Source organism: Heterodontus francisci, chromosome 32 (genome assembly GCF_036365525.1).
Source record: "Heterodontus francisci isolate sHetFra1 chromosome 32, sHetFra1.hap1, whole genome shotgun sequence".
Classification (NCBI taxonomy): domain Eukaryota; kingdom Metazoa; phylum Chordata; class Chondrichthyes; order Heterodontiformes; family Heterodontidae; genus Heterodontus; species Heterodontus francisci.
Window position 1 is genome coordinate 6,370,242 of NC_090402.1, and position 144,179 is coordinate 6,514,420.

At 46.5% G+C, this 144,179-nt stretch overlaps 2 protein-coding genes across 6 annotated transcripts; both read right to left on the reverse strand.

Annotated features, from left to right (window-relative positions):
- Positions 1–26,527: 26,527 nt before the first annotated feature.
- Positions 26,528–58,219, reverse strand: dolpp1 (dolichyldiphosphatase 1). Its single transcript, XM_068012084.1, has 8 exons — positions 58,116–58,219; positions 40,769–40,869; positions 39,177–39,261; positions 37,976–38,075; positions 35,954–36,052; positions 33,621–33,749; positions 33,055–33,144; positions 26,528–30,255 (listed from the first exon to the last, which is right to left on the reverse strand). Exons 1-8 carry the CDS (start codon positions 58,198–58,200, stop codon positions 30,219–30,221), a joined length of 726 nt encoding a protein of 241 aa, XP_067868185.1. The 5' UTR covers positions 58,201–58,219; the 3' UTR covers positions 26,528–30,218.
- Positions 58,220–60,458: 2,239 nt separating this feature from the next.
- miga2 (mitoguardin 2) lies at positions 60,459–117,178 on the reverse strand. Of its 5 annotated transcripts, none has more exons than XM_068012085.1 (17): positions 117,039–117,178; positions 112,866–112,948; positions 110,512–110,615; positions 98,277–98,466; positions 97,182–97,294; positions 94,379–94,499; positions 92,125–92,261; positions 91,172–91,286; positions 90,929–91,035; positions 83,498–83,613; positions 82,623–82,695; positions 79,618–79,704; positions 74,212–74,310; positions 72,519–72,653; positions 71,489–71,542; positions 71,196–71,312; positions 60,459–69,012 (listed from the first exon to the last, which is right to left on the reverse strand). In XM_068012085.1, exons 2-17 carry the CDS (start codon positions 112,885–112,887, stop codon positions 68,806–68,808), a joined length of 1,797 nt encoding a protein of 598 aa, XP_067868186.1. In that variant the 5' UTR covers positions 112,888–112,948; positions 117,039–117,178; the 3' UTR covers positions 60,459–68,805. The 5 variants fall into 5 exon arrangements, with proteins under 5 accessions (XP_067868186.1, XP_067868190.1, XP_067868188.1 ...); XM_068012089.1 differs by lacking the exon at positions 112,866–112,948 and adding an exon at positions 111,670–112,008 and having other exon boundaries at positions 117,039–117,171; XM_068012087.1 differs by lacking the exons at positions 112,866–112,948; positions 117,039–117,178 and adding exons at positions 104,765–105,237; positions 105,471–105,544 and having other exon boundaries at positions 110,512–110,593.
- Between the last annotated feature and the right edge of the window lie 27,001 nt (positions 117,179–144,179).

Consider the following 144,179-nt stretch of genomic DNA (forward strand, 5'->3'; position numbering starts at 1 on the left):
ACTGTCCCCCTCTCTATCTCTCTCTCGACTGTCCCCCTCTCTATCTCTCTCTCGACTGTCCCCCTCTCTATCTCTCTCTCGACTGTCCCCCTCTCTATCTCTCTCTCGACTCTCCCCCTCTCGACTGCCCCCTCTCTCTCTCTCTCTCTCGACTGCCCCCCCCCTCTCTCTCGACTGCCCCCCCCTCTCTCTCGACTGCCCCCCCCTCTCTCTCGACTGCCCCCCCCTCTCTCTCGACTGCCCCCCCCTCTCTCTCGACTGCCCCCCCCCTCTCTCTCGACTGCCCCCCCCCTCTCTCTCGACTGCCCCCCCCTCTCTCTCGACTGCCCCCCCCCCTCTCTCTCGACTGCCCCCCCCCCTCTCTCTCGACTGCCCCCCCCCTCTCTCTCGACTGCCCCCCCCTCTCTCTCGACTGCCCCCCCCTCTCTCTCTCGACTGCCCCCCTCTCTCGCTCTCTCTCCACTGCCCCCTCTCTCTCTCTCTCTCCACTGCCCCCTCTCTCTCTCTCTCCACTGCACCCCCTCTCTCTCTCTCTCTCTCTCGACTGCCCCCTCTCTCTCTCTCTCTCTCTCTCTCTCTCGACTGCCCCCTCTCTCTCTCTCGACTGCCCCCTGTCTCTTGCTCCCTCTCTCTCTCTCTCTCGACTGCCCCCCTCTCTCTCTCTCTCTCGACTGCCCCCCTCTCTCTCTCTCTCTCGACTGCCCCCCTCTCTCTCTCTCTCTCGACTGCCCCCCTCTCTCTCTCTCTCTCGACTGCCCCCCTCTCTCTCTCTCTCGACTGCCCACCTCTCTCTCTCTCTCGACTGCCCCCCTCTCTCTGTCTCTCGACTGTCCCCTCTCTATCTCTCTCTCGACTGCCCCCCTCTCTCTCTCTCTCGACTGTCCCCTCTATCTCTCTCTCGACTGTCCCCTCTCTATCTCTCTCTCGACTGTCCCCCTCTCTATCTCTCTCTCGACTGTCCCCCTCTCTATCTCTCTCTCGACTGTCCCCCTCTCTATCTCTCTCTCGACTGTCCCCCTCTCTATCTCTCTCTCGACTGTCCCCCTCTCTATCTCTCTCTCGACTCTCCCCCTCTCGACTGTCCCCCTCTCTATCTCTCTCTCGACTCTCCCCCTCTCTATCTCTCTCTCGACTCTCCCCCTCTCTATCTCTCTCTCGACTCTCCCCCTCTCTATCTCTCTCTCGACTCTCCCCCTCTCTATCTCTCTCTCGACTCTCCCCCTCTCTATCTCTCTCTCGACTCTCCCCCTCTCTATCTCTCTCTCGACTCTCCCCCTCTCTATCTCTCTCTCGACTCTCCCCCTCTCTATCTCTCTCTCGACTCTCCCCCTCTCTATCTCTCTCTCGACTCTCCCCCTCTCTATCTCTCTCTCGACTCTCCCCCTCTCTATCTCTCTCTCGACTCTCCCCCTCTCTATCTCTCTCTCGACTGCCCCCCTCTCTATCTCTCTCTCGACTGCCCCCCTCTCTATCTCTCTCTCGACTGCCCCCCTCTCTATCTCTCTCTCGACTGCCCCCCTCTCTATCTCTCTCTCGACTGCCCCCCTCTCTATCTCTCTCTCCACTGCCCCTCTCTATCTCTCTCTCCACTGCCCCCCTCCCTCTCTCCACTGCCCCCCTCCCTCTCTCCACTGCCCCCCTCCCTCTCTCCACTGCCCCCCTCCCTCTCTCCACTGCCCCCCTCCCTCTCTCCACTGCCCCCCTCCCTCTCTCCACTGCCCCCCTCCCTCTCTCCACTGCCCCCCTCCCTCTCTCCACTGCCCCCCTCCCTCTCTCCACTGCCCCCCTCCCTCTCTCCACTGACCCCCTCCCTCTCTCCACTGACCCCCTCCCTCTCTCCACTGACCCCCTCCCTCTCTCCACTGACCCCCTCCCTCTCTCCACTGACCCCCTCCCTCTCTCCACTGACCCCCTCCCTCTCTCCACTGACCCCCTCCCTCTCTCCACTGACCCCCTCCCTCTCTCCACTGACCCCCTCCCTCTCTCCACTGACCCCCTCCCTCTCTCCACTGACCCCCTCCCTCTCTCCACTGACCCCCTCCCTCTCTCCACTGACCCCCTCCCTCTCTCCACTGCCCCCCTCCCTCTCTCCACTGCCCCCCTCCCTCTCTCCACTGCCCCCCTCCCTCTCTCCACTGCCCCCTCCCTCTCTCCACTGCCCCCCTCCCTCTCTCCACTGCCCCCCTCCCTCTCTCCACTGCCCCCCTCCCTCTCTCCACTGCCCCCCTCCCTCTCTCCACTGCCCCCCTCCCTCTCTCCACTGCCCCCCTCTCTCTCTCGACTGCTCCCCTCTCTCTCTCGACTGCTCCCCTCTCTCTCTCGACTGCTCCCCTCTCTCTCTCGACTGCTCCCCTCTCTCTCTCGACTGCTCCCCTCTCTCTCTCGACTGCTCCCCTCTCTCTCTCGACTGCTCCCCTCTCTCTCTCGACTGCTCCCCTCTCTCTCTCGACTGCTCCCCTCTCTCTCTCGACTGCTCCCCTCTCTCTCTCGACTGCTCCCCTCTCTCTCTCGACTGCTCCCCTCTCTCTCTCGACTGCTCCCCTCTCTCTCTCGACTGCTCCCCTCTCTCTCTCGACTGCTCCCCTCTCTCTCTCGACTGCTCCCCTCTCTCTCTCGACTGCTCCCCTCTCTCTCTCGACTGCTCCCCTCTCTCTCTCGACTGCTCCCCTCTCTCTCTCGACTGCTCCCCTCTCTCTCTCGACTGCTCCCCTCTCTCTCTCGACTGCTCCCCTCTCTCTCTCGACTGCTCCCCTCTCTCTCTCGACTGCTCCCCTCTCTCTCTCGACTGCTCCCCTCTCTCTCTCGACTGCTCCCCTCTCTCTCTCGACTGCTCCCCTCTCTCTCTCGACTGCTCCCCTCTCTCTCTCGACTGCTCCCCTCTCTCTCTCGACTGCTCCCCTCTCTCTCTCGACTGCTCCCCTCTCTCTCTCGACTGCTCCCCTCTCTCTCTCGACTGCTCCCCTCTCTCTCTCGACTGCTCCCCTCTCTCTCTCGACTGCTCCCCCTCTCTCTCTCGACTGCCCCCCCTCTCTCTCGACTGCCCCCTCTCTCTCTCGACTGCTCCCCCTCTCTCTCGACTGCTCCCCCCTCTCTCTCGACTGCCCCCCCTCTCTCTCGACTGCCCCCCCTCTCTCTCGACTGCCCCCCTCTCTCTCTCGACTGCCCCCCTCTCTCTCTCGACTGCCCCCCTCACTCTCTCGACTGCCCCCTCACTCTCTCGACTGCCCCCCTCACTCTCTCGACTGCCCCCCTCACTCTCTCGACTGCCCCCCTCACTCTCTCGACTGCCCCCCTCACTCTCTCGACTGCCCCCCTCACTCTCTCGACTGCCCCCCTCTCTCTCTCGACTGCCCCCCTCTCTCTCTCGACTGCCCCCTCTCTCTCTCGACTGCCCCCCTCTCTCTCTCGACTGCCCCCCTCTCTCTCTCGACTGCCCCCCTCTCTCTCTCCACCTCTCTCTCTCCACTGCCCCCTCTCTCTCTCTCTCTCTCTCCACTGCCCCTCTCTCTCTCTCTCTCTCTCCACTGCCCCCTCTCTCTCTCTCTCTCTCTCCACTGCCCCCTCTCTCTCTCTCGACTGCCCCCCTCTCTCTCTCTCTCTCTCCACTGCCCCCTCTCTCTCTCTCTCTCTCTCCACTGCCCCCTCTCTCTCTCTCGACTGCCCCCCTCTCTCTCTCTCTCTCTCTCCACTGCCCCCTCTCTCTCTCTCTCTCTCTCTCTCTCTCCACTGCCCCCTCTCTCTCTTTCTCTCTCTCGACTGCCCCCTCTCTCTCTCTCGACTGCCCCCCTCTCTCTGTCTCGACTGCCCCCTCTCTCTCTCGACTGCCCCCTCTCTCTCTCGACTGCCCCCCTCTCTCTCTCTCGACTGCCCCCCTCTCTCTCTCTCGACTGCCCCCCTCTCTCTCTCTCGACTGCCCCCTCTCTCTCTCTCGACTGCCCCCCTCTCTCTCTCTCGACTGCCCCCCTCTCTCTCTCTGACTGCCCCCCTCTCTCTCTCTGACTGCCCCCCTCTCTCTCTCTGACTGCCCCCCTCTCTCTCTCTCTGACTGCCCCCCTCTCTCTCTCTGACTGCCCCCCTCTCTCTCTCTGACTGCCCCCCTCTCTCTCTCTGACTGCCCCCCTCTCTCTCTCTGACTGCCCCCCTCTCTCTCTCTGACTGCCCCCCTCTCTCTCTCTGACTGCCCCCCTCTCTCTCTCTGACTGCCCCCCTCTCTCTCTCTGACTGCCCCCCTCTCTCTCTCTGACTGCCCCCCTCTCTCTCTCTGACTGCCCCCCTCTCTCTCTCTGACTGCCCCCCTCTCTCTCTCTGACTGCCCCCCTCTCTCTCTCTGACTGCCCCCCTCTCTCTCTCTGACTGCCCCCCTCTCTCTCTCTGACTGCCCCCCTCTCTCTCTCTGACTGCCCCCCTCTCTCTCTCTGACTGCCCCCCTCTCTCTCTCTGACTGCCCCCTCTCTCTCTCTGACTGCCCCCTCTCTCTCTCTGACTGCCCCCCTCTTTCTCTCCACTGCCCCCTCTCTCTCTCTCTCTCTCCACTGCCCCCTCTCTCTCTCTCTCCACTGCCCCCTCTCTCTCTCTCTCGACTGCCCCCTCTCTCTCTCTCTCTCGAATGCCCCCCTCTCTCTCTCTCTCGATTGCCCCCCTCTCTCTCTCTCTCTCTCTCTCTCGACTGCCCCCTCTCTCTCTCTCTCTCGACTGCCCCCTCTCTCTCTCTCTCTCTCTCTCTCTCTCTCTCGACTGCCCCCCTCTCTCTTTCTCTCTCGACTGCCCCTCTCTCTTCTCTCTCGACTGCCCCCTCTCTCTTTCTCTCTCGACTGCCCCCCTCTCTCTCTCTCGACTGCCCCCCTCTCTCTCGACTGCCCCCCTCTCTCTCTCTCGACTGCCCCCCTCTCTCTCTCTCGACTGCCCCCTCTCTCTCTCTCGACTGCCCCCTCTCTCTCTCTCGACTGCCCCCCTCTCTCTCTCTCGACTGCCCCCCTCTCTCTCTCTCGACTGCCCCCCTCTCTCTCTCTCGACTGCCCCCCTCTCTCTCTCTCGACTGCCCCCCTCTCTCTCTCTCGACTGCCCCCCTCTCTCTCTCGACTGCCCCCCTCTCTCTCTCGACTGCCCCCCTCTCTCTCTCTCGACTGCCCCCCTCTCTCTCTCTCGACTGCCCCCCTCTCTCTCTCTCGACTGCCCCCCTCTCTCTCTCTCGACTGCCCCCCTCTCTCTCTCTCGACTGCCCCCCTCTCTCTCTCTCGACTGCCCCCCTCTCTCTCTCTCGACTGCCCCCCTCTCTCTCTCTCGACTGCCCCCCTCTCTCTCTCTCGACTGCCCCCCTCTCTCTCTCTCGACTGCCCCCCTCTCTCTCTCTCGACTGCCCCCCTCTCTCTCTCTCGACTGCCCCCCTCTCTCTCTCTCGACTGCCCCCCTCTCTCTCTCTCGACTGCCCCCCTCTCTCTCTCTCGACTGCCCCCTCTCTCTCTCTCGACTGCCCCCCTCTCTCTCTCTCGACTGCCCCCCTCTCTCTCTCTCGACTGCCCCCCTCTCTCTCTCTCGACTGCCCCCCTCTCTCTCTCTCGACTGCCCCCCTCTCTCTCTCTCGACTGCCCCCCTCTCTCTCTCTCGACTGCCCCCCTCTCTCTCTCTCGACTGCCCCCCTCTCTCTCTCTCGACTGCCCCCCTCTCTCTCTCTCGGCTGCCCCCCTCTCTCTCTCTCGACTGCTCCCCTCTCTCTCTCGACTGCTCCCCTCTCTCTCTCGACTGCTCCCCTCTCTCTCTCGACTGCTCCCCTCTCTCTCTCGACTGCTCCCCTCTCTCTCTCGACTGCTCCCCTCTCTCTCTCGACTGCTCCCCTCTCTCTCTCGACTGCTCCCCTCTCTCTCTCGACTGCTCCCCTCTCTCTCTCGACTGCTCCCCTCTCTCTCTCGACTGCTCCCCTCTCTCTCTCGACTGCTCCCCTCTCTCTCTCGACTGCTCCCCTCTCTCTCTCGACTGCTCCCCTCTCTCTCTCGACTGCTCCCCTCTCTCTCTCGACTGCTCCCCTCTCTCTCTCGACTGCTCCCCTCTCTCTCTCGACTGCTCCCCTCTCTCTCTCGACTGCTCCCCTCTCTCTCTCGACTGCTCCCCTCTCTCTCTCGACTGCTCCCCTCTCTCTCTCGACTGCTCCCCTCTCTCTCTCGACTGCTCCCCTCTCTCTCTCGACTGCTCCCCTCTCTCTCTCGACTGCTCCCCTCTCTCTCTCGACTGCTCCCCTCTCTCTCTCGACTGCTCCCCTCTCTCTCTCGACTGCTCCCCTCTCTCTCTCGACTGCTCCCCTCTCTCTCTCGACTGCTCCCCTCTCTCTCTCGACTGCTCCCCTCTCTCTCTCGACTGCCCCCCTCTCTCTCTCGACTGCCCCCCCTCTCTCTCGACTGCTCCCCCCTCTCTCTCGACTGCCCCCCCTCTCTCTCGACTGCCCCCCCTCTCTCTCGACTGCCCCCCCTCTCTCTCGACTGCCCCCCCTCTCTCTCGACTGCCCCCCCCTCTCTCGACTGCCACCCCCCCTCTCTCGACTGCCACCCCCCCTCTCTCGACTGCCACCCCCCCTCTCTCGACTGCCACCCCCCCTCTCTCGACTGCCACCCCCCCTCTCTCGACTGCCACCCCCCCTCTCTCGACTGCCACCCCCCCTCTCTCGACTGCCACCCCCCCTCTCTCGACTGCCACCCCCCCTCTCTCGACTGCCACCCCCCCTCTCTCGACTGCCACCCCCCCTCTCTCGACTGCCACCCCCCCTCTCTCGACTGCCACCCCCCCTCTCTCGACTGCCACCCCCCCCCTCTCTCGACTGCCACCCCCCCTCTCTCGACTGCCACCCCCCCTCTCTCGACTGCCACCCCCCCCTCTCTCGACTGCCACCCCCCCTCTCTCGACTGCCACCCCCCCTCTCTCGACTGCCACCCCCCCTCTCTCGACTGCCACCCCCCCCTCTCTCGACTGCCACCCCCCCTCTCTCGACTGCCACCCCCCCCTCTCTCGACTGCCACCCCCCCTCTCTCGACTGCCACCCCCCCCTCTCTCGACTGCCACCCCCCCTCTCTCGACTGCCACCCCCCCTCTCTCGACTGCCACCCCCCCTCTCTCGACTGCCCCCCCTCTCTCTCGACTGCCCCCCCTCTCTCTCGACTGCCCCCCCTCTCTCCCGACTGCCCCCCCCTCACTCTCGACTGCCCCCCCCTCTCTCTCGACTGCCCCCCCTCTCTCTCGACTGCCCCCCCCTCTCTCTCGACTGCCCCCCCCTCTCTCTCGACTGCCCCCCCCTCTCTCTCGACTGCCCCCCCCTCTCTCTCGACTGCCCCCCCCTCTCTCTCGACTGCCCCCCCCCTCTCTCTCGACTGCCCCCCCTCTCTCTCGACTGCCCCCCCCTCTCTCTCGACTGCCCCCCCCTCTCTCTCGACTGCCCCCCCTCTCTCTCTCACTCTCTCTCCACTGCCCCCTCTCTCTCTCCACTGCCCCCTCTCTCTCTCCACTGCCCCCTCTCTCTCTCTCTCTCTCTGTCCACTGCCCCCTCTCTCTCTCTCTCTCTCTGTCCACTGCCCCCTCTCTCTCTCTCTGTCTCTCCACTGCCCCCTCTCTCTCTCTCTGTCTCTCCACTGCCCCCTCTCTCTCTCTCTGTCTCTCCACTGCCCCCTCTCTCTCTCTCTGTCTCTCCACTGCCCCCCTCTCTCTCTCTCTCTCTCTCCACTGCCCCCTCTCTCTCTCTCTCTCTCTCGACTGCCCCCTCTCTCTCTCTCTCTCTCGACTGCCCCCTCTCTCTCTCTCTCTCTCGACTGCCCCCTCTCTCTCTCTCTCGACTGCCCCCTCTCTCTCTCTCTCTCTCGACTGCCCCCTCTCTCTCTCTCTCTCGACTGCCCTTCTCTCTCTCTAGACTGCCCCCTGTCTCTTGCTCCCTCTCTCTCTCTCTCTCTCGACTGCCCCCTCTCTCTCTCTCGACTGCCCCCCTCTCTCTTTCTCTCTCGACTGCCCCCCTCTCTCTTTCTCTCTCGACTGCTCCCCTCTCTCTCTCGACTGCTCCCCTCTCTCTCTCGACTGCTCCCTCTCTCTCTCGACTGCTCCCCTCTCTCTCTCGACTGCTCCCCTCTCTCTCTCGACTGCTCCCCTCTCTCTCTCGACTGCTCCCCTCTCTCTCTCGACTGCCCCCCTCTCTCTCTCGACTGCCCCCCTCTCTCTCTCGACAGCCCCCCTCTCTCTCTCGACTGCCCCCCTCTCTCTCTCGACTGCCCCCCTCTCTCTCTCGACTGCCCCCCTCTCTCTCTCTGACTGCCCCCCTCTCTCTCTCTGACTGCCCCCCTCTCTCTCTCTGACTGCCCCCCTCTCTCTCTCTGACTGCCCCCCTCTCTCTCTCTGACTGCCCCCCTCTCTCTCTCAGACTGCCCCCTCTCTCTCTCAGACTGCCCCCCTCTCTCTCTCAGACTGCCCCCCTCTCTCTCTCAGACTGCCCCCCTCTCTCTCTCTGACTGCCCCCCTCTCTCTCTCTGACTGCCCCCCTCTCTCTCTCTGACTGCCCCCCTCTCTCTCTCTGACTGCCCCCCTCTCTCTCTCTGACTGCCCCCCTCTCTCTCTCTGACTGCCCCCCTCTCTCTCCACTGCCCCCCTATCTCTCTCTCTCTCTCCACTGCCCCCTCTCTCTCTCTCTCTCTCTCCACTGCCCCCTCTCTCTCTCTCTCTCTCTAATGCCCCCCTCTCTCTCTCGATTGCCCCCCTCTCTCTCTCTCTCTCGACTGCCCCCTCTCTCTCTCCCTCTCTCGACTGCCCCCCCTCTCTCTCTCTCTCTCTCTCTCGACTGCCCCCCTCTCTCTTTCTCTCTCGACTGCCCCCCTCTCTCTTTCTCTCTCGACTGCCCCCCTCTCTCTCTCGACTGCCCCCCTCTCTCTCTCTCGACTGCCCCCCTCTCTCTCTCTCGACTGCCCCCCTCTCTCTCTCTCGACTGCCCCCCTCTCTCTCTCTCGACTGCCCCCCTCTCTCTCTCTCGACTGCCCCCCTCTCTCTCTCTCGACTGCCCCCCTCTCTCTCTCTCTCGACTGCCCCCCTCTCTCTCTCTCTCGACTGCCCCCCTCTCTCTCTCTCTCGACTGCCCCCCTCTCTCTCTCTCTCGACTGCCCCCCTCTCTCTCTCTCTCGACTGCCCCCCTCTCTCTCTCTCTCGACTGCCCCCCTCTCTCTCTCTCTCGACTGCCCCCCTCTCTCTCTCTCTCGACTGCCCCCCTCTCTCTCTCTCTCGACTGCCCCCCTCTCTCTCTCTCTCGACTGCCCCCCTCTCTCTCTCTCTCGACTGCCCCCCTCTCTCTCTCTCGACTGCCCCCCTCTCTCTCTCTCTCGACTGCCCCCCTCTCTCTCTCTCTCGACTGCCCCTCTCTCTCTCTCTCTCTCTCGACTGCCCCCCTCTCTCTCTCTCTCTCTCTCGACTGCCCCCCTCTCTCTCTCTCTCTCTCTCGACTGCCCCCCTCTCTCTCTCTCTCGACTGCCCCCCTCTCTCTCTCTCGACTGCCCCCTCTCTATCTCTCTCTCTCTCGACTGCCCCCTCTCTCTCTCTCTCTCTCTCTCTCTCGACTGCCCCCCTCTCTCTCTCTCGACTGCCCCCCTCTCTCTCTCTCTCGACTGCCCCCCTCTCTCTCTCTCTCGACTGCCCCCCTCTCTCTCTCTCTCGACTGCCCCCCTCTCTCTCTCTCTCGACTGCTCCCCTCTCTCTCTCGACTGCTCCCCTCTCTCTCTCGACTGCTCCCCTCTCTCTCTCGACTGCTCCCCTCTCTCTCTCGACTGCTCCCCTCTCTCTCTCGACTGCTCCCCTCTCTCTCTCGACTGCTCCCCTCTCTCTCTCGACTGCTCCCCTCTCTCTCTCGACTGCTCCCCTCTCTCTCTCGACTGCTCCCCTCTCTCTCTCGACTGCTCCCCTCTCTCTCTCGACTGCTCCCCTCTCTCTCTCGACTGCTCCCCTCTCTCTCTCGACTGCTCCCCTCTCTCTCTCGACTGCTCCCCTCTCTCTCTCGACTGCTCCCCTCTCTCTCTCGACTGCTCCCCTCTCTCTCTCGACTGCTCCCCTCTCTCTCTCGACTGCTCCCCTCTCTCTCTCGACTGCTCCCCTCTCTCTCTCGACTGCTCCCCTCTCTCTCTCGACTGCTCCCCTCTCTCTCTCGACTGCTCCCCTCTCTCTCTCGACTGCTCCCCTCTCTCTCTCGACTGCTCCCCTCTCTCTCTCGACTGCTCCCCTCTCTCTCTCGACTGCTCCCCTCTCTCTCTCGACTGCTCCCCTCTCTCTCTCGACTGCTCCCCTCTCTCTCTCGACTGCTCCCCTCTCTCTCTCGACTGCTCCCCTCTCTCTCTCGACTGCTCCCCTCTCTCTCTCGACTGCTCCCCTCTCTCTCTCGACTGCTCCCCTCTCTCTCTCGACTGCTCCCCTCTCTCTCTCGACTGCCCCCCTCTCTCTCTCTGACTCCCCCCCTCTCTCTCTCTGACTGCCCCCCTCTCTCTCTGACTGCCCCCCTCTCTCTCTCTGACTGCCCCCCTCTCTCTCTCTGACTGCCCCCTCTCTCTCTCTCTGACTGCCCCCCTCTCTCTCTCTCACTGCCCCCCTCTCTCTCTCTCACTGCCCCCCTCTCTCTCTCTCACTGCCCCCCTCTCTCTCTCTCACTGCCCCCCTCTCTCTCTCTCACTGCCCCCCTCTCTCTCTCTCACTGCCCCCCTCTCTCTCTCTCACTGCCCCCCTCTCTCTCTCTCTCACTGCCCCCCTCTCTCTCTCTCTCACTGCCCCCCTCTCTCTCTCTCTCACTGCCCCCCTCTCTCTCTACACTGCCCCCTCTTTCTCTCCACTGCCCCCTCTCTCTCTCTCTCTCTCGACTGCCCCCCTCTCTCTCTCTCGACTGCCCCCCTCTCTCTCTCTCGACTGCCCCCCTCTCTCTCTCTCGACTGCCCCCCTCTCTCTCTCTCGACTGCCCCCCTCTCTCTCTCTCGACTGCCCCCCCTCTCTCTCTCTCGACTGCCCCCCCTCTCTCTCTCTCGACTGCCCCCCCTCTCTCTCTCTCGACTGCCCCCCCCTCTCTCTCTCGACTGCCCCCCCTCTCTCTCTCTCGACTGCCCCCCCTCTCTCTCTCTCGACTGCCCCCCCCTCTCTCTCTCTCGACTGCCCCCCCTCTCTCTCTCTCGACTGCCCCCCCTCTCTCTCTCTCTCGACTGCCCCCCCTCTCTCTCTCTCGACTGCCCCCCTCTCTCTCTCTCTCTCGACTGCCCCCCTCTCTCTCTACTTCCCCCTCCTGCTTTCTCTCTACTTTGCCCCACCACCCCACCGCCCCTCTTTGTTTCTCTACTTTCTTGCTCCACCCGCTTGTGACTGGCCTGCGATGTTTTGTACTGTTATAGGTGCTATAGAAATGCAAGGTGTTGCTTTTGGCAGCGGCCAGTCAGGGGCTGTCTTCATTTTAAATATTAAGCAGTTATTTATCCTCCCCAGTTGCTGACTGTACTCTCTGGTTTGGGTTCGGTGAAGTAATCTTTAGTCCACTTTTTTTTTTATTCGTTCATGGGATGTGGACATAGCAGGGCACGACCAGCGTTTATTGCCCATCCCTAATTGCCCTCGAGAAGGTGGTGGTGAGCTGCCTTCTTAAACTTGTGCACTTTTGGCTGTAAGTTGTATTTTGATTCTGTGTTTAGAACCAGGAAAAGGTGGCATTGGTGAGAAAAGCTGCCCAGGGGCACCGAGCCTACACGGACAGGGTAAGTGAGTTTATTATTCTGTGCTTCTGATCATTGTGTCTTCACGTCCTCCCAAACACCCCTTTAGCAGCTCTTGACTCTCGAAAACTAAAAGTACATTCAAGACTTGAATCCTGTTCTTTTATTTGGAAAGGCCAATCCAACTCTCTCTCTCTCACTGCGGGACAGGAAAATCTGTGATGGAGGGGTCATGATGGTGATGCTATAGTGGGGGGAGAGGGGCAGTGCTGTGTTGGGGATGCGTGATTGGGGCTAGCGGTGGTATGGGGGCAGTGTTACAAGGAGAGTGGGGGTACAGAGTCGCAGTCTGTGCTTATGTCTGTTCTTACTTTCAGGCAATAAGAGGCCAAGCCATCGATAGACACCTGTTGGGCCTTAAACTTCAGGCCATCGAGGATCTGGTTCGAATCCCAGAGATCTTCATGGACACGTCCTATGCCGTTGCCTTTCACTTCAATCTATCAACCAGTCAGGTGAAGCATTCAAATCCCTCCTCGTGCAGTAAGCTGAGAACCCACAGTTTGTCCCCGGGTGGCAAGTCCCTAACCTCAGCCGTGCCCCAGTGAGAGAGCATTGAAAAACAATTTCTTCCCCTCCACCATCTCCCTCGGGTACAATTCCCACACACAATTTCCATCTGGGCTTAGTGGAAAGTGAAAAGAAGGGACTTGCATTTCTATAGCGCCTTTCACCATCTCGCGAAGCCCCAAAGCGCTTTGCAGCCAACAAGGTACTTTTTGAAAAGTAGTCACTGTTGTAACATAGGAAACACAGCAGCCAATTTGTGCATAGCAAGATCCCACAAACAGCAATGTGATATTAACCAGATAATCTCTTTTAATGCTGCTGGTTAAATATTGACCCCAAGCAACTGGGGAGAACTCCCCAGCACTTCTTAAAAATACTGCCATGAGATCGTTTACATCCACCTGAGAGGACAGATGGGGCCTCAGTTTAACATTTCAACTGAAAGACGGCACCTCTGACAAAACAGCACTCCCTCAGTACTGAACTGGAATGTCAGCTTAGATTTTGTGTTTAAGTCTCAAGTGGTTAACACTAGTGAGAGCAATAGCTAACTTTATCTCCTTCCTCTTGTAAGGGTTTTTTTATTCATTCACAGGATGTAGGCATTGCCTGTAAGGCTAATATTTATTGCCCATCTCCAATTGCCCTTGAGAATTTGGTGGTGAGCCACCTCGAATAACAGAGGCTTGCTAGGCCATTTCAGAGGGCAGTTAAGAGTCAGCCACATTGCTGTAGGCTTGAAGTTGTATATAGGCTAGGCCAGGTAGGAATAGCAGATTTCCTTTGCTAAAGGACATTAGTGAACCAGGTGGGTTGTGGGCATCGCTGGCAAGGCCAGCATTTATGGCCCATCCCTAATTGCCCTTGAAAATGTGGTGGTGAGCTGCCTTCTTAAACCGCTGGAGTCCTTGAGGTAGGTACATCAACAGTGCTGTAAGGGAGTTTCAGGATTTTGACCCCGTGACAGTGAAGGAACGGCAATTATATTTCCAGGTCAGGATGGTGTGTCTGATTTGGAGGGGAACTTGCAGGTGGTGGTGTTCCTATGCATCTGCTGCCCTTGTCCTTCTCGGTGGTAGAGGTCACGGGTTTGAAAGGTGTTGTCGAAGGAGCCTTGGTGAGTTGCTGCAGTGCATCTTGTGAATGTTGAAGTTGGTGGATGGGGTGCCAATCAAGCGGGCTGCTTTGTCGTGGATGGTGTCGAGATTCTTGAGTGTTGTTGGAGCTGCACCCATCCAGGCAAATAGAGAGTATTCCATCACACTCCTGACTTGTGCCTTGTAGATGGTGGACAGGCTTTGGGGAGTCAGGAGGTGAGTTACTCCGTGCAGAATTCCCAGCCTCTGATCTGCTCTTGCAGCCACAGCATTTATGTGGCTGGTCCAGTTCAGTTTCTGGTCAATGGTAACCCCAAGGATGTTGATAGGGGATTCAGCAATGGAAATGCCATTGAACATCAAGGGGAGATGGTTAGATTCTGTCTTGTTGGAGATGGTCATTGCCCGCCATTTGTGTGGCGCGAATGTTACTTGCCACTTATCAGCCCAAGCCTGGATATTGTCTAGGTCTTGCTGCATCTGGACACTAGCTGCTTCAGTATCTGAGGAGTCACAAATGGTGCTGAACATTGTGCAATCATCAGCGAAAATCCCCACCTCTGACCTTATGATTGAAGGAAGGTCATTGATGAAGCAGCTGAAGATGGTTGGGCCTAGGACACTACCCTGAGGAACTCCTGCAGTGATATCCTGGAGCTCAGATGATTGACCTCCAACAACCACAACTGTCTTCCTTTGTGCTAGGTATGACTCCAACCAGCAGAGAGTTTCCCTTGACTCCAGTTTTGCTAGGGCTCCTTGATGCATACAATCACCATTTCTGTCTAGCTTTTTATTCCAGATTTATTTAATTATTTGAATTTAAATTCCCAGCTGCTGTGGTGGGATTTAAATTCATGTCTCTGGATCATTAATCCTGTAACTTATCAACTATGCTACCATGCCACTTTGAATGTTGGATGAGAACAGACATCAGAAAGTAATAAACTGAGAATAATGCATACTCAATAGGGATGGGGCAGTTGGGACCAAAGGAATAACGGAAGAGATAGGCTTTCAGGTAATACATATGGGTGAGGAGAGAATACCTGAGGTATAGAGGTTTCAGAAGCACTGGAGTGTAGGGCCTAGACAACTCAAAGCTCGATCACAGTGGAGGCTGGAGTTGGGGACCTGGCGTGAGGGTGAGAGAGATGACAGTTGGATAGATTAAGAGCAAGGAGGGATTTGATAATGAAGACAAGGCCTTTGAAATAGCTGTGGAGTCAACATAGGTCAGTGGGCAGCAGCACTGAGTGCAGACGCCAGAACCTTAGAGGAATAAAAGCAAAATGCTGCGGATGCTGGAAATCTGAAATAAAAACAGAAAATGCTGGAAATACACAGCAAGTCTACCAGCATCTGTGGAGAGAGAAACAGAGTTAACGTTTCAGGTCTGTGACCTTTCGTCAGAACCTTCGAGGAGTTGGGGTTGGCGGAAGACAGAGGTTTTGCAGGGGTTAATGAACATGGAATCCAGAGTTGACCCTAGGGATGATTGGGGTTCATGAGGTGGCTGGTTTACATGGGTGGATCACTTGCTGGTGACCAGAATATGGGGTGTGAAGCTGCTGCTGTGTATGAGCAGGATGCCCAACATTGTGAGCCTTCTGGTGTATCCTGAAACCATGGTTGGAGAGATGTTGAACGTTGGGAGATTATCATCAGTTGTGGTCTTCACTGGGCTGGATGATGTTGGAGAAACTAGAAAGGATTCAGGAGGAATGAGGGGAGAAAGAACTGACAGCTGAAGCACACTGTAGAAGAACAGCCAGTTAGGGTGAGGTGGTGGAGGTTCCAAGGGCTCCCACTGGCCTGTACCCCTACCCCCCCCCCCCCCATGTGTCTGCTTTGAGTGACAGATGGAAGGAAAACAATCATTCTAACCCTAAGCTCTGCCCTTTCCATTTAGGTCCCTGCTAAGACTGATTGCCTGATGTGCTTTGGGCCTGTTGTGCCAGATGGTTATGGCGTGTGTTACAACCCTATGGAGGACCACATCAACTTCTCCGTGTCCGCTTTCAACAGCTGTGCAGAGACCAACGCAGCTAAACTGGCCCACTACCTGGAGCAGGCCTTGGTTGATGTGAGGGAGCTGTTCGTGCAGACACCCAGCTCAAAGCTCTGAAGCAGCCAGGTAACGGAGCAGAACGGACCTGAGTTACCATCAACCAGAAAAAAAAAACATTTAAGTGGCTTGAGATCCTGGCACCGCTGTGTGTGGAGTAAATATTTGCCAAATGTGTCAGTGCGAAGTTGTTATCCAGAGGAGGTTAAAGAGTTTATATCTTTTTTTTAAAAAAAAGCCTTTTAAAGACACGTCAAAAATAATGCTTTTTAGAAAAAAAGAGTGTTTGTTTAAATGGTGAGTGTTGCAATGGTAGTCAGACTTGAGGGACCTGTTTCCCCTCCCAACAAAAGTGTGCCAGGGAGGTACAGTTCCACAGATAGCCCTCACCCCCTTGGTGCCCATTATTCTTGTGCCATCCCAATGAGTGCTGGCACCTATCTTACAATGGGTGTATGTGAACCCAGTCCAGTCTTGTGCTCTAAACCGTTAACAGCACCAGGAGTCACTGGATGGTGATCAGCATTAGAAAGTTTGGTTGATATTTCTCTCGCAGGCCCACCCCCTTAGACACGGAGGCTGGTTGTCGTGACATTTCCTGCTTCTGATGTTTGATTAGATTCCTCAGCACAGGACAGGGACTGATCCTATGACACCCTGATCTGTATGGTCTTCATGCCTTTATTTCAATCTTCAAGCATTAACTTGTCTAAGTTGGTTAGTTAATGTAATCGGAGAGCTGGAGCTCAAACAGCCCACGAAAACTGCATTTCTCATTTTATAATGTGGACAGGAGAGTGAATGTTTCAAAGTACCCAGCGCTGTAATAACTCTTTGGAACCAGTGTTCAGGGAGGGCTTGTGTGACACACTGATGCTGCCAGAATTGTCAGTGGTTTCCAGTTATCCAGGGTATTCAAATTTTTTATAATATATTAGTTGCACTAATCATTGAGATGAAATATTTTGAAAGAAATTGAGTACTAAGGACTCTCTGTTGAGGGAATTTTTTCTTTTGCACAATTTAATCTCCAGCCCCTACCCTCCAAGATTGACAGAGAAACTGCTGCTTTCAGCTGGCCAGTTAAGAAACACAAATAGATCCACAAATATTGTCTGGCTGTTGTAATCAAAGTAGGTAGGATGTGAGCGCTTGCTTTTTGCAAACAGAAAGCTGTGAGCTGGTTACAATCTGTTGTAAGTAGGCAGTTCGAAAAGAAACATATGGGTCCTTTAGAAATAAGGGGAATGTGTGAAATGAGATTGGTCGTCTGTCTGCAGCAAGCTGCCCAAAAGGGTGGTGAAAACTATTTCAAAAGAGAATTGGGATATATATTTGACAAATGTGCAGGGTTATGGGGAAAGAGCGGGGTCAATGGGACTAACTGGGTAGCTTTTTCAGAGTCAGAACAAGTCACAAACTTAGACCAGAAACCTGACTGGAGCTGCCACATAAATACTGAGACTAAAAGAACAGGTCAGAGGCTGGGAATTCTTTGGTGACTTACTCACCTCTTTACTCCCCAATTGCCTGGATGGGTGCAACTCCAAAACTGAAAAAGCTCGACACCATCCAGGACAAAGAGCCCGCTTGATCGACACCCCATCCACCACCGGTGCACAGTGGCAGCAGTGTGTACCATCTACAAGATCCACTGCAGCAATTCACCGAGGCTTCTTCAACATCACCTTCCAAACCCATGACCTCTACCACCTAGAAGGATAAGGGCAGCAGACACATGGGAACACCATCATCTGCAAATTCCCATCCTGCCTTGGACATATATCATCATTCCTTTATCATCACTAGGTCACAATCCTGGAAGTCCCTACTTAGCAGCACTGTTGGGAATACCTTCACGTGGTCTGCGGTGGTTTAAGAAAGTGGCTCACCACCTGCACAGGACAATTAGGGATGGGCAATAAATGTTGGCCTTGCCAGCGTCACTCATCCTGTGAATGAATGAGGTACGGTGGGTCAAATTACCTCCCTATGTTCTGTATGACCTCCAGCTCCTAGTAAAAAGGGCCCACAGCATGTTACCACCTCTCAACAAATTTATATACAAGTTTTTTTAAAAATTCCAGCATCTGCAGTGTTTTGCTTTTGTTAAAAATTATAAGTAAGGAGTAAGAAGGGAAGATGCGGTGCTTCCAGCCAATAGGACTGTAGCCTGTTAGGAAGGGAACTCATTGAAGCAAACAGTATAAATGGGTTCAAGAGCCTGAATTACTAAGCTGAATTTTTGTTCATAATTTAACATGAATTGGTGCTGAACTGGAAGGTGTGGGACAGAATTGCCAGTGATACATGAGGGGACACTTTTGAGTTTGGACAGCCCAGCGGGAGCTTTAATCTCTATCTAACCCTGTTTTTTTTGGTGGCCTTTATACCCAGGCCCTTTTTATTTATTTTGTATATAACCCCGTGCTGTACCTGCCCTGAAGTGTCACATTGTCACAGTGACTCCTCACGTTGATGAATACAAGAATAAGCAAAAAATTTGCATAATTGTGAGAGAATCTCGGGCAATCTTGCTTTTGGTGTTTTCTAAAAGGCATGTGCCAAGGAGATTCCTATTAGATGACTTTATAACTCCTTGTGGGACAGCTGTCTTAAAAAATTCCTTCAGCCATGTTTACAGAACTGTTTACTTGTTCCCCCAGACAGCAGCGGCCATTAGCCTACCACATTCTGAAGGAGTGTGAATGATAGGACATCCCGCACTCCCCAATGATTTGAAAATAGATTTCCTGTTGTATGAGTCTCTCAAGGGGCCTGTTTTATAATTTTTATGCCAAATCAATTTAAACTGAGGGAGGAAACTATTTCATGACAATGCCTGGAATGGATTAGTTTTAATTTGCTATCCCTCCAGTTTGGATACTTTTGTGAATGTATTGAGCCAGTGGCCAGGATTTTAATATAAATATTCTACTCAGTAAAAATGTACATTAAAAGTGTTATTACTGTGCTGTAATCTGTGAATGTGCCTAATAAAAAGTATATATGTAAAGTTTTTATAGTTGATTTGAATGGGTGGGATGTGTATTAATCTCAACGCTCTGGTGTTCCTTCAAAGCAATCAGAATAGATAAGTTTTTAACCTCCTCCCCTTGTTTGATCGGTAGCGCAGGCACCTGTACTGGTGCTGCTGCCGTGTTCGAGTCTTTCTCTCATACTTGCACAAACTTGGCCGAGAAAAATCATGAAGGATTCGACAGTTGAACACTGCTGTCGTCCTTGGGCTGGTGCAGGGAAAAAGCTTGAGCTGCACTCGTTTACACTACAGTTAGATATTCTATTCTATTTCCATCCATTCGTTCACTACTTTGTATAGTTCTTCAAGCCACTTCAATTCTGCTTGACAACTCTTCAACATATCCTTAACAGGAGTGGAGAAGGAAAAATACTGCATTTCTATAGCGTCTTTCACAATCTCAGGCCGTCCCAAAGCACTTTAGTGACCACAATTTGGAAGTACTTCATTGACTGTAATGTAGGAAACACAGCAAGCTCCCACACTAACAGCAACGTGATAATGATATCTCAGTGATTATAACCAAGAAATAAATATTGGCCGCAGGACACTGGGAAGAACTCCCCTGCTCTTCAAAATGGTGGAACCACCTGAAAGCAAACAGGGCCTCGGACTAACACCTCATCCGAAAGACGGGAATCAAACCTAGGGGGAGGGTGGGGGAATGGGGTAAGGAGGAAGACTGCAGGTCTACATCCACATCCTACTTCACATGTGGGTCACTCCACAATCTCACCCATCACCTACCTCCAATCACTGGTTAAGATGAAGGCAAAGACCACAGCAAACAAAACAATACAATAGGCAAGCATTATATTTCCAGTAAAATACAATTAGAACATTGATTGATGCACATTTCCTTTAAGTTAATTCCTTACAGAGACTTGTTCAGCCAGCTTTACACACAGTTTAAAACCACCAAATTCCAAACTAGACAACAGCTTGCTCTTACTCCAGAGGCACAGGGGGAGGAACTGATTGTACAGCAGGCCCACTTCTCCCCCGAGTGAAGAGGTTTTAAGCAGACTGATTTACATTAAATAAATAAAAATCAGTTTGGTAGCTAAGATGGGTCAGGTATCCGACATTGTTTTAAAAAGAATAAAAACTAGTTTTGAAGAGATGCCGTGATCTATCGTTCAATCAATATTTCTTGTGGGTGATGACACTTGAGGAATGGAGAGAGTTTCTGCATTACAGACACCCAGCTTCCCATCTAACACTCCCGGATGAGGTAACAACATTGTCAGGAAGTAAAGACCCTTTAACTCTGCCCCAACAATGTACTTTGATCCAAACTGAGCCAATGTGACACATCCATTTCTTGAACCAGCAAACTTTCTGGTTTGAGTGAGACTGATCAATTTAGAGCTGGATTAAGGGTAGAATGGGTTTAGACTTTTTCACACAGGATGCAGCGGGCAGGTTCAGCTGGAATCAAACACTGGTTTCAGAAAAGATGGTCTTCTGGAGAAAGTGCCATTCTACCAAATTTTAACAGGGATGAAAGACTTCAGTTATAAAGTTTGAAGTTAAAGAATGACTTACAATAGAGATGTTTAAAAATTAAGGATTTTGATGTTGTCTCCCTATCTACTCTGGCAGGAAGGTCAGTAGCTAAAGGGCACAGATTTAAGGTAATTGGCAAAAGAATCATAGGTGGAGATGAAATTTTATTTTAAATGCAGTGAGTTGTGATCTGGAATCCGCTGCCTGAAAGGGCAGTGGAAACAGATTCAATAGTGACTAAAAATGGAACTGGATAAATACTTAAAGGGAAAAATTTAAGGCTAGGGAGAAATCAGCAGGGGGACGGGATTAACTGGATAACTTTCAGAGAATCACCAGAGACACAATGGGCCAAATGGCCTCCTGTGCTGTAAGATATGATTCCCAGTAACTACATCATCCAGTTCCCTCGAATTGGAGCATTGTTAGCACAACTTAAGAGTTCCTTTGGCTGTTGCACGGATACAGTACCAACTTGGTCTGTTCCACTCCTTCAGCCAGAGATAGACTACGCCAAACCAGGTGGGTAAGAGCTTTTCAGCATCTATTAAACACCTGCTTCCTAAATGGGAAGGCAGTGGGGAATGTAATGATACATGTACCTGTTTCCCAAGTAGATGGGGGCTGGGAATGGAGTCTTATAGTCTGTAACAACTTAAAGCTGCAGACTCAATGCGATCATACAAATTATACAGACACCAATTAGTTTCCGTGTCAAAACACCACAACTGTGTCAGTCCTGCCAGACACCGAACTCGATAGTGGAGAACCTTCCCTCTTTGATTTAAAAGATTAATCAACAGGCTTTTGGCTTGAACTATTTCACTAGATGTCTTATACTCGAACACCCAATCCAGTGAGCTGATTTTGCACAGGCTGGTACAGGGAGCTGTTCGGCTCAAGGCTTGTGTGCAGGTACGACACTCCATTATATTCCACTGCAGACAGACTGCTTGCTAAAAGCACGTGTGCGCACAGTGCTGAGATGGAAAATGAATTTGCTTGCTACAACTGCAATGCTAATTTTGCATGATTGAACCACTGAAATCTATTTGTTTCAAAGTTTATGCATTTAAAAGTCAGTGACCTCAAATCCGAAGTACGCAATAGAAAAACAGGCAACAAGAATTTGTTACGTGGTACAGACACAAGTTGGACAAATTAGCGGTCAATGCTGCCATGTAGAAATGGTCAGCACTTATCTGCTTATTAGAGTGAGAGTGGAAAGTGCTCTGGTGAGTCAGCACAGACAGGCACCTTATGGTTCTGGTACATTGACCAGGATAGTCTCAGCATTGTATCCATTGTTGGAAAATATGTGTATGGATGTCATGTGAGGCTTGCCTTAGACTCAACCGCCCTTCATGATTGAATAACCTGTTGGCATTGGGCGTCAAGGCACACACATAGATGATTTAAAAACCTGTCATTTCTATAGCACCTTTCACGATGCCCCAAAGGGCTTTACAGCCAATTAAATACCTCCCAAGGCAGATGGGGACTCGGTTTACATGTATCCCTCCATATTACACTGGGAGTGCCTGCCTAGATTCTGTGCTCAAGTCTTTGGAGTGGGACTTGAACCCATGACCTTCTGATTCAGAGGCGAGAACACTACCCCGCAGAGCCACGGCCGACACTTCGTAACGAATGCCTGTTTGGGACAAGGCCGCAGAGTATTGGCAGCACCTTCTGGAGACAACCCAGTGTGAAGACCCCAGTGCCCAGCTATAGTGGGAGGTGCTCAAACACATTCTGTGAGGTCAGCACGAGAAACAATTTTCTTCCCAAGCTCCAAATTTCAGTCATTTGTTTCCCAGTCGGTTCTAAAATAAATAAAAACATTTTGTTGCTCCTATTTGACCCTTTCATCCCTGGGTCTGTACACACGCACCTGCAAACCTTCGATATACATCCAGCATGGAACATTCACAGAAGAGTCTTGAACACAACAGAGAGAGAAAGAGAGAATGATACAACCAGAGGCATTGACCTGTGGCCATATTTCCAACCCCCGGCCCCCACAACATCGGAGATCGAACAAAGTTTACAAATAGCAATAAACAGCATAAAAAGGTACTGTGCACCATAAGGCAATCACATTGTGAACACCACACTAACAGAATACAAGAAGCCAATCTACAAAACCGTGCTACATCTAGAGGAAGCACTGTTCAAAATAGCCCTTCATTGTGTACCTGAATAGCAATTACTTTTAGATTTACATTGTTTAAATTGAAAAAAAAACCAAAAGGAACATTTACAGATAGCAGACACGTTCCTCACCAGGCAGTGTGAGGAGCTGGTTAGTTCGCCAACCAGAATGATCACAGCTTAAAAAAATGAATCTGTCACGTCAGACCAGGATAGACTTTACGAATTCTTTTAAAGAAAAATCTGGTGGGGCCCATAAATATTTCCTCCCTCCCCACGCTCCTGAAGCACTGCTGTGGGAGGTGGCAAGGTTAAACTCCACAACTCAGAATTCGTAAAACTTATCCAATAGTGTCCTGGATATTATTTGCTCTGAGCTGAACTCCCAAAGATTAAATAGTTTGCCTGCGCTTAAATTAAACAGCTTCATCCTTTACAATTGTTTTTTTTTAAATAATGAAAACAAAAAAGCTGCTCTTTGATTGGGCTGTGTCAAAACACCAGTTGTAATACTGATTCCACACCTATAAACGCTAGGAGATTCCATGTGATACAGGCCAAACCAAATAGGGTGGGACAGCACTGTGCGACTAACCAGTGGCAAACCAGCAGCAACTTTTACAAGGGTTAAAAAAGCAGCAGTATAAAGGTTTCAGTATTATCCCACTCCCGTAATATTCACAACATACAGAAATCGCTGGAAATCTGAAAGGGGGAAAAGGCAGGTTAAGCATCAAGCTGAATGATCAGCCCGTTGCTCATCTGTCAGATGTTGATGTACATGTTGCGTTAATGAGCTCTCATTCCAGTTTTTTCTCTTTTTTTACATTATTATTTTTTTGCAATAAAACTGAGCGAGCTTGAGAATCCAATTTGTAAACACACTTTGTAGAAAGACAACCAGTGATTTATGGAAAATAAACCGGCGCGTATCTCAGCACCAGTTAGTAACACCGGGCACAAGTGGTCATTTTCTGTAAAGCACTGGTCACCACCCTGTACCCTATTTATCCAACACCTATATGATTGCAGACACATTTAAAACTAACCAGATTGCCATATTTTGGCTGCCCTTTTTATTTCGGTGCAGAGTGACAGATATGATGCCAGTGTTATTTTTAAACACACATTAGCGACTGCTAAAGACTCACAAAAGGAAAATGTTCAAAGAGTCACTGACTGGAAACAGAAACCACCAGACACACAAGCACCAATGCCACACACATAGAAAAACAAACAACCAGTACTTAAATCTTCAACACACGAATTGTACATAAGGAGTATAATCAAACATCTCTATCAGATATCTGACAGATGGTTTGCTGAGTTAATAGGATGAAGCTAAAGGCAACAGGTACATTTTCCTCACTCTGTGGACACAGAGGATTTTGAGTTATGTGTAATCAATGTTGCAGACAGTGTGAATTGATATATGCTGGATGTGAGAGAGGAAGAGAGCAGGAGCATGAGAGAGCGAGAGAATGCAAGAGAGTCCGACTCTTACTGTGGTCACAGTGTGAAAGCAACGCCAGGTCTAAAAATGACATTAAAAGTTTTGCATTACATCAAGATGCACACTGTCCTTCTCTGGCAGTTCCCACAACTATATTATTTCCCCACCCCAATTTCCTGCCACAGTCCTTCCCCTGAACAGGCTGACCCTTTGCTGGGGTACAGTTCTACAGATGCCAGGTTCTTTACCCTGCTGGTCATTCCTTGTAGACGGAGTGCCAGCAGGCTACCTGGCCATGGGCATCATCAAAGCAAAGCCTGACCCAGTCCTCACACAACATTCACACATGTTCTTTCCAACAGGGGTCACTGGACATTGACCAGGTACAGGAACCCCAATGAATTTCCCTGTCCCCTCCTAGTCAGAGAAGAGCTGTAGTCACTCAACCACTGCCCATTTCACAGCGGTTAACTCAGCACTGGACCCAAGACCTTGCTAACTCAGCACTGGACCCAAGACCTTCCTAACTCAGCACTGGACCCAAGACCTTGCTAACTCAGCACTGGACCCAAGACCTTGCTAACTCAGCACTGGACCCAAGACCTTCCAAACACAGCACTGGACCCAAGACCTTCCAAACACAGCACTGGACCCAAGACCTTGCTAACTCAGCACTGGACCCAAGACCTTGCTAACTCAGCACTGGACCCAAGACCTTGCAAACTCAGCACTGGACCCAAGACCTTGCAAACTCAGCACTGGACCCAAGACCTTCCTAACTCAGCACTGGACCCCAGACCTTCCTAACTCAGCACTGGACCCCAGACCTTCCTAACTCAGCACTGGACCCAAGACCTTCCTAACTCAGCACTGGACCCAAGACCTTCCTAACTCAGCACTGGACCCAAGACCTTCCTAACTCAGCACTGGACCCAAGACCTTCCTAACTCAGCACTGGACCCAAGACCTTCCTAACTCAGCACTGGACCCAAGACCTTCCTAACTCAGCACTGGACCCAAGACCTTCCTAACTCAGCACTGGACCCAAGACCTTCCTAACTCAGCACTGGACCCAAGACCTTCCTAACTCAGCACTGGACCCAAGACCTTGCTAACTCAGCACTGGACCCAAGACCTTCCTAACTCAGCACTGGACCCAAGACCTTCCTAACTCAGCACTGGACCCAAGACCTTGCAAACTCAGCACTGGACCCAAGACCTTGCAAACTCAGCACTGGACCCAAGACCTTGCAAACTCAGCACTGGACCCAAGACCTTGCAAACTCAGCACTGGACCCAAGACCTTCCTAACTCAGCACTGGACCCAAGACCTTCCTAACTCAGCACTGGACCCAAGACCTTCCTAACTCAGCACTGGACCCAAGACCTTCCTAACTCAGCACTGGACCCAAGACCTTCCTAACTCAGCACTGGACCCAAGACCTTGCTAACTCAGCACTGGACCCAAGACCTTGCAAACTCAGCACTGGACCCAAGACCTTGCAAACTCAGCACTGGACCCAAGACCTTGCAAACTCAGCACTGGACCCAAGACCTTGCAAACTCAGCACTGGACCCAAGACCTTGCAAACTCAGCACTGGACCCAAGACCTTGCAAACTCAGCACTGGACCCAAGACCTTGCAAACTCAGCACTGGACCCAAGACCTTGCAAACTCAGCACTGGACCCAAGACCTTGCAAACTCAGCACTGGACCCAAGACCTTGCAAACTCAGCACTGGACCCAAGACCTTGCAAACTCAGCACTGGACCCAAGACCTTGCAAACTCAGCACTGGACCCAAGACCTTGCTAACTCAGCACTGGACCCAAGACCTTGCTAACTCAGCACTGGACCCAAGACCTTCCAAACTCAGCACTGGACCCAAGACCTTGCTTACTCAGCACTGGACCCAAGACCTTGCTAACTCAGCACGGGACCCAAGACCTTGCTAACTCAGCACTGGACCCAAGACCTTCCTAACTCAGCACTGGACCCAAGACCTTCCTAACTCAGCACTGGACCCAAGACCTTCCTAACTCAGCACTGGACCCAAGACCTTGCTAACTCAGCACTGGACCCAAGACCTTCCTAACTCAGCACTGGACCCAAGACCTTCCTAACTCAGCACTGGACCCAAGACCTTGCTAACTCAGCACTGGACCCAAGACCTTGCAAACTCAGCACTGGACCCAAGACCTTCCTAACTCAGCACTGGACCCAAGACCTTCCTAACTCAGCACTGGACCCAAGACCTTCCTAACTCAGCACTGGACCCAAGACCTTCCTAACTCAGCACTGGACCCAAGACCTTCCTAACTCAGCACTGGACCCAAGACCTTGCTAACTCAGCACTGGACCCAAGACCTTGCTAACTCAGCACTGGACCCAAGACCTTGCTAACTCAGCACTGGACCCAAGACCTTGCAAACTCAGCACTGGACCCAAGACCTTGCAAACTCAGCACTGGACCCAAGACCTTGCAAACTCAGCACTGGACCCAAGACCTTGCAAACTCAGCACTGGACCCAAGACCTTGCAAACTCAGCACTGGACCCAAGACCTTGCAAACTCAGCACTGGACCCAAGACCTTGCAAACTCAGCACTGGACCCAAGACCTTGCAAACTCAGCACTGGACCCAAGACCTTGCAAACTCAGCACTGGACCCAAGACCTTGCAAACTCAGCACTGGACCCAAGACCTTGCAAACTCAGCACTGGACCCAAGACCTTGCAAACTCAGCACTGGACCCAAGACCTTGCAAACTCAGCACTGGACCCAAGACCTTGCTAACTCAGCACTGGACCCAAGACCTTGCTAACTCAGCACTGGACCCAAGACCTTGCTAACTCAGCACTGGACCCAAGACCTTGCTAACTCAGCACTGGACCCAAGACCTTGCTAACTCAGCACTGGACCCAAGACCTTGCTAACTCAGCACTGGACCCAAGACCTTCCAAACTCAGTACTGGACCCAAGACCTTGCTTACTCAGCACTGGACCCAAGACCTTGCTAACTCAGCACGGGACCCAAGACCTTGCTAACTCAGCACGGGACCCAAGACCTTGCTAACTCAGCACGGGACCCAAGACCTTGCTAACTCAGCACGGGACCCAAGACCTTGCTAACTCAGCACGGGACCCAAGACCTTGCTAACTCAGCACGGGACCCAAGACCTTGCTAACTCAGCACGGGACCCAAGACCTTGCTAACTCAGCACGGGACCCAAGACCTTGCTAACTCAGCACGGGACCCAAGACCTTCCTGGTCCCCTTGGCTCCGCACCGCACCATCTGGCCACAATCCTTTACAATCATCTCAGGCTGCTTCCAGACATTCAGCCGGGGAATAACATTTTGGCCCATTGATTGCTTCTGTGAAGGAAATCCAGCATGAAGCTGGTTTGTCACACCAGACCTGTACAAATAGGGGTTCTATTTGCAGAAGCATCAGCTCCCCACCCTGAGTAATATAAAACTATTAGACATTATTTTTAGATTTATTTCTTTGATTTTAGTAGTGTGAAATGTATGTACTTAAGCTTAGTTATTAGCAAGAAAAGCAGCAATGAAAATACTGTATATATATATATAAAGTTAAATAAAAGAAAAATGGGAACAGGACACTGGATACAGGGCAAGGTGCCTCTCTGTCTGAACAACCTTGCTAATTCTAAACAAAACTTTGCAGTGAGTCCCCCTCCCACCCCTCACAGTTTTGAGATTTAAAACTAAGACTTTTGCAGTGACTAAAACTCACCGGTGTGGTAAACGTGGCCTAAACTTGGCATCTGGTTCACAGCAAGTTTGAGCTCGCCATCTGATAAACATCACACAAAACAGAGATCTTAAACACAAAGTACAACTGCTACCCCTATATATTTAAAGAAAAACATCCTTCACAGCTTTCTAGAACTCAAGACTATGCTCTTTCACCCATGCAAAAATAAAAATCGCCCAGTCCCAATATGGTTTCTGCTTTTGTACAATTTCAGCCACCTTAATTTCCAAATGTTTATTTAAAACAAGAAATCTGTTACAAGAAAAAAAATCTGAAGTCAAAAAATCAAGAGCTGTTTCATAATTGTGTTTTGAAATGTTAAGAACCAAAAATTATGATTGTATCCAATTACAAGCAAACAATCCAACAATAACCCGTCTCGGAATTTATTTTTTTAAAAAGCAGGTATTCAGAAGACATCTTTCACTAGCAATGACCTGGACATCAGGAAATCCACCCATAATTCCAGTCACCACAAGTTCTCTGACAACGGTCACACTCAGTACCATATATGGTCAAGTCAACTCCCATCTCTAAACAACCTGCATCCTCTTTTCACCATTGGGTCTCACAATCAGGGTTAATCTTAATGACAAACTGGCTCAGAGAAACACAGCACAGTATGTTAGGGTGTGGTGACATTCTTTCAGAGGGGCAAGGAATATGGCCAGTTACTCCTACCCCTGCCATCTGGTCTGGTTTATAACATCCTGCGCCTTTTGTGTATATTGCTGTAACATTCACCAAACGGACAACTAAATCAAAGCCCTGACATCCCCTCTAAATTATTAACATGCAGATGCGTAATGCGATCATCTAAAGTCCTCCTCCATGATTTAAACACACTAGCTTAGTGCTTCTGCCAAAAGAGAAACACAGCGGCGCAGTGGTTAGCACCGCAGCCTCACAGCTCCAGGGACCCGGGTTCAATTCTGGGTACTGCCTGTGTCTGCGTGGGTTTTCGCCGGGTGCTCCGGTTTCCTCCCACATCCGGTTTCCTCCCACATCCAAAAGACTTGCAGGTTGATAGGTAAATTGGCCGTTGTAAATTGCCCCTAGTGTAGGGAGGTGATAGGGAATATGGGATTACTGTAGGATTAGTATAAATGGGTGGTTGTTGGTCGGTATAGACTCGGTGGGCCGAAGGGCCTGTTTCAGTGCTGTATATATAAAAAAAAAGAAATTTCAGGTGAATGTTAAGCATTCACACACCAGCATCCCACAACAGGATTTGAGAGTCTATGTGTTATTAGATTAGTTACACTTGGGCTATCAAAACAAAATCTTTGAGATCAGCTTAATGTTTTGTGGTAAACTCCTAGTTTAAGTTTAGAGGATATTTTAGTGGGTTTAACGTTTATATTGTGTGCTGGTGGCTCTGGTCAGTGTGATCCGTGCCTTTGTTGCTCAAGGACTGAATGGGAGAATAGAAATACTCATTAAACCCACAGAAACACTTACTTTCTGTAATGTAAAATCAGAAGAGACTCCCATCGTTACCTTGGGAGTGTAGCTAAGCATTAGCGTAGTAAGAGTGGTGCCGGGTGGATTTATTTTGGGATGGCCACACATGCATGCTTATCAAAATGACAAAGCCAACAATATCCATGCGGTAGGGAAGCAAATGCTTTTCACCCAGGGGCAGTACCAGGTCTGGGACTAGCATATGTACAATACAAGACATTGTCATAGCACACTGGATTAAACTCTGACCTCAGAATAAAAGCCAACCCCCAATCTCAATCCCAGAATAAACTCTTCTATTGCCAACAACTCCACACCTTTCCTCATTAGCAGCAGGATTAGTGTGCTATCTGAGGTCAGTTTTTGTACTGGGTGGATGCAGAAATGAGCTTACCCAACACTCTCCTACACTTAGGATTCTGAGCAGACCCAAGTTTCCTATAACTCCCTCCCCATTACAAGGCCTTGGCTTGCTTAGCAACAACCCAGGCCCCAGATAAAGTGACCATGTCCTAAATACACATCATCATCCTGACTGTCAGTTTGTCAAAAAGGTGGCCACTTACACAGAAGATCAAATCAAAAGGACCAGACCAAAGGTGCACAGAGCAATAGGGGAGGGCGAGAGAGAAGCAGCAAAAGGCTTTTGACAATCCTCATTTCTGTTTGGCTCACTGTCACTGATGCCAGAATGTAGAATAAATAATTCCTTTTGGGGAAAAAATCCTAATAAGCTATCCAGGGAGTTCTTAATTGAGCCCAGTTGTTCATCACAGCTATAACTGTAACTAGCAAGAAAAAAATCAGTTTTTCCACTCATATCACTAGTGTCTTTTTATATAAAAAACTAATTTATTTTTCTAAAGTGCAACATGATTCTCTGGCTGCTACAGATATGACCCTAGCATGTCAGATACCTGATTGACAATTCACAAACTACATCTCTGCCCTCCAATTCAATTGTTCGTTTTTAAAGCCAGTAGCGTAAAAATGCCACTTCTTTTTATGCACAATAGCACGCGGCTACCATGTGAAAATTGGTCCTTTCCTTTCCTGCTGCCCCTTCCTAAAATGAAAACCAAGTTCCTAAATCAGATGCAATAATATCACATTTCACTGGCACCGTGTGAATGCGCGCTTTGAATTGGTTTCAGTCCAGTGCTCACACGAGTCTAACATGCAGTAGAAAGCTAACAGCAAGCTGCATCAACACTGACTGCTGTCACAGGGGGTGTCTAGGCTGCCGACATACGTCTTAGCCTGCCCTTGACCGTCTGCAAAGAAAACATTAATTTTTTTAAAAACGTGTTTTTTTTGTGTCGTTGGTTTCCTTATCATCTCCTTCCCAGGTTCGCACCACAGTCCTGTCCCCCCAGCGAAAGATGCTGACTTCACATCACTGCATCTTGGTGCCCAGCTTCCGTTGTCTATTTCTGAGGACGAAAGCAAAAAGAAAGTTTAAATTCAACCCTAGGAAATCAGGCAGCAATCAGATTTTGTTAAAGCTACAACACTGAAGAGATCAGAGAATAGGTTTTCTTTAAACAAAAATCCATATGATTGGAGAGAAACAAGTAATACACAAAAGGAGCGTAAAATACCTCTCCTCACCACACCCAGTCCCCCACAGCCCCCTCCCCACCCCTGCCAATTCGACTAGAAAGGGAACAACTTGCATTTATATAGCACTTTTAACATAGTAACATAGTCCACGGCACTTCGGAGGAGTATTAATCAAAGTTTTAACACTGAGTCACCAAGATTCTAGGACAGGTGACCAAAAGCTTGGTCAAAGAGTTAGATTTTAAGGGCAGTCTTAAAAATAGGAGAGGGGAGCCCGGAAAGGTCAAGAAGGAAATTCCAGAGCTCAGGAGCCAGGTAGCTGAAGGCACAGGTGAGGACGATGAAAATCAGTGAACGTAGCTTTATATCACAACCTAGGCTTCACCACTCTGTTAACTGAATCATGAGCTAGTTCCAGAGGCAAGATGTTCCTCTCTCGAGCCTCCTCTACCCCTCCCCAAGTAACACTCTTTGTTTACTAGGATACAACATGAGCCGCCATAGCCTACAAGGCTATGGGCCAAGTGCTGGAAAATGGGATTAGAATAGATAGGTTTTGATGGCCGGCATGGACATGATGGGCCTCTTTCTTTGCTGTATAACTCTATGAAACGCATCATGTATTTTGGGAGCCTAGACTGCACAATGGCAGTGGTGGGAAGATCAGGTCTGTGAGAACAACTTAGCAGAGAAGGGACCAAAATGCCCTACAACACAGAACTCAAGCAAACAAGTGAGGCTTGAAGATATGACACAGAAATGCAAGGAGGAAAAACTCCCTCCATGTTGTCCCATCAAACACTCCCAGGACAGGTACAGCACGGGGTGAGACACAGAGTAAAACTCCCTCTACATTGTACCATCAAACACACCCAGGGCAGGTACAGCACGGGGTTAGATACAGAGTAAAGCTCCCTCTACACTGTCCCCATCAAACACACCCAGGGCAGGTACAGTACGGGGTTAGATACAGAGTAAAGCTCCCTCTACACTGTCCCATCAAACACTCCCAGGACAGGTACAGTACGGGGGTTAGATACAGAGTAAAGCTCCCTCTACACTGTCCCCATCAAACACTCCCAGGACAGGTACAGTACGGGGGTTAGATACAGAGTAAAGCTCCCTCTACACTGTCCCCATCAAACACTCCCAGGGCAGGTACAGCACGGGGTGAGACACAGAGTAAAGCTCCCTCTACATTGTACCATCAAACACACCCAGGGCAGGTACAGCACGGGGTTAGACACAGAGTAAAGCTCCCTCTACATTGTACCATCAAACACACCCAGGGCAGGTACAGCAACTTTTTGTTTAAACTCTGCTCCTCAAAATGTTGCTTAACTCCAAAGAGTGCTCCCCACATACCACTCTGCTGCTTCTGATACCAATCTTCCAAGTGGCCTCGGAATTGCGCAGTGCAGCAGCAGCTGCTTGACAGGAGCTCCTTAAATTTACTGTCGATCAATAAGTTAATCCCTTATGTCAGGTATGATAAATTGGAGACCTGAATCAGGCTGGTCCACACAATTCCAGGGCACTGTTTGAACAAGCAGCAGGAAGCTTCCCACTTCTCTATGCTGTGGGATCCCAGCAGTACTCCTACGCACGCTGGGAAGTCCCCATGCCTTGCTTGTGCAAACCTGCAACTAAGCTCTGGAGTAATTTACGAAAGTGAAAGAATTTAAAGAATTTCTATAGCATCTTTAATGGCCTCAGAATGTACCAAAGCTTTACAGCCAATTAAGTACTTCTGAAGTGTAATCACTGTTGTAATGTAGGAAACGCAGCAGCCAATTTTCACACAGCAAAATCAGTAATGTGATAATGACTAGATAATCTGTTTCAGTACTGTTGGTTGAAAGGTAAATATTGGTCAGAACACCAGGGAGAACGCCTTTTCTTCAAGTAGCACAGGGATCTTAGCAACAGGAGGAGGTCATTTAGCCCAAGCTTATCCTGCCTTTCATGGCTGATCTGTAACCTAACTCCATATACCCGTCTTTGCCCCATATCCCTTAATACCTTTGGTTAACAAAAATCTATCAATCTTCATTACTGTTATTTTGCTTACGCTAATTTGGGCGAGTCCTTGTCCCTGATTCAATATTAGTTTCCCGAGGGCAGATGGAACTTCGGTTTAACGTCTCAACTGAAAGCCAGCACCTCCGGCAGTGCAGCACTCCCTCAGTACTGTACTAGGATCGTTGGCCTGGATTATATGTGCAGGTCTCTGGATTGGGACTTGAACCCACAATCTTTTGACTCAGAAGCAAGTGCGCTACCCACTGAACCAAGGCCGACATCTGGATTTTGTCCATTGGGGAATAGGGGGTATACTCCATAACTGGGCAAACAGAAAAGCTAGCAGTGACGATTGCTCAGTCGCTTGGTTTGGAGATCCTTAAACGGGCGAATGACCTTCCCTGTATGGCAGACACCCAGCTGACCCAAAAAAGTGCTTCTGAATGATGCTGATTAAAGTGTATACCCATAAAGATACCCCCCTCCCAACAAGAAGGATCTCAAGCAACAGAAGGTTTCTTTTTACAACAAATTGCATTTATATACCACCTTTAATGTAGTAAAACATCCCAAGGTGCTTAATACAAGAGTGAGGAGTTTATATTCAGATCAGCAAGGACACAGGTGTGAGGAATTTACCATCTTACCGTGCTTCTGACCTTGTGACCGTGTACTCAAACCACAGGATGTTTGGAATCAGACTCGTGTCCCGTATCAGGAAAAACTCCGAGACTGGCCTGAATGGAGAGGGAAAGTGGCATGTACAGAAAGTAAGCGTTTGAATCATTGATACCTGATGTTAGTTCAAAATCTAGCAAAGGACACAATCTGATGAAGACAGTTCCAATGAAGACTTACACCCGAAACATTAACCCAGCTTTTGCTTTCAGATGCTATCAACCTGCAGTGCTTCAATGAAATAATCAATCGTATTTTTTATGAGAGGTGGAATTTCTGCAGGTCAGTGGCCCTGAGGGATGGTTCTAACCCAGTTCCTTTAAAATACTGCAAAGGAGAGCTGAATAAACACAATCTGGGGAAGTTGTGGGGGCGGGGGGAGTGTAGAATATTTTAAAAAATGTTTTGAAGTAACAATTTAATCAAGATTTCATATAAAACTGGAGCAGAACTGTAATTATACTAAAGTCTGAACATCTTAAAGTAAAAGCTTCCTATTGCCCCCATGCAATTTATCAAGCTTAAGGGCACTTACCATGAAGCTATCCTGGGGAATAGCGGCGTTAGTACCTCTTGTGTAAAGATAAACCAGACTGCTCCCATTACTCCACCTGCTATAACTCCGTATATCACCTGGCTCCAGGAATGGTACATCAAATAGACTCTGCATGAATAAACACAACATTCCCTTAAAGAATGAATCATAGAATGATACAGCATAGGAGCCCTCTCAGCCCATCGTGCCTGTGTCGGCTTTTTCAAAGAGCTACCCAGTTAGTCCCTCTCCTCTGCTCTTTCCCCACAGCCCTGCAAATGTTTCCATTTCAAGTATTTATCTAATTCCATTATAAAAGTTAACATAGAAACATAGAAAATAGGAGCAGGAGTAGGCCATTCGGCCCTTTGAGCCTGCTCCGCCATTCGTTATGATCATGGCTGATCATCCAACTCAGTAACCTGTTCCCGCTTTCGCCCCAAGAGCTATATCTAACTCCTTCTTGAAAACATACAATGTTTTGGCCTCAACTGCTTTCTGTGGTAGCGAACTCCACAGGTTCACCACTCTCTGGGTGAAGAAATTTCTCCTCATCTCAGTCCTGAATGGTTTATCCCGTATCCTTAGACTATGACCCCTGGTTCTGGACTTCCCCACCATCGGGAACATCCTTCCTGCATCTACCCTTTCAAGTCCTGTTAAAATTTTATAGGTTTCTATGAGATCCCCCCTTCACTCTTCTGAATTCCAGTGAATATAATCCTAACCGACTCAATCACTCCTCATATGTCAATCCCACCATCCCAGGAATCAGTCTGGTAAACCTTCGCTGCACTCCCTCTATAGCAAGAACATCCTTCCTCAGATAAGGACACCAAAACTGCACACAATATTCCAGGTGTGGCCTCACCAAGGCCCTGTATAATTGCAGCAAGACATCCCTGCTCCTGTACTTGAATCCTCTCTCTACGAAGGCCAACATACCATGTGCCTTTTGGACCTGCATGCTTACCTTCAGCGACTGGTGTACGAGAACACCCAGGTCTCGCTGCATATTCCCCTCTCTCAGTTTATAGCCGTTCAGATAATAATCTGCTTCCTGTTTTTGCTACCAAAGTGGATAACCTCACATTTATCCACATTATACTGCATCTGCCATGCATTTGCCCACTCACTCAACTTGTCCAAATCACCCTGAAGCCTCTCTGCAACCTCCTCACAACTCATCCTCACACCCAGTTTTGTGTCATCTGCAAATTTGGAGATATTACATTTAGTTCCCTCATCTAAATCATTAATGTATATTGTGAATAGCTGGGGTCCTAGCACCGGTCCCTGCAGTACCCGACAAGTCACTGCTTGCCATTCGAAAAAAGACCCATTTATCCCTACTCTTTGTTTCCTGTCTGCCAACCAATTTTCTATCCATCGCAATACACTAGCCCCAATCCTGTGCACATTACTTTTACACGCCAATCTCTTATGTGGAACTTTGTCAAAAGCCTTCTGAAAGTCCAAATAAACCACATCCACTGGCTCCCCTTCATCAACTCAACTAGTTACATCCTCGAAGAATTCTAGTAGATTTGTCAAGCATGATTTCCCTTTGGTAAATCCAAGCTGATTTAGTTACTACTGAATCTGCTTCTACCCACCCTTTCAGGCAGCACATTCCAGATCACAACTCTGTTAGAGAAAAAACATTTTCCTCATCTTCCCCCTGGTTCTTTTGCCCATTATCTTCAATCTGTCTCCTCTGGTTACTGACCCTGCTGCATGGGTCCGTTTTCTCCTGAAGGCATCGACAGTTCCACAGGGGTCAGCAACCCTCTTTAACCTTGGTCAAGTGAGCACTCTTCATATACAAGCCCCCTGATTTTGATGCACCAGAATTTCTACATTGCAAGCCACAAGTTACTGACAATAACACAATAACATAACGTTTGAATTAATATAGACATGGCACCGCCAAAATTGTAGGAATTTAATAATAAATAATAAAATATTGCATCCAGTTTGTCACCCTCCTGATTACACATTTTGTTATTGATGCAAAACAGATCTTTAAACATAAAGGACAGCGAGAAAGCCAGGTACTTAATGTTAGGTACTTCTGATCGAGAGCCTGAAACTCCACAATTCCCAGTCTGCTCCCTCACCAAACAATTGAATTCTGAATGACCTGAGGCTGTATTTACTTAACAATTAGGCTTTGTGGCCTGAAAGGGACACCACTGCATCTTGGCTACAGAATATTACATTGCCCACCACATGGTATAACACCCTTCCCCTTATAAAAGAGTGCACCATCCAACTGACCATGAGCAACACCCCAGAGGACCTGCTGGTATACAAATAAAAGCCTTACCTACCTACTATACGAGACAAGGAAGGCGACAGCCAGCAGACATATGGATAAAACGTGCCTCCACAACAGGTCTAAACATCTAGCATTGTTTGTTTGGTGCATTCTGAGAAAAGGAATAAGTAATTTTTTTTGTATTAAATGTTGAAATTTTTCACCCCATGATTTACAACAACAACAACTTGCATTTATATAGCTCCTTCAAGGTACTAAAACATCCCAAGGCACTTCACAGGAACATTATCAAACAAAATTTGATTCCGAGCCACAGAAGGAGATATTAGGACAGGTGATCAAAAGCTTGATTAAAGAGGTAGGTTTTAAGGAGTGTCTTAAAAAAGGGAGAGAGGGGTAGAGAGATTTAGAGACGGAATTCCAGCTCTTAGGATGGAGCGATTAAAATTGGGGATGTTCAAGAGGCCAGATAGCTTGGAGGTTTTTAGGGCTGCAGCAGGTGACAGAGATAGGGAAGGATGAGGCCATGGAGGGATTTGAAAACAAAGGTGAGAATTTTAACATTGAGGTGTTGCTGGACTGGGTACCAATGTAGGTCAGAGAGCACAGAGGATGTCCAAACAATCTGCAATCGTTTGGCATACCTCAGTGTGCTTGGATCTGACTTCCCAGCTGCCAGCAACTCTCCTGTAATTCACCAAAATGCCTATTCCTCACACAAGGCAAGGTTAGTAGTATCTGCAAATTTATGACCATTGTTTTGCCAACACCAATTCTGACTTACTAAATCAACCAGATAAATGCCATGCCTTGTGATTGTCACTCAACAACCAACAAGTTTGCACCCACCCCCCCCACCCCCAGCCGAGGGGCGTCGACATCAATTCAGCACCTCTGTTGAGATAAGTTAACTCAGCAGAGACTGGAAACCAATATTAAATACTGCAGTGCCTGATCTCTAAATATTCAGTATTATGTATTTTAAAAATTACATATGCATGAGCTTCCTATATCATCTTTTGCCATTACAAATTCCTAGACCCAGATTATAATGGAAACTGCTTATGTAAACGTGTCACACTGTAATTTCAATTTCTTGCCAATAGTGGCGCTGTAGCACCTCAGTGTGCACTACAAGAAACACCTATCCTCCAACCAACTGTACTTGCCCAAGCACCAGCAGTTTTCTCAAAGTATTCTGTTAAAAACAAAGAATATATAACTTTAAAATGGGGCCTGAATTACATCTGCACGCTCCATCCTCTCATCTGAACACTACACTTAATCTTCACTCCCTGCATATAATGGCACAGGCATCGACTAGTGTTCACAAAGATCAGTGCAGATGAGTGAGGTGATTCGGCCTGTCCAGCTCACCTGTCCACAGAAATCTATGGATTCCCCCCATCACAGCATCCAATTGCCTCTTGAATGATGCCAGAGTTTGTGCCTTTGCTTTCCAACCCAGAGCTCATTCCTATGCACAACTCACTCCCTGTATAAATAAGTGCTTCCTGACAGTACTGAACTTGCCTGTTACTAGTTTGCATCCAAGTCCCCTTGCCCTGCTGCCATGATTTAACTTGAAAGAGCGCTCAGGATTAAATTCTTCTCATAGAATCTTACAACACAGAAGCAGGCAATTTGCTCATTGTGCCTGTGCCAGCTCTTTGAAAGAGCTATCCCCATAGCCCTGTCATTTTTTTTTTCTTTTTCAAGTATTTATCCAGTTTCCTTTTGCAAGTTACTATTGAATTTGCTTCTGCCACCCTTTCAAACAACTTATTCCAGATCATTACAGTTCACTGCATTAAAAAATATTCTCAGCTCCCCTCTGGTTCTTTTGCCAATTATCTCACACTTGTGTCCTCTGGTTACCGAACCTCCTGCCAGTGGAAACAGTTTCTCCCTATTTAATCTATCATCCTCTATTCTAATTAGTATCTTATACACCTCTACAAAGTCTCCTATTATTTAACTTTCACGGATGAAGTGTTCAAGTTTTTCTAACCTTCATACAGAGTACAGAACGTGTAATACTGAACCAGAAAACGTACCCAAGAGCCACACATACCTTAAATAAAGGAAAAGGAGTGAGTAGATGGAAAAGAACCATATGAACTGGGAATGACTGGAGGGCATCCCATACTCTGTAAACAAGTTACTGTGGCCACCTGCATGTAAGAGTAAGTAAGCAACATTTACAAACCAAGTAACAGAATCGATCTTACATAAGTTGAAGGCTTCTCAGGGAGAGCACAATTAGGATTCTGTACTCCAAGTACAGCATGGGTTACACAGGTTCTCCACCCAAAATAATGTGTCTTAAGCACAATGACAGAAGAACCACCTCCCCCACTACCCCAAGATGATTGAAGGGAATGAGGAAGCAAAGGAATTAAAAACAGCCGCTCAAACTGCCTCTACTCAGACATTATTAAAAAAAATAGAAAACTATTCCAAGAGGTGACAGAGACAATAAGTAAATGTTCAGGCTAATCTTTAAAGGCCCAGGTGTATTGCAGAATCAATCCTAGAAGGGATCCTCCACAGTTGACTCCCAGTCCCTGCTGTAGTAGAAACAGCTAGTTTGTCAATGGTAGTGCACTCCCTACAGGAGGTTCTGTTCTGCAGTGCAGTTTAAAGCCACTCTTTGAAGCTAGATTTTGTAGACTGCCAGTCTCTTTCACAACAGCTGGGAGAGATATGCACAGGCCAGCATTAGCAAACCAGGAGCATTCCAGCAAATCAGCCTGACTGCCATCAGTGGCGTGGCTGCAATGCAGCTACCGTGGAGGAGAACACTGCCACATTTGCACCAGGAGTTAACCAACAGCAGTAAACTACTGCAAATAGAGTATAACATTATTGATATCTCAACAGAATAATACTTACCCTCTAAATATTCTTTTTAAAACACAAATTGCAATAACTTGGAGAATTACTAAATCAGGGGACAGGCAGCAGAATGAATAGAACAATCACAAAGTATATCAGGTAAATGACTTTATCGCAGGCTAACCCCACTCCAATACCATCAATAAATCAGTAACTACTCTGATTCAATCAACATTCAGTTAAAAATAAGGTGAAAACTCTTAAGTACTGGCTTACAATTTGGTCCCATATATTTACAGTACATTTAAACACAGAAGAAGATGTGACCTGTGCACCAGAAAGTACAGCAATGTGGTTTTCAATGAGATCTCAGTAAGGCACACTCACTCCTGATTCAGGAAGTATTGGAACCAGTTAGTGCAGAGTGTTGCTCTCACCTTGGCAAGGTCTGGGCTCTTTGATAACATTTTTAATTACCCAGTTGAAGCTTTCGTTTAGTACCAAACCGCAGAGAAATGAAATCTGAAACAAAAGATGCAAACTGTAAACACTTCCAATATTTCCAATCTACTTGTACCTCGGGAAATGCCCGTTCACCAACATCAGATTGATGGACTGCAATTCTTATCATTCAGTAATACCACTCAAAAGGGAGAGGGATACTTACCAAAGCCCTTCGATAGCTGTAGGTAAAATAGTACAAACTGAACAAGACATTTCACAAAGGAACTTGTGAACTATACAGAGGCTACTCAGAAAGCTTTGGAGATTATAAAATGACTTCTAGATGAAATAGTTCTGCAGAGTGGTTTTTGCATGGAACACTGTTCATGCTCCATTGGAAAATGACTCAAAGCTTCTGTGCTTAATGTGTGCTTTCTTGTCCAAAAATGTGTGTGCAAACTTAGACTTAGACCAAACAAATATTTCCAGAGCTACCCTTAACCCACTTACATGTTCGACAGGCCCGTGACTGATAAGAATTTCCATATGGTTTATTTGGGAATAGAAGAGCAATATGAAATGCACTGAAGCATTGCCCGCTGGACCCACTTGCTACGAACGTGAGATCAGAAACCCACGTACCTTCCATTTCTCTCAGCTTTTCACATCCCCTCATATATTCCACCTATAGGAAACTTTTGCAAGTGATCCTGTCCCCAAACCACCCACTAATGAGCTGCAAGGAGGGGCCGTTCATATATAAACAAGAGAAAAATGACTCCCATCAGTGTAAGCTTTGGAACTCACTGTGTTCAAAAATCAAGTGGAATACACAACATACTACATTCCAGTCCATTCACGCTATGACTAAATTTGTTCTTTTATTCATTCTCAGGATGTGGGTGTCACTGGCAAGGTCAGCATTTATTTCCCATCCCTAACTACCTTTGAGAAGGTGGTGGTGAGCCATCTTCTTGAATACAACTAGCAGCTTGCTAGACCATTTCAGAGGATAGTGAAGCCAAATACATTACTATGGGTCTGGACTCATATTTAGGCCCAGACTGAATAAGGATAACAAAGGGCAATACTGAACCAGATGGGTTTTTACAACAATCTGGTAGTTTCATGGTCACCGTTACTGATGCTAAGCTTTTAGTCCAGATTTATTTAATTATCTGAATTTAAATTCCCCAACTGCTGTGGTGGGATTTGAACTTGTGTCACTGGATCACTAGTCCAGGCCTGTGGATAGGCTACCATACCTCAAATGAACTACAACATTTGAATAAATCAGATTTAGTAAGGGTGTTTATATCAGAAATTGCACTTATATTGTCAGGCATCATGTATAGAAACACAAACAAAAACTTTTGCTTTTAAGCAATGCTTGGGAAAGCCAACATACAGGCACATGGGTTGCATGATGCTAAACCTTGGTGTGCCAGCACACACTGCAGCAGAGCAATGGAATCCAAGTCTTTTCCCCCTGCCCTACAGTGCCAGCTTTATGATCTCAGCAGCTTCATTTGGTGGGGAAGCACCTCGCCCAGATTCCAATATGAGAAATACATGCATGACTTACAGAGTGCAGCTCCCTCTTGAACACGATGAGTGTGATGAAACCAAAAAGGATAAATACTGGTACCAGGCTTAAATATGCAAGAATCTTTCCTGTGAAGTCACCTGGAGAGCAAGAAAAATTGCACTATAATTAGGACCGTGCAACTCAGTTATAAGAAAAGTCACTGCAAATTTTAAAACGTTATTTAAACACAGTATTTTCTCCCTAATATTCCTCAGTTGTCTCATGACCGAGAGAGTAGATGATCATCTCCCAGGAATCTGCCATTGCGGCTCTGGGCCAGACCCCAGAAATGAAATTATATACAGGGAAGACCAAAGCACTGTCTTTGGTTCCCACCGTAAACTGTGTTCCCTAGCCACCAACTCCATCCCTCTCCCTGGCAACACTCCGAGGCTGAACAAGAGCATTCTCAACCTCAGCGTCACATTTGACTCAGGATGTCTTCCGACAACAAATCCACTCCATCACCAAAACCATCTACTTCCACCTCCATAACCATCGCCCATCTCCTCTGCTGCCGAAATCCTCATTCATGCTTCATTTACGTCTAGACCTCATGATTCCGATGCTCTTCAGGCCAGCCTCCCATCTTCCAACCTAAATAAGGTTGTGTTCTTCCAAAGCTCTGCTGCCCTGTATCCCATTCACCCATCATCCCTGTTCTCACTGACCTACATTGGAATTGCTGCCAGACTGGTAACCATTGTAAAATTCTCATTCTCGTTTTCAAATCCCTCCAGGGCCTTGCCCCCTCTATCTCTGTAATTTCCTCCAGCCCCGCAACCGTCCCCAATTTGGCCTCTTGTGCAGCCCTTATTTTAATTGCTCCACCTCATCAGCCTCAGCCCTAAGCTCTGAAATTCCCTACTAAACCTCTCAACCTCTCTCCTCCTTTAAGATGATCCTTAAAACCTGGTTCTTTGACCAAGCTTATGTTTATCTACTCTAGCATCACATGGCTTGGTGTCAAATTGTGTTTCATAATGCTACTGTGAAGCATCTTGAACGTTTTACATTAAACAGGCTATATGAATGCAAACTGTTGTGGTTGCAGCAAACACTTCGCTTGCTCACTCCTCCGCACTTTAGTGTCAGCTGTGAGTCAGTGGGTAAGTGTCTCGTCAGCATCAGAAGGTTGTGGGTTCAACTACACTCCAGAGACATGAGCACAAAATCAAGGCTAACATTCCCAGTGCAGTACTGAAAGAGTCCTGCACTGTCAGAAATGTTGCCTTTCTGATGAGACATTAAACGGAGGCTCGGTCTGCCCTCTCAGCTGGACGTAAAAGGTCTCACGGCACTATTTCTAAGAGGAGCAGGGGTTTAATTTTCCTCCACACAAGATCAGGGGGCAGGTTGTTCAACCTTGCCCGTCTAAGAGCGAAGTCCAAAGTACGGAAAGTCCTCATCAGAGAACTCCTCTTTGCTGACGATGCTGCTTTAACATCTCACACTGAAGAATGCCTGCAGAGTCTCATCGACAGGTTTGCGTCTGCCTGCAATGAATTTGGCCTAACCATCAGCCTCAAGAAAACGAACATCATGGGGCAGGATGTCAGAAATGCTCCATCCATCAATATTGGCGACCACGCTCTGGAAGTGGTTCAAGAGTTCACCTACCTAGGCTCAACTATCACCAGTAACCTGTCTCTAGATGCAGAAATCAACAAGCGCATGGGTAAGGCTTCCACTGCTATGTCCAGACTGGCCAAGAGAGTGTGGGAAAATGGCGCACTGACACGGAACACAAAAGTCCGAGTGTATCAGGCCTGTGTCCTCAGTACCTTGCTCTACGGCAGCGAGGCCTGGACAACGTATGCCAGCCAAGAGCGACGTCTCAATTCATTCCATCTTCGCTGCCTTCGGAGAATACTTGGCATCAGGTGGCAGGACTATATCTCCAACACAGAAGTCCTTGAAGCGGCCAACACCCCCAGCTTATACACACTACTGAGTCAGCGGTGCTTGAGATGGCTTGGCCATGTGAGCCGCATGGAAGATGGCAGGATCCCCAAAGACACATTGTACAGCGAGCTCGCCACTGGTATCAGACCCACCGGCCGTCCATGTCTCCGTTATAAAGACGTCTGCAAACGCGACATGAAATCGTGTGACATTGATCACAAGTCGTGGGAGTCAGTTGCCAGCATTCGCCAGAGCTGGCGGGCAGCCATAAAGACAGGGCTAAATTGTGGCGAGTCGAAGAGACTTAGTAGTTGGCAGGAAAAAAGACAGAGGCGCAAGGGGAGAGCCAACTGTGCAACAGCCCCAACAAACAAATTTCTCTGCAGCACCTGTGGAAGAGCCTGTCACTCCAGAATTGGCCTTTATAGCCACTCCAGGCGCTGCTTCACAAACCACTGACCACCTCCAGGCGCGTATCCATTGTCGCTCGAGATAAGGAGGCCCAAAAGAAAAAGAAACCGGCCCAGCATCACTAAACAAAAATTACCCAGTCATGAAAACGTTGCTGTTTGTGGGAGCTTGCTGTGCACAAATTAGCTGGCACGTTTCCTACATTACAACAGTGACTACACTTCAAAAAAGTACTTAATTTGCTGTAAACTGCTTTGAGATGTGCCGAGGTTGTGAAAGGTTCTATAGCAAGTTTTTCTTTTTCTGCCGTGCTCCTGGACAATGGGTTATGGGCTCTTATGATACCTTCCCACATTAGCACAGCTGAGATTGGAAAAGGGTATCTGCGGATTAATCAAATCTTCAGCTTTCCACTCTGCTACCTCACCAACCTCATATACCACCCTCTTGAATAACTTCTCAAAAGTGATCACAGTTACTGCAGTACCGATACGTGATCGCAGTGCATTTTCCCCCTGCCTCTGCTCCTTCTCGTAATGTATAAATTTTTTTTAGAGGGCTTGACAGGTCATAGTCTCAGGATAAGGTGTCGGCCATTTAGGACTGAGATGAGAAATTTCTTCACTCAGAGGTTTGCGAATCTTTTGAATTCTCTACCCCAGAGAGCTGTGAATGTCACTCAGTATATTCAAGACTGTGATCAACAGATTTTTGGTACAGAGGAAATCAAGGGAAATGGGGATATTGTGGGAAGATGGAGATGACGTAGAAGAACAGCCAAGTTTTTTTTATTCGCTTCATGGGATGTGGGTGTCGCTGGCCAGGCCAGCATTTATCGCCCATTCCTAATTGCCCTCGAGAAGGTGGTGGTGAGCCACCTTCTTGAACCGTTGCAGTCCATCTGGTGCAGGTATGGCCACAGTGCTGTTAGGAAGGGAGTTCCAGGATTTTGATCCAGTGACAATGAAAGAACGACAATATATTTCCAAGTCAGGACGGTGTGTGACTTGGAGTGGAACTTGCAGTTGGTGGTGTTCCTATGCCTCTGCTGCCCTTGTCCTTCTAGACAGAAGAGATCGTGGGTTTAAAAGGTGCTGTCAAAGGAGGTGTGGTGAGTTGCTGCAGTGCATCTTGTATATAGTACACACTGCTACCACTGTGCATCAGTGGTGGAGGGAGGGAATGTTTAAGGTGATGGATGGGGTACCGATCAAGCGAGCTGCTTTGCCCTGGGGATGGTGTTGAGCTTCTTGAGTGCTGTTGGAGCTGCACCCATCCAGGAAAGTGGAGCGTATTCCATCAAATTCCTGACTTTTGCCTTGTAGATAGCTGACAGGCTTTGGCGAGTCAAGAGGTGGGTTACTCACGCCTCTGACCTCTTGTAGCCACAGTATTTATGCGGCTGGTCCAGTTCAGTTTCTGGTCAATGGTAAACCTCAGGATGTTGATAATGGGGGATTCAGCAATGGTAATGCCGTTGAATGTCAAGGGGAGATGGTTAGATTCTCTCTTGTTGGAGATGGTCATTGCCTGGAACTTGTGTGGCGAGAATATTACTTGCCACTTATTAGTCCAAGCCTGAATGTTGTCCAGGTCTTGCTGCATATGGACACGGACTGCTTCAGTATCTGAGGAGTTGCGAATGGCACTGAACATTGTGTAATCATCGGCGAACATCCCCATTTCTAACCTTATGATGGAGGGAAGGTCATTGATGAAGCAGCTGAAGATGGTTGGGCCTAGAATACTACCCTGAGGAATTCCTGCAGCAATCTCCTGGGACTGTCGTGATTGGCCTCCAACAACCACAACCATCTTCCTTTGTGCTAGGTATGACCCCAACCAGTGGAGAGGCTTCCTGCTGACTGCCATTGACTTCAATTTGGCAATGGCAATGGCTAGTACTCCTTGATGCCACTTTCAGTCAAATGTTTGAAGGGCCGTATGCCTACTATTTCTCATGTTCTTATGTTCCTAACACAACCCTGTGTCTCAAAGACATCAATATTATTAACAGTGCAATTATACTACCATATAAAAAAAGAACATGACGCAGTTAGTAAATCTATAGACAAGGGTGGAACTGAACCATTTATCCAAGGAAAGCTCAGGGCTGAAATTTTACATCCCCCAAATGAGTGAGCCAGCGGCTGGGAGGCCTTAACATTGATTCGGAGGCGAGGGGGCCGTTCCCAACCCCCTCCCGCCCCCGTTGCCAATTTACATGGAGTGATGGCGGCGAGAAACAGCCTACCTGCCCCAGGCCAATCAATGCCCATAAATTGCCAATTAACTGGTACTTAAGGGCCTCTGCCCACTAATACAGGTATTTTACCCTCGGCTGGTGGGCAGCTGAGGCCTCAAAAAGCCCGCCTGATGGAAGCAGGCGGCCTTCTTCCGGGCTGCGGGGGGACCCTCCTGATTGGGAACCTTGTGCTCCATGGAGGGCTGCCCCCAAAGCCCCAACGCACAGCATCCCACCCGCCTCACCGGGGCCCAACCAATTGTCCCCAGCAAGTCCCTAAAAACTTAACTTTTTTCCGGGACCGTCCTTCATCTTCTTCCGATGGATGGGTGCAGTCCCAGCAGTGGCCACCACTCCCTGTAGTGCTGCTGGGACGAAGATCTGCCAGCTCGCTGATTGGCCGGCAGGTCAGTTAGGCGGGACTTCCTGCCTCAGGCCCGGCAAAGGCAGGCTCACCACCAACTTTTCAGCTGGTGGACGGGGCCTCCGCCCCCAACAAAAAATTCAGGCCCAGGTTTGATCCACAACCTGTACTGAGTCAAAAGGAAACAGGAGTGCTGCAATCTGCTTTGGCAGCCTTAAGCAAGATAAAGGAAAAATATAATCAGCTAACATTTCCCTACCGGCCACTATCTGATATCTGACATCTACACTTTCCAGCATAGGCTAAGGATCAGATCGGGCTTGGCTACAATTCAAGCCTTGCCCCCACCTCTCCTCTCCTCCCTCAGTGTACAGCTTCACAGCAGCACTGGACCATACCCCAAAGTATTTATCCAGAGGCATGAGTACAATGGGCCAAATGGCTCCTTCTATGCTACAATTGCCAACTATACCTCAGCTGCCTAGGCCTGAAGCTCTGGAATTAACTCCCTGAACCCCTCTGACTTTCTCTCCTCCTTTAACACATTCCTTAAAACATAAATGTTTGACCAAGCTTCTGGTCAAAACTTTATCCTCGAGAACCAGAGGGGGAGATGAGAGAATTTTTTTTTTACGTAGGAAGTTATGATCTAGAATGCATTGTCTGAAAGGGTGTTGGAAGCAGATTCAATAGTAACTTTCAAAAGGGAATTGAATTCTTGAATAGGAAAAATAAATGCAGGGCTATGGGGAATGAGCAGGGATGGGGGGGCTAATTGGATAGCTCTTTTAAAGAGCCAGCATAGGCACTATGGGCCGAATGGCCTCTTTCTGTGCTTTATGATTCAAAGATGGAATCGCTCAATTAACTATCGTTAAGTTACTGTGGGGAGGCCCTGGATCATTCACTCAGCACCTCTGATGAGGACTGTGGAGGATGGAGTCCAAGAAAAGATTGGAGCAGAATCTGTGTAGACAAGACAGCAGGTCAGCAGATGCATAGGAACACCACCATCTGCAAGCTCCCCCCCAAAATCACACACCATCCTGATTTGGAAATAGATCACCATTCCTTCACTGTCACTGGGTCAAAATCCTGAACTGCCTCCCTAACAGCAGTGTGGGAGTACCCGTACCAGGTGGACTGCAACAGTTCAAGAAGGCAGCTCACCACCATGTCCTCAAGGGCAATTTGGGATGGGCAACAATGCTGGCCTTGCCAGCGACACCCACATCCCATAAAACAAATATTTTTTAAAAATCATCCACCCTCTGAGGAAAGCCATAGAGTAGAATAATCAGAGGGTAAACAAGTCTAATTTTTCATCTACAAAACACACCCTATTAGGCACAGGTTCTGAAAATGTTGTTTCCCTTTTTGTTTTTAAACTCACACTTGATTTTTCAAACCGATATGTTTTCCCCTGCTAAATCAAACCTCTGATATCATTTCTGCTCTCTGGGCAAACAGCACTGGCTGAATTCAGAGATGGACAACTGCACAGTGAGAAAGACTCTCCAACACTGACTAGAGCGGTACAATGACATTCTGATTCCACTTGGCTTTCTCCCTCCATATTTCCCTTAAAGACTTTTCTGCTGAGGAGGAGAAGCAAGTTCCCCTACCCACGTACTTCCTTTTCCCTGCATTTAATCAAAGCTTTGGCCTGCACATCCCCTCTGGTCAACTTTGCAGTTTTACTTTCAGCTTCACAATATACGAGAGAGTTTCAAAATAATGAAAATTTTCGTCACATGGTAAGAGAACAGCATAGATTTAGATCAGTGAGTCTGCCTGTTGCTGGATCAGCAATAGTTGCCCAATTATAAGCAACAAGATTAGGAGCGCTGAACTGGAGGCTGACTGCATGGGATCTGGCAGCCAGCCATTGATAATCATTAAGTGTTGGCTTTGGGCAGGTTCAGAGATTACCCAGACTGTGCAAGCAAGAAGCCAGGGAGCTTTCTTTGGAACAGTCCATTCCCACATTTGTGCTGACAGTCATTCCATCGAGAGTCGACCTGTCAACAGGCAAATGATTATTCTGTGCAAGCTGAATCTAAAATCCCAGTAACAGGTAATTATCCTGCAATTACTCAAGCTCCAGCTTGTAGATTCATGCCAGCAATTCCACAGATGATGATTACCAATATTACAACAGCTTGCATTTATATAGCACCTTAACATAGAAAAATATCCCCCAGTACTTCATGGAAATGTAGGGTCTCTAGCAGGGTCAGTATTTATTGCCCAACCTGAGTTACTGTGAAGGTGGTGGTAGTTCTTCTGGAACCGCTGCAGTCTGTGTGCTGAAGGTACTCCTAGTGCTGTTATGGAGGGAACTCCATGATTTTGACCCAGCGACAATGAATGAACAGCGATATATATCTAAATTGGGATGGTGACGACTTGCAGGGGAAGTTGGAGGCAATGGTGTTCCCATGCACCTGCTGCCCTTGCTCTTCTAGATGGTGGTGGTCAGGGATTTGAAAGGCAGCGTTGAAGTAGTCAACTACCGGGGGCACAGATTTAAGGTGGTTGGTAGAAGGATTAGAGGGGACATGAGGAAAAACTTTGTCACCCAGAGGGTGGTGGGTGTCTGGAATTCACTGCCAGGAACGGTGGTGGAGGCAAAAACCCTCAATTCTTTTAAAAGGGTACCTGGACATGCATCTGAAGTGCTGTAACTGGCAAGGCTATGGACTAGGTGCTGGAAGGTGGGATTAGATTGGGCGGCTAGTTTGGAGTGGAGGAGAGGAGGAATCGCCAAGAGGCCAGAATTATAGGGCAGGCTAGTAGTACTACAGGAGGTAACAGAGATAGAGGAGTGATGCCATGGAGTGATTCAAACACTTTAGCTAACCTGTAGTAGAGAGACACCACATGAAGATCAGACAATTAGCCACAGTGAGAAGAGGAAGGCAAGTAGCCAATGTGACCCTCTGGAGCCATTCTCACGCATCTGCCCAAGGCCAATTACAGAATGGCCAGACAAAGGCCTATAAATGACTGTTCAAGTTGGTTATCAAATAACCAAAGATGGAACAGGAAGAAAAAAATGGCTTAAGAAAAGCTATGACTGAATAAACTGACTGAAAGCAGGAACATTTACAAATTGGGCAACTTGTCAAGATACTTCAACATTGTTAATATTCCTGTAATCAAGTTAAAGGCTCATCATAGAAATTGATGGTGCAGAAGGAGGCCATTTGGCCCATTGTGTCTATACAAGCCAAAAAACACTATCCAGTCTAATCCCACTTTCCAGCTCTTGGTCCGTAGCCCTGTAGGGTACGGCACTTCAAGTGCATATGCAAGTAATTTTTAAATGCAATGAGGGTTTCTGCCTCTATAACTCATTCAGGCAGTGAGTTCCAGGCCCATATCACCTTATTAGATGAATGTCCTGTGGATTACTGAATCATTACAAGTTACAACACAGGAGGCCATTTGGCCCACTGTATCTGTGCCTGTGTTAGCTCACATCAGAGACATCTACTCTAATCCAACTTCCCTCTCCCATATCCTCCTAAAATCTTTCTTTTCAAATATGTAATAGTGTTGTTTCAATAGGCACGTGGTTAGTTACCCCTAGTTCTAATAACCCTTTGTGTGAAAAATATTCTCCCAGCTTCTGCCTTAAATCTGCTGGTGAGTTCATGCTTATATGTTAATGATTTGTCAACCAGCAGAAATAACCTTTCACTGTCTCTTATAATTCTGAAAAATTCAGTTAATCCTCTGGTAAATGCTCCAATTTTTCAAGTTCTGCTTCAAAATCATAACTCGTCATTCTTGGTATCACTCAAGTGAATTTCGCTGGAACCTTTCCATGACTCAAATATCCTCCTACAACGGGATGCCAGAACTCCAGGCGATACTCCAAATGTAGCCCAACCAAAGTCTTCTACAAATTGAACATCACTTCCTTGTTTTGGTATCTAATGCCCCCAGAAAAATACTCAAAAAGCCACTGAGTTTCAGACAGATTAAATTATATAATGCTTTGTTATGCTTTGCCATATATACACATAGGTAACTATAAATTTTGCAGACTTATTCTTATTGCAAGGCCCAACTGAAAACACGACTGAAAGGAAGCTGCGTACAATCTTTTTCCCTCTCAAGTTGCTTAGAGGTGAAGCATGGTGATGGAGAAGTTAGCCAGAACTAAAGAAAGACTTGCATTTATATAGCGCCTTTCATGACGTTCCAAAGCACTTTACAGCCAATGAAGTACTTTTTGAAGTGCTCTAATGTAGGAAATACAGCCGCCAACTTGCACACAGCAAGCTCCCACAAACAGCAATGTGATAATGATCAAATAATACTTTTTTGCGATTTTGGTTGAGAGATAAACATTGGCCAAGACAGCAGGGAGAACTCCTCTGTTCTTTTTCTAAATAGCGTCATGGAATCTTTTACATCCACCTGAAAGGTCAGAAAAGATCTCAGTTTAATGACTCACCTAATAGAGGCCCTTCCCAACAGTGCAACATCCCCTCAGTACTACACTGGAGTGTCCGCCTGGATTGTTATGTTCAAGCCTCGAGAGTGGGACTTGAATCCACAACCTTCTGACTCAGAGGTGACAGTGTTCCCAACTGAGCTTCATCACTGCTCTCAGAAACTTTTACCTGCTTTGCTTCATTTAAAATGCTTATCCATGTTTCATTGGTGCGGGGGGGGGGGGGGGGGAAACAGTGTGGGGAGACAAAAGAGGAAAGCAGAAGACTTTTCAATTTCGACCACATCATTTTCCCTGGAAAAGAACTTTTTACTCCTACACACAGCCATGAGAATTAAAGGCTGATTAAAAAGTAAACAAAGCACTGGGGTTTGTTTCTGGAAGAGGAGAATCTAAAAGCAGGGAAATCATGTTAAATAAAAGAAAAATACTGCAGATGCTGGAAATCTGAAATAAAAACAGAAAGCGCTGGAAATACTTAGCAGAGCAGACTGCATCTGTGGCAAAAGAAGCAGAGTTAACGTTTCAGGTTGATGACCTTTTGTTCTGATGAAAGGTCACAGACCTGAAATGTGAACTCTGCTTCTTCCTCCACAGATGCTACCAGACCTGCTAAGTATTTCTAGCACTTTCTGAAATCATGTTAAACTTGTATTGAACCACATTGATTAGACCACATTTGGGAGTACTGTGTACAGTTCTAGTCTCCACATTATATAAATAAGATATAAAGGCATTGATTAAGGTGTAAAAAAGATTCACTAGGATGATACCAGAACTGAGAGGTATTTCAGGAAAAAATGAACAGACTGGGGCTCTTCCTCTAGAAATGGGAAAGTTAAGAGCTGACCTGATAGAAGTCCTAAAGATAATGTAGTGGCACAAAGAAAATATTTTCACTTGTGGGGGAGACCAAAACTAGAGGCCATAAATATATGACTAAAATATCCAATAGGGAATTCAGGAGAAACTTCTTTACCCAGAGAGTGCTGAGAATGTGGAACTCGTTACCACAGGGAGTGGCTGAGGTGAATAGCATAGATGCATTTCAGGGGAAGCTGGATAAGTACATGAGGGAGAAAGGAATAGAAGATTATGCTTATAGGATGAGATAAAGGGGGGTTGGAGGAGGCTCACGTGCAGCATAAACACCAGCATAGACAAGTTGGCCTGACTGGCCTGTTTCTGTGCTGTAGACTCGCTGTAAAGGCAAAAATTGGCTAACCAGTATATTTATGAAGTCAGCTTGCTACTCATTGCAGTTTATACCTGTCGCATAAGAAACAACCGAGATGAAGGTAAACTCAAGTAATTGGACTTCAATGGCAAGCTGACAGAAGTGGTGGATGAATCTGTATACCTGGAAATATTTATCCCAAAGGGGTACAAGAATGAGATGATTGGATACACCATCTGCCTGGAATTGTTTATGATTAACTACTAATCCCAGAATGTTGGATGCTTTTGGAACATATTGTACAAGCAACAGGTTAGGTATCAGCTGGGAAAAGAGTAAACAATGAAGTAATGAAAAAAGTTGCCTGCACCCAACAAAGCAAGTTACAACACGAGCACTGTGACCGTGACAGGTAGGGTGCACGCTATAAATCTGAGCATCAGTACACAGGGGAGCCAATGGAATCGGCCCCAGCGGGAGGCTAAAGACAAAACTGTGTATGGGAAGAAAGCAAAGGACTGACATTTATGTTACACCTTTTAAAACCCTAGGAAGTTCCAAAACACTTAAAGAAATACATTTTTAAAGTGTAGTCGCTATTGTAATGTAGGGAAACAAGGCAAGCAATTTGCGCATAGCAAGGTCCCACACACCGCAATGTGATAATGACCAGATAATCTGTTTTAGTGATGTTGGCCGAGGTATAAATATTTTTAAATAGTGCCATAGGATCTTCACCATGCACCTGAGAAGGCAGGCAGGGCCTCAGTTTAACATTTAACACCTCATCTGCTAGACAACACCTCAGACAGGGCAGCATTCCCACTGTCTGGATTACGTGATCAAGTCTCTGGAATGGGGTCGAACCCATGATTTTCAGTCTCGGAAATAAGAGTGCTTCTCCGAGTCAAGGCTAAAACCTAAATTTGATTAGCAAACAGACAATGGCAAGGTCTTGTGTCTGTGTTCAGTCTGCTTATAATTGACTGAATCAGATCAGTTGATTAGCTTATTTATAAAGTATATAATCAAAGGCTCTGAATGGGCATTTTGTGGTATGCTTTATTTTGCTTTCTTCCCTTTATCAGACCTCTGCTATACTAAGCACCAAGTCACAGCAGTAAAAGTCAGCAGGCAACCTACTCCCAAAACATCACTATTCTGCAAATGAATTCTCACTTGGCATATTTCCCCACCCTCTCCACAGTGCAGCAGCAATTGGAAACTCAAGTTGGGGAATCAGTGTCTCGGGCTGCCCTCCTACTGTTGCGTGATGTCGCAGGTTGATGGACCAAACCTATACACCATTTAAAACTTTCAAACCCAGTTACAATAGGTATATTCCATCTGCATTGATGTTTAATCCTTATTTTTTGAAAAATCTTCAAATATAGTAAAGCCACTCTCTCATCAACAACACAAAGGGCCAACAAATCAATCACTAATTTATAGTTTAGTCTAGAGATACAGCACTGAAACAGGCCCTTCGGCCCACCGAGTCTGTGCCGACCAACAACCACCCATTTATAGTAATCATACATTATTCCCATATTCCCTACCACAACCCCACCACCTACCTACACTAGGGGCAATTTATAATGGCCAATTTATAATGACCTATCAACCTGCAAGTCTTTGGCTGTGGGAGGAAACCGGAGCACCCGGCGAAAACCCACGTGGTCACAGGGAGAACTTGCGAACTCCACACAGGCAGTACCCAGAACTGAACCCGGGTCGCTGGAGCTGTGAGGCTGCGGTGCTAACCACTGCGCCACTGTGCTGCCCTAGTCAAAAGATTAAAGTTTCAAATTAGTGCAACAAGTGTTATATTTGGTCAGACTTCTGCCAGTAATTCAGCCTCCACTGAGATAATACAGTTCAGCTTAGATTGTTCAAGTGTGTCTGCTATGGCTCAGAGGTAGCACTCTCACCTCCGAGTTAAAAGGTTGAGTGTTCTGTCAGAGGTGCTGTCTTTCAGATGAGATGTTTAACCAAGACCACATCTGCCCTCTCAGGAAGGGCAGCTGGGAAGCTCTCCCTACCTGGTATCCTGACTGATCCCTCACTGAACATCACTAAAACAGATTAACTCATCATTATAACACTGCTGCCTGTGGGAGATTACTGTGTGCAAATTAGCTGTAGCTTTTTTTATATTACAACAGTGACTACACTTCCAAAGTACTTAAATGTCTGTAAAGCGCTTTGGGAAGTACTGAGGTTGTGAAAGTCACGATACAAATACAAGTCTTTCTTATCATCGTGCTTAAGTGTCAGCCATAGCTCAGTTAGTAGCCTTCTTGCCTCTAAGTCCTCAAAATAAAGGCACCTCTAGGTAGCAGCGACCACAATATGATTGAATTTTACATCCAGTTTGAAAGAGAGCAGAGTGAGTCTAAGACTAGTATTTTAAACTTAAATAAGGGCAACTATGTGGGCATGAAAACTGAGCTAGCTAAAGTGAACAGGGCTACTAGGCTAGGAGATAGAGCAATAGAGAAACAGTGGCAGACATTCAAGGTGATATTTCAGAATACTCAGGATAAGTATATTCCTACTATAAAGAAAAATTCTCAGGGGAGGACCCACCATCCGTGGTTAACCAAAGAAGTTAAAGAAAGCATCAAACTTAAGGAAAAGGCATATAATTGCACAAAGATGAGTGGCAGGTCAGATGATTGGTCAAAATATAAAAAACGGCAGAGAATGACTAAAGTCATAGATTTATACGGCACAGAAACAGGCCCTTCGGTCATCATGTCTGTGTCGGCCATCATGCACCTAACTATTTTAATCCCATTTATCAGCACTTGGTCCGTAGCCTTGTATGCTATGGCGTTTCAAGTACTCATCTAAATATTTCTTAAATGTTGTGAGGGTTCCTGCCTCTACCACCTCTTCAGACAGTTAAAACCTAAAAGGTTAATCAGGATAAAGAAATTAGTGTATGAGAAGAATCTAGCTAGAAATATAAAAACGGATAGCAAGAGTTTCTACAGGTATTTAAAAAAGTTAAAAAGTAAAGTGAGTGTTGGTCCTCTAGAGAGTGAGAATGGGGAGTTCATAGTAGATAATAAAGAAATGGCGAATGAAATGAACAAATATTTTGCTTCTGTCTTCACTATATACAAAAAAGATTCCCGTAATAGCTGTAAATCAGGAGGTGGAAAGAAGAGAGAAACTTGGTGAAATTACAAGCATCAGGGAAGTGGTACTGACCAAACTGATGGAGCTGCGGGCTGACAAGTCCCCAGGTCCTGATGGGCTTTATCCTAGGGTCTTAAAAGAGGTGACTAATGAGGTAGTAGATGTGTTGGGTGTTAATTTTTCAAAATTTGCCAGATTCTGGAAAGTTTCCATCAGACTGGAAAACAGCAAATATAACCCGTCAATTCAAGAAGGTTGGGGGGGGGGGCGGAGGCAGAAAACAGTTAATTGTAGGCCAGTTAGCTTGACGTCTGTCGTGGGGAAGGTGCTATAATCAAATCATTAAGGAGGCTAAAGCTGGGCACCTAGAAAAACTCAAGGCAATCAGGAATAGTCAGCATGGCTTTGTGAAAGGGAGATCATTTTTAACCAATTTATTGGAGTTCTTTGAAGGAGTAACATGTGCCGTGGATAAAGGGGAGCCCGTTGATGTACTGTACTTGGATTTCCAGAAGGCATTTGACAAGGTGCCACATAAAAGGTTATTGCGCAAAGTAAGAGCTCATGGACAGAAGATTGGTTGGCTGGCAGAAAACAGAGAGTATGCATAAATGGGTCCTTTTCTGATTGGCAGGATGTGACAAGTGGGATCCCGCAGGAGTCTGTGCTGGGGCCTCAATTTTTTACAATTTATATCAATGACTTAGATGAAGGAAGCGATGACAATGGTAACTAAATTTACAGATGACACAAAGATAGGTAGCAAAAGTATGTTGTGAAGAGGACATAAGGAGCTTGCAGACTGATATAGATAGATTGAATGAGTGGGCAAAATTCTGGCAGATGGAGTATAATGTGGGAAAATGTGAAGTTGTTCACTTTGGCAGGAAGAATAAAAAAAGCACAGTATTACTTAAACAGAGAAGGACTGCAGAATTCCGAGGTGCAACAGGATCTTGGTGTTCTAGTGTATGAGTCACAAAATGTTAGTATACAGAAAGTAATAAAGGCTAATGGAATGCTATCCTTTACTACGAGAGGAATAGAAAATAAAAGTAAGGATGTTATGCTTCAGTTGTACAGGGCATTTGTGAGACCACATCTCGAATACTGTGTGCAGTTTTGGTCTCCTTATTTAAGGAAGGATGTGAATGCGTTGGAGGCGATTCAGAGGAGGTTTACTAGATTGATACCTGGAATGAGCGGGTTGTCGTATGAAAAAAGGTTGGAAAAACTAGACTTGAAGTTTAGAAGAATGAGGGGTCACCCTTTTAAGACAGAGATGAGGAGAATTTTTTTTTCTCTCAGAGGGTTGTGTGACTTTGGAACTCACTACCTCAGAAGGTGGTGGAGGCAGGGTCATTGAATAATTTTAATGCAGGGGTTGATAGATTCTTGTTAGGCAAGGGAATCAAAGGTTATCGGGGTAGATGGGAGTGTGGAATTCGAGACACAGAGATCAGCCATGATCTTATTGAATAGCAGACCAGGCTAGAGGGGCCAAGTGGCCCACTTCTGCTCCTAATTCGTAAGTTAGAAGGCTGTGAGTTCAAGTCCTACTCCAGGATTGGTTCGTTAACAGGAAGCAGAGTAGGGATAAATGGGGCATTCTCGGGTTGGCAAGCTGTAACTAGTGGAGTGCCACAGAGCTCAGTGCTGGGGCCTCAACTTTACAATCTATATCAATGACGTAGATGAAGAGATGAATGTATGCTTGCTAAATTTGCCGATGACACAAAGATAGGTAGGAGAGTAAGTTGTGAAGAGGACATAAAAGAATCTGCAAAGGGATATCGATAGGTTAAGTGAGTGGGCAAAAATCTGGCAGATGGAATACAATGTGGGAAATTGTGACGAAAAGCAGTATATTATTTATATGAACAGTAGAGAGATCTGGGTGTCCTGGTATATGATTCACAAAAAATTAGTATGCAGGTACAGCATGTGATTGGGAAGTCAAATGGAATGTTGTTGTTTATTGCAAGGAATAGAATAGTAGGGAAGTTTTGCTACAGTTGTACAGGGCGTTGGTGAGACTACATCTGGATTACTGTGTACAGTTTGGTCTCCTTACTTAAGAAAGGATATAATTGCATTAGCAGTTATGAGAAAGTTCACGCGACTGATTCCGGGGATGAAGGGGTTATTTTATGAGGAAGGGTTGACAGGTTAGGCATGTATCCAGTGGAGTTTAGAAGAATGAGAGGTTAACTTATTGAAAGATAGAAGATCCTGTGGGGACTTGACAGGGTGGATGCTGAAAGGATGTTTCTGTTATGGGAGAGACTAGAACTAGGGAACACAGTTTAAAAATAAGGGGTTTCCCATTTAAGACGGAGATGAAGACAATTTTTTTTCTCAGAGTGTTGTTCGTCTGTGGAATTCTCTTTCCCAGAGAGCAGTGGAGGCTGGGTCATTGAATATTTTTAAGGCTGAGTTAGATAGATTCTTAATTGACAAGGCAAATTGACAAAAGGTTATAGCAGGTAGACAGGAAAGTAGAGTTGAGGCCACAATCAGATCAGCCATGATCTTATCAAATGACAGAGTAGGTTTGAGGGGCCGAATAGCCTACTCCTAGCATGTATGTATGTTAGTACTGAGGGAGTGCTACACAGTCAGAGGTGCCACCTTTCAGTTGAGTCGTTAAACCGAGGCCCCGTCTGCTCTCTCAGGTGGATGTAAATGATCCATGCACCAATTTGAATAAGAGCAGGGGAGCTTTCCTTGGTGTCGTGGCCAATATTCATCCCTCAAATCAACATCACAAAAACAGATGATTTGGCAATCAGATTGCTGTTTGTGAGATCTTGCTATGTGCAAATAGGCTACCACATTTCCTACATTTCAACAGTGACCACACGTGAGAAGCACTTTGAGAAGCCCTGTGGTCTCGAAAGACACTCTCAAAATGCAAAACGTTTTTTCTTTTCTCATCCTAGTATTGGCCCGTAGAATGATTCAGCACAGAAAGAGATCATTTATTCTGCAGGGGGATTTTCTCCATATACTCCACCTTGGCTAACCCCACTATCCTGCTCACATTATCATACCCTTTACCAATGCACTTTGATCAAATTCCCTTTTTTAAAAAAAATATATAAATTTCAATATTTTCAGAACATACAATTCCTTCAATTTTTACAAAGAGATGATATAAAAGCCAATAAATGACTTCGAAACCTCCAACACTGCAGTCACTATAATCTCTCATTAGTCATTGCTATAAATATTTTCACCATGACAGCTCTTTGCTGCCTGAGCGCTTAGATGTACTGCGCACGCGATGTAAAGCGGAGCCGCCAGATCGCGCGTGCGCCGTGAGACCTCAGACCTGTCGAGCATGCGTAGATGGGTCTTAAAGTTGGCCACTATTCGGCAGCAATGGCATCGATTAATTGCGCATGCGCGGCTGCAACACGGACACACAAAAACTAATGGCACATTATTTAGCAACTGGGACCCAGTGAAGGCGCTCATTCGCCCGCGATCCTCCCCCACCAAGGCCTGCAAACAGGGCTGCGACTTCTCCCTGCATGCTCGTTCGCCGTTATTTTCCTCGCTCGCAAAAATTTCTAAAGGCAGCCGAGAATCATTCTTGCAAAAACCTGACCAGAGAAGCTATACCTGGTGGATATTCGACATACGTGAGGGACAGCGGCTGCCACCGCTCTTTCTCTACAGCAACCGAGCACTTTCCAACCGCCGCCATCTTTACCGCATCATGGCGACACGCCGGCAGCCAATCACTGCGGCCGGATTCCATCCAATAGCAGCCCAGCATCTGTGGAGGATTGAACCAATCACAGCGCAAAGGTAGGCGCTTCTCCCGCCCCCTCCCCGGCCGCTGCTGTCTATTGGAAGAGGGACTGCAGGGTGGTCCAATCAGAAGAGCAGAAGTCCATCGAATCACAGGACAGACAACTTCCAGACAAAGTGCTGGAGGCAATTTCAGAGTTGGCTTGAATGAATGAAGATCATAGAATGTTGACAGCACAGAAGGCCTTTCGGCCCATTGTGTCCGTGCCGGCTCTCCGCAAGAGCAACCTCACCTAGTCTCACTTTCTCGGTAGCCCTGGCTTCGTGAACACCTTGCTACTTTTGCATCTACATTAGTACCTTTTCCATTAGCCTCTGGTCTGAAAGTGTTTTCAAAGATCGGGCCATTTCTTTTTCATCTCACAGCTCCAGCGACCCGGGTTCAATCCTGGGTACTGCCTGTATGGAGTTTGCAAGTTCTCCCTGTGCTGGCGTGGGTTTCCTCCGGGTGCTCCGGTTTCCTCCCACATGCCAAAGACTTGCAGGTTGATAAGTAAATTGGCCATTATAAATTGCCCCTAGTATAGGTAGGTGGTAGGGAAATATAGGGACAGGTGGGGATGTGGTAGGAATATGGAATTAGTGTAGGATTAGTATAAATGGGTGGTTGATGGTCAGCACAGACTCCGTGGGCCGAAGGGCCTGTTTCAGTGCTCTATCTCTAAACTAAACATAAACTAAACTAATGGACCAAATAAAACTTGCATTAATGGCAGCTGTGGGTAGCACTCTCACCTCTGAGTCAGAGATTGTGGGCTTGAACCCAACTCCAGAAACTGGAGCACAAAATCCAGGCCGACGTTCCCTGTGCAGAACTGAGGGAGTGCTGCACTGTCGGAGTGTGGGGCGGTGCACTAAGGGAGTGCTGCACTGTCAGAGGGCCGTACTGAGGGAGTGCCGTATTGGCGGAAGGGGCTGCCTTTTGGATATGTTAAACCGAGGCCCCATCTGCCCCCTGGGATGGTTGTAAAAGATCCCATGGCACTATTCAAAGAGGAGCAGGGGAGTTCTCCCGATTTCCTGGCCAATATTTATTCCTCACCCAACCTGAAACAGATTATCACATTACTGTTTGAGACTTTGCTGTGTGCAAATTGGTTGTCATACTTCAAACATTATAACAGTGACTAAATCTTAGAAGTACTTTGTTGGCTGTGTAAAGCACTTTAGGCACTAAAGAAACAAGTTCTTTCGTACTTGATCAAGTTCTCAAATTACTTTGAAATGCAGTGCCTTGTTCTAATGTGGAGCAGCTTAGAGAAAGCAAGAACTTACACAAATTTATTATATATTTAAATCAGCCTAGATTAAATCAGTCCTGGATTAGGCTTGAACCAACAACCACCTCAGCCAAGAATGCAACTGACTGAGCCAAGAAAGCAAATGTGATCATAGGATAAGTTTTTAGTCACATTCTTTCCTGCTAGCTAAAGAGTCCCATTCCCCACCTCACCCTGGTTATGTAAATTACTCTGAGCAGCACATTGCATTAGTCACAATTACAGTTCCCTCCTATTAGTGGCATATCCTTCCCTTATTGTATTCCAATCCTCAACTTCCTGTTCAAATCCCTCCATGGTCTCATCCCTTCCCTATCTCTGCAGGCTCCTCCAGCCCCACAACCCTCCAAGTACTCTGCATTCTTCCAATTCTGGCCTCTTGCGCATCCCCAATTTCCATTGCTCCACCATTGGTGGTCGTGCTTTCAGTTGCCAGGGTACTTGAGCTCTCGAAGTCCCTCCCTAGATCTCTCCACATCTCTTTCCTCTTTTTAAGACGCTGCTTAAAATCTACCTCTTTGACCAAGCTTTTGGTCACCTGTCCTAATATCTCCTTGTGTAGCTCAGTGTCAATTTCTGTCTGATGAAGGTCCCGTGAAGCACCTTGGGAAATTTTACTACACTAATGGCATTATATAAATACAAGATTTAGCCTGTAGCATGCTCAGCCTACAACAATTTGCATTTATATAGTGCCTCCAACTTAGAAAAATGTAAAGGGAGCTTTGTGTGGGCCATAGTCAGGGTGGGAACATAGGAACAGGAGGAGGCTGCTCACCATTCAATTAGATCATGGCTGATACATTAACTCCATCTACTGTTCCATAATCCTCAATACCCTTGCTTAATAAAATAAATCCATTTACAGACATTTTCTTTATTGAATTTTTTTTAATTGAAATGTATTGATACAGGGCAGCAGCAATGATTTTAAAAATAAAAAAAATCTCAATTCTCAAGATGAAAAGATCAAGTTCTACATCAGAAGCAATAATTAACACAAAAAAAGGAATAGGCACACGTTTATATATTTAAAGAATGACCATTTCAGACACTTTTCCCCATTCCTTTCTCTTCTTAGCCCTCAACTCATTACAAACCTCATTTTTTGAAAAATCTTAATAGCAGCTTCAAAAGACCAAACCAGCAACTTAGTTCCAAATGGACCCAGCCCAAGTGTCAATACAAGACAAACTTCTTTCAATTCCAGACAGTAAAGCAATTTTGCCATAGAACATTACCAAAATTAACCAGTAACCATTTATTGATCTGTATCCACCAAATTCAATCAATTTGTGAAATGGCAGGGAGGAGTGACATCTAGGAATATCCACATCAGACTATAGTGGTTCTGTGCCAGAGCAAGTGTGGGACTTTTCAGTTGCTGGTGCTAATTTGGTATCAGTTCAGAATATGCCTTGGCTTGGTTACTGGTAAAGAAAGGCCTGGTAATGGTCTGGTAATGGTTCTGGTCTGTCCTGCAACACTTGCACTGATATTAGTTAGTTACTTGTCCAGTGAGTTCATTACAGTCCAGTTTGGTTAAGGCCTCCCCATCCACTGTCACAGCAGCACCTTAAAAGTGTGTGGATCAAACTGTTTCTTTACCCCTTCAGCACCTCTTAACACTCTTTCCCAACGGGTGACATTCTTTACAGGAACTAAAAGCGTGATTTGATTGAGGGGGAACTGGACATGCACACAGAAAATAAAATAAATTAAAAAGGAGAACAGAAATAAGGTCCAATGCACCTATACTGTCAGGTTGTCACTTACAGACTCTGTCCTTTTCCTTTTATAGGTAGAAACCTCATTCCCACATTTACCTCCTCACAAGAGACTTCAATGGACTCTTTTGAACTGGGGACAGGCAGGCGACTTGCTCCAAACCAACTCCTATGCTAATCGCAAAGAGGTGCACAAACATGGCCAGAGGATGGTTCTTCCCATCAATTTAATTTAATTGCTCTCCCTCATTCACTCTCCCTGGGCACCATGCTCAGACCACCGCCATCCTCCCACCACTATTTAAAGTTGTACACCTCTCATAACTTGGCTCCAAACTTGCAGGCTGCATTTTTCTGTTGCATTCTATAAGATATCATTTACAAAACATACCCTTGTTACAAAAAACGATGTGCTCCGCTCCCACAGACCTCATGACATGAGGGTGATGCACACAGATCAACTGTTAAATGCCTAACCATCTTAATCTGGTTACACAGTAAAGCACAGTAAGCCTGGACCTGACACGATTGGCACCCAGGCTAACAGGAGCAGCAAGTAAGATTGATAAAGATTGGACAAGTGGTGTCTCAATGAGGTTCTTTTGCTTCAAACAAAAAAAGTTTCAAAAAAAATAAAAAACGTTTGGCTAATAACCCTCATCTCCTCAACTGGGGTGACCTGGGTGAATATCTGAAGTAAACACATCATTTCTAATCCTGATTTACATTTCAGTTCTCTTTTAAGTAAAAAATATATTACATAGGTATTAACAGAAACAAATCCAATGACGTCCTGCCAGTTTTGTAAAGAAAAAAGTTTACTAGCAGGAGATGGAGGTGTTAGAGGCCAACTCACGGTTTGGTAACTGCAGTAGAATCAGGCTAACAGAATAAGCCCAATACCAGAAGTGCCACTGACTTCTGTTTTAACCATATGGCAGTGTGCATGCGCTTTTCTTGTTTAAATTAATTTTTCATTGAGGGCTGCAGATTAAAGCATCACCTTGCTCGAAGGTTACTCAAGGAATGCTCCAATATGTTGGACCAGTTAGTGATGAGATATGGGTCTGCACTTTCAGTCCCTCACACTAACAGCAAGACATGCATTTCACAAACGGTACTGAAATAGCCACGGGTGAAGAGGCCTTGAAATCTCAGCAGACACACTGCTAAAGATATCAAACCGAAACAGACAGCAATCAAAACAAAGAGAACGTTAAATTACAATCGCTGTAAACAGCACAATGCAAATCAGAGGATGTCGTGATCAAATTGTACAGAGCTATGTTCAGGCAGACAAGAGGCAGAAATTCAAAGGCTGGACAGACATTTCAGAGAAGCGTCACAAGGCGAATTCCCGGTGTCAGGGGTTTGAGTTATGAGGAAAGACTGAAGATATTCTGACATTTCAATCTGAAAAGGAGGCAATCTTATAGAGGTATACAAGGTAGGGAAAGGGTAAATTCTAGATTATTTTTAATTAAATGGTAGGAGTAGGACACAGGTTCTGGTACACACTGGTAAAAGGTAACTGCAGGACTGATATCAGAAAGCTCTTTATGTAGAGGGTGGTCAACACTTGGAAAGATCATCCCAGTAGAGAGTTGGAGGCAAAAGACTGGAATGATTTAAGAAACTATGCTGCACTCTAGGGTACATCTAGTTGAATAATGAGCCTCTTTATCCATTATTCTCAAATGTGCCACTGTTGGTACTTGCTAATTGGAGACCACAGGTTGAAGGGCAGAAACTAGAGGCCCAAGAGCTTCACTACTGAGATAGCCCTGCTTCCTAATGGTAGTCTCTTGGTTTTTCTGACTTAGCAGGAGAGTGGCACTGGGTGCCGCTTATGATCCCAGCTCATAACTAGGCAAGCCACAAATGTAAACCCAGAGACACCTGGAGTAGTAGGGTCGACAAGAAATGAAGATGTGGGTCAGAAGTGACCTTATTATAGGTGAATCACTGCCATATACAGATCATCAGTGCAACAATAACAGGCAGCTCCCAGACCATCAGCTGCTAGAATGTATCCCTACTGTCCCACTCCAGAGATTTCAGCACAAATTCTAGGCTGACACTCCTGGTGCAGCCCTGACGGAGTTCTGCACTGTCGAAGGTACTATCTTTCGGTTGAGACATTAATCCATGGCCCCAGCTGCCTACTCAGGCGCACATAAAAGATCTCTTGGCACTATTTCGAATAAGAGCAGGAGATTATCCGGGTGTCTTGGCCAACATTTACCGCTCAACCAACATCACATGCAAAAAAAAGAGATTATTGGTCATTACTGTTTTGGGATCTTGCTGTGTGCAAACTGGCTGCACTGTTTCCTACATTGCAATAGTGGCCAAACTTCAAAAGTACTTATTTGGCTGTAAAATGGTTTGCAACTTCCTGAGGTCATGAAATGCGCAATAAAAATGCAAGTTTTTTGTTTAAAATAGGTGCAGTTTTATGAACGTCAGTAACTATGGTGTTGGGATGAGAAGATTGTGGGGGGCGGGAATGTGGAATTTGGTCAGTTTGGGCCACAATTTTTCTTTATAAATAAAGTGCATTAGCAAATCTGATTCCTACATGGCCTAAATGGCTACCTTGGAAAAAAAAATGGGAAATCAGACTTTTATTGGGCATGAACATTTTCTGGCACAGAATCAAAAAAAGCCTTGGTACATGCAGTAGTTTACAAACTGGTTCAAGCTTGGTGAACCCACACAAACTTGCACTCAAAGTTCCCCTTCTCCACCTTGTCTTGCCAAATACTCCCAGGACAGGTATACCTGAACTTCAACACCCAACTCCAGGATGGAGCATCTGACTAAAATAAAAGCAAAATACTGCGGATGCTGGAAATCTGAAACAAAAACAAGAAATGCTGGAATCACTCAGCAGGTCTGGCAGCATCTGTGGAAAGAGAAGCAGAGTTAACGTTTCGGGTCCGAAGAAGGGTCACTGACCCGAAACGTTAACTCTGCTTCTCTTTCCACAGATGCTGCCAGACCTGCTGAGTGATTCCAGCATTTCTTGTTTTTGTTGGAGCATCTGACTGCCAGTCTGATGCCAGTGTCCCCCATAGCCTCTCTGACTGAGGCTGGTAATTTTTGTGCTCAGGACCCTCACCCATTAGGGATCTAGGCTACCTCAAACTCATCACACCCAGAACCCTCATGGCAAACAGTGGAAGTTCAGCCCAGTCTGAGCTGGGATTCCAACCTAGGAAATGATGGTGAAAGACCAGTGTCCTCACCTGATTAAGTCACCCAGTTCCTAAAGGAGAGCTCTTTTATTAAAAAAAAAATCAGTAAGCTTCTTCATTTCATTAACCCTCACACACGTCTAAAGGAGAACTCCTCTAGATTCCAACTACTGCCTGTAGACTTTTTTTATATAAAAGGTCACCAGTAGCCACTTTATTTTTGCACCTCCTGAACACTGTGTCACAAACACATTTGTGTGCCCACACCTCCACTATCACAACTTTTTCCATGAATCTCGATCACAATTCAGGAAGAAAAAAAAACAAATTTCAACTCAATAGAAATCGCTCCTTAAAAGTCCTTTTTTTTTTTTAAACACCCTAATACTTTCAGTTGTCCTATTATAACTCCTTCAATGACCAACGAAATGTTATTCTGGAAAAGATATATCAACTGATTTATAAGTAACCTCTATGTCAGTCACATAGTTGGAACAAATAAATCCTTTGAATAAAGTGAGTTTTCCACAGCAGCAGACAGTAGATTATCTCAGGACTCGATTACATCAGACAGCCCAATCTGTTCTGAACCTCCGCACAGACAAAGCTCCAACAAAGGGGCTCAAAGGACAACTTTAACACCCCAAAAAGAACTCGCCACACCTTGCCTTCTTATAGTGACTAGTCACATCTTCTTTCAAGAGTTGGTGTAGCATGCTCCTAATTACTCCAAAAGGCAGAAAGGGACTTTTCAAGGCTGATTCTGTTCACGCAAACAGAATTGTTCCAAGTCTCTCTAATACAGTAATTCAAACAAAAAGAAAAACTTGCTACAGGTTGGCATCATCTATCGATCATAAAACATAGATATCAGAAATTGATATCAGGCATCTATTTGGAGGGGGTGGGAGTAATCTAATTACCCAAGCCTGAGTGTTAAGACAGTCGGACTTTTAAACAATCCTGAACCACATTAGAGAACTCTCTCCTCACCCCCCAACCCCCACAGCACTTCTGCATTCCAACATCCAGGTCAGCCATCCTTTTTTGAGCCAATTTAAACGTTCCATCCTTAGTCTCTTTGGTGTACAATGCTCTTCTGTGCTGGCAGTGGAGGGAAAAAAGACACAAACACACACACACACAGAGACACACACACACAGAGAGAGAGAGACACACACACACAGAGAGAGAGAGACACACACACACAGAGAGAGAGAGACACACACACACAGAGAGAGAGAGACACACACACACAGAGAGAGAGACACACACACACACACACAGAGAGAGACACACACACACACACAGAGAGAGAGACACACACACACACACAGAGAGAGAGACACACACACACACACACAGAGAGAGACACACACACACACACAGAGAGAGAGACACACACACACACACACACACAGAGAGACACACACACACACACACAGAGAGAGAGACACACACACAGAGAGAGAGAGACACACACACAGAGAGAGACACACACACACACACAGAGAGACACACACACACAGAGAGAGACACACACACACAGAGAGAGACACACACACACAGAGAGAGACACACAGAGAGACACACAGAGAGAGAGACACACACACAGAGACAGGAATACTCAACAGCACCCACCCCCCACCCCTGTGTGAGGAGTGCCTTAAGAGAGCACAGAGAAATGGGGGAAAGAGAGAACATATGAAAGGGTCATTTTAAAAGTAGCACAAATTCACTTAAAAGTTTGGTTTAGACTTTTGAGTCCACAGAGAAAATAATCTCAGGAGTTCTGCTCAACTCAGTTGAGAGTCCATCCCTCACAAAATTAAAATAATTACACATCAACAATTTCAAAAGAATCTCGAGATCTGATGAAAAACAACTTCATTATGAGTCTTGCCAGGAATCCAAGTCAAGGAATTTTTCAAGCCTTTGAGCTGGCGAGTCAGTTTAGGGATGTGAAGTGTCCACTTGCAAGAGAATCCTAAGGACGGAAGCAATGTTCCCGCTTACTTTTCTTTGTTGTGCGCTGCCTGTTTATTGCAGGAACTTTGGTTGTGCGTGGCCGGCTTATTGGACAGCACTGTACATTCCAGATCACTATGCAGCCGCACACCCATGCTGCCTAGAGAGAACATTGGGCAGAAGTGGACGAATCTTCCTGAGCAGCACAGCAACATGCAACCCCTCTAGAGACAAAATATAAAAGACTCATGGTTTATGGCCATCTTGGCGACATTGAATACGAAACCACTCTCCGATATTTGGCCATTTTCACCCAGTCCACGCAGCCTACATTTTGCTACCAGAATGAGTACTGACATTATTAGTGGGTGGGGGTTATGGCAGGACTTACAGAAAGCAGACTTGATGTTAAAGCAAGCAGAGTCTATTTAACAGCCTCTACAAATTACAGCAAACAGAACTCTCCCAATAAAAGGAAGATTAATTCTCCAGCAAAATGCAGTGAGTGGAGGATAGCTACAGAATAGAAATTAAGCGAGTCAAACCAAGGAGAGGTGGTGCTGTAGTGGTAATGTCACTGGACTAGTAATCCAGAGCCCAGGCTATGGGAACATGGGGTCAAATCCCTCCAAAGTAAATGGTGAAATTTGAAATCAATTAATAAATCTGGAATTAAAATGACCATGAAACTATTGTCAATTGTTGTAAAAACCCATCTGGTTTGCACAGACACGATGGGCCAAGTGGCCTCTTTCTGTGCCTTAAACTTTCTATGTTTCTTAATGCCAAAGGGATCAAGGGATATGGGGGAAAAGCGGGAACAGGGTACTGAATTAGACAATCAGCCATGAATGGTGGAGCAGTCCCAAAGGGCCGAATGGCCTACTCCTGCTCCTATTTTCTACGTTTCTATCTTTCTAATCCCAGTCACTCGCAGCAATCTGGTCTCCAGGCGTGACTGAAGGGGCATTACACAATCATCTTCACTCTGGCTGGGTCACTATTTGCGGCCTTTTGTTAAAGCCCTAGCGATTATTAGCCTTAACTTCCAGAAGGTACAGGGATATGCAGAAAATGACTTCCTCTATTATTCAATTATTTGTTCTGCCTACTGTGCAGGGTTCCCCAGTTGAGAAGGTGGAGGGGAGCAGTGCAGGAAAGAGAATCTACATCCAGCCCTCTGCCATTCCAGACACTGACCTCTAGGAGGTGCACAAATGTCTCCCGATTGCCAAATGCCACATTACTCTTGGGAGAGGTAATAAATTAAAAAACTGTGGGGAGGTGGTTTAACTACAAAATAATATCTCAAATACAAACAGCAATTATCAGGTAGCATCTAGCTCCTGTTTCACTCATTTTATCCTGTTTAAAATAACAAAAGGAACAAGAACCAGGAAAGCCTACAATCAACTGGTATTGGCTCAGTGACACTACTCAGGACACTGGACCTCCAAAAGAACTGGAGGACCACTGGCTGGTACAAGTCGAGTAAAAGCGTCAAGCATGAAGAAGAATGAGAATGTGTTAAAAGTCAAATTACTCGTTTGGAAAAAAAAGTTTTAAAAATTAGTTGCCTGATTTTTAGACTCAAGTGCTCATCTTGGGTATTTTAAAAAAAAGTGCTTGGAATTTTCACAGACGTTGTTGTTATTTTTGTGCAAGATTGATACAGTTATTCTGTCAAAGAATGGGCTCCCCCTATGCTGTATGATTCTATTATTTGGTTAAACTGGACTTGGTAATGGGAAAATGAGCAGGCATGGAAACATTGGGTAAGTTGTTTCCTCCCTAGCCCAGGGATGCTAAGGCCAACTGCATTGTGCTCTTTACAAACCTGGACATCTACCAATCACAATGATCTGTTCTGATCTGTATGGCTCAGTAACAGACCAGGCAACCTATTCATCCACTACACCGAGAGGGGCAGTTGCACCTGATTCTATGACCCCCCTCCCCCCACCCCAATGGTAAAAGTGGAGGGAAGCATATTTCTAGTCCTGCAATCCTTGGGTTATCCCATCAAAAAGACACCCCCTACACCATCCAACATCTCTAGGATGGATTAGATTCTGGAAGAATAACATCCTATTCTTCCTGTCCCCGACCAATGCCATATCATAATACTGATATCCAACAGAATGAGCCAACCTCAAAGTGTATGGAGTATTCTGATCAAGACTCTTACAAGTCTCCTCAAAATGGAGGTCATCCAGGAATCAGATATTCTCAGTGCCAAGTTGCTTTGATTCTATTCTTCGCAAAAATCAATCATTTTCTGTCGTTCTTTTCTGTTTAAAAAAAAAACCTTTGTGCCCGGGTTTCATACAAGACTGGCCTCTTCCAAAGGTCCATTGTCAGTGGGTATCGTCCCATTCATTTCCGTTATTGCATCAATGCCCAGGTAGCCAAGGAGAATCTCGCTGCGTCTCCGTGACAAATGCACAATGTCGTCCGCTAGGGAATTTACTGTAGTGTATCGCACTTTGTCTACATCAAACATGTCCTTCAAATACTGGAGAATTTGTTGCTACAAGACAAAGTGATAATTGTGTGTAAAAACTATAGTTAAAACAAATATATTACACAAAAGACAGGAGACACCATTTCTCCCCTGTCTTTCCTTCTCTAAATTACAGGAAGGAAATCTATTTTCTGCATTAAGCATTTTGAAATTGAAAAAAATTTAATTATTGCTGTAGCATTAACCGATGGGTGCCTGTGGGTGGCAGTACTGAGGACAACTGGTCTCACTTCACACGGAGTGCACAGATGCATTAGGATACATGACCTTCTGGATCCGTGTGTCTAATTTTCCATGGAACCCACTGGAATTTTCAAATATTAACTTTCAAAAAGGTAATTGAATCTCTACTTTAAGAGGAAAATAAAATTGCAGAGCAGGGAAGTGTAATTAATTGATAGCTCTTTCAGACAGCTGGGAAAGACATGAGGTGCCAAACGGACTCCTTTTGTGCTGTACAAATCTATGAATTGTCAGTACCACGGCAGATGCAAACACTCACCAAACTGTCCAGGAAATTTAAAGTTGCCAAGTTAAGGATTATGGAAATACTGTAATTAATCCTAAGAACTTCACTGGGCCTATTAATGCAGCTCCTTTTCATAATCAAGGCTCAATAACTTTTCCCATCAGTTCAATATCAATACATTAATACTCAGCACCTCACAAATCTCCACTAACTAGAAGGACAAGGGCAACAGATGCAAGGGAACACCACCAACTTGCAAGTTCCCCTCCAAGTCACACACCGTCCTGACTTGGAAACGTCAGCCTTGCCAGTGACATCCTTATCCCCAGAACAATTTTTTTAAAAAACATAATAAAATTTATAAACAATATTTAAGAAAAGCCAGGGGGAAAGCCCCTTTGCCATCATTGTGAAGGAAAGATTTTGTCTCACCAACTTGATCGCATATTTTGAAGAAGTAACAAGGAAGATAGATGAGGGTAGTGCAGTTGATGTGGTCTATATAGATTTTAGCAAGGCTTTTGACAAGGTCCCACATGGCAGACTGGTTAAAAAAATTAAACCCTATGGGATCCAGTGAAATGCAGCAAGGTGGATACAAAATTGGCTCAGTGGCAGGAAACAAAGGGTAATTGTTGATGGGAGTTTTAGTGACTGGAGGGCTGTTTCCAGTGGCGTTCCGCAGGGCTCAGCACTGGGCCCCCTGCTTTTTGTGGTATATATTAACGATTTGGATGTAAATGTGGGGACATGATCAAGAAGTTTGCAGACGATGCAAAGATTGGCTGTGTGGTAAGTAGCGAGGAGGATAGTTGTAGGCTGCAGGAAGATATTGATGGTCTGGTCAGATGGGCAGAAAAGTGGCAAATGGAATTCAACCTGGAGAAGTGTGAAGTGATGCATTTGGGAAGGTCAAACAAGGCAAAGGAATACATGATTAATGGGAAAATACTAAGAGGTGTAGAGGAAGTGAGGGACCTTGGAGTAAATGTCCACAGATCCTTGAAGGTAGCAGGACAGGTTGATAAGGTGGTTAAGGCGGCATATGGAATCCTTTCCTTTATTAGCCGAGGTATAGAATATAAGAGCAGGGAGGTTATACTGGAACTGTATAACTCATTGGTTAGGCCACAACTTGAGTACTGTGTGCAGTTCTGGTCACCTCATTACAGAAAGGATGTAATTGCACTAGAGAGGGTACAGAGGAGATTTACGAGGATGTTGCCAGGACTGGAAAAATGCAGCTATGAGGAAAGATTGGATAGACTGGGGTTGTTCTCCTTGGAACAGAGAAGCTGAGGGGAGATCGGATTGAAATGTACAACATTTTGAGGGGCCCGGATAGAGTGGAGGTAAAAGGCCTAGCAGAGAGGTCAGTGACTAGGGGGCATAGATTAAAAGTGATTGGTAGAAAGATTAGAGGAGAGATAAGAAAAAAAAAATTTCACCCACAGGGTGGTGGGGGTCTAGAACTCCTGAAAGAGCAGGTGAGGCAGAAACCCTCAACTCATTCAAAAGGAGTCTGGATTTGCACTTCAAGTGCCGTAATCTGCAGGGCTACAGACCAAATGCTGGAAGGTGGGATTAGAATGGATGGATCTTTTTTCGCCGACGCTGACACGATGGGCCAAGTGGCCTCTTTCTATGCCGTAAACCTTCTATGATTATATCACCCGCAATACACTGGGGGACCGAAGAGATTTTAAAAGGAGCATCTCACCTTAAAGATAGTGCAAACTTCACAGAGGTGCTGCTTTGGTCCAAGAAAGCCCCAGGCAAGGACAGGACTGACATGCTCCGAAATAGAGTAAAAATGGGAAATGAAGCCATCAGGGACCTACAGTCACAGGGAAACACAATGCAACCGCCACGCATTAGAACAACGCTCAAGAACATCATCCATTTCAAATTTCACTCCATTCCAGCTGAGCTGGCAGTGTGCTCCACACTCTGCCTGTAAAGGTCTTTTGAATGACTGGTTCGTCCACCACTCTCAGCCCTTTGTTTACTGACCTGTAACAGTCGCCTTTTCGCTTTCAACACTGACCAACAAGCTGTGGCAAGAGCCTGCGAAGAAACAAGGAGTCAAAACACTCAAAATTTTAAAAAAGTACAAAAAAAGAGTCAAACATATTCTTGTTCACAAAGCAGAGGATGTGATGGCTGCCAGTGAATTATTGTTTATTGCTAGCCAAAGTCACACCATGAGTCCCTCAATATGCAGAATAAATGGACTCAATAGAAACGTTTAGTTTCATATAATGACCAAAAGTAAATAAAGTTCTTTTCATATTTTTATATTTATATTTAGAGATACAGCACTGAAACAGGCCCTTCAGCCCACCGAGTCTGTGCCGACCATCAACCACCCATTTATACTAATCCTACAAAACGTGTGAAAGACATTACAAATCTTATACCCACATGTATTTCCTGTCAACCGTTGCCATTATAAATTCCTGTGTCCATATTTAGTGTTGAAACGTGCCATGTAAAGATGTCACACTGTACAATACACCCTCCGGGCACTGGAGGCACTGCAACACTCCCATTGGCTCAGGGTGGGAGGAGCAAGGGGGTGTTTGAAGGAAGTGAGTGTGTATTTACAGTGTGACAAATTTACATGGGCAGCTTCCAATATAAATGTGAACACAGAAATTTACAAAAAAAGATAAAAATAAGGGAAGAATGTCTCACTCCAAAATGGAGACTGAATTACCTTTGTGCACCCTGGTTCAATGTTATTCCCCGTCCTCAAAACACATTTCACCTGAAGACTACACTTGGTCGTAACAGAGAGAAAGGCAAACACACACAGTGAAGCGACGGAAAGAGAGCGTAAGCGGGAGACAGAGAGGTTAAAGCTAGTCATCAGGCCTGAGTACCTTCAGTCGCCCCTGACAAAGCAGCTCTCTGGAGCTGGTCTCATGGCCAGGGAGACTAATGGGGTTGGTTTTAATTAATTTATTTGCAACACATGTAGCTTGCGAATCACCTTTCCTACAGTCACCACAGCACACTAACACAGATCAACGTGACTTACCGTCTCCTTAAAACTATCTGAAAGCCAGCGGTTCCGTAAAACAGCAACCACAGACGAAGGAGGGCTTTCCAGGTCCTCAAAAGCGTCCATCAGAATAAAATCCAACACAATGTCGAAGAAGCTCATGCACACAACCTGTGGAAACAAGGCTTCGCCTATTAGTGAAAGAAAGAACTTGCATTTATACAGCGTATTTTACAACCTCAGGACGTCCCATTTGGTTTGCAGTCAATTTTGAAATGCAATCACTGTTGTAATGTAGGAAACGCAGCAGCCAATATGGACACAGCAAGATACCACAAACGGCAATGAGATAATGACCAGATCATCCATTTTTAGTTATGTCAATTTAGGGATAAACATTGGCCAGGTCACCAGGGAGAGCTCCCTTGCTCTCATCGAAATAATGCTGTCAGATCTATTACATCCACCCGAGAGGGCAGATGGGACCTCTGTTTAACATCTCATCTGAAAGACAGTTCCTCCAACAGCGCAGTACTCCCTCAGTACTGCGCTGGGAGTGTCAGCTGCACTCTGCACTCAGGTCTCTGGAGTGGGGCTTGAATCCAAAACCTCCTGACTTAAGAGCCAACACCAAAGCTATAATAAAATAGCAAAATAATAAAAGGAGGTTTCCTGAGTGGTGTGACCTGGATCCCTACAAATTGAGCTGTTAATCTGAGCTCTTCTGCTCTTTGGAGGCCCACATCCATGCTGGCGACAGTCACCTCTAGGGTCACTCCTTCAAGCAACTTTTGCAGCTGGTTTGAGAATGGACTTTGCAGCAAGTCATCTACCCATTCAATCAGGTATCGAATGTAAGGTGCTATCCTCTCGCCCTTTCAGTAAATAGAATTACACACACACCCTAACTATGTAGGGGTGAGGAATGATGAAGAGTAGCAAGGCATTAAACACCCTGTCCCCACTCTCCGCCCCTTCTTTCCATTCAAAATCCTCCAAAACAAAAATTACAGCACAGTAACAGGCCATTCAGACCAATTGGTCTATACTGCACACAAGCTTCCTCCCACTCCGCTTCATCTCAGCCTATCAGCATATCCTTTTATTCCTTTCTCCCTCATGTGTTTATCCAGCTTCCCCTTAAACGTATCTACGCTATTCAACTCAAACAACTCCCTGCAGTAGCGAATTCCAAATTCTCACCATTCTTTGGGTAAAGACATTTCTGCTGAATTCCCTATTGGATTTACTAGTGACTATCTTATATTTATGGCCCTAGTTCTGGTCTCCCCAGCAAGTGGAAACATCCCTACATCTAGGTAGATTTTCCTAGATAGTAGGTCCCATAATTCATACAGAAGATCACTGTGGGAAGTTTGGGCTGAACATGTTAAAATATGCAACTTGGACAAGTCAGTAAGAATACGATCGATTTGGAATCCTTGCGATCCCCAATCGGATCGGATTATTCTTTGTATCTGGGAATAAATATTTGACTCGTACTACAGCAGTAGATACAAAATATTCTTAAATATTACGTGGCTTCCATTCCAAAGTTCACCCCAGTGCAGTTTGCCTCACATTAGAATACATCTATGTTGATGGGCATTAATGTGTTGTAAAATGCACAGCACCAATAATTTAAAATAAAAACCTCAACAATTAACACTGAATGAACATTTACTTCCAGCCCTGCTCAAGGAGCTGCAGAAAAGATTTCTGAACCTACCCCTCGTCCTTCCAGCTCTCTCTCAGTCGTCGCCCAGGTTTCTTCTCTTGCTGCATAGTTCAGCATTTCTTGGTAGGTCTCATGGAATCGATTTACGTTCTGCAAGAGGTGAAGAGACACAAGGAAAGGAAAATTAGATTTTTCTTTTTTCACATTATAGCAATGGGATGATCGGATTTTGCCACTGTTCCTGCCCACGTTCACCTCTTTTTCCAACCAGTCTAACTCTGCCACCAGCACTGTTTGTCCCCACACGGCAGGAAGTGAGCACCTCCTCGAATTTCAAATCAGTCATCAGACTGGCTCTTCCCTCTTTGCAGCAGGACAGATCCACCCAAGAATGGAGGCATTACGGATAGGATATGCCAGCCTGTGATCCTCCATTCAGTTTACTTTAATGACTGGAAATCACAGGCTGGCGGGCAAGAAGCAGAAAATCCTCACCCACAACACATATTATCTTCCAATTTCTTCACCTCCCCTGCTGAAGGTGTTAGAATGGGTTTTGATATAGTTTAGATAGGAAGAAACTGTTTCCACTGACAGGAGGGTCAATAAGCAGAGGGCACAGATTGAAGGGGGGGGGGGGTGGGGGGGGAGAACCTTTTTTAAAATATACGCAGTGAGTTGTTGTGATCTGGAATGTGAACATTAAAAAAGGTTAGTGGAAGCAGTTTCCACAGTAACCTTCAAAAGGGAATTGGATTTATATACACTTGAAAAGGAAACTTTTGTAGGGCCACGGGAGAAGATATGGCGGGGGGGGATTGAAACTAACTGGATTGCTCTAGCAGAAAGCTGGTACAGACACAATGGACTGAATGGCGTCCTTCTATGCTGTATCGTTCTGTGATTCTACCTCCCTGCTGAAGATGTTGTATCTCACTGGGTTACACTTCCATAGATACCAGGCTGCCCTACAATACCTCACCCAACTGGCCAATCCATACGTTTCAGCCTAGCCATGGAGATCTCGGGGGCAGAGGGCACCACACTTGGACTGTATCCTGCCCAGCCATGACACTCATACACACCGCATTTTCCAAAAGGAGTCAATGGATAGTGATCAGGGGCCCTGGCTGATTTTTCTCCTCCCTAGCCAAGAGAAACTGAAACTAACAGTAACACCCTAATACAAGCTTTGGGTGTGCCACAGATATTCTTTTGGATAACATGGTGCTGCTCATTCACACAAGAGGTCTGAGCATCTGAGGTTCAGGAGTGCGCCCACACTGCCCAATAACCAACTATACAATAGTGGATGGCAGGGGTATAGCAAGAACCTTAATCGTAACCTGATCTAGACACCGTCTTTCGACCATGTCCCTGCATTTTTTTAGAATTAGAACATTACAGCGCAGTACAGGCACTTCGGCCCTTGATGTTGCGCCGACCTGTGAAACCATCTGACCTACACTATTCCATTTTCATCCATGTGTCTATCCAATGTCCACTTAAATGCCCTTAAAGTTGGCGAATCTACTACTGCTGCAGGCAGGGCGTTCCACACCCTTACTACTCTGAGTAAAGAAACTACCTCTCACATCTGTCCTATATCTATCACCCCTCAACCTAAAGCTATGTCCCCTCGTGTTTGCCATCACCATCCGAGGAAAAAGACTCTCACTATCCACCCTATCTAACCCTCTGATTATCTTATATGTCTCTATTAAGTCACCTCTCCTCCTCCTTCTCTCCAACAAAAACAACCTCAAGTCCCTCAGCCTTTCCTCGTAAGACCTTCCCTCCATACCAGGCAACATCCTAGTAAATCTCCTCTGCACCCTTTCCATAGCTTCCACATCCTTCCTATAATGCGGTGACCAGAACTGCACGCAATACTCCAGGTGCGGTCTCACCAGAGTTTTGTACAGCTGCAGCATGACCTCGTGGCTCCGAAACTCGACCCCCCTACTAATAAAAGCTAACACACCATATGCCTTCTTAACAGCCCTATTAACCTGGTTAGCAACCTTCAGGGATTTATGCACCTGGACACCAAGATCTCTCTGTTCATCTACACTACCAAGAATCTTCCCATTAGCCCAGTACTCTGCATTCCTGTTACTCCTTCCAAAGTGAATCACCTCACACTTTTCCGCATTAAACTCCATTTGCCATCTCTCAGCCCAGCTCTGCAGCCTATCTATGTCTCTCTGCACCCTACAACATCCTTCGGCACTATCCACAACTCCACCGACCTTAGTGTCATCTGCAAATTTACTAACCCACCCTTCTACACCCTCTTCCAGGTCATTTATAAAAATGACAAACAGCAGTGGCCCCAAAACAGATCCTTGCGGTACACCACTAGTAACTAAACTCCAGGATGAACATTTGCCATCAACCACCACCCTCTGTCTTCCTTCAGCTAGCCAATTTCTGATCCAAAGCTGTAAATCACCTTCAAACCCATACTTCCGTATTTTCTGCAATAGCCTACCGTGGGGAACCTTATCAAACGCCTTACTGAAATCCATATACACCACATCCACTGCTTTACCCTCTCCAATTGTTTTAAAGATGAACTGAGAAATGTTTAGTGAAACAACATCAGATGTAACGGGTTATGCTGCTTAATTCCAGAGACAGCATACAGTAACAATCAATGCAAGTTCCACCAAAACAATCGATGTCTCTGGGCCAATTTTCTGGCGATGCTCAAGGAAATCTCAGGCAGTGTGCCCATACTTTCCCAACATTTTTTTTTTATTCATTCATGGGATGTGGGCATCACTGGCTATGCCAGCATTTATTGCCCATCCCCAATTGCCCTTGAGAAGGTGATGGTAAGCTGCCTTCTTGAACCGCTGCAGTCCATTTGGGGTAGGTAAACCCACAGTGCTGTTAGGAAGGGAGTTCCAGGATATTGACCCAGCGACAGTGAAGGAACGGCGATATAGTTCCAAGTCAGGATGGTGTGTGACTTGGAGGGGAACTTGCAGGTGATGGTGTTCCCATGCATCTGCTGCCCTTGTCCTTCCAGGTGGTAGAGGTCACGGGTTTGGAAGGTGCTGTCTAAGGAGCCTTGGTGCATTGCTGCAGTGCATCTTGCAGATGGTACACACTGCTGCCACTGTGCGTCGGTGTGGAGGGAGTGAATGTTTGTAGATGGGATGCCAATCAAGCGGGCTGCTTTGTCCTGGATAGTGTCGAGCTTCTTGAGTGTTGTTGGAGCTGCACCCATCCAGGCAAGTGGAGAGTATTCCATCACACTCCTGACTTGTGCCTTGTAGATGGTGGACAGGCTTTGGGGAGTCAGGTGGCGAGTTACTCGCCTCAGGATTCCTAGCCTCTGACCTGCTGTTGTAGCCACGGTATTTATATGGCTACTCCAGTTCAGTTTCTGGTCAGTGGTAGCCCCTAGGATGTTGCTAGTGGGGGATTCAGCAATGGTAATGCCGTTGAATGTCAAGGGGAGATGGTCAGATTCTCTCTTGTTGGAGATGGTCATTGCCTGGCACTTGTGTGGCACGAATGTTACTTGCCACTTATCAGCCCAAGCCTGGATATTGTCCAGGTCTTGCTGCATTTTTACATGGACTGCTTCAGTATCTGAGGAGTCACGAATGGTGCTGAACATTGTGCAATCATCAGCGAACATCCCCACTTCTGACCTTATGATTGAAGGAAGGTCATTGATGAAGCAGCTGAAGATGGTTGGGCCTAGGACACTACCCCGAAGACCTCCTGCAGTGATGTCCTGGAGCTCAGATGATTGACCTCCAACAACCACAACCATCTGGCAGCATCTGTGAAAAGAGAAGCAGAGTTAACGTTTCGGGTCAGTGACCCTTCATCGGATGAAGGGTTACTGACCCGAAACGTTAACTCTGCTTCTCTTTTCACAGATGCTGACAGACCTGGAGTGGTTCCAGCATTTCTTGTTTTTATTTCAGATTCCCAGCATCCGCAGTATTTTGCTTTTTTAACCACAACCATCTTCCTTTGCGCTAGGTATGACTCCAGCCAGCGGAGGGTTTTCCCCCTGATTCCCATTGACCTCAGTTTTGCTAGGGCTCCTTGATGCCATACTCGGTCAAATGCTGCCTTGATGTCAAGGGCAGTCACTCTAACCTCACCTCTTGAGTTCAGCTCTTTTGCCCATGTTTGAACCAAGGCTGGAATGAGGTCAGGAGCTGAGTGGCCCTGGCGGAACCCAAACTGAGCGTCACCGAGCAGGTTATTGTTAAGCAAGTGCCGCCTGATGGCACTGTTGATGACACCTTCCATCACTTTACTGATGATTGAGAGTAGGCTGATGGGGCGGTAATTGGCCGGGTTGGACTTGTCCTGCTTTTTGTGTACAGGACATACCTGGGCAATTTTCCACATTGCAGGGTAGATGCCAGTGTTGTAGCTGTACTGGAACAGCTTGGTTAGGGGCACGGCAAGTTCTGGGGCACAGGTCTTCAGTACTATTGCCGGAATATTGTCAGGGCCCATAGCTTTTGCAGTATCCAGTGCCTTCAGTCGTTTCTTGATGTCACGCGGAGTGAATTGAATTGGCTGAAGTCTGGCATCTGTGATGCTGGGGACTTCAGGAGGAGACCGAGATGGATCATCAACTCTGCACTTCTGGCTGAAGATTGTTGCAAATGCTTCAGCCTTATCTTTCGCACCGAAGTGCTGGGCTCCCCAGTCATTGAGGATGGGGATATTTGTGGAGCCACCTCCTCCAGTCAGTTGTTTAATTGTCCACCACCATTCACGGCTGGATGTGGCAGGATTGCAGAGCTTAGATCTGATACTTTGGTTATGGGATCGCTTAGCTCTGTCTATCGCATGCTGCTTACGCAGTTTGGCATGCAAGTAGTCCTGGGTTATAGCTTCACCAGGTTGACACCTGCACAGCAAATCAGCCCCCTCCTCCAAAGGACGTAATGCAGCAACCATTAGGGGCTTGGCAGGGTAGATGTTGAGAATATGTTTCCACTGGTGGGGGAATCTCAAACTAGGGGACATAGTTACAGAATAAGGGGGCACACATTTAAAACTGAGATGCAAAGGAATTTCTTCTCTCAGAGGGTGGTGAATCTCTGAATTCTCTACTTCGGAGAACTGTGGAGTCCAGGTCACTAGATGTATTTAATGAGGTAGGTAGATTTTTGAAATCTCAGGGAGTCAAGGGTTATGCGGAGCAGGCCCGAAAGAGGAGTTGAGGCCTGGGACAGATCAGCCACGATCTTATTGAATGGCGGGACAGGCTTGAGGGGCTGAATGGCCTACTCCTTCTCCTACTTCTTGTGTGTATCCCACTCAATACTGCACTGGAGTGTCAGCCTACATTATGTGCTCAAGTCATATTTAGATGACAATGATCTCATTTGGTTTATCCCTCTGCTCTCTACTGATAACCACACAGTTCTAAATTACAGTATGTTTGGCAGGAGGGGGTTGTTTTACCTTTCCTGCAGTGGACATCAGTCCTGTGATCATCTGCTTCCCAATTTCACCAAAATATAGCCGGTTTGCCTCATCCTGCAGCAATACCTGTGACAATAATAAGCTTTTGTTACAAACTGAAATCAGGCACAGTCCCCACAGTGTACAAAATCCAACTACCATCCTTCCAACACCATCATGTAATACAGCAAGAAAGTAGTAACTACAGGCTGTGGTTGGAGCCCGGAGAGGAAAAACATCAGGTATAAATAACTGCCTTATTAACTCATCTTTCTTCAACTCTCAGATAGTTAGGGAGGGAAATTTACTCTTTAATGAAAGCCACTTTCCTCCCTGACCATCCTTGTCTCACTCATAATAATACAGCATGTTCATATCTTTAAATGTCTTCCTTCTTCAGCTCAAGCCACTGACTCACAATGGGGTATAGCTCTATCAGCAACATCAGCCCTCTGATAAATCATGCAGGAGTCTTTCTTTCAATGGGAGTAGGCTACTCCAGTACAGAGGGTGTCAGCCAAACTCAACCCCAGCCCCCTTCACTTGAAAACTGCACAGAGGTAACTGGATAGTGACTGGAAGTAGGAGAGTTGGCTCATCATCTTCCCAGCCCTTTGTAGCACAGATTACATAGTATCACAAAGTAATATTTTAGGCAAGAGTAGACCATTGGTCCTTCCAGCCTAGTCTTCCAAACCTCTCATCACACCACACTATGACTCGAGAATGAACAAACTTGTGTCCCTTTCCCCAACAGGAATTCACTCATTCCTTTCGAAACACAGCCATGGCCTTCTGTTCCACCATCAGTGCTATTAATCATCTTCTTCTTTGGCCTCCTTGTCTCGAGAGACAATGGACACGCGCCTGGAGGTGGTCAGTGGATTGTGAAGCAGCGCCTGGAGTGGCTATAAAGGCCAATTCTAGAGTGACAGACTCTTCCACAGGTGCTACAGATAAAATTGTTTGTCGGGGCTGTTACACAGTTGGCTCTCCCCTTGCGCTTCTGTCTTTTTTCCTGCCAACTGCTAAGTCTCTTTGACTCGCCACACTTCAGTCCCGCCATTATGGCTGCCCGCCAGCTCTGGTGATCGCTGGCAACTGACTCCCACGACTTGGAATCAATGTCACAGGACTTCATGTCGCGTTTGCAGACATCATTAAAGCGGAGACATGGATGTCCGGTGGGTCTGATACCAGTGACGAGCTCGCAGTACAATGTGTCCTTGGGGATCCTGCCAGCATCCATGCGGCTCATATGGCCAAGCCATCTCAAGTGCTGCTGGCTCAGTAGGGTGTATATGCTGGGGATGTTGGCTGCCTCGAGGACTTCTGTGTTGGAGATACAGTCCTGCCACCTGATGCCAAGGATTCTCCGGAGGTAGCGAAGGTGGAATGAATTGAGACGTCGCTCTTGTCTGACAAACGTTGTCCAGACCTCGTTGCCGTAGAGCAAGGTACTGAGGACACAGGCTTGATACACTCGGACTTTTGTGTTCTGTGTCAGTACACCACTTTCCCACACTCTTGTGACCAGTCTGGACATAGCAGGGGAAGCCTTTCCCATGCGCTTGTTGATTTCTGCATCGAGAGACAGGTTACTGGTGATAGTTGAGCCAAGGTAGGTGAACTCCTGAACCACTTCCAGAGCGTGGTCGCTGATATTGATGGATGGAGCATTTCTGACGTCCTGTCCCATGATGTTCGATTTCTTGAGGCTGATGGTTAGGCCAAATTCGTTGCAAATACACTGCACAAATCTACCACCCTTTTACAAAAAAAATAAAGTTGCCTGAATTTCCTATTTTCTTTTGACTCCCTTCACTTTAAGCCCTGCCCCTAAATCTTGTATTCTATGTGGAAAAAATTCTTTAAAATATTTGGCGATTCAAATTGTGACTTACCCCTGCTGTCCCTAATCAGAATTAAATCCAGACTCAAATACTATCCCCAAACCCCTCAAAATGACACTATCTTTTTAATCTCTCCTATACCTTCCTTCACCCCTCTGCATACATTGTACTCTAGCCAGCATCCTTCCTCCAGCCCTCTGCCAGTGCTAAACTAATCCAGCTGTTAGTAGGTAAGTGACATTAACTCAGGAGATCTCACTGTAATCTTCCCCACTGCCCGTGGCACCTCCCCATATTTCACCATCATGTGGTACAGCTCCAACACAAGGCACAGTCTACTTCTTCTGATCTCATCAAGTCCCCATACCCTCTATCCCCTTCCCTGCTACATTACACACTGCTCCCTAGGTTACAGTGCAGGTGACACTTACCCGTGACCAGCCAGGTAAAGGCAAGCATGTCAACTGTGACGCTTCCCTCAATTATGTTACATCAAATTTACAGCACAGGAACAGGCCATTTGGCCCAACTGGTCTATGTCTGCGTAGATGCTCCACACAAGCCTCCTCCTACTTTAGTTCATCCCACCCCATCAGCATATCCTTCTATTTCTTTCTCCCTCATGTGTTTATCTAGCTTCCCCTTAAATGCTTCCATGCTATTCACCTCAAGTGACAGCAAGTTCCACATTCTCACCACTCTCTGGGGAAAGAAGCCTCTCCTGAATCCCTTATTTGATTTATTAGTGACTATCTTATATTTATGGCCCGTAATTTTGGATTCGCCCTCAAATAGAAACATCTTCTCTATGTTCGCCCTATCGAACCCCTTCATAATTTTAAAAACCTCTATCAGGTCACCACTCAGCCTTCTCTTTTTTTTCAGTCTGGCAGCAAACGAAAGCAGTTAGTTGGCCCCTTGCCCCCAAGTGAACCCAGGAACAGAGTCAGGAATGTGCAGCGTAGAGGGGGGGAAAAAAAAAATCACAGAAATACCCCCCTACCTCATCCTCTTCCCCAGTTAGAGAATGGAGATAAACAGCTTTTACACACACAGTTATGTACCAGGGAATTCCTCCTTGCACACACCGAACACAAATCACTACAGTACCTGTCTCCTTCACCCATTGAGCAGCCTCATCAACTGATTTACCTCAAATGCCTGACGCACACAGTGTAGTTTTGCCAGGAAGTCCTCGTCGTTATAGCATTCCAGGATCTCCGTTCTGAAAAACACAAGATGGCAATCAGTTTTACTGTCAGGGACTGGTAAAAAGGTGAATCATACACATACCAACAGACAGTACCCTCTTCGGACTGTGCTTACAGCTGGGAAAGCCCTTTGAATCTAAAACTCACTTCAGCAAACAACAACTTGCATTTATATAGTGCCTTTAAAGTAGTAAAATGGCCCAAGGCGCTTCACAGGAATGTAAATCAGACAAAATTTAACACCGAGGTACATAAGGAGATAGGAGGACAGGTGAGGTAGAATGTAAGGAGTGTCTTAAAGAAAGGGAGGAAGGTGGAGAGGTTTAGGGAGGGAATTCCAGAGTTTGGATCCTAGGAAGCTGAAGGTACAGCCACCAAAAGGTGAAGTGAAGGGAATCGAGGATGCACAAGAGGAGGAATGTACAATTCATGGAGGGCTGTATGGCTGGAGGAGGTTACACAGATAGGAAGGGGGGGGGGGGGGGGGGGGGGGAGGCCACAAAGGGATATGAAAGCAAGGATGAGAACTCTGAATTAGGGAGGACCTGGAGGAAAATCAGCCAGGATTCCCATCCATGATAACTATGCAGTGACACGCCTGGAAAACATGCATGGGCACGGACAGGATGGAGCTTGGATCCTGTATCCGCCCAACTACAATCGTCAAACAGCCTTCTGGCATTCACCGTCCAACCGCACAGTATAACAGAGCACTGGAGGGCTGCGCACTTCACCCAGAGTGCTGTACCCCTACTGAAGGACCCAGGGACAGAGCAGGAGCAGGCAAGGAGACTGAAGAAAGAGCTGGCCACGCACCTGAATGACCGGCAGGCGACCTGATCATCTCGAACAATCCTCATGGCTTCTTCATATAAAGCAGATGATCTGGACGAGTGAAATCTCTCCTCATCGAATGATAAAGAATCAAATAGCTGCAGATGCAAAAGATGTGTGGATGATATTTAAATCTCTTTTTCGCACAGGACACATGGTGACTTAAATGTTGCAATAGGACACAAGTCCCCTGAGTCAACATTCCTCTTGCTCGGCATGTCCTTCTATGTCCAGTGTCGACCACTGGAGTCTACAGCCTGGTAATTTGAGTCTGACCTGGAAGCTTTTGGCAAACCTCAACATGCAAAAGGGGAGCTGGCCCTTCTCACACTCTGCTTACAGCTGCAGGATCTATTTTAAGCAATTTTATTTCTCATTAGAAGGCTCCTATAAATTCCCCCAATGGCCTCATTGGATAACAGTAGCATTTAGCCACACAGACAAGAAGGTCCCAGGTTCAATCCTTGGTCAGAGCACTAACTGGAGTGTTACGGTTACCTCCACACTTGACCTAATCAAACGATTGCCTGGCCGGCCTCCCGCTCTACACTCTTGGTAAACCTGAGCTCATCCAAAACTCTGCTTCCCCGTATCCGAACTCACACCAAGTCCTGCTCACCCGTCACCACCAGTGCTTGCTGACCGACAAGGCTCCAGGTCCGGCAATGCCCTATCACTATAAACTCCTTCAATTCTATAACCCTCAAAGATCGCTGCATTCCTCTAATTCTGGGCTTCTGCACACGTCCAATGTTCATCACTCTATCATTAGCAGCCGTGCCTTCAGCTGCCTAGGTCCTACACTCTGGAATTCCCTCAACAAACCTCACCACCCCTCTCACCTCCTTCAAGACACCCCTAAAAACATACTCTTTCATCTCTTTGCCCTAATATCTCATTATACGGCTCACTTTTGTTTGATAATAGCTCCTGTGAAACACCTTGGGACATTTTACTACATTAAAGACACTATAAATGCAAGATATTGTTGCTGTTTGACCAACGTAAGCAAATGGACTGCTGGGTGGAGCACTATCTAGAACTGTACTCCAGGGAAAATGTTGTCACTGAGACCGCCCTCAATGCAGCCCAGTCTCTGCCAGTCATGGATGAGCTGGACGTACAGCCAACAAAATCGGAACTCAGTGATGCCATTGATTCTCTAGCCAGCGGAATAGCCCCTGGGAAGAACGGCATTACCCCTGAAATATTCAAGAGTGCCAAGCCTGCTATACTTTCAGCACTCTACGAACTGCTTTGCCTGTGCTGGGATGAGGGGGCAGTACCTCAGGACATGCGCGATGCCAATATCACCCCCCTCTATAAGATCAAGGGTGACCGTGGTGACTGCAACAACTACCGTGGAATCTCCCTGTTCAGCATAGCAGGGAAAGTCTTCGCTCGAGTCGCTTTAAACAGGCTCCAGAAGCTGGCTGAGCGTGTCTACCCTGAGACACAGTGTGGCTTTCGAGCAGAGAGATCCACCATTGACATGCTGTTCTCCCTTCGCCAGCTACAGGAGAAATGCCGCAAACAACAGATGTCCCTCTACGTTGCTTTCATTGATCTCACCAAAGCCTTTGACTTCGTCAGCAGACGTGGTCTCTTCAGACTACTAGAAAAGATCGGATGTTCACCAAAGCTACTAAATATCATCACCTCATTCCATGTGAAAGGCACAATTCAGCATAGCGGCGCCTCATCAGACCCCTTTCCTATCCTGAGTGGCGTGAAACAGGGCTGTGTTCTCGCATCTACACGGTTTGGGATCTTCTTCTCCCTGCTGCTCTCACATGTGTTCAAGTCTTCAGAAGAAGGAATTTTTCTCCACACAAGATCAGGTGGCAGGTTGTTCAACCTTGCCCATCTAAAGGCAAAGACCAAAGTACGGAAAGTCCTCATCAGGGAACTCCTCTTTGCTGACGATGCTGCATTAACATCTCACACTGAACAGTATCTGCAGAGACTCAGCGACAGGATTGCGGCTGCCTGCAATGAATTTGGCCTAACCATCAGCCTCAAGAAAATGAACATCGTGGGGCAAGACGTCAGAAATGCTCCATCCATCAATATCGGCGACCACGCTCTGTAAGTGGTTCAACAGTTCACCTACCTAGGCTCAACTATCACCAGTAACCTGTCTCTCGATGCAGAAATCAACAAGCGCATGGGAAAGGCTTCCACTTCTATGTCCAGACTGGTCACGAGAGTGTGGGAAAGTAGCGCACTGACACAGAACACAAAAGTCCGAGTGTATCAAGCCTGTGTCCTCAGTACCTTGCTCTACGGCAGCGAGGCCTGGACAACGTATGTCAGCCAAGAGCGACGTCTCAATTCATTCCATCTTCGCTGCCTCCGGAGAATCCTTGGCATCAGGTGGCAGGACTGTATCTCCAAAACAGAAGTCCTCGAGGTGGCCAACATCCCCAGCAAATACACCCTACTGAGCCAACAGCACTTGAGATGAGTTGGCCATGTGAGCTGCATGGAAGATGGCAGGATCCCCAAGGACACATTGTACAGCGAGCTCGTCACTGGTATCAGACCCACCGGCTGTCCATGTCTCCGCTTTAAAGACGTCTGCAAACGTGACATGAAGTCCTGTGACACTGATCACAAGTCGTGGGAGTCAGTTGCCAGCGATTGCCAGAGCTGGCGGGCAGTCATAAAGGAAGGGCTAAAGAGTGGCGAGTCAAAGAGACTTAGCAGTTGGCAGGAAAAAAGACATAAACGCAAGGAGAGAACCAACTGTGTAACAACCCCAACAACCAATTTTATCTGCAGCACCTGTGGAAGAGTCTGTCACTGTAGTATTGGCCTTTATAGCCACTCCAAGCATTGCTTCACAAACCACCTCCAGGCGCTTACCCATCGTCTCTCGAGACAAGGAGGAGGAGGCGGAGGAGGACAAAGACTAAGATAAATGCAAGATATTGTTGCTATTTGTTATTTGTATCCCTGGGCTTGGAAGCAGAGAAAGATCAGCCAAGATTTCAGCTGCTGATTGCTATCAGTAAAGCTAAAGCTGGACATAGGAACAGAAGGAGGCCATTCAGCCCCTCAAGCCTACTCCGCCATTCAATTAGATCATGATCTGTACCTTAACCCCATTTACCAGCCTTGGTTCCCTAACCTTTAATACCCTTGCCGAACAAAAATCTATCAATTGTAGTTTTGAAATTTCCAAAAGACAACGCCCCCCACCCCCCCAGCCCCCACAGTTCTAGATTTTCACTTACCCTTTGTGTGAAGAAGTGCTTCCTGACATCACCCCTGAATGGCATAGCTCTAACTTCCAGGTCGTGCCCCCTCGCTCGACTCCCCACAGCCCATGTTCAGAGGAAATAGTGTATCTAACCGATCAAATCTTTTACTCATCTGCAACACTTTGATCAGATCACCCCATAGTCTTCTATAATTGATGGAATACAACCTACGCTCCTAATATAACCCTCTTAATCCCTTTTAAGCATGTGGGTATTGGGTTCAGGTACAATGCTCTCCCACAGCAGACGACAGCACAGGCCCTAAAGGGGAGATGGTGGCATAGTGGTAATGTCACTGGGCTAGTAATCCAGAGATCCAGACTCTGGGGCCACAGGTGCAAATCCCACCACAGCTGCTGCATGAATCAGTACTCCTCCATGTTGAACACCACTTGGAAGAAGCAGTGAGGGTGGCAAGGGCACAGAATGTACTCTGGGTCAATGGAGGACTTCAATATCCATCGCCAAATGTGGCTCGGTAGCACCACTACTGACCGAGCCCTGAAGGAGATTTCTGCCAGACTGGGCCTGCGGCAGGAGGTGAGGCAACATACTAGAGGGCTAAACCTACTAGACCTTGTCCTCACCAATCTACCGGTTTTAGATGAATGTGTCCATGACAGTATTGGTAGGAGTGACTACCACATAATCCTTGTGAAAACAAAGTCCCATCTTTACACTAAGGATACTGTCCATCGTGTTATGTGGCACTAACACAGTGTTAAATGGGATCGGTTCAGAACAGATCTGGCAGCTCAAAACAGGGCATCCATGAGGCGCTGTGGACCATCTGCAGCAGCAGAACTGTACACAACCACAACCTGGAACCTCATGGCTGGCATATCCCACACTCCATCATTACTAGCAAGCCAATGGTTCATACCTAAAAATAAAGTGCCAACCTGGTGAAACTACAACACCGGACTACTTGCATGCCAAACAGAAGCAGCATGCAATAGACACAACCAATGGATCAGATCTAAGCTCTGCAGTCCTGCCACATCCAGTCGTAAATGGCAGTGGACAATTAAACAACTAACCGGAGGAGGAGGCTCCACAAATATCCCCATCCTCAAGGATGGAGGAGCCGAGCACATCAATGCAAAAGAAAAGGCTGAAGCATTCATAACCATCTTCAGCCAGAAGTGCCAAGTGGATGGTCCATCTCAGCCTCCTCCTGAGGTCCCCAGCATCATAGATACAAGACATCAGCCAATTCAATTCACTCCAAGTGATATCAAGAAACAGCTGAAGGCTATGGGTCCTGACAACATCCCGGCTGCAGTTCTGAAGACTTGTGTTGCAAAACTAGCTGCACCCCTAGCCAAGCTGTTCCAATACAGTTACAACACGCATCAACACGGCCATGTGGAAAATTGCCCAGGTATGTCCTGTCCACAAAAAGCAGGACAAATACAATCTGGCCAATTATGCCCCAGTCTCCTCTCAATCATCAGCAAAGTGATGGAAGTTGTTGTCAATAGTGTTACTGAGCACCACTTAAATCGCAATAACCTGCTCACTGATGCTCAGTTTGGGTTCCGCCAGGGCCTCATTACAGCCTTGGTCCAAACATGGACAAAAAAAAAGCTGAACTCAACAGGTGAGGTGAGAGTGATTGCCCTAGATATCAAGGCAGCATTTGACCGAGTGTGGCATCAAGGAGTCCTAGCCAAATTGAAGTCAATGGAAATCAGGGGGAAAACTCTACACTGGTTGGAGTCATACCTCACACAAAGATAGATCGTTGTGGTTGTTGGAGGCCAATTATCTCAGCCCCAGAACATTGCTGCAGGAGTTCCTCAGGGTAGTGTCCTAGGCCCAACCATCTTCAGCTGCTTCATCAATGACCTTCCGTCCATCATAAGGTCAGAAGTGGGGATGTTCGATGATTGTACAATGTTCATACCATTCACGACTCCTCAGATACTGAAGCAGTCTGTGTCCATATGTAGCAAGACCTGAACATTCAGGCCGATAAGTGACAAGTAACATTCACGACACACGAGTGCCAGGCAATGACCATCTCCAACAAGAGAGAATCTAACCATCACCCCTTGACATTCACGACATTACCATCATTGAATCCCCCACCATTAATATTCTAGGAGTTACCATTGACCAGAAACTGAACTGAAGCAGCCATTTAAATACTGTGACTACAAGAACAGGTCAGAGGCTCGGAATTCTGTGGCAAGTAACTCACCTCCTGACACCACAGAGCCTGTCCACCATCTACAAGGCACAAGTCAGGAGTGTGATGGAATACTCCCCACTTGCCTGAATGAGTGCAGCTCCAACATGACTCAGGAAGCTCGGCACCATCCAGGACAAAGCAACCCACTTGATCAGCACCCCATCCACCATCTTAAACAGTCACTCCCACCACCACCGCCGAGACACAGTGGCCATGCACTGCAGCAGCTCACCTTCAACAGCACCTTCCAAACCTGCAACCTCTCCCACCTAGAAGGACAAGGGCAGCAGATGCATGGGAACACCACCATCTGCAAGTTCCCCTCCAAGCCACACACTATCCTGACTTGGAAACAGATCCCCATTCCTTCACGGTCACTGGATCAAAATCTGAACTCCCTCCCTAACAGCACTGTGGGGGCACCCGCACCAGATGGACTGCAGCTGTTCAAGAAGGCAGCTCACCACCACCTTCTCAAGAGAAATTAGGGATGGGCAACAAATGCCGGCCTTGCCAGTGACACCCACATCCCTGAAACGAATTTTTAAAAAAAATAAGTACACAGGTTCAAATAAAAGCAAAATACTGCGGATGCTGGAAATCTGAAACAAAAACAAGAAATGCTGGATTCACTCAGCAGGTCTGGCAGCATCTGTGGAAAGAGAAGCAGAGTTAACGTTTCGGGTCAGTGACCCTTCTTCGGAACTTGAGTTCCGAAGAAGGGTCACCGACCCGAAACGTTAACTCTGCTTCTCTTTCCACAGATGCTGCCAGACCTGCTGAGTGATTCCAGAGATATTGAAAGCCTTGCAGAGCCTCATAGACCTGAATGACCCACTAGTGAATCTTTGAGATATTCAGCAAGCAAAACGAAATTACATCTAACTGCAAAAGGTTAGACTGAATAGAACTTAAGCTCATACTTTTTTTTTAAATGAGGACAACAACTTGCATTTATATAGTGCCTTTAATGAAGTAAAACATCTCAAAGCATTTCAAAGAGCGTAAATCAGACAAACTTTGACCTGCATGATGACCAAAAGCTGGAGGAGGGAACTCCAGAGCTTAGGGCCAAGACAGCTGATGGCATGAAGACAATAGTGAAGCAAAGGGAGAGGGGTATGGAAAAATGGCCAAAATTGTAGTAATGCAGAGATCTTGGAGAGTTGTAGGGCTGGAGGAGGTCACCAAGTTAAGTAGGAATGGAGGAATTTGAACAGGTGGATGAGAATTTTAATAATCGAGGCACTGCCAGACTGGTTGCTAATGTAGGTCTATGAGCATAGGGGTGATGAATGAACAGGGCTTGGTGCGAGTTGGGATATGGGAGCAGAGTTTCGAATTAGCTGATCATTACAAAGCATGAAAGATGAGAGGCCAACCAGGATCCTTGCAGAGATTGAAAAAACTGTTTACCTTTCTATAATTTCCAGAAAGCATACTTCAAAAAAAAAACTGGACCATCAGAACTACTCCCCTGTCTCAATGGTTAATGACACCAACTGGTATAGCACTGCACCTTACATACCATGATCTCAACCATTGCAGCAGCTTGGGTGCTACAATTACAGTCAACATCCCTGAGCTAAGAAGGAAGAAAAATTCCACAGGATTCCCATTCCTGACAACTATGCAGAAGGTGCATGTGTGGGGATCAAAAAGGTTTGGGTTCCACTGTGATGGCCCCATCATAGAACAGCTTGCCGATGCTCAAATGTCTGGATCCACCTCATGAAAACTGGCCACTTAGACGAGATACGAGTGCGACTGTGCCTGTGTACTATGAGGTACCCACAGACCTCAGGAGATGGGAGAGAAAATGGGGAGGGAAGGAGGACCAAGAAAAGATTGCTCCAGAACCAGTGGCAAACCTATTGTAAATTCAAGGAGCTCATCAGGAGAGCATCTTAAACCCTACGTCGGAGTAGATATAACTTAGATAAAACTTACCTCTGCCGCTGAAAAATATGAGTCCTCCGACGTCACACTGACATCGTCATCGAGATAACATCTCCCAGAATCTTCTCCACAGGGAAGGGCCAGAGCCCCAACACACTCTTGAGCAAAAACAAAAAAAAAAAATTCACTTCCATGAAACTCTACTGTGTAACTCTTGGTAATAATCAGCAATAATTAAACAATCTGTTTACAATATAAGGAGCTCTCTTCCTCAGTTTAAGAATCAGAACTTACCAAAATCAGCTAGCACACTGTTAGAAGGTACTGTCTCCCCAAACTCTTCCTGCAGTCGGTATGCTCGATTCAGCAGGGCTTCCAGCTTCTGCGAAAACTCCTTGTTTCTCGATACCTGTTTAGTTATTTGCAGTGAGGGTTTCTGCTTGTTGTTCATTTCATCTAAACGTAATGTCCTCTCTGACCCACCAAAACAACAGCTTTGTAGGCTAATCTACACGAGTCACATGTAGGGTTCCTACAATCACCCAACCCGAGACCCACTAACTCAGCAAAGGCTCAGGTTGCAGCCAGTTCAGCTCACCTGACCTTGTAGCTCAGTCAGTTTATCCAGTGGGTCAATCTGTGCCACACATGCCAGAAGGTCTCAACTGATCTTTGCTAGGTCAGTGGTAGGGTGTTACAATTGGCCTCAACGACCCTAGGTTAGAGAATGGAAACTCAATCAGGGGCCGCAAATCCAGGAACTCTTGCTGAAAAATTAACATTTCTCTTCCTTCCCCTCAGAATGTCCTTGGTCATTTCACTGCTTTAACCGTGTTGAGACAGTCTGACATTTGTTCTTGTCAGCAGCAAGAGCAAAACCCCAGACATATGAACACTGTCTTTTCCCAACTCATTTCCTTTCATTACTGCTTCTCTGGGGCATCGTGCAGAACACAAGAGAAAAATCCAAACACACAAGGACGTTAAACTCAACGTACAAGCCAAGCACTTGTCTAAACAGTAGAGTAGCCCAGTTTGATAAGAAGTGGCTCTAAGAGGCAGCCATGTTTTTGACCCCACTTTCACACAGAAACACATTTGCTGCTGTTACATTGTCAATCACAGGCTAAAAGTTTTGGCTCGTCGTGACAGACCAATAAAGCCATCTCACAATCACAACACAGACATTCGTGCAGTATCAGGAAGGTATTACTGCTTTACACAGTCCACATCGCTGCTCGGTGTACCTCACAGCTGTCCCCAATCCCGCCACTTGCTCCCAGGTTCAGCAGACAATTCTTTTTTTCAGTTTCAGAGCCACTCCTCTGCCGTTTGGTCAGGGCGAGTTCCCACTTCTGCAAAGCTTCTTCAAACAGCTCCATGCCTGATTAAATAGAATTATATGGAATTACACATAAATGTACAGCTGAGAAACAGACCATCCAACCCAACAGCTCCAGGCCAGCATTTATGCTCCAAGCAAGCCTCCTCCCACCCCTTTTCATCTAACCAAATCTCATAATATTCTATTCCTTTCTCCCTCATGTGCTTATCTAGCTTCCCCTTAAATGTATCTAGACTATTCACCTCAACCACTCCTTGTGATACTGAGTTCCGCATTCTCACCACTCTTTGCGTAAAGATGTTTCTTCTGAATTCCTTATTGGATTTATTAGCGACCATCTTATATTTATGGCCCCCAGTTTTACAAAAAAACGCTTGGGAACCCTAAAAACAAAAAACTGGCATGATCATCGCAAGTTCAAGCATGGCTTCCAACACTTGGATTTCAATCCCCCTTTCCCAATACACTCCTGACCTCAGGGCAATCTGCTCTTTAACATCTGCCAATGCAAGCAGACACCAAGATCTCCACAAGAGTGGTAATAATTGACTCACTGCCCTACCATTTCTTTCCCAATTAGCCAGGGAACAAAGAATAGGAGAACTTAATCCCTGAACAAGTAACCTAGTGGATCGAAGTCAGGTGTAGCCCAGGTTAAATACAGAACAATAAGCCATCTAATCTGCCCCAACATGCTTTAAACCCCGACTTCTACTTGCAGCCTCTTTTTGTAATTAACTGAATGGTTGCATTAACTATTCAGTTCATTATTACTTTCTAAATCACCAGTTAAGCCTCAGCTGGAGTACGCGTGCCCAATTCTGGGCACCACACTATAGGAAGGAGGTTTTGGGAGAGGGTACAGAGGAGGTTTACTAGAATGGTGCCAGGGATGATGGACTTCAGGTGTGTCGAGACACCAAAAAAGTTGGAATTGTCCTCCTTAGAGCAGAGAAGGTTAAGAGGAGATGCAAGAGGTGTTCAAAATTATGAAGGGTTTTGACAAGTAAATAAGGAGAAACTGTTTTGAATGACAGGAGTGTCAGTTCCCAACACACAGATTTAAGGTAATTGTCAGAGTGTCAGAGGGGAGAGGAGAAATTATTTTATACAGTGAGTTGTTGCGATCTGAAATGCGGTGCCTGAAAGTGTGGTGGAAACAGATTCAATAGTAACTTTCAAAATTGGATATATACTTGAAGGGGAAATGTTTGCAGGGCTGTGGGACAAGAGCAGGGAAAGTAGGACTAATTGGATAGCTCTTTCAAAGAGCTGGCCCAAATACATGGACAGAATTGTCTCATTCTGGGCTGCAAGATTCTATGAACTAGTGACCAGTATCGTTACTACCTTCCAATTTCAGACGATGATCCAAACCGTTTCCGTGCTGGGAAACGAATTGAGGCTATTAGTAGGATCCAGACATTAGAGATAGCTTGTGCACAAGTTGGTTTTCTCTCCCAGGTTTTCATTCCTCCACTTTTCGTCCAAATTTCATCCTCCAATACAGAACCAGCAAACACAACCCATAGGAGCAGTTGTGGCCACAATGTATATTGCCCCTATGGGTAAGTGCAATCCTCTCTACCCCACACGGCAATGAATTGCTCACTGATCCACATGATCCTCCATAAACTTATGGTCATCCAAAACTCTGCTATCTATGTCTTACTCGCACCAAGTCCCGTTCACCTATTACCCTGTGCTTCCGACCTTCTAGCTAAATACCACCTCAAATTTAAAATTCTCATCCTTGTTTTAAATCTCCCCCCCCACGTCTCTGTAATTGATTCCAGCCCCACAACCCCCCCAGATCTTTGCGCTCCTCTAATTCTGGCCTCGAGCACCCTGATTTTAATCACTCCATCAATGGTAGTCGTGCCTTCAGCTGCTTAGACCCTAAGCTCTGGAATTCCCTCCTTAAACCTCCCCGCCTCTCTTTCCCCCTGTTAGTCCTTTAAGATGCTCCTCAAAACCTACCTCTTTGACCAAGCTTTTGGTCATTGCCGCAATATCACTTTATGTGGCTCGCTTCTGTGAACCACTTTGTGGCATGTTATTACGTTAAAAGGCACTATATAAATGCAAATTATTGTTGTTCCACAGGCAACTAATATTAGGCTGTAATGAAAACACAGTATATAAAAGCTTCCTACCAATAATGTATAGGTTCTCAGCATTGGAATCATTTGCTGTCTCATTCTCTTCCCGAACGGCTCCTGCTTCCCACGGTTCGGCTGGCAAGCCTGCTGGACTCGGTGAGTTCGCTGGTCGCACCTTTCAGTAATCATTACATAAAAAGAAACACACACACAGTTCAGACTAAAAAAAAACTTTTATTTATGCAGCGCACTTCATGACATCTGGACATCCCAAAGCGTTTTATAGCCAATGAAGTACTTTTGAAGCGTAGTCACTGTTGTAAATGTAGGAAACATGGTAATCAATTTGCAAACAGCAAAATCCCACAAACTGCAATGTGGTAATGACCAGATAAGCTGCTTTTGTGTGTTAGTTAAGGGATAAATTTTGGCCCTGACACCGGGGAGAACTCCCATTCTTTTCTTGAAAATAGTGGCCATGTGATCTTTTATGTCCACTTGAGAGGACAGACAGGACCTCGGTTTAACGTCTCAACCGAAAGATGACAATTCCAGTAGCGCACTACTCCCTCAGTACTGGAGTGTCAACCAGGATTATATGGTCAAGTGTCTGCAGTGAGGCTTGAACCCACAACCCTCTGACTCATCTGGTGAGAGTGGTCACCAATGAGCCACAGCTCATTAGTCATAGAGTCATACAGCACTGAAACAGGCCCTTCGGCCCACCGAGTCTGTGCCGACCATCAACCACCCATTTATACTAATCCTACATTAATCCCATGTCCCCTACCACATCCCCACCTTCCCTCAATTCTCCTACCACCTACCTACAATTTACCTATCAACCTGCAAGTCTTTGGCTGTGGGAGGAAACTGGAGCACCCGGGGGAAACCCACGCGGTCACAGGGAGAACTTGCAAACTCCGCACAGGCAGTACCCAGAACCGAACCAAGGTCGCTGGAGCTGTGAGGCTGCAGTGCTAACTGTGCCACCCACTGGACTGGACTGATGGCTATATCAGTGTTACACAAAACTGGGGAGGGGACACACAAGCTCAGGCCTCCTGCATGCTCAATTTTTATTTTAATTCATTCATGGAATATGGGCATTACTGACAAGGCCAGCATTTATTGCCCATCCCTAATTGCCGAAGGAGGTGGTGGTGAACCACCTTCTTGAAAAGCTACAGCCCATGTGGTGTAGGTACACCCACAGAGCTCTTAGGAAAGGAGTTCCAGGAATTTGACCCAGTGACAGTGAAGGAACAGTGATATATTTCCAAGTCAGGATGATGTGTGACTGAGGGGAACTTGCAAGCGGTGGTGTTCCCATTTGTCTGCTGTCCTTGTCCTTAGAGATGGTAGAGGTCATGGGTTTGGAAGGTGCTGTTGAAGGAGCCTTGGTGAGTTGCTGCAGTGCATCTTGTAGATGGTACACACTGCTGCCGCTGTGTCGGTGGTGGAGGGAGTGAATGGTTAAGGTGGTGAATGGGGTTCCAATCAAAACTGACCCTTGGAGAACACCACTGCAAACCAGCTCCTAGTCTGAAAAATATCCATCCACTACCACCCTCGGTTTTTTGTCACTGAGCCAATTTTGTATCTATGCTGCCGCTTCTCCTTAATTCAAAGGGCTTCCATCTTTTTAATAACCCTCCTGTGTGACACTTTGTCAAATGCCTTCCAAAAGTCCATTTCTACATCTACTTCACTACCTCAAAGAATTCAAATCAAGTTAGTCAGACATGATTTACTTTTTAAACAAATCCATACCGGTTCTCCTTGATTAACCATGCCTTTTCAAATGAAAGTTCATTTTGTCCATGATTATGGTTCCCCACCACTGATGTTAGCTGACTAGCCTGTAGTTTCCTGGTTTATCTCTCTCCCCTTTCTTGAACTGTGGTATAACATTAGCAATCCTCCAGCCCTCTGGCACTACTCCTGTATCCAATGAGACGGCAAGATTGTGCTATTTCTACCTTTGCTTCTTTCAGCAACCTGGGATGCATTCCATCTGGATCTGGTGACTTACCCGCGTTCAGTAACGTTAAAATATTTTTAGTACATCTTCTCTATCTATTAACCTGTCCATAACTTCCCTCTCCTTTTAGTGTAACATGCCCATCACCCACTTCCTTTTTGAAGACAGAGGCAAAGTACTCATTTAACTCTTTTGCCACGTCCTCAGCCATTCCATGGAGATTTCCCTTTGAGTCGTAAATAGGCCCAACTTTGCCCCTAGCTAACCACTTAGAATTTATATGTTTATAACATATTTTATGTTCAATTTACCATTACTTGTTAATCTTTTCTCATAACCACTTTTGCTTCCTAACTTATCAACTCCTCCTGGTGAATAACTGAATCTTGCTCCTAGCATTTGTCATGAGCCTCCTTTTTCTGTTTTATTTTAAATTTTATTTCTTTTGTCATCCAGGGCGCACCTGCTTAGTTTGTACCTGAACACCCTTCATTGCTCTGTTACTGCTTTATCCTGTAATAATCATCTTTAATCTACCTCTACTCAGTCCCTTCTTAAATCACTGAAATTAGCTTTTCCCCCCGTTGAGCATTTTTACCTTCAATATTCATATCAGGAGTAAATCTGCTGTTAGAAATTACAAGTATACGTACACCAGGCGAGAACAGGATTGAACTGAACAATTCATATGGACATTAAAAATGGACATCAGTTCATTCAACACAGAAGGAGGCCATTCAGCCCATCATGTCTTTGCCAGCTCTTTGAAACAGCTATCCCAATTAGTCCCACTACCCCACTCTTTTCCCACAGCCCTGCAATTTTCTCATACTGGAAAGACAGCGAAGAACATATGGTTTAAATGTTCCGTACCGACGTTAGACTATGGGAAGAGCTGGATCGCCTGCTGAGCACACTGGAGGAGATTGCGCTGAGAGTATCGTTGCTCTTACTCCCTGGGCTCTGCACTCTTTTGGGTGGGGTTGCTGTAAGTAAAAGGAGAGATGTCAGACATATTTGACAATAGCTGCTTGGAGGAAGCAGACCTCACGTCACAAAACAGGAGGAATCAGTTATTGTGTTTCTGTACCCCCTTCCCTTTTCAATTGCTGGCATTTCATGACAAACACTGCCCGAGAAGGATCCTCTCCTCAGGATCCATCAAGATCGTTTTTCGGCCAGCACAGACACGTTGGGCCAAGTTGCCTCTTTCTGCGCCTTCAACATTCTATGATTCTAAAACACCAGGGACTAGGATGTGCACCCAGCAATGGTAAAGACACAAGGCGGTGAGGAGAAGGAGAGGGCTGTAAACCTGTTATTTCAATGTTAATAAAACCATTACTTAGAAAAGTTTGTAGCCTCGATTGATCCCACCTCTGTAAAGATTTAAGAGAGTTAAAACAAATACCTCACACACCCGGCCACCACTGCTTATATTTGTTGAAGGTGGCTGTAGGAGTTGGAGGTAGGAGGCCGAAGGCCCACATCAAGGGGAGCTTTAGTTAATCTCTACAGTATGGTTTCACGGCATTAACTTTACAGGATTTCCTCTGGATATCAGAAGGAACCCTGTGAAGCAAATAGGGCATTAGCTGCATACCAAGAAGATCCCAGGTTTGATTCTGGATCTGTGCTGAGATAGCTGATGTGCCACAGTATCCATAGGATCCAGGCTTCCCGCTCCTGAGTGTCATTCAGTGACCCCCACAGTGAAGTGCATGAGTGTGAACTTTTGGGTGAGAATCAAGTCTCCACAGTAGAATACGGTGCTGACCCTCACTGTCTGGGATCAGCAAGAATAGTCCCTTGGGGCTGCACCACTGGTGCCCATGGCCATAGTGAGAGTCAGCCCTTTGGGCCTACACCACTAGTGCTCATGGTCACGTCAAGAGCCATCCCCTTCTGGAAGAAGCAGATAACATTTTATTTTTTGAAAAAAAGAGCAGACAAATGGTGATTCTTTACCTCTCTTTAAGGGTGGAAGTCTGCCCAGTGCAGGAAGCCGAGACTGCTTGCATTTCTCTGCATCTTGCTTTTTCCTCCGCCCTCTCCTCTTCAACTGGTGCGCTGTGAGGGCCAAGGCCACTGTGCCCAAAGCTGTTGCAAAAAGCACCTTCTTCAGCCCCGGAGACAGCCTCAGTTGCGAGAAGATGGACTTTAGATGGTATCAAACAAAGAACATTTTAGAACTTGTACATTACATAAAAATCACAGCAAAGAAATAGGCCATTCAGGCCAACTGGTCTATGTGTTTATACTCCACATGAGCCTTTCGCCCCACCCTACTTCATCTCACCCTGTCAACATAACCATCTATTCCTTTCTCCTTCATGTACTTATCCAACTTCCCCTTAAATGTAAATTACAAAACGGTAACCAGTAAAATGAATAAGCACTCCCGCCCTGCCTCCACCCTGTTAAAAGGGCATTAACCTGCTGCTCCATCCAGCCCAAGTGAGTGAGAAGCACCACATCACCAGCAGACAGAGGGTAACTGGAATTCCTGCTAGGACAGCAGTAGATTCTACAGTTGGGTTTTAATTTCACCTATAGCACCTACCTAATTCTCTAATCGCAGCACAGATCCTGATACACAGGACAGGCAATTATGCCAGATAAGCTGCAATCACAGAGCTGAAACCGAACTGTTTCTGTTCTTGCAGTGACTCAGGTGGAAATGCACTAACTGGCAAGAGGTACTGAACCATATGCCAGGGAGGTTTAGTTTAGAGATACAGCACTGAAACAGGCCCTTCAGCCCACCGAGTCTGTGCCGACCATCAACCACCCATTTATACTAATCCTACACCAATTCCATATTCCTACCACATCCCCACCTGTCTCTATATTTTCCCTACCACCTACCTGTACTAGGGGCAATTTATAATGGCCAATTTTACCTATCAACCTGCAAGTCTTTGGCATGTGGGAGGAAACCCACGCAGACACAGGGAGAACTTGCAAACTCCACACAGGCAGTACCCAGAATTGAACCCGGGTCGCTGGAGCTGTGAGGCTGCGGTGCTAACCACTGCGCCGCCCCAGAAGAACTTCCCCAAATCTGAATTCAAGGGATCTCAATCAGTCCAGCACAGTGTGGATCATTTCGCTTAATGACCTTGCTCTAAGGAGGGCGGGAAAAAGGTCAGCAGGGTTTCCCTCTCCTGGTCACTGCACTGTGGCCCGCGCTGAGTGAAGACAGCAGAAGGCTCAACTGTGAAGCCCTTGAGCACCCTACCAACAGTCTCTGTCTAAACCTGGAGGTGAAAGTGACCACTTGAGCAAGATGAGCAGACACTGGCATGTGTGGAACACAGCTTGAGCTTATTTCTTCAGGACAGGCTGGACAGGGCATGACGGAGGGACAGGAGAAAACACAAAAGGGACTTCCAAGTTATCAGATACAAACTCCCACACAATGTCTGTGAGCCATACCTGTCGTGTTGCTTTAAACTACTGGCCCCAAAACTTCATCTGTAACAGTCAAGTGTTTTTACAACTTATGATTCTAGAAGATGCTCACACAATAATGTCTGTCCAATAAGAGACCAGAAGCCTGTTCTGCCCATGCAAGTGTAAGCACCTAATACGGTGACAGGGAACTCATGGATTATATCTCCCATACACGTACAACATTTAGTGACGTGAACACACAAAGAAATTATTCATTTTTTTTTAAGTTACATTTACTTTCTTCCCTTGGTAATTTTTTTCTCCCCTTTCCCTGACGACCTTTACTGGGGCACGATTTCACAGAAGGAGTTTTCATTTCTTTCGCACTTTCACATCCTCAGGACATCCCAAAGTGCTTTACATCTAATGACTTATTTTTGAAGTGTAGTCCCAGCAACCAATTTATGCAAAGCAAGCTCCCACAAAACAACAATGAGATAAATTACCAGTTAATCTATACTGGTGGTATTGAATGAGGAATAAATACTGCTCAGTACACCAGGGAGAACTCCCCTGCTTTTCAAGTAGTGCCACAGGATCTTTCACATCCACCTGAAAGGGTAGATGAGGTTTTGATTTAACATCTCATTCGAAAGACAGCACCTGACAGTGCAGTACGTGCTCAGCACTGCACTGGGAGAGTCAGCCTAGATAATGGGCCCCAAGTTCTGAAGTGAGGCTTGGACCCATGACCTTCTGACTTAAGAGATCAAACAGCTACCACTGAGCCACGGCTGACCCCAAGTACTGCTTTCCCTTCATCTGCTGAAAGTGCCAACTCCTGCTGGAGGGACAGCTCCACCAGCACCAGTAGCCCTTCAGCACAAACACATTGTGAAGATTGTACACACTTTCCCTACACAAAGACAGCAGTAAATAGAGTAAAACGTTTGAGAGTCCGTGACCTGAGATTCTCAGGTATTTTACACAGGATTGTACAGTATTGAACTACAATGCTGGATTGAATTACAGCCAATAGAGGTCTCAGTGATCCAGGTAAATGTGAGGGATCCCTCCAGTGGCAGAAACCAAGTGCTGTGGCATTTCAATCTACAACACGGGTCTCACATCCCATCTTACCCCAAACTGTCTTCCGAAAGCACTGAGTCATGCTTAAGTTTCCACAAAGGACAACGGCCTCAAGTGGCCATGGGAATATGGACATGGAGTTTCAGGAGGCTATTTGACATTGGGATAATCATCTATATAAATATATGACTTTCAAAAGGATCCCAATTTTGGAAACTCACTTCTTTAAAAATGTTCCTGAAATCGAGTAAGAGAAATACATGTAGAGAAATAAGCCAAGCTTTACATTTTCTTCTTTTTAACACCTTCATTTCAATTTTTTAGCAATCTATAGAAACACTGCATAAAACATTAGGGATAGGAGTTTCAAAAAAATCACAGCATGCACAATAATAGAGTAGGTAAGCCAAGTGTTATTGATTCATCTGGAATTTTTGCTTATATTTAAAATCAATTTGTAAGAGTGCAAATCACAGCAGAAAGAGTTGCAGAATTCAGAGACCCTGTTCTAAATAAACAGTCCACCACCTATTCTCATCAACAACCTCAATCAGTGGAAATACTTTTATATAAATTACAACAGTAAGGTAGCACAATGAACAACTAAGAATTCGGTAATAAAAATAATAGTTTAACTTGCTAATGCAGCAGCTAAGGCAATGATAAAAGCAAAATACTGTGGATGCTGGAAATCTGAAATAAAAACAAGAAATGCTGGAACCACTCAGCAGGTCTGGCAGCATCTGTGAAAAGAGAAGCAGAGTTAACGTTTCGGGTCAGTGACCCTTCTTCGGCAAGGCAATGAGTTGTTCAGCTAAGGAGACCAGGAAGTTCCCAGGGATGGGGGAACTGGGTGATGCAGGGATTAAGTAACTGACCCATCACCTCAGGGATCTGGGTCCCAATCCAGGCCAGACTGCTGAGATGAATGTTGTTTTTCTCTGCTTGCTGTAAAGATTCTGAGTGAAATTACTTTGGACAGTGCCAATCCAATTTCATCATTTGAAATCTCAATCAAGGATGGGTGACATGGGTAATGGAAAAAAATGGAAGGAGGGACCAAGGATTGATGCACATCGTCAGGACAGAGTCTGGGAACTTCACGTGATATAAATTGGATATGGGAATACTTGATACTGGCATCTAGGTTATGACAATGTGAAAAGCGCTGCCTGAAAGGGCAGTGGAAGCAGATTCAACAGTAATTTTCAAAAGGGAACTGGATATATATTTGAAAAAGAAAAATTTACAGGGGAGTGGGACTAATTGGACAGCTCTTTCAAAGAGCTGACACAGGTGTGATGGGCCAAATGGCCTCCTCCTGTGCTATAGGTGCCAGAAGTGGAAAATGTCCGATATTCCAGTATGCCTCTCCTTGTTCAGCACAAAAGATAGGTATTTAAGAAATCTCTGCCAAGATGAGTCAGTCCTCTCAGCTGGGGTGATGGTGGGGGCATTGCAACTCGCTGTAGAGAAAAGAAACTTGACCTGGGGTCCCACTCCTGCTTGCTATGCAGGGGTGGCTATGTATTGTGATCAAATAGCTGCCACCACTCACTGTCCAAGCTCACACACTGCTGCTTGGACAAGAGGCCAGAAGCCAACCAAGAACCAAGGAAACAAACCCCATCAAGCAGCCAAAGCCAGCAGGGGAGAAGATAGGTGGTGTGGGGTTGGGGGTGGGGGGGCAAACAAATAGAGAAAGGCTATAAAAACAGAGATTAATATTCTTACTGATATATAGGAAGGGACAGTTCCCCACAACAGATTTACCCTCAAGCATTTGTTTTTGAAGTGAAAAGCTTTAAACTAAACAAACACCCATGGAGGGTGAGCGGGAAAAGAGGAAAGAGCAAAACCTACACCAGCTACAGGGACCAGACTCCACCCACACTGTTCTACTCTGCAGTCACCGTTAGACGCATGATTCCACCCAAAGCAGCTTAAAGAAGAAGATTTCACTTAGATGGTACTTTTTACAGCCTCCAGACATCTCAAAACACTTCAGAGTCAATGAAGTATTTCTGATATGTAGTCACTGTTGTAATCTGATAATCTGATTGTTTTGGTGGTACTGATTGAGTGATAAATGTTGGGACACAGCAGAGTATTCTTCCGATCCTGCCACAGGATTGTTTATGTCCACCTGAGGGGGCCGACGGGGCCTCAGTTTAGTGTCTAATCCGAAAGACAGCACCCCCAACAGTGGCAGTACTCCCTTAGTGCTGCAGCCTAGATCATGTGTTGGGGCTAGAACGCACAACCCTCTGACTCAGAGGTGAGAGTGTTAAGTCTGAGTCATGGGTGATATTTAGACAATAATAGATGCACTGGAGGATCTGAGGAACAGCTAATGGTCTAATCTTCCAAGACATGGGTGATAAGCATATATTTGTTCAGAAAGAAATACCCCAATATGTTTTAAAGTTTTAATTTAGGACAAAAAAAACTGAAGGTTAGTGCTTTGTCTTGGAGTATCTCTTTAAGCAGGCACAGAGCAGTTTCACTGCAGAGCAGTGACACTGAGCTTTAACATTGAGTGCCAGGGAGCAAAGAGGGAATAAGATCAATGAGTTTGCTGAGCTGCGTCAAGCAAGGAGCACAGAGGGAAGGGAAATATCTGGCACAGTAGTCCAGTTGGTGAGAATCTCATGGTTCCAGCAGCCAAAGTGGTTCTGGGTCCCATTCTGCTACCAACTGACAGTGAACCCAGGTACACTACACAACATCTCCGAAATTTTTTTTTTAAAAAGGTAGTGCGATGAATGCTAAATTTTTATGCTAATTTTAAATATATCCTACCAAACGTATATCATCTCTTCCCCCAGTCCCCCAAATTCAAAACTAAAAATTCAAAGAAGCACAAAGGCAATCAGTTCTAGTTAATTTAAGGTACTGAAGTGCTCTAGGTACAAGGATGCGGAAGGCAATAAAATCCAATTGGTTTGTATTTTTACTTTTGTTAATTATGTGCAAAAATGCAAAATTAAAATCTGCAAATTGAGTTGAAAAGCAATCCAAGGTGATTGGGTTGGAGCAATAGATCACCACTGGAGCCCAAGAACATCAGAGAGTGATAAGAATGTGGAACTTGCAAAGAGTGGCTGAGACGAACAGCATTGATGCATTTAAGGGGAAAGCTAGATAAGTACATGAGGGAGAAGGAATAGAAGGATGTGTCGACAGGGCGAGATAAAGTGAAGAGGGTGGGAAGAAGCTCGTGTGCAGCATTCACACCGGCAGCCTGTTTCAGTGCTGAAAATTCTAAGTAAGGTAATAACCAGCTCATACTGAAGAGATGATAGGCTCCTCTCTGTTGGTTGTATGGGCCCGATATGGAATTAGTTTGAGCAGTATAGATGTAGCTCCTGTTGGAACTTGGGCCTACAGCGCAAAAAAATTTTGGCACAATTTACTTCAGAGCGAAAAGCCATAAGGCAGTTGGCACATAAAGTTCAACAACTCAAAGAAACGTTATTCTAAGCTTGGTGCTGAGGCAATGCTCTCCCCGACCTTGGGATGCTTGACATTGGAAAAGGTGTTTCATTCCCCAGCACTTGGATCCTTCACCCTCATGAGTAATTCCTCTTTTTAAATTATTTCCCCTCGTATGACCACTTCCCCAACCACCCCCACCGACAGTGACAGACCTCAAAACTCGGCCACTCCAGTTTGAATATCAGCTCTTTAGAGGTGCACTGATGAGGCCAAGGATGAGCAGGATGGGATAGCTGGCTGCAATACTCCTTTTTGGAATTTTTTTTATTTTAAAACGCAGTTATAGTACAAGATTATTTAAAAGTCAGAAAGGTGAAATTACTTGGCGTACCTACTTTGAAAAACACGTACGAAACATGAGTCAAACATGAGGACAAGTGGTCGTGTAGAACCAGGACTTTCTTCCACCACCCACCTCTCTCCCCAAAAAATAGAGGTGAAAATGGAATCTGCCCTGTTGGTTGCCAACATACCTGCCCGAACGTCGAGTACAGGAATACTGGAATCTCGGCCACAGTCATCGCCAGGGCTTGGATAATGGACGCCCCGTCTGTTCTCCTCAACGACATTGCTCACTAACATCAATTGCTCCTGTACATCAAAAGGCAAGTGTCTGTTCGCCAAGGATTTTGTGCAGTCAGTCGGCAAGGGTCAGCGAGCAAAGGGAGTTGGGAGGGTATGTTTCAGTCACTTCTCACTGCATTTTCAAATTCAGCGTTGAGGCCAGTCCTCAGGGTGGGGGGGGGGGGGGGGGTGAGAGTGGTGGGGGGTTGGGGGAGCGGAGAGGGTGGGAAAAGGCAGAAGCCACAGTCCCGACAAACTGAGCCGTCGCCCGGCCCCACTCTGCTGCTTCCTTCCAGTGGCAGTGAGTCGGCAGCTCCCAGTTATTGTGTAGTCCCGATCAAAGCTGCTGTCCTAGCCTCAGTGCTCTAACCACTTGCTCCTTCTAGATTAATAAAAAGTTATGATTAAAAACAAGGTGACGGCAGTGAGCAACAAAAGAAATCTCACAATTGCCACAAAGACATGCAGCTGTGCGCATACGACTCCTTGCTTAGTAAAACCCCATCTCCTCCTTCGAGATTACAATGGTGGTGGTGGTGGTGGTGGTGGTGGTGGTGGTGGTGGGTGGAGATAAAGAAAAGAGATGGCGACTCAATAAGGACTGCAGCGCGATACCTCCTTACGGTTATTTCCTCCTCTTCCTCCCCTCCGAGAGGCATCGTCAGAAATCACAGAGCAGCTTTCCAGTCCTCCCAGCAAGAAAAAGGTAGGCATCAAGGGTGGGAGGAAAGGAGGGAGGAAAAAAAAAGTCTTCAGAAAGAAATTGAGCCAACAATACAGTAGCCCCAGCAGTGCACTTCACCAGACTGGTCAGGCGATGCCTGCAATTCCCCACTTATCCACTAGGAATCAGTCGCATACAGCACAGGAGACGACCATGCAGCTCATCACGTCTTGTGCTGGCTGCTTGTTCATCCAAAACTAATCCCACTGTTTCACAGACCTGCATCTTCCTCTGTTTCAAATATTATCCGCTTTTTCCATAATAGATGCAAAGGTTTCAGCCTAACTCACTCACTCTGGCAGAGCACTCCATGGTCCAACAAATCTCAATGTAAAGAAATCTCTCCTAAACTCTTTTCTCGTTCTCTCTCTAAACTAATAACTCGTCACTGACTCCCCAACTAGAGCAGGTTGCCTTTCCCCAATCAGCCCACCAGAACCAGCATAATTTTAAATATCCTTTCTTAAATCTTCTTGCGTTTCCCTGCTCTCGTGGAAATGGTTCCTCCCAGTCTCTGAAATCTCTTAGGAATTATTCTTTTCCCAATCTGACATCATATTAACGAATTTTCCCTATAGGCTCTCTATGGCTTATTGCCCTTCCTATAACAAGGATTACACGCAATACTTTAACTATTGTCAGATACCCTGTTCTTATAAACATATATATGCAAAATTAGGATTTGGTTTCATCTCATATGATTAAGGTTTTTTCCCACTTATAGCTTGTAGACTTGTTCTGTCGTGAGAAGTAATAAAATTGTCAAAGTTGCTCATTCCCAGAATGCTTCAGGGTAAGAATGACATTTAACACGAAAAGGCTTGGTCGGCAAGGAGAGCTCTTTTGTTAACAAGGGATACTTAATAAGGTCAAGGGTCTGCCAGAGTGGAGGGTAGCCTGTATCATAAACAAACAAGACAATAATGAACAGATTAGTCATGAAACTGAGAAACAACTCCAATTACACCATAACGAATCAAAGGTTACAAGAGAGGGCGAGAGTGACTAACGCCCTATAAAGATAGTGTGCTTTCCTTCTCAATTTGTAGAGACAAAAATGAAAGAATTGATGAAGGTTATGTCTTAACTCAGAGCAAACACAGGTAATATCATTTATTTCTCTGCATGACTACTGCTTAAGACATTGTTTGTGTCAATACAGGTTGAACTCAATAAAGATTAATCTGCAAACCAAGAAATTGGTGTCACATCTAAGAATCTTACACTATGGCCTAAACCAATGTTTTGTACAAATTTATTATTGCCTCTCCTCGCTTAGACTCTATGCCCCAATTTATAAAACCCAAAGTGCTCTTGGCCTTTTTAAATGGATTTATCGAACTGCACTTACACTTTCAGAGGATTTGAATCACTAGTCCACTCTGTTCATCTACATCCTTCAGTATCTTTCCATTGAGTGTATATGCCCATTCCTTGTTGTTCCTCACAAAATGAGGCAGGCCAAAACTAATTTCATGCAGGACTCTTACAACAAGCAGAGATTGAAACCCAGGTTCCAGTTTCGAATGGAACTCCAACTGGGTCATTCCAAAGCTCAATGGAATATTGCAATATAGAGATGGGGAAAGCTCTGTGGATCACTAGCCCTTTAAACATCAGGCACACCAGGAGAGAGCCCAATGTCCCAAATCCAACTTCCCCTGAAAATAAAGCAGCATCCAACACGAAATGGCTGCACTTTAACAGAAGCACTGCCCAAACAGGAACAATGCAGGAACCAGTACTTCAGCGCAGTCTGCTCTCCCCAGTTAAGAGTCAGAGAAGAGCATTTCTCCAAGTTATCAATGCAGCCACCAAAGCACTGTTTTAAACTTGGCACCTAGCCAGGCAGCCTCAGGCCCATCAGCGAGTGGTTCCAAATGTGTTCACCACGCATCAACATTAATCTTGACCCAAGGAGGGTATAACAATCAATTGTATTTCTATAGCGCCTTTAATGTATTAAAACGTCCCAAGGCTCTTTACAGGTGCATTACCAAACAAAAAAGGACACAGTCATATAAGGAGATATTAGGACAGGTGACCAAAAGCTTTGTCAAAGAGGTAGGTGGAGACAGACGGGGAGGTTTAGGAGGGGAATTCCAGAGCTTAGGGTCTAGGCAGCTGAAGACACGGCCAAGATGCCAGAATCAGAGGACTACAGATATCTTGGAAGGTTGTAGGGCTGGAGGAGGTTAGAGTGATGGAGCAGCAAGGCCATGGAGGGATTTGAAAACAAGGATGAACATTTTTGATCGTGTCAGCATTAAGAGACGATGTACTATATGAAAAAAAAATTCACAGTCACAAACCTTAGACAGGAGTGTGCATTGGTGCACAGAAGACACAAGTAACAACTTTTCCTTAACCTATATCATTTTGCCAATATTTCCACACCATCACATACTCCTGATCTGACATGACACTAGACTCATGCAACAGCTCACAAACAGCAGTTTTAATATCAAACAGGCTCTTTCCACAGCCCCCAACACCTCCAAACAAAACCCACAAATCTTCCAGTTAATATGCCAATCTCAATCCTCCCATGAGCTGTGCATTCTCCACCCTTTAATACGATTACTGAAAAGATGCTGCTCAGGTTGCCACAGGACTGATTTACTCACTCAAGTCGGTCAACCAGCTACAAAAAAGATGATTACCTGAAAGATTTTATCCCAGTGCAGGGGAAACCACACCTCAATTTAGCAATATGTTTATTATTTATTTCTCCGACTCCTCCAGACTCCCCTTCTTCCCAAGACCCACCTGAGTTCAGGAAACCACCATGCATGGAACACTAGATGAAAAGATCCACTTCTGTGTTCGAGTGAGTTTCTAGAATGTAGCTGACCAATTAACAGTAGGTGCAAATAGGATGAAACTGTTCAGTGCTGGAAAACGACTGTAGATCTGCTCGGTAATATGGAGAACTTTACTGCAGGGAGTTAGGCTAGGTCCACAGCCCACAGAGAGCAACCAGAAAGGAAGATTCCCACTATCCATATCAGCTTTTTCAAAAAGCTACAGTGTACTAATTCATAATTTTCCAATCGAGCATTACTTTGAGACTTCCCGTTGCAATGTTAGTGAAGCAAGGCTTGACTTTTAATCTATAAATGTTCAGTTTTGTGACTCAATAGGCTGAAAAGCATAAAATGTAACCCCGTTGTTGGAGTCATCAGGAAGACCCTCTATCAACAGTCCGAATGATGGTTAAATAAGCACTAGTGTGAAGGATTAGGGTCTACAGCCCAGGAAAGAAGACAGGACAAATCAAGAAGCTGTGATAAGGTGTTGTCAAATTTGGGTTTTATAGGACTGGAGATATTAGGAAGCAGGGGAGACTATGGAGATAAGAAGTTGCCCAGTTCTAAAGTCATGGGTGAGGTATAACAGATGATCAGGTAGCAGTTATAACAAACACTTTTTTTTCCTATGCTTAGGGACAAATGCGCCACCTGGTACAGAACCAAGCCACACCCAGGGGTCAAACGCTGATACACACCAAACCAGACACTCCCAGCCAAAGCAGGGAGCTATAATTGGACTCAGCATCCCAGAGGAGGCAGAAAGAATCAACCAGGATTTCTGCCCCCGATTGCCAGCCTGCAACATTGGTTGGAAAGCGAAAGTGAAGGAATGAACAAACAGGTGTGGCCTGCAGTTTATAGCTCATTCAAAGTTCTACCCATCACAAATGCAAGACTTTAAACAGCTCAGAGTTATCAGCTCAGCCCACTTGGGGAATGTAAAACAGGGCTTCACAGCATACCATCAAGCATCCCGGGATATGATATATTTCACAGGAAAGTAACAAGACAGTATATCCGCAATGTAATTTTGTGGGTAAATAACTCAAATGTCTGCTCAGATTTTCTCCCCTTCAGGCTCCCTAGGAAAGGGAGGCAGGAGAGCTGCACTCATACTTCTGTCACTGCTATTGCTGAGGAAAATGATAGGGTTGCTCTCGATCAACCTGGTTGAAACTACATCCATCCCACTCGCCAGGGTGCAGTGCACCGGTGCTGTGAACTGCTGTGAGGCAATTGCTAAAAAGTCAACAGAGAAAAGCACCTCTCCCATGTCTCAGTGTATAAATATAGCACGCAGCATAGTATGGGAGCCACGGGGACTAATTTAGCTGTACTTGCACCTGGCCCAGGAACATTCAAACTCACAGCAGAAAATTGGGAAGGTTCCCTTGCAGTCAAAAACCCAGCAATTTGATGTGGCCCTGGTACAGGAAAGGGAAAATCTGACCAATAAAGACCAAGGAGGTTTGATACTCAGGTACTGCATGGAGCTCACCAATCTCTGCTGTAGCAGCGGCCCTACACCCGCCCTCAGCACCTTTGACCTGGGGAGAGGGAAAATCAACTCTCAGCTCCAGGCAAAGCATCCCTGCGAGTATTCGTCTGTGCGCCAAATAATTTTCCCACCTTCTTTCCAAATGTCTCTGTACTCACTTAAAGGTGGCGAATGCTGCTGGATGTTGGCATTACTGGCAGCCCCAACATATATTGCTCATGCCTAGCGGCCCTGAAAAGGAGATGGTGGGTACCCCACTTGAACCACTGGTAGTGGTTTGATACAACTGTTTGCTGGGCTATATCAGAGGGCAGTTAAGAGCCAACATTGGTGTGGGACTGGAGTCACATGTAGGCCAGACTGGGTAAGGTTTCCATCCCTGAAAGAAATTAGTGAACCACTACACTACCGTACCCATGTTCCCACTGAGATTAGGGATAAGAACTGGGGCCACTCTTGTCATGTTATGTCTCTGAACCATACCAGGCAGTACATTTAGTCACTGAGCCATTTGGGGATGAGGGGGTGGCATTGCTCCAGTTAGTTATGTTACTATGGTCAGAATAATGTGTTACTTAAACAATGCATCAAATTGACTTAAAAACATTAAGAGAAAAGTACCTTGGACACAGAGTGAGGCTCACTTCCCACTATTCCACCAGACATTCTCAGCCCCAGGGTTGGAGGATTCAGGATATGGTTCGATACAGAAAAAACTTTACATCCTGTTGAGAAAAAGAAACACAAGTTATCTCGGAGAAATGTTACAACCTCCAGCATTTATATTGAGCATAAAGGAATGAGCAGTAGATGCAGGGAATCAAGGAAATGCTATCCGAAAAACCATTTCTATCCAAACAGAGCATAATTTAGCCAAGCTAAAAAGGTTTTTTTTTTAATTGTTCATGAGATGTGAGCATTGCTGTCAAGGCCAGTATTTATTGTCCATCCCTAATTGCCCTCGAGAAGGTGGTGGTGAGCCATCTTCTTGAACGGCAGCAGTCCATATGGTGTACTATGAGGTAGGGAACTCCAGGGCTTTGACCCAGCAACAATGACGGAACAGCAATACATTTTCAAGCCAGGATGGTGCATGACTTGAAGGCGATCTTGCAGGTGGTGGTGTTCCCTAGGCACCTACAGTCCTTGTCCTTTTCTATGTGGTAGAGATCAGGCAATTGGAAAGTGCTGTCAAAGAAATTTCTAGTGAAAGTGCCAACTGGAGTGATTATTGTGTTACTAAAGAGGTACAATGTTATAACTACAACTTGCAATGAAACAGGAGCTTTAACATAGACAAAAGTGGCCTTGGACATCTTACAGAGGTGCAACCACACAAAGAAGGATGCCAAACCAATGGAGGAAATATTAGGAGAGGTGATTGCTCAAAGAGGTGGCTTTTAAGGATGGAAATGCAGAACATGGGGCCCAGACAGCTAAAGGCACAGCCGTCAATGGTGGAGGTCCCTACTTAGTCTAAAATGAAACAAGAAAAATACATGAAATGACAACATGCAGCACCTCCACCCCCCTTCCATAATTTCTTTAAAAATAAGATGCCAGCATTTTTAAAAACAAAGATCAAAATCTAATTGCTAACCAAATGAAGCAAACCAGCCCTAGTTACCAGATTACAACTGGCCAGTGGGGTCACCTTACTGTAATTCAATGCAACAGCTCAGATAACATGCTGAGCTGTTGAGAAGCAAATGTCAGCCGCTCCCTGCCCTCTGAACAAGGGTGAATATAATGTAAAGGAGAAAGTCTTTAATAGATTACCTATAATAGATTAAAGCTCGGCCTCCAGCTCGCAAGGTGGCACATATGACCTCACAGATGGTTTTGTTTCCTGCCTCCAGAGGCAAAACATCCCCAGCAGCAACCACGTGACTGCCTCTGCTGGCCAACATTTTGCTGTTGTCTTAAATCTCTCCATCTCTCTCTTCAACCAAGCTTCTCATCACTCCTCACAAGAACGCCTTCAGCTCGAAGCCCACTTCTCTCTGGTTACATTAAAAAGGTGCCGTACAAATGCAAGTTTTGCTGCTGTTTTACACAGCAAGGTTGTTGCAGCATGGAATGCTTTGTCACAGGGAGTAGCCAGGCAGACCAAGTCACCTTTTAAGGGATAATTGGATAAATATTTGAAGCAATGATACAGGGTTATAGGGAAAGAGAGAGCAGGGCATATGTCTCTGCTGACTTTTTGCTAGAGCAACAAACAGACTGGCCTGATTCTACACTGTAAACAGCTACCGATGTGCTATGTTGCTACTGGTGTCATGCATCTGCCCTGCCAGACATTGTAAATGAGATGTAAAAAAAAAATTTGCAAAAGCTCTGTCCTAGACCGAAGAGGGAAATAAAAAGGCAGCTTGTAGCTGTGGTGTCAGCCTAGATTCGTTTCCCTCCAATGAGAACAGGTCAGTATTTTGAATACATAACCAAACAATCTCAAACAGTTAAATATATAAAAGGTTTAAGAGGCATCCTGAAAGCAAGAGAGTCAAACAATTCAGCAAACAGGGCAGTAAGGAATTAGACACCAGTTACCAAAGAGTCGAAGGCATGCAGTAACACCTCATGCTGTAATATTTTTTGATTAGGGAGAGAATTACAAGGAACCAATCTACTCACGGTTGATTCTTTAGTGAACATACAATAACTGAGAGTGCTACATGCTAGGCAGAAACTCAAGAGATTTAGAAATTGCTATAAATAGCAAAAAAAAACAAGCTCGAGTCATTCAGAGTCAGATAATCCCCAGTGTGTATTCATCCATTGAACATAGTAATGTAGTATACACATGTGGAAAAAATGGCTAAGATACAACACTCCTATATACCTTACAGTAAATAACCTGTTATTCAATATAAGGCTGCTGTATATATGCTGCAATATCGCCGTAACAAACATGCCAGGCACACCCAATATATTCATTATAGCAAGCTGTTCATTGTATTAAATTACTGTACCTCTTACAGAGACGCTCCTCATTGACCAATATCGCTTCAGGTGGCTCTGTCAATTTTGTTTGATGATGCTCCTGTGAAGCACCCTGGGACATTTTATTACGTTAAAGGCGCTATATAAATACAAGTTGTTATTACTGCAACAATGATTACACTTCAAAAGTACTTAATTGGCTATAAATGCTTTGGGAAGTCCGGAAGGCATGAAAGGTGAATTTTTCTTTTTACTTGCCAACATGCAGTGGCTAGATACTTACATTACCTCAGGTACTGTCAATAATTACAGGACACTTGTATAAACAGCCTGACTCCTCCTGGAATCACAATGCTGGCACTAGGAGCAGCTTTATGTTCAGGTAAAGCACTGCATTTGGACTACGTACAGTACTTGCGACGCTGTGACCGAACGCTTGTCCCACCTTAAACAGGTCTATGGCATCGTACATCAGCCCTCGCTCTTTAAGCCATTGTCTGTTCAGTTAACCAAGCTGATGTCATGGTAAAACCATCACCAATCAGGAACCAGCAGCCCCAAATAATCAAATTGCTCAGATAGGTCACTAATAAATCCAATAAGGAATTCAGGAGAAATTTCTTTTAAAAAAAAGACTTGCATTTATATAGCACCTTTCATGACCACCATATGTCTCAAAGCGCTTTACAGCCAATGAAGTACTTTTTGAAGCATAGTCATCATGGTAATGCAGGAAATAAGGCAGCACAGTAGCGCAGTGGTTAGCACCGCAGCCTCACAGCTCCAGCGACCCGGGTTCGATTCTGGGTACTGCCTGTGTGGAGTTTGCAAGTTCTCCCTGTGACCGCGTGGGTTTCCGCCGGGTGCTCCGGTTTCCTCCCACAGCCAAAGACTTGCAGGTTGATAGGTAAATTGGCCATTATAAATTGTCCCTAGTATAGGTAGGGGAATTGAGGGAAGGTGGGGATGTGGTAGGAATATGGGATTAATGTAGGATTAGCATAAATGGGTGGTTGATGGTCAGCACAGACTCGGTGGGCTGAAGGGCCTGTTTCAGTGCTGTATCTCGAAATAAATAAAGGCAGCCAGTATGCACACTGCAAACTCCCACATGCAGCAATGCAATAATGACCAGATGATCTGTTTTGTGATGTTGATTGAGGAATGAATATTGGCCAGGACAACAGGAAGAACTCCCCTGCTCTTCTTCGAGATAGTGCCACAGGATCTTTTACAGCCACCCAAGTAAGCAGATGGGCCTTCAGTTTAACATCTCATCTGAAAGACGGCACCTTTGACAGTGCAGCACTTCCTCAGTACTGCACTGGACTGTCAGCCTTGATTTTTGTGCTCAAGCCCTGGAGTGGGACGAACTCAGATCCCTGTCACGCCGGGGCAAGAGTGCTACCAACCAAGCCACAGCTGAAACCCAAACAGTTGTGAGAATGTGGAACTCTCAATTCAAGGAATAGTTGATGAGATGAATGGCATAGATGCATTTAAGGGGAAGCTAGATACATGATGGTCAAAGGAATAGAAGGATATGCTGATAGCGTGAAATTAATTAAGGTAGGAGGAAGCTCACGTGGAGCATATTTGAAGAAGGGCACTCTCCCCAGTGTCCTGGACCGTATTTATCCTTCAACCAACATCATTAAAACAGATTATTTGGTCATTATCTCACAACTGCGTGTGGGACCTTGCTGTGCACAAATTGCATTTCCCTACATTGCAACGGTGACTACACTTCAAAAGTACTTCATTGGCTGTAGGAGGCCTTGGGATGCCCTGAGGTTGTGAAAGGCGCTATGGAAATGTAAGTTCTTCTTTTTCCCCTCAATCTAGTTTCTATTGTGTATGGGCCACAGCACCAAATGGTCTCAATTCACCATTAATTACAGGCTCACTCCCAAACAATAACCTGTGCCAGTACTGGCCACTCTGCTAAAGGCGGGGATGAGGAACGCTATCGGAGCAGTGAGGAGAGGGAGCTTTACGCCCTATCTAATCCGTGAACGGAGACACCAAGTGGTTCAAACACACAGAATATCCTGAAAGTGTAAGTACAGGTCGATAACGCCATAAAAAGGACAACATTTTGGGTTTACAAATAGGGCTTAGAGTACTACAAAAATTAAAAAGTAATGATCAATTTGTACAAAAAATTGATTAGGTTAGAGTTAAGAGTATTGTGTGCAGGTTTGTGCACTTCATTATATAGGAGAGGCCACTGAAGCCATAGAGTGAGAACAAAGTAGACTCACTATAGTTATGAGGAGAAACTAGAGATACTGGGATTGTTTCTACCAGAGTACAAATTGCTAGAGTTAAGAGAGTACTTAATATTAGGAAGAATTCTGATGGAGTGAATTCGGAAAGACTACTTTATTTGGTTGAGAAGTCCGTGATGAAGGGTCATTCTTAAAATTGTCACGAAGAGTGAGGAGAGGCGTTAGGAGAAATTTCTTTATGTAGCAGGTGGCTGAATATTTTGCCATTGGGGTGGCTGAGGCAGAGACCATTGCACCTTTTAAGAAAAAAATCCTGGACAAATATTTGACGCAGAGAAAAATACAGGGTTGGGGAGAAAGAGAGGAGGAAGTGGGATTATTTCTGGACGACACTAACAGAGCACAGACACAACGGGCTGAATGGCCTCTTTTTGTGCTGCAATCTTCTATGCTTTACCCGACGATTGTTTGATAGAGCAGAATAAAGCATGTTTTACTGTGTCCACCTTTGTTCAGTGGTAGCACTCTTAGCTCTGGGTCAGAGCGTTGTGGGTTCAAGTCCCACTCCAGGGACTTGAGCACAATATGCAGGCTGATGTAGTGCTGAGGAAGTGCTACATTGTCAAACGCACTGAGGCATTGAGCCAAAACCCAAACAGATGGATGTAAAAGATCCCATGGCTGGACTCAATATTTCTCCTTGAATCAACAACAACAGTTGTTGATTTGCTGTTTCTGGGCCATTCCTATTGTCAAAAACAACAGTGACAACATGTCTAAAACAAATCAACGGCGTTGAAGTAGTTTAGCACATCCTGAGGGATTGAAAGCCGCTAAAAATGTTCCTGTGCTGTAATATATGAATAAAAGTTCCTTCTTTCTCAGAAGATCGCCATGCTACACCTGACCTGGAAATGATCAGTACTGACAACAGGTGCACAAAATGAGAAAAGTATTCCATCTATAGCTCTCACCCACCAGCAGACAAACTAGCATCTCCAAGATAAAAGAAAAATACTGCAGCTGCTGGAAATCTGAAATAAAAACAGAAAGTGCTGGAAATACACAGCAGATCTGGCAGCATCTGTGGAGAGAGAAACAACAGAGTTAACGTTTTCAGGTCTGTGACCCTTCATCTGTTCTGTTGAAAGGTCACTGACCTGAAAACGTTAACTCTGTTTCTCTCTCCACAGATGCTGCTAGACCTGCTGAGTATTTCCGGCACTTTCTGTTTTTATAACATCTCTAAGAGATAGAATACTTCACTCCAGGTAGGGAGATAGATCCTGGTTCAGAGAATTATATCAAATTTTACAGTACAGAAACAGGCCATTCAATCCAACAGGTCCATGCGGGTGGTTATGCTCCACACAAGACTCCTCCCACTCCTCATCAAACCCCGCCAGCATATCCTTCTATTCCATTCTTCCTCATATACTTATCTAGCTTCCCCTTAAATGCATCTATGCTGTTCACCTCAACTACTCCCTGTGGTAGCGAGTTCCAGATTATTACCGCTAAATCACACTCAGTCTGGATTTCGAGTGTCTGATCTCGGCCAGGTCGCCAGTTACAAAAGGAGGGGGGGCGGGACACAAAGTGCACCGCTCAACAAACTTCACACCAATTGGTCGGCCGCCGCAAAAGCCTCTCGCGAGCTACCGACCAATCGGTGACGTGCGAGGCCAACCACCATTTTACCGTCCCCATCACAACAGAACATACATCTTACACCGAGCTCCCACACAACTTCAAGATTTAATTCTGATTATAAATAGTGGCTTGTATTTTAATATTTAAATTATTGAGCTGCTGCCCAACCCCCTTATTATAACTATGGAGTGAGAAGACCAAAAGGTAAATTGACCCAACATTTATTATATTTTACTTAAATGAAAATTAATTTTATCGTTAATAAGAATTTTTTTTTATTATTAACCTAACAATGTCTATGGCACCTCTGTCACTCACCAGCCCAAAGTGCGATCGATCCTCGCTCTTCATCACCACAGAGGACAACTGCTCCCCGCACAGGGTAACCTAACCTGCTCGCCGGAAGTCCCCACTTGACGGACAGCCCGATTCACCAATAAACTGGCCAGAACTGGCTTGGCGCTGACGTCACTGAACCAATAGGAACGCAGGGGAGGCGGGGACTGCGCCTGAGCAGTTTTGGTTGAGAACGCAGCCGGGCAAGGTTCGCCGGACGTCACGGGCTTAAGGCGGGTCAAAGGTGTCCATTGGCCAACGAGCAATTGACTAGCAGGCAGTCAACCAATCAGTACACAGAGAACAAGAGGTGAAATTCATTGACTATTTTACGGAGATACCAAATATTTCAAACATTCATAAATCATTCACAATTTCTAATGCCTCACCATGCAACTTTTACATTAAAAAAACATAGACCACATATAAATTTAAGCTAAATGGTACAATTTTAAAAGTAGTGCAGGAACATATTTGAAAACGTCTGTCTTTACAAAAAGCATATAGGATTTCTGATCTTTATAACTAGAGAACAAAAGCAAAGAAGTCATGCTAAGTCTTAATAAACCACGCGTTAGGCCTCAACTGAAGGATTGTGTCCAATTCTGGGCACCACACTTCAGAAAGGATGTCCAGACCTCGGAAAGGCGATGTATTAGACTGGTAGCAGGGATGAGGGACTTCAGTGATGTGGAGAGAGTGGAGAAGCTCGAATTGTTCTCCTTGGGGCACTGAAGGATAAGAAAGAAAGATTTGCATTGATATAACGCCTTTCATGACATCTCAAATTTCTGTGCAACCAATGAGGGATGTCTGAAGTGTGTAGTCACTTTTTTAATGTAGGAAACGCAGCAGCCAATTTGCACACAGCAAGGTCCCACAAATCGTTATAATGATTATCTGCTTTTAGGTGTTGGTTGTTTGAAGGATAAGTATTGGCCCAAGACACCAGGGAGAAATCCCTTAATTGCTCTTCTTCGAAATACTGGCCATGGATGTTTTGCATATACCTGAGAGGACAAATGGGGCCTCAGTTTAATATCTCATCTAAAAGACAGCACCTTTGATAGCACAGGACTCCCTCAGTACTGCACTGGAGTGTCAGCCTAGACTCAAGTTTCAGTGGTGGCACTTAAACCCACAACCCCGATTCAGAGGCAAGGAAGTGCTACCCACTGAGCCACACATAACACTTGATCTGAGTTTCAATCTTTGTCTTTTAGAGCAGTACCATGCGTCAGCCTACCATATCACTGTCGCAGCATGGTCAAGATTCGGAACTCGGGAAGTGGAGTATCACGGATAGGAACCCATAATCCACCGTTTCATTATGCAGTGCTCGGGTGTTGCAACAAGTAGCACCAACAGCTAACTTATCTCAAATAATATAGAGAAAAGGCAGGTAAATGGGGTTGAGGTACAGATCGGCCATGATCTAACTGAATGCCAGAACAGACTGGAGCACTGAATGGCCTACTCCTGTTCCTATAAAGTTGCTTTAAAAACTGATCATATTGTTGCAAAAGGCATTTCATTATTTCAAAAAGCTTTATACATTCTTTCAATTATGGCCTCTTTTTCATCCTCGATTTCAAATCCCTCCATGGCCTCGGCCCTCCCTATTTTTGTAACTTCCTTCAGTCCTACAACCATTCAAGATCTCTGCGTTCCTCTAATTCTGATCTCTTACACATCCTGATTTTCAACATTCCACCATTGGCGGCCGTACCTTCAGCTGTCTAGACCTAAAGCTCTGGGATTTCCTCCCTAAACCTCTCCTCCTTTAACCTACCTCAGATCAAATTTTTGATCATCTAATAGCTTCTTATAAGAACATAAGAAATTGGAGCAGGAATAGGCCATTCAGCCCCTCAAGCCTGCTCCATCATTTAATAAGATCATGGCTGATCTGATTGTGGCCTGAACTCCACTCTCCTGCCTGTCCCCTATAACCCTTGATTCCCTTGTAGATCATAAATCTGTCTAACTCAGCCTTGAATATATTCAATGACCCAGCCTCCACTGCTCTCTGGGGAAGAGAATTCCAAAGATTAACGATCCTCTAAGAAGAAACTCCTCCTCATCTCCGTCTTAAATTGCAGACCCCTTATTTTGAAACTGTGCCCCCCTCGTTCACGATTCCCGCATGGGGAAACATCCTCTCAGCATCTACACTGTCAAGCTCCCTCAGAATCCTATATGTTTCAATAAGATCGTCTCTCATTCTTCTAAACTCCAATGAGTTTTTTAATTTAAAATAAAAACAAGAAATGCTGGAACCACTCAGCAGGTCTGGCAGCATCTGTGGAAAGAGAAGCAGAGTTAACGTTTCGGGTCAGCGACCCTTCATCGGAACTGACAAATATTAGAAAAGTCACATTTTCTAATATTTGACCTTTCTAATATTTGCTAGTTCCGAAGGGTCACTGACCCGAAACGTTAACTCTGCTTCTCTTTCCACAGATGCTGCCAGACCTGTTGAGTGGTTCCAGCATTTCTTGTTTTTATTTCAGATTTCCAGCATCCGCAGTATTTTGCTTTTATTTGAGTTTTTTTATTTATTTGTTTCATGGGATGTGAATGACACAGGCAAGGCCAGTATTTGTTGGCCATCCCTATTTGCTCTTGACAACTGAATTCAGAGGGCAGTTAATAGTCAACCGCATTGCTGTGGGTCTGGAGTCACCTGTAGTCCAAACCAGTTAAGGACAGTGGATTTCCTTCCCTGAAGGACATTAGTGAACCAGATGGGTTTTTATGGGAATTGATGGTGGTCATAGAGTTATTTACAGCACCAAAGGAGGCCATTTGGCCCATTGAGTCCATGCCAGCTCTCCTACTCCTTGGCTCAATTCCCATAAGCCCTGCAAGTCTATGGTCACCATTACTGATAGTTAGCTTTCAATTGCAGGGTTTGTTTTAATTAATTGAATTTAAACTCCACCAACTGCTATGGATGGGATTTGAACCCATGTCCCCAGAGTATTAGCTTGGGTTTACTAGATTATTAGTCCAGTGACGGTACCACTACATGACCATCACTGAGCATAGGCCTGACCTTTCCTCATAAGACAACCCCTTCATCCCAGAAATCAGCCGAGTGAATGTTCTCTGAACTGCTTCCAATGCAAGTATCTCCCTCCTTAAGTTTTTTTTTATTTCCAAAATATACTTTATTCATAAAAATCTGTAAAAATTACATTCCCAAACAGTTTAAAACAGCATCAAGTCAAAAAATACAAACAGTGCAAAGGTGATCAGTTTCCTTCTATACAATCATGAGTTGCCTCACAACTCTTCCATTTCATTGTCATGCCATATACATTTTTACATTTACAGCACACAAAATTTTCCCGATACAGTTCGAGGGGTTCCCCATGGATCCAGCCCCTCAGTTCAGCTTGGTGGGAGGGCCTTACACTGTGGTCCTTCCCCATTGAGCCTTTGCTGCGGCTGCCCCAAGCTTTAGTGCGTCCCTCAGCACGTAGTCCTGGACCTTGGAATGTGCCAGTCCGCAACATTCGGTGGTGGACAACTCTTTGCGCTGGAAGATCAGCAAGTTTCGAGCAGACCAAAAGGGCGTCTTTCACCGAATTGATAGTCCTCCAGCAGCAGTTGATGTTTGTCTCGGTGTGCGTCCCTGGGAACAGCCCGGAGAGCACAGACTCCTGTGCTACAGAGCTGCTTGGGATGAACCTCGACAAAAACCACTGCATCTCTTTCCACACCTGCTTTGCAAAGACACATTCCAGGAGGAGGTGGGCAATGGTCTCTTCTCCACCACAGCCACCGCAGGGGCATTGTGCGGAGGGGGCGAGACTTCGGGTGTGCATGAAGGATCTGACGGGGAGGGCCTTTCTCACCACCAGCCAAGCGACGTCTTGGTGCTTGTTTGAAAGTTCTGGTGATGAGGCATTCCGCCAAATGATTTTGACGGTCTGCTCGGGGAACCATCCGACAGGATCCACCGTCTCCTTTTCCCGTAGGGCCTTGAGGACATTCCGTGCAGACCACTGCCTGATGGATCGGTGGTCTAAGGTGTTTTCCCACAGAAACTGCTCCACGAAGGATAGGTGGTACGGCACGGCCCAACTGCATGGAGCGTTCCGCGGCAATGTGACCAGGCCCATCCTTCGCAACACTGGGGACAGTTAGAACCTCAGCACGTAGTGACACTTGGAGTTTGCGTACTGGAGATCTACACACAGCTTGATGCAGCCGCACACGAAGGTGGTCATCAGGATGAGGGCCATGTTGGCTACATTTTTCCTGCCCTTATCCAGAGATTTGAACATCGTGTCCCTCCAGACCCGGTCCATTTTAGATCCCCAGATGAAGCAGAAAATGGCTCGGGTGACCGCCACAGCGCAGGAGTGGGGTATGGGCCAGACCTGCGCCACCTACAGCAACAACGTGAGCGCCTCGCACCTGATGACCAGGTTCTTACCCACAATGGAGAGAGATCGCTGCTCCCACATGCTCAACTTTTGTTGTACCTTGGCTACTCGCTCCTCCCAGGTTTTGGTGCACGCCCCGGCCCTTCCGAACCATATCCCCAGCACCTTCAGGTAATCTGACCTGACGGTGAAGGGGACAAAGGATCAGTCAGCCCAGTTCCCAAAGAACATGGCCTCGCTCTTGCCGTAGTTAACTTTGGCTCCCGAGGCCAGTTCGAACTGGTCGCAGATGCTCATCAGTCTGTGCACGGACAGCGGATCCGAGCAGAAGACGGCGACATCATCCATGTACCGGGAGGGTTTAACCTGAGTGCCTCCGCTGCCTGGGATTGTCACCCCTCTTATGCTCGCATCCTTCCTAATAGACTCAGCAAACGGTTCAATACAGCAAACAAACAAGACCGGGGAGAGAGGACAGCCAGTCTGACTCCAGATTTGTTCGGGAAACTTTCCGATTCCCACCCGTTGATTGAGACTGCACTACTGATGTTTGTGCAGAGCAGTTGGATCCAATTGCAGATTCCCTCCCCAAACCCCATTTTGGAAAGCACGTCCATCATGTAGGTGTGCGATATCCTGTCAAAAGCCTTCTCCTGGTCCAGGCTGATGAGGCAGGTGTCCACCCTCCTGTCCCGTACATAGGCGATCGTATCCCTGAGTAGCGCGAGACTATAAGAGATCTTCCTGCCGGGTACAGTACAGGTCTCATCGGGGTGAATCACCAACTCCAGAGCAGATTTGACTCGACTGGCTATGACTTTGGACAGAATTTTGCAGTCAACATTAAGCAGTGAGATGGGCCGCCAATTTCTGATTTCTGCCCTCTCCCCCTTCCGCTTGTAAATGAGGGTGATGATGCCTTTCCTCATGGATTCTGACATGCTGCCGGCCAGGAGCACACTCTCGTATACTTCCAGCAGGTCCGGGCCGACCCAGTCCCACAGGGCCGAGTACAACTCGACCGGTAAGCCATCGCTTCCGGGAGTTTTACGCGTCTCGAAGGACCTGACGGCCTTTGTCAGCTCGTCCAGAGTTAGCGGCTTGTCCAGACTCTCCCTCCTGCTGTCATCTAAGACCTCTGTGATAGATGACAGGAAGGACTGGGAGGCTCTGCTGTTTGTGGGCTTCGCGTCATACAGCCCAGCATAAAAGGATTTGCTGATCCTTAGTATGTCGGACTGCGAAGACGTTACCGAGCCATCTTCTTCCTTCAGGCTGCTGATAACAGAGCTCTCTCTGTGTACCGTTTGGAAGAAGTAATGCGAGCACGTCTCATCCTGCTCGATGGAGCGGACTCCGGACTGGAAGATGATCTTGGAGGCCTCCTTGGCAAAGAGCGAGGCCTGCTGGCTCTTCACCTCTTGGAGGTCCTCCTTGACCTCGACCCTCATTGACTGCAACCGGAGCAGATTTTGCATACTTTTCTGGAGTCGGGACATTTCCCTCTGTCTCTCTCTCGCCCTCTGAACACCTTTGTGGATGAAGAACCTCTTGATGTTCTCCTTAATTGCTTCCCACCAGTGAACTAGAGACTCAAAGAGGGGTTTCACGGTCCTCCAACCTTTGTAATCCCTTTTGAGTTCCTCAACGTACTCTGGGGTCAGCAGTGTCGCATTGAGCTTCCATGTCCCTCTGCCAACCCGCTGGTCGTCCTGTAAGTGACAGTCGGCCAGTAAGAGGCAGTGGTCGGAGAAGAACACCGGTTTGACGTCGGTGGATCCGACCGTGACAGCGCGGGACACAAACAGGAAGTTAATCCTGGAACGGGCAGACCCGTCCGATCTTGACCAGGTGTATCTGCGCTGCGCTCCGTCTGCAGGTTTGCTGAAGACGTCGCATAGTTTGGCATCTTTAACCGTTTCTATTAGGAATCTGGACGTAGCGTCCAGTTTGCTGTCGTCACTGCCGGATCGTCCAGCCGCATCGATGATGCAGTTGAAGTCACCGCCTAGGATGACCGGCCTGGACGTCGCCAGCAGCAGTGGGAGCTGCTGGAGGACGGTCAGCCGCTCGCTGCGTTGTACCGGGGCGTACACGATGATCAACCGGAGCGGAGCGTTGTTGTACATCACGTCTGCTACGAGGAGGCGACCGCCCACCACCTCCTTAACTTCAGAGATGGTGAACTTACCTCCCTGCAGCAGAATACCCAGGCCGGAGGAACGGCAATCATTACCCCCCGACCAGATCGATGGCCCGTGGGACCACCATCACGACCAGCGCCTGTAGGTGCTGAGGTGTGGTATTCCACACTCCTGCAGAAACAGTAGGTCAGCTTTGACCTTGGCAAGGTAATCCAAGGTTGAAACACATCGCGTAGTAGATTTAATGCTACGCATATTAATTGAAGCAATCTTTACACCCAATTTTTAAAGTTAATTGTTGCTTCCCATACCATTTGTCCTTGCTAGTCCCAGTCCTTCGGGATGTTCCTGCATACCCATAGTGTGAGCAAGTTGTTTCACATTAGTTGGGCTCAGAAACCCCTCCTGGTTTTTCATGCAGGGTTTGTTCCGCTGGGGTGACATCGGGGGGGTTCTTGTAGGCAGCAAAGATTGGGTTGTCCTCTGCTGCTTCCATCTGTTCCTCCTCGAAAACATCACTGCTCCCAGCTTCCCGGAGCTAAGGTGCGCCAGACGTGTCTTTGCTCCCGGTGTCCTGGAGCTGGGATGCGTTGGCCACGTCGTTACGTGTGGCGCTTTGGGGTTGGGGCACACCGGGCCCATCACAGCTTCCAGTGCCCGGGGGCTGGGATGCTTTATCTTCCATCTCCTTGGAGTTCTGCCGCCTCTTTTGAAGGGGCTGTCGTTCCAGCATTCCCCCGTCCAGTGAAGAGGAGTCGTTGCAGTCTGATTCAGAAGATAGCCTCCTCTTGCCACTGGTTTGGGTGGTGGCCTGTTCCGCTTTTGGATGTTTTTTCTTTGTGGTTTTCCTCTGGACCACTTGCCACTTACCTGTTTGTCCATCTGCTGCCTCCTCCTCCATTGATTCTGTCTGTGGAGGAGGGGTTTCCGGGCACGGGGTAGGTGCTGGATCGCTGGTTTCAGCTGCCTCCCCTTCCTTCTCCTTCTCAGGTTGAAGTTCCTCACTGCGGAAAAGGTTGCTGGTCTCCTTTCGAACACCGGACGCCTTCGTCGCACCTTCTCCCGGCCTTTCCTTGGACCTTGCCGCCTAAGCATAACTGAGGCAGCATTTGGAGCAGGTTTTGTAGAGGTGGCCTGCCGCACCGCACAAGTTGCAACACTTAGTCTGCTTACAGTCCTTGGTCTGATGGCCTTCCTCCTTGCAGTTCTTGCAAACAACCGTGCTGCAGTTGGCCGCCATGTGACCAGATTTGCCACAGGTGCGGCAAACTCTGGGCTGTCCAGCATAGACCAAGAAGCCTCGACGTCCCCTGATAGCGAAGCTGGAGGAGGGTGGATGATGGCTCCACTGGGATCGACCTTCAAGGTCACCTTGACCTGCCGCTTGCTGGTCCAAATCCCAAAGGGGTCTTTTTTTTTTAGAATTAGAATTAGAACATTACAGCGCAGTACAGGTCCTTCGGCCCTCGATGTTGCGCCGACCTGTGAAACCATCTGACCTACACTATTCCATTTTCATCCATATGTCTATCCAATGACCACTTAAATGCCCTTAAAGTTGGCGAGTCTACTACTGTTGCAGGCAGGGCGTTCCACGCCCCTACTACTCTCTGAGTAAAGAAACTACCTCTGACATCTGTCCTATATCTATCACCCCTCAACTTAAAGCTATGTCCCCTCGTGTTTGCCATCACCATCCGAGGAAAAAGACTCTCACTATCCACCCTATCTAACCCTCTGATTATCTTATATGTCTCTATTAAGTCACCTCTCCTCCTCCTTCTCTCCAACGAAAACAACCTCAAGTCCCTCAGCCTTTCCTCGTCATACTTTCCCTCCATACCAGGCAACATCCTAGTAAATCTCCTCTGCACCCTTTCCAAAGCTTCCACATCCTTCCTATAATGCGGTGACCAGAACTGCACGCAATACTCCTGGTGCAGCCGCACCAGAGTTTTGTCCAGCTGCAGCATGACCTCGTGGCTCCGAAACTCGATCCCCCTACTAATAAAAGCTAACACACCATATGCCTTCTTAACAGCCTTATTAACCTGGGTAGCAACTTTCAGGGATTTATGCACCTGGACACCAAGATCTCTCTGTTCATCTACACTACCAAGAATCTTCCCATTAGCCCAGTATTCTGCATTGCTGTTACTCCTTCCAAAGTGAATCACCTCGCACTTTTCCGCATTAAACTCCATTTGCCATCTCTCAGCCCAGCTCTGCAGCCTATCTATGTCCCTCTGTACTCTACAACATCCTTCGGCACTATCCACAACTCCACCGACCTTAGTGTCATCCACAAATTTACTAACCCACCCTTCTACACCCTCGTCCAGGTCATTTATAAAAATGACAAACAGCAGTGGCCCCAAAACAGATCCTTGCGGTACACCACTAGTAACTAAACTCCAGGATGAACATTTGCCATCAACCACCACCCTCTGTCTTCTTTCAGCTAGCCAATTTCTGATCCAAAGCTCTAAATCACCTTCAACCCCATACTTCTGTATTTTCTGCAATAGCCTACCGTGGGGAACCTTATCAAACGCCTTACTGAAATCCATATACACCACATCCACTGCTTTACCCTCATCCACCTGTTTGGTCACCTTCTCGAAAAACTCAATAAGGGTCCTTGACATCAGTGCTGCTGCTGGCCACCTCGACGTACCTGGCGAGAAAGGTGAGTACATCCACCACCGGAACATGGGGGTTGTAGAGGTGAATTGTCACCACCCGGTCCCGTTGTGACGGAAGCGTGAAGAGCGGCTCCGCTGTGGGATCGACAGTGGCGCCCGGTCCCCTTTCTCCTTGAACGCCTTCAGGAACTTGATGCATCCCGCCACGTTCCTGAACGTCACGTCAAAGTATCCACTGCTGGGGAAATCCTGCAGGCAGAAGACGTCCGTCGCTTGAAATCCGCAGCAAACGAAGAGAATTTTCTTGATGAAGAAGGTGCGTATCTCCCTCCTTAAGTAAGGAGATCAAAACTGTACCCAGTACTCGAGGTGTGGTCCCACCAATGCTCTGTACAGTTGTAGCAAAACTTCACTACTTTTATACTCCATATAGGTCTCAGTGTCAAAGTTTGTTTGATAACATTCCTATGAAGTGCCTTGAGACGTTTTACTATGTTAAAGGCGCTATATAAACGCAAGTTGCTGTTCAGTAGGCCACATTTCAGGGAACCAAGGACATGCCCCTTTAAATTTTATGCTTGCAGAGTGGGGATGAGGTGGCATTTATGAGGTGAGAGAGGTATAGTCTGTCCTGTCCAATAACCTCACAGAAATTGTGTTCTGCTCTGTGCCAGATTCGGAGTCACCCTGCCAAGGGAACAAGATTCATCCCTTCTTTTCCTGATTAAAATTTAACCCAAGCTCCCGATGTTGCAACCTTCAAACAGAAGGCAGCAGAGAGGACAGCAAACACAGACCAGGGCTGCAACAAACCATATGTTACATTTCAATTGTCCTCAATGATGCTAGACTAGGAAAGATCAGCCAGGTCTCCTGATCTAAACCTCTACCCTGTTGAAAAGTGTGCCTGGATGTGTGAGGCCAGGATCAGCCCAGATGTCATTCCCCCTTCTCCCCTTCCCCCTCCACTGTAATCAGATACCTTTATCACTCACTGTGTAGGCCCACATATGGAGAATGGGTGAAACAGTGGAGGTTTGATGGTGCATGTGTAACTGTACGCCAGGCAGAAAGGAGGGGAGGGGAGGGAAGGAGGAGAGGAAAAGAGGGGAAGAGGAGCGGAGGAGATGTTGAGGTTGGGAAGTCCACGACTAGGGGACATAGTCTAAAAATTAGAGTTCGGCCTTTCAGGAGTGAAATTAGGAAACACTTCTACGCACAAAGGGTGGTAGAAGTTTGGAACTCTCTTCCATAAACAGCAATTGTTACTGGGTTAATTGTTCATTTTAAATCTGAGATTGATAGATTTTTGTTAACCAAAGGTTTTAAGGGATATGGAGTTAGGTCATAGATCTGCCATGATCTCATAGAATTGCGGAACAGGCTCGAGGGGCTGAATGGCCTCCTCCTGTTCCCACTTTGCATTATGTAACTATCCTTCACTCACTGCATTTTGCTTGGGAAATAACCCTGCTTTGTCTGTTTGCTGTAGTTGAAGACATAAGTTCAGTGCCTCACCTCCAACTCAGTGGCTAACACGGTGGTTTTAATACACAGTAAATTTAAAATCATTGTCCCTGTCTTCAAATCCTTTCACAGCCATGCTCCACTCTATCTTTGTAACCTCCTCCCTCGTTATATCCCCTCCCATATCCTTCCATGATCCCATTCAAGCCTTTTGTGCATATTCCCTGTACTCTTCACACCATCACTAATGGCATAGCCTTCAGTCACCTCGGTCCTACTTTCTAGAACTTCCTTCCTAAACCTCTCTCCCTATTTCTGCATCTTTAAAAACCTTCTCAAAGCCCATCTTTTTGACTGTGCCTCTGGTTACCCCTCTTACTTTCTGCCTCTATGGCTCAGTACCCACTACCATACATATTCCTCTTTGCTCCCCTTCCTCTGCAAAGCACCTTGCCAGGTTTTCGAAGTTAAAGGCAGGAGGGTCGGTAACCAGAGGACACGGATTTAAGATAATTGGCAACAGAACCAGAGGGGAAGATGAGGAGAATTTTCTTTACACAGCGAGTTGTTGTGATCTGGAACGCGCTGCCCGAAAGGGCGGTGGAAGCAGATTCAACAGTAACTTGCAAAAGGGAATTGGATAAATACTTGAAAAAGAGAAATTTGTAGGACAATGGGGAAAAGCAGACTAATTGGATGGGTCTTTGAAAGAGCCAGCACAGGCCTGATGGACTGAATGGCCTCCTACTGTGCTGTCCGATTCTTTACAAATAGAAGTTATTGTGAGTTCAAAGTCCACTCGAGTACATAGTTGAAACTCCAGTGCAGTTTGAAGGAGTGCTGCGATGTCAGAGGGGAGCTGTGCCTTTCAGGTGTGTTGTTATACTGAGGGTCTCTTTGGTTTAATATGGTGTTTGACGTGCTCGTTAATGAGCCTATGGCTGGAGCATTCCTTAGCACTGCTCCCATCTCTCCCGAAACAGGGTCTCTGCCACACTCCCAGCTATGGTATGGCGCCAGAGTGGGAGCAATTCCGAGGAATTTTCCAGCCGGCATCACTAATACAAAGAGAAACACAGAGTTCCCTCAGGCTCCTGACCAGCATTCCTTCCTCAAGTAGCACCACAAAAAAATAGATTAATTGCTGATTCCTTGCATTAATATTTGCAGATTTGTTGCAATAGGAATGACGGGCAAAATGACTGCTGTATTTGCCCATATAAGCACAGTGAGTGTCAAATCGAGAATTCATTTTGAGATATCGCTGGGAGATCTGATAGGCTACCATATCAATGCTAGTGTTGTTTTCTCTATAGGTGTCAGCCGTGGCTCAGTTGGTAGCACTCTCACCTCTGAGTCACAGGTTTCCAGGTTTAAGTCACTCCAGGGCTTGAGCACAAACATCAAGTCTGACACTGCCGCGCAGTACAGAGGGAGCACTGCGCTGTTGGAGGTGCCAAGTTTCAGATGAGACATGAAACCAAGGCCCCATCTTGCTTGCTTGGGTAGATGTAAAAGATCCCATGGCACTATTTCAGGGGAGTTCTCCTCAGGGTCCTGGCCAATATTTATCCCTCAATCAACATCACAACAGATGATGTGGTCATTATCACATTGCTGTTTGTGGGAGCTTGCTGTGCACAAATTGGCTGCTGCATTTCCTGCATGACAACAGTGACTCGCTGCACAAAGTACTTCATTGGCTGTAAAGTGCTTTTAAACGTTCGGTGGTCATCTATATAAATGCAAGTCTTTCTTTAGGTGTCAGGCTAGATTGGGAAGGGTTAAGTTCAGCCACTCCTGTAAATATAAAAAGGAGGAAAGACTCTCTCACTATTGGTTGCCTGACACACCCATACTTGTGACACACAGCCTTCCTGTAGCCAATTGGAAAGCAGACTCTTCATTATCTCGATGATTTTTGACTGTTAGTCAAACAGCTTTTATTTCCCCATTGCTGAATATTTTTATTATTAATAAACAAAAGTGTTCAAAGAATTTTTTTAAAAGACAGAATTATTATTAATGGCCTCGATGATTCTCCTCCTGGGTTTGCCAGTGGCAGTGTCCTGAAGATTACTTTTTAATTCCTGGAAAATCCAGGCCAATCTTTGTTGGGGGGTTGGCAACCCTAATCTGGGACAACTCCTCACTCTGAAAGAATGCATGAGGCAAGAAGAGGCCAACATTTCCAAGAATATTAAGTTTAAAAAATTAAATATAAAATAAACAGTCGTAGCAAAAATACAAAATGAGTTGGATTTGCCAATTGGGATCGCCATTGGCAATATTTTTTTCAAGCAACTACTGATCTGATCACCAGAGGGCACCGTAGCATCGCCATTGATTAGAAAGGGTTTCCTGTTCCGTGCTCTTTTCCTTCTCGTCTTCTCCCCTCTTTCATTGAAGGCGTTAACTGCTCGCTGGTCAATAATTCTGCAAAAAGAAAGAAAAGGAAGACTGGCATTTATACACTACCTCAGAACCATGCCAAAGCATTTCAAATGACTTATTTTTGAAGTCTGTTGTAATGTGGGAAACACGGCAGCCAATTTGCACACAGCAAGATCCCACAATCAGCAATGAGACAGCTAACTAGTTAAAGAAAGGACGACCTTACACGTATATAGTCACTTTCACGAGCTCAAGACGTCCCAAAGCGCTTTATAGCCAAATGAAATACTTTGGTAGTGTAGTCACTGTTCTAATGTAGAAAACACGGCAGCCAATTTGCCCACAGCAAGATCCCACAAACAGCAATGAGGTGATGACATAGGATATACAGCACAGAAATAGATAATTCAACTCAACCAGTCCGTACCAGCATTTATGTTCCACTTGAGACTCCTCCCTTCTTTCCTCATGTAACTATCAGCATATCCATTCCCTGCTCCCTCCTGTATTTATCTAGCCTCCCCTGACATGTATCCATACTACTCCCCTCAACCTCTCCACATTCTCACCAATCTCTGGGGAAAGAAGTTTCTCCTGAATTCCCGATCGGATTTATTAGTGATTGTCTTATTTTGACGGCCTCTAGTTTTCCTCTTCCCCACAAGTGGAAACATTCTTTCTGTGTCTACCCTATCAAAACTGTTCATCATTTTAGTTTTAGTTTAGTTTTAGTTTAGAGATACAGCACTGAAACAGGCCCTTCGGCCCACCGAGTCTGTGCCGACCATCAACCACCCATTTATACTAATCCTACACTAATTCCATATTCCTACCACATCCCCAGCTGTCCCTATATTTCCCTACCACCTACCTATACTAGGGGCAATTTATAATGGCCAATTTACCTACCAACCTGCAAGTCTTTTGGCTGTGGGAGGAAACCCACGCAGACACAGGGAGAACTTGCAAACTCCACACAGGCAGTACCCAGAATTGAACCCGGGTCGCTGGAGCTGTGAGGCTGCGGTGCTAACCACTGTGCCACTGTGCCTTTTAAAAACCTCTCTTTGATCACCCCTCAGCCTTCTCTTTTCAAGAGAAAAAGGATGCAGCCTATTCATCCTCTCCTGATAGGGAAACCCCTGCATTTCTAGTAAATCTTTGTTGTACCCTCTCCAGTGCCTCTATAACTTTTGTATAATATGGTGACTAGAATTGTACGCAGTACCTGATGTGATCTATCAGGTTCGATACAGGTTTAGAATAACTTCTTTACTTTCCAATTCTATCCCTCTAGAAAGAAACCCTAGTGTTTGATTTGCTATTTTTAATGGACTTATTAACATGTGTCAATAACTTTAGTGATTTGTGCATTTTGTACTCCCAGATCCCTCTGCTCCTCTACCCCATTTAAATTCTTTTTTTTCTAAAATTAATTTTTTCTAAAATTAAATTTTCAAAATCCTGATTTTGGTTGAGGGACATACATGGATCAGAATGCCAAGGAGAAGTCTCCTGCTTTTCTTAAATAGCGGCCGTGGGATTGTTTACTTCTACTTGACCTGCCAGGCGGGTTCTCAGTTTAATGTCCCACCTGAAAGAGGGCACCTCCTACAGTTCAGCTGCTGAGTGTCAGACTGGATTATGTGCTCAAGTCTCTGGGCAGGGACGTGAAGCCAAGAGCTACACAAAAGCAAAATATCGCAGACGCTGGAAATCTGAAATATAAACAGAAAAGTCTGGAAATACTCAACAGGTCTGGCAGCACCTTTGGGGAGAGAAACAGAGCTAACGTTTCAGGTTGATGACCTTTCAGCAGAACCCCCAGGACCTCCTGACTCAGAGGTAGGAGAGCGCTACCCACTGAGCCAGAGTGGACAATGAAAGATCCCCGAGGTGCTGTGTCACAGTGGCCAGTGAGAGAGGAAAGGAGTTTGATTCCAGGCAAACCTTCTTAGAGTGACAATTAGTGTTTTAAAAAAGACAACTCTTAAAATATTTTTATTTCCAGTAAAACATAAGAGCTGTTCGGGATTCTCCAGGATTGCTGCACGGTCCCTGATTACACGCAGAGGATGGAATTCTGTGTTATCTCACAGCGAAGAGAGGGGAAGTGAGGTCAGGGCTGTCATTTATTTCTGGGCCTTACACTTCTCTCCGCCTTTTCTGGTGGAACACGGTGCCTGATTGATTACGTCTCACTAATCCAGTCCCTGGGTTTGATTGTCATCCCCTGAAATGTGTCGTGCTTTGAAAGCAGGGGAGGGGGAAGAGAGGCGGGGTGGGGGGACTGGGGGCAATGGCGTGCGAAGGATTTCACACAGCAGGTCACATTTGTTAAGCAGAGTAAATGCTGGGCTTGGTACCACCTCCCCAAGACTGTCACATTGTACCCGGGGCCAGGGTGCTGCAGCATGACTTCAGAGTAAGCCAGGAGGTGGGGGGAGGGGGAGGGGTGTGATAATTGTTGATTAAAGTGTGATGGATGGCAAATTAACCACAGGGTTTTTATCAGACGTGTCCAGAGGGACCCAACCCCCCATGACTGGGCAGGTTCACAGAACAGAGAAAGCAGCCTCGAGAAATCAGAATGTCAAATTAGAGGCACCAACTGAAAAATAATTGTCCGGGGCAAGATAAACACAAACACCATTGACTATTTTTTTTCTGTCTCAAAATTTTTCAGTTTTATTTTAATCCCTTCTCACTTCAAATCATAGAATGGTTACAGTACAGAAGGAGGCCATTCAGCCCGTCATGTCAAGACAGCCTCCTTCTAAATGGGGTGCAAACTAGCAGGGGCGGGGAGAGCTAAGGGGCACAGGAAGCGAGGAGATTTCAGTCATGGCTCAGTTGATGGCACGCTTGCCTCTGAGTCAGAAGGTTGTGGGTCAAGACCCACTCCAGAGACTTCAGCACAAAATCCAGGTTGACATTACAGAAGGACCGCTGCACTGTCGGAGATGGGATAAGACATTAAACCGAGGCCCCATCTGCCCTCTCAAATGGGCGTAAAGGATCCCATGACACTATTTGAAGAGAAGGTGAGTTCTCCCCGGTACCATGGGCCAATATTTATCCCTCAACCAACATCACTACAACAGATTATCTGGTCATCATTGCTGTTTCTGGGATCTTCCTGTGTGCAACTTGGCAGCTGTGTTTCCTACATTACAACAGTGACTACGCTTCAAAAATGTATAGTGTTGTGAGGTGCCCTGAAGTTGTGAAAGGGGCTATAGAAATACCAGTCTTTCTATCACTTGCTGGTCGGTCGTGTTTGAATTTTTTGGAGCCTGGAGATTAGAAAAAGCTGCTCTTAACACTGCTGAATGGTGGCTGAATCTTAAATGATAACATCAGGATCTGTTGACGATCTGAGTAGCTTGGAGTAGGATTTAAACTTTACTTTGGCCTGTGTTGAGCACCTACCCAGCTAACAGACTCAAAAGACTTGGATTCCCCAGCTCCATGACAACTGACCCATAATGCAAATGGTATGTTGGCCTTCATAGCAAGAGGATTCAAGTACAGGAGCAAGGATGTCTTACTGCAGTTATACAAGGCCTTGGTGAGGCCACATCTGGAGTATTGTGTGCAGTTTTGGTCTCCTTATCTGAGGAAGGATGTTCTTGCTATGGAGGGAGTGCAGTGAAGGTTCACCAGACTGATTCCTGGCATGGCAGGACTGACGTATGAAGAGAGATTGGGTCGATTAGGCTTGTATTCGATAGAGTTTAGAAGAATGAGAGGGGATCTCATAGAAACCTACAAAATTCTAACAGGACTAGACAGACTAGACGCAGGAAGGATATTCCCGATGGCGGGGGAGTCCGGGACCAGGAGTCACAGTCTAAGGATAAGGGGTAAGCCATTTAGGACTGAGATGAGGAGGGATTTCTTCACCCAGAGAGTGGTGAACCTGTGGAATTCTCCACCACAGAAAGCAGTTGAGGCCAAATCATTAAATATATTCAAGAAAGAGTTAGATATAGTTCTTACGGCTAATGGGATCAAGGGATACGGGGAGAAAGCGGGAACAGGGTACTGAGTTTGGATGATCAGCCATGATCGCATTGAATGGCGGAACAGGCTTGAAGGGCTGAATGGCCTACTCCTGCTCCTATTATACTATGTTTCCATGTTTCTATAATACTACAGGTTCCAATTTTGGCCTCAGCACCTTCAGGCTAGGCAGTGAAGGCAACAGGTTGAGTCTGTGTCTGGAGACGGGATTCTGATTGACACAGTCAGGAGACATAGGATTCACAGATGGAGGGAGTCAGGGCCAGAGGGAGAGGGTGGCGGAAGGTGACTGGCCACAGTTACAGAGAGGCAGCGACCCTGTAGAGCGAGCAACAGCCTATCCCAGATACAGAGTTGTGACATCAGTAAAAAGCAAGAAGGAAGGTAATGAAATAGCCCTGAAATGTTGCTGTAAATCTCACTTAAGGGATCTCTAAATGCATGTCAAATGGCCTGCTCGATGGATTTGATTTTCAGCCCCCACTGGGGCCAGAAATGGAGGTGAGTAGGCATTAAAAATAGCATCACTGGCCTGTGAGCTCCTCCCCGCATCCGGGCCATTTTCCTGGAGGCGGGATGGAAGGACGGCGGGTAGCCAATTAAACTAATTAACGGACTATTAAGGCCTGTTAACGGAGGCTGACTGAGGTTTTCCAGTCGGCCTCCAGATTCCCGCAGGTAGCGGGGACCATTATAGCTTTGAAAAAGTTGGAGAGAGGGTGCCTCCATTTTGAAGGTCCCTCTCTCTCATTTACCTGTCATGACCTCCTGCTGCTTCTTTCAAGCTGCACCTGCCTCAGATTGGACCTCCAGCTTCAACAGCTATCCAATTAATCCCTGTTCCCTGTTCTTTCCCCATAGTCCTGCTAATTTTTGTTCCTTTTCAAGTACACATCCAAATCACTTTCGAAAGTTACTATTGAATCTGCTTCCACCACCCTTTTAGGCAGCACATTCCAAATCACTGTTTGGGAGCTCCACAGCCTGAGGCTTGTTTGGCCCTCCACAGCCTGAGGCCTGGTTGGCCCTCCGCAGCCTGAGGCCTGTTTGGCCCTCCGCAGCCTGAGGCCTGTTTGGCCCTCCACAGCCTGAGGCCTGTTTGGCCCTCCACAGCCTGAGGCCTGTTTGGCCCTCCACAGTCTGAGGCCCATTAAGTGCTCCACAACCTTTGACAGACCTGCCAACCCCACCATCTCATAAATCAGCAGAAACCTTAAAAATCAAGAGATTTGGTCTAAAAATCATGAGTTGCTTTTTTGTTCAAACATAAACCAATATAGATTCGCAGTTGGTTTATAAACCCCATTGCTCTTTCCAAAAATTACATTACTGTATCTGAAAATGCTTTTTAATTTGTTTTAAATCTACCCATTATCACCAAGTTGCCAGGCATTTCACTCTGAGACATTTCTTTCACTTAAAAATTTTCCCTGGAAAAATAGTGCAAGCTGTTACAAGACAATTCGAAAAAGATACAGAGCTTACATTTTATGTAATACCTGTCATGACCTCCTGACATCATATTGTTTATACAGATTATTCAAATCTTTCAAGATGTTTGAAAAGGGCTTTGCCATCTTGTAAGACAAATATTCTCCCAGATCAAATTACTATGATCCAAACAGGTGAGCAATAGTTCATTCCTTTAATTTCAGTAGCTGTGTTTTTGAACAGTTTCAAAACTACAGCATATGTCAGAAACTATTCAGTCGTACTGATATAACAAAAATAGATGTGGACTAATGTCTATGACATTGTCTAACATGGACTTGTACCCATTGAGTTTTTCCTGCACAAGATCACATTTTCTTTCATATCATTTTCATTTCTAAGGTGTCAGTCACGTATGAGTCGGTAGCACTGTTCCTTCTGAGTTAGAAGGTTGGGATTCAAAGTCCACTCCAGGACTTGAACACAAAAATCAAGGCAGAGGGAGTGCTGCACTGTCAGAGGTGCTGACCTTCGGATGAAATATTAAGGCCCCCATCTATCCTCTCGGGTGGATGTGAAAGATCCCACGGCTATATTTTTGAAGAGGAGCAGGGGAGTTCTCCCCGGTGTCCTGGCCGATATTTATCCCTCAATCAACGTCACTAAAAAACAGATTATCTGGTCATTATCACATTGCTGTTTGTGGGATCTTGCTGTGTGCAAATTGGCTGCTGCGTTTCCTGCATTACGACAGTGACTGTACTTCAAAAATACTTCATTGGCTGTAAAGCACTTTGGGATGTTCTGAGATCGTGCAAGCTGCTGTAGAAATGCAAGTCTTTCTTTTTTCATAATATAGCTTTAAATTCACAGAAACGTAAAACGTCAAAAACTGAAACAACCAATTGTAAACCAAAATGGCAAACCTCCAGAGGATTGCAAGAGCAATTTGTGGTTAAATTTTCACATCCAAGAGCATACAAGCTGCTAATTAAGTTGCACTCTTTCCTCCAGTCTAACAGATTCTTGGTCTTGTTCCTGTGGTGAAAGAATTCTGCACAGATGTATTCTGATTTCTTGTGTTGTAACTTTTTTTTGCTCCTTCATAAACTAGAAGTAGTTGTTTGATGCAACACTGCTACTTCCTTTGCCAAGTCTGGCCCAATGGCAGTAATCAGGTTATGAAACTATCGCACAGCTTTTCTAAAGATGGCAGTCTCCGATACAGTTCAGAATCTCACAAGGCAACCTGTTAGAGGCTACAACAATTTTCACAGAATCATAGAATGGTTACAGCAAAGAAGGAGGCCATTCGGCCCATCGTGTGCATGCTAGCTCTCTGCAAGAGCAGCTCAGCTAGTCCCACTCCACTGCTGTTTCTCCGCAGCCCTGCGATTTTTTTTTTTTCTCTTCAGATAATTATCCAATTCTCTTTTGAAAGGTACGATTGAATCTGCTTCCACCACGCTCTCAGGCAGTGCATTCCCAATCCCAACCACTTGCTGTGTAAAAAAACTTCTTCCACATGTCGCCATTAATTCTTTTGCCAATCGCCTTAAATTGGTCTCCTCTGGTTCTGGAAACTTCCACCAATGGGAACAGTTTCTCTCTATCTACTCTGTCCAGACCCCTCATGATTTTAAACACCTCTATCAAATCCCCTCTCAACCTTCTCCTCCAAGAACAGCCCCAGCTTCTCCAGTCTATCCACTTAACTGAAGTCCCTCATCCCTGGAACCATTCTCGTGAATCTTTTCTGCACCCTCTCTAATTCCTCCCTAAAGTGAGGTGCCCAGAACTGGACACAATACTCCAGTTGAGGCCAAACCAATGTTTTATCCAGGTTTATCATAACATTCTTGTTTTTGCACTCTATGCTTTATTAACCGCTTTCTCAACCTACCCTGGCACATTCAATGTTTTGTGTACATTTACCCCCAGGTCTGTCTGCTCTTGCACCCCCTGTGGAATTGTACCCTTTAATTTATATTACCTCTCCATCTGAGAAAACAGCACAACCCACAAGGTCTTTCTTATCATCAACTCATGAAAACCCTTCAGATATTAAAGCTCTTTTTGTCCTCAGACAATACCTACAGTGACGCATGACTTTTACAGCTTTAAAACCCATGTATACAGAAAGGATGAACTCATTAGTATTTAATAATTTAAAAAGTCTGATTTAGGAACATAGGAACAGCAGGAGGCCATTCTGCCCATTGAGGCGGTTCCACCATTCCATTAGTTCATGGCTGATCTGTGATCTAACTCCATATACCCACCATTACCCCATTTCCCTTAATACATAACAATGTAAAGCACAGAAACAGGCCATTAGACCCAACTGGTCCATGCTCTACAACCCTCCTCCCACTCCTCTTCATCTCACCCTATCAGCGTATCCTTCTCTCCCTTTCTCCCTCATGTGTTTATCTAGCTTCCCCTTAAATGCATCTAAGTTATCTGCCATATACCTTGGATAGATTTTTGTTAACCAATCTCAGTTTTAAAATCAACAATTGATCCAGCATCAATTGCCATCTGCAGCAGAGAATTACAAATTTCTCCCGCCCTTTGCGTGCAGAAGTGTTTACTAATTTCACTCCTGAAAGGTCTGGCTCTAATTTTTAGACACTGTCCCCTAGTCTTAGACTCCCCAACCCGTGGAAATAGTTTCTCTCTGTCTACCCTATCTGTTCCCCTTATTATCTTGAAAATTTCAATCAAATCACCCCTTAACCTTCTAAATTCCAGCAGGTGTAATCGCTCCTCATAATTTAAGCCTTGCAGTCCAGGTATCATTCTGGTAAATCTACACTGCAAGGTCACCCCAAGGTGTGGTGCCCAGAAATGCTCACTTCGTTCCAGATGCAGTCTAACCAGGGCCTTGTATAGTTGTATACCCTCTTGTATTCTCATCCTCTAGATATAAAAGGCAGATGGACATGTTTCTGAAAACTCCTGACATTTAGGAATTCACTCACTTAATTTAATTATACGTCTCATGTGTTAAGCGAGAGTTGGCATATCTTCTGAGGCCTGTTCGGCCCCCACCACCGCAGCCCGAGGCCGGTTCGGCACCTCCCTCCCACACTCCTGCTGCCCACGGCTTGTTCGGCCCCCACCACTGCAGCCCGAGGCCTGTTCGGTATCTCCCCCCACACCCCTGCTGCCCGAGGCCTGTTCAGCCCCCACCACCACAGCCCGAGGCCTGTTCGGCACCTCCCCCCCACACCCCTGCTACCCGAGGCCTGTTCAGCCCCCACCACCACAGCCCGAGGCCTGTTCGGCACCTCCCCCCCACACCCCTGCTGCCCGAGGCCTGTTCGGCCCCCACCACCGCAGCCCGAGGCCTGTTCGGCACCTCCCTCCAACATCCTGCCGCCCGAGGCCTGTTTGGCCACCCCCCACTCCCCCACTGCCACCCGAGGCCTGTTTGGCCCTCCACAGTCTGAAGCCTGAGAGATTTTAACTCCTGGATCTTACCTGCATGGACCCCGTCGGTCTTTGAACCTGGTGAGGAGTGTGAGCTGCCCAGCGTATGGAAGCGAGATTTCGAGTGGAGTGAGGCTGCCTCTGGGCACCTGAAGTATGAAGGACTGAGGGAGGGGAAGGCCCCAGGTTTCTCGAGGGTCCCAGAGGAACACTCCTACTCGTCCTATTCCACAGACAAACAAAACTAAAAGGAGTGTATCTCTCTAAAACTCTACTGACCCGACTCCTCTCACCACCAGGTTGGCCTTGCCGGGGAAATCATGACGGTTTACCCAGGACAAGCTGCAGGTTAAAATTGCAATCAGGTCTTGATGATGTCATTGGATCCCTTCCAGAGATCATCCTGTTGCCTGCTCAAAACATAAGGTTAAAATATTGCAAAAGGCGACAAATCAGTGAGGGTAATTCACTGCAGTGATTTACACAACTAAACATCACCCCCCACCCCCACCCCTCCAGTTTCCACAGGGTTAAAACTGACCCTAATGAGTTTGATCCTATCAAGAAAGAAAAATCTGATCAAGCAAATTGCCTGATCTGTTTGTGGGCAAGAGATAGGCAGCTAATTAGGGGTCCTTGAATTCGTTCCTGGATCTTGCGGTAGCATGAAGCTCGAATCATAGGTAAAGTAGGAGGCCATTCAGCCCCTCAATCTTGCTGCCCAATTCCATTAGATCATGACTGATCTGTACCTTGACTCCATCTACCCACCTTTCCTCCATATCCCTTGATACCCTTAGCCAATAACAATTGATTGGTCTCAGCCTTGGAAGCTCCAATTGACCCCTAGCTTTCTGGGGGGAGAGAGTTCCAGATTCCCACTCCCCTCTGTGTGAAGAAGTGCTTCCTGACATCACCCCTGAACGGCCTGGCTCGAATTTTAAGGTTCTGCCCCCTTGTTCTGGACTCCCCCCTCCAGAGGAAATAGTTTATCCATATCTACCCTATCAAATCCCTCCATCATTTTAAGCACTTTGATTAGATCACCCCTTAATCTTCTATACTCAAGGGTAAGCCAGCCAAGTCTATGCAACCTGTCCTGTAACTTAACCTCCTGGTATCATTGTGGTGAATTTGCACTGCATCCCCTCCAAGGCCAATCTATCTTTCCTGAGGTGCGGTGCCCGGAACTGAATCTTTCAATTTTAATTAACAACCATCACAATCAGAGTGTGATGAGATTCAGTGACTCCCTGCACTAAAGTCTCTGGGTGCGTGCTGCTGTGTGGCAGAGGAATGTGAGGGAGAGAGAGCAGCTGAAGGCAGGAGAAGGCGCTGGTGGTGTCAGATAGCTTTATCAGGCGCCACCTCACTGCCAACTGTCAACTCTCTCATGTCACATGTGAGGGAGGAGAAGTGGCTTTCACTGCATAGATCGAGATGTATTGACATAGCCATGAGCACACTGAATTAAGAAAAAGGACTGCCTGCAAACAGCGCCCGAAGCTGTTGGCTACATTTGATTGACCCACACCTCAAAGCATTTTCCATCACCTCCCTCCTATCCTTCTCCCACAACTAGACTGATTCCAGGGCTGAGGGGATTGACCTATGAGGAGGGATTGTGTAGAATGGGCCTCCATTCTCTGGAGTTTAGAAGAATGAGAGATAATCTCATTGAAACATATCAAATTCTTCGAGTGCTTGACAGGGTAGATGCTGAGAGACTGTTTCCTCCTGTCTGGAGAGTCTAGAAATAGAGGTCATGGTCTCAGAATAAGGGATCGGTCATTTAGGATATCCATGCTGTGATGACTCTATGAATCTAGGACTGAGATGAGGAGAAATGTCTTCACTCAGAGGGTTATGAGTCATTGGAATTCTCTACCCCAGAGAGCTGTGGATGCTCAGCTGTTGACTATATTCAAGACAGAGGTCGATAGATTTTTCGATACCAAGGAAATTGATATATGGGGATAGTGCAGGAAGGAGGCATTGTGGTAGAAGATCAGCCACGATTGTATTGAATTTCCGAATGGCCTACTTCTGCTCCTGCTTATGCTCTCTCTTTCCCTCCGAAGCCCTTGATTTCTGAGGATATTCTCAACCTGACTCAACTTAGAGCCTCAGCACGATCATCCCCATTTTCCAGCACAGATTAATGACAACAACTTGCATTTATATAGCGACTTTAATGCTGTAAAATATCCCAATGAGCCACACAAGGAGATATTAGGACAGGTGACCATAAGCTTGGTCAACGAGGTAGTTATGAAGGAGCAACTGAAAGGAGGAAAGAGAGGAGGAGGGGTTTCAGGAGGGAATTCCAGATCTTAATGCCCAGGCAGCTGAAAATCGGGAATGCACAAGAGGCCAGAGCTGAGAGAGTACAGAGAGTGTTGGAGGGTTGGAGGGCTGGAGGAGCTTACAGGGATAGGGAGGAGCCAGTTTCCGTAAATAAGGGCACAAGGTCAAGCTGTTCAGGTGTGTGTGGAGTTGGTGGGTGCGGGGGAGGGGGGGTGATGGGTGCAACTGCCGTCATAGCGGGTGGTCTTCTGATGTTGGAGATATGAAGGCAGCACTTCTCTCAGTGTCCTCTGACAACAAAGCCCAAACTTGGCGTCGCACATTCGCCTCGTGCTGGCTTATCCCATCATGTCTTTTTTCCAAGCTCTATGTCCTCATGCAGCATCAACCTTGGGCCTTCACCTAAGTTCCTCAATTAAAAAATAAATGTGATTCGTGGTCACAGGAACTAAAGAAAGGGTGACACTTTATTTGTGTGAAATGAAGAGAAGGAAAGAAAGACTTGCATTTCTATAGCGTCTTTCCTGACATCAGGATGTCCCAATGCGTTTTACAGCCAATGAAGTACTTTTTGAAATGTAGTCACTGTTGTAATGTAGGAAACACAGCAGCCAATTAGCACACAGCAAGATCCCACAAAACAGCAATGTGATAATGATCAGATAATCATTTTTTTCGGGATAAATATTGGCCAGGACGCCAGGAAGAACTCCCCTTGTATTCTTTAAATAGAAACCTTGGGATCTTTTATGTCCAACCAAGAGAGCAGACGGGGCCTCAGTTTAATGTCTCATCCAAAAGACAGCACCTCTGGCAGTGCAGCACTCTTTCAGTAGTGCACTGGAAGTGTCAGCCTAGATTATGTGGTCAAATCTCTGCAGTTGGGCTTGAACCTACACCTTCAGACTCAGGTGAGAGTACTACCCACTGAGTCACGGCTGACACCGCATGTTAATTTATAAAAATCAGAAATAGATCCCTGGTTGATTTGCTGATTCCCAGTCCCAGAGAGAAGGGGAGAAAAGGTCACTTGTGCCCAGGGAACTGACCCCGTCGGTCAGTGCCTTCACCAGAAGTGGGGGTAAAACTAGGGAGAAAAAGCAGACCAGAAGGTCAGTATGAAATTCGTCTGGAAACTGGAGTATGAAAGAAATCTCAACTTGTCCAATTGAAACAGCTTCTTGCTTATCAAAGGAGTTCATTCAAAATGGAAGGAAAACAATCCTGTCATCAGTTCGACTTTGATTAACAAATGAGCAAAATGCAAAGTTCTCCTGGACTTCACCTTGCAGCTTGCAAAATGCTTCTTATCTTATTACCAGCAGCAGGAGGGGTCCCTATCACAAGGAGCCAGCTGCGTTCCATGCAAAGAATCTTTCTCTGCTCCTGTTCCCTTTCCCTGCTCTCCACTCTCGCACCTCACTCCTCGTCCCCCACTCCGTGTCCTCATTCCTCCCCACTTCCCATTCTCACTCCCGCTCCCTGCTCCCACTCTTCACGCTGTCAGTACAGGTGTCAGCCATGGTTCAGTGAGTAGCACTGACTCGCCTCTGAAACAGGAGGTTGTGGATTTAAGTCCCAACTCCAGAGACTTGTGCACGTAATCCAGGTGCAGCACTGAGGGGGTGCTCCCCTGTCACAGGTGCCGTCTTTTGTATGAGCCATTAGACCCAAGACCTCGTCTGCACTCTCTGGTGGTTGGCAAAGATCCCTGACCACTATTTCAAAGAGCAGAGGGAGTTCTCCTCAGTGCCCTGGGCCAATATTTATCTCTCAACCAACAGTACGAAAACAGATGATTTGTTAATTATCACATTGCTGGTTGTGGGATCTTGCTGTGCGTAAACAGGCACCACATTTTCTACATTGCAATAGTGACTGCACTTCAAAAAAGTCCCTCATTGGCTGCAAAACGTTTTTGGACGTCCTGAGGTTGTGAAAGACGTTATAGAAATGCACGTCTTATGAACAGGAGGAGGCCATTCAGCCCCTCGAGCCTGTTCCACTATTCAATTCGATCATGGCTGATCTGTATCTCAAACCCATTTATCCACCTTTACTCTCTATTCCTTTATACCCTCACCCAACAAAAATCTATCAATCTCAGTTTTGAAATTATCAATTGTCCTCCAGCCTTTTAGGGGAGAGAGTTCCAGATTTCCACTCACCTCTGTGTAAAGAAATGCTTCCTGACATCACCCCTGTACGGCCTGGATCTAATTTTAAGGTTTTGTCCTCTTGTTCTGGACTCCCCGCCCCCCACCCCCACCAGAGGAAATAGTTTCTCCCTATCGACCCGATCAAATCCTTTAATCATCTCCAAACCCTCAATTAGATCACCCTTTCATCATATATGCTTGAATGATGAGAGTCCAGTTTATTCAATTGGTCCTCATAACTTAAGGCATCATTTTGGTCTTTTTGATTGCTTTTTGTCCCCATATGTTTATCACATTACTGTTTGTTGGATCTTGCTGTGTGCAAATTGGATACTGTGTTTCCTACGTTACAACAGTGACCACACTTCAAAAATTACTTCATTAATTGTGAAGTGCTTCAGGACATCCTGAGATGGTGAAAGGTGCGATAGAAATGCAAGGTCATGCCTTCTCTCTATCTTTCCACCCTTGTTGACGTCCTGGCCAATGAGGTTTCATCCCTGCTCTGAGGTTACCCAATTAGAAATAAAACTGCAGATAGGTGATGCGTTGAACACTTGTGAGACCCTCAATCTGTACTTGCTGGTTTAATGAGTAATTTTCCCATGGAAATATCTGGACTGTGTGCTGTAGCACGTGGCAACTCTCTGATTTGTGGAGACACAGAACCTTTGTATGTCTGACCAATTATCAGAAATCAGGATCGTCATATTGTGTT

What these genes read in the sequence shown, in the direction of transcription:
- miga2 (XM_068012085.1), bottom strand. Translation starts at nt 112,887, where the DNA reads ATGAGGAGCGTCTCTGTAAGAG. An exon ending in TGAGAACCTATACATTATTG is followed by an intron (nt 92,262 to 94,378) that starts GTAGGAAGCTTT and finishes CTATTTAATCAG; the next exon opens with GCATGGAGCTGTTTGAAGAA. An exon ending in AAGTTTGCACTATCTTTAAG is followed by an intron (nt 69,013 to 71,195) that starts GTGAGATGCTCC and finishes TTTGTCTTGTAG; the next exon opens with CAACAAATTCTCCAGTATTT.
- dolpp1 (XM_068012084.1), bottom strand. Translation starts at nt 58,200, where the DNA reads ATGGCGGCGGTTGGAAAGTGCTCGGTTGCTGTAGAGAAAGAGCGGTGG. An exon ending in GTATGTCGAATATCCACCAG is followed by an intron (nt 40,870 to 58,115) that starts GTATAGCTTCTC and finishes CTTGCTCTCCAG; the next exon opens with GTGACTTCACAGGAAAGATT. An exon ending in TCAAGAGGGAGCTGCACTCT is followed by an intron (nt 39,262 to 40,768) that starts GTAAGTCATGCA and finishes CTTTTGTTTCAG; the next exon opens with ATTTCATTTCTCTGCGGTTT.